Below are 144,179 nucleotides of genomic sequence, written 5' to 3'. Positions count from 1 at the left end.
TGAATTATTGCATGATAGAGACTAAATTAAAAATGGCTGGATTACATGGGCCTACATCTGATATATCCATGCAGCCAGATAAGACCAATGGTTAAACAGAAACACCAAAAATATAAGATGTCTACAGATAAACGCCAAGGCACTGAAATTCAAATGCAGTTTGTTTATACGAGTACAAAAACTTAACATCTTACAAAAAAGGAGCACCCAGGTTCACATCTCCGTTGTACATGCATGGTCCTTTTTATAAGAATTTTCAGACTGTCAGATGGTTGGGTACGAAATGCTGTTCATCTTTCACTTACTTACCATGAACAAAGCAGATATGTTTCAGATAATCTAACTAGTTTAGATGATTTTATTTTGCCACTGACAGTATTGGGTCTGACAGACATGCTGTCAGAGTCAGACAGCCACCTGTATGGACTAGAGACTGCTATGTAATTATTAACCAAAAAAGATTAGTCTTTTGTTATAATTAGTAGTTTAATTATAGTTACATAACCATTTCTTCTTCGTTATTTGCTAATTACTTCATGGGTGTTTGTTTATTTGTAAGATTGGGTTTGTTCCTAAGATAAGGGGAAATGTGGTGTTGCTAGATCTGGTGTTGCATGCAGGAAGCAGGGGGTGTGTGTGTGTGTGTGTCACAGCAGTGGTCAGGCACAACTGTTGCAATTATTTCTGAAGATGCATGGTGGTTGTCTAAATAAACCCTTGTTAAATTTCATCCTTTTGATCTCTACTTCCACTATGCAACAAGTAGGTTTCCTAGAAAATACTTGCAAGGAGGAGAATGCAAATGCCCATTTCCAGACCTGATCTCTTGAAGCTTCACCCTGGGAGGAGACCTTTGTCTACAGACTATTTATTCCCTGGATGAAAAGGCCCAAATGGCATAGAAGAGGAACTCTAAGATTCATGGGTGTTCTTCTTCTGAGCAAGGCAAAAGGAGTTGTGAACTTGTAGCCAAAGGAAAACCCTTCTGTAGGGTTTGAAGGACAGTTTACTTGCTGGAGTTGGGGGGTGATCTTAGTTTATTAAAATTCATTCAGGTTCTTTATTGTTTTAATGTTTTCTCTGTAATGCTTTTACATTAAGAATAAATCATAGCCTCACAGAATATCAGGGTACGAAGGGACCTTAGGGGGTCATCTAGTCCAACTCCCTGCTCAAAGCAGGACCAATCCCCAACTAAATCATCCCAGCCAGGGCTTTGTCAAGCCTGACCTTAAAAACCTCTAAGGAAGGAGATTCCACCACCTCTCTAGGTAACCCATTCCAGTACTTCACCACTCTCCTAGTGAAAATTTTTCCTAATATCCAACCTAAACCTCTCCCACTACACTTAGAACTTTATGGTGACAACTGTGGGTAATTAGGTGGTTGTGACATACTGTACCTTAAAATAGCGCTCTGTAACCCCCATATTCATCATTTGTATCTGGTTGTGATATCTCATACAAAGCATACCTTGCAAGGTATCATATGAAAGGTATCTGCTAAAACTCACTGTTCTGTCAAAATATGTGTACCATCGTAGTATATGGAATTATGATGTTCTGTGATATAGTAGTTACTGAAATATGTTGTGTCCTGGAGACTCTCGCTGCTAGCTCTCTAGTGGCAACAATGGAAGTGACCCACACCCAAATGTGACCATCATGAGCCATTGACTACCAGGGGAATTGTAAACAAGAGATTTACAATTCTGTAAGAGACAGTTCCCCAAGCACCACACATTGGGGATTGTGCAACTCTGTAACTCAGCAAGGCCCAACAGGACATGTCTTGGTATCTTCCTGGGACATGAATTGAGAGTATAAAATAAGGGGAAGTGTCATAATAAGACCACCTCTCTCCTGCTGCCACCTACTCTGAAGGCAACAAGAACTCTGGGAAGACAAAGACTTAGAACTGAGTTTGGTCCCAGACTGAGAAGGAAATTCAGCTTGTGTATTAAGAACTGTAATCTGCCTGTAACATCCACTGGGTTGAAAAAAGGTATTTGATTCAAATCCTGCTTAGTCTGAAAGTTTAGGATTTAGAATGTGTGACTTTTTTTCTCTTAAGTAACTATCTCTGACTTTTATGCCTACCACTTGTAATCATTTAAAATCTATCTGTAGTTAATAAACTTATTTTAACCTTACCATGAATTTGTCAAAAGTGCTTGGGGAACCTGCTCAGATTACAAAGGCTGGTGCATGGCCACTATACTTAGACAAAGTGGCAAACTAATGAGCTTGCATTGTTCAAGAGACAGTCTTGAGCAGTGTAAGATGGTACATTTCTGGGGGTACAAGGCTGGGGGCTGGAAGGATTTGCTGGTGTCTCCCTCTCTATAGTTTATAAATGGCTTGGAGAGCATTCATGCCACTTAGCTGGGTGAATCTCTGCATACCGGTGGCTGAGTGATAACAGTGTCTGGAGGGAGTTGCTGCTTTTCAGTGGCAAAAAATTGTGAGAGATAGCCCAGGCAGTGGTCCCACAGTGCCAAGTTGTATCCCGGTGATCCTGTCACAGCAGTTCATAGCTTCTGAGGAGAAGGCAAATCAGGCCTATTGAGGCAGTTTGTGTTGGTGAGGAATTCAAAGTGTAAACAGAGAACTGTGCAGCCTGGGAATATCTGACTTAGGAGGGAGAGAAACATGGGTCTCTGCCCAAGAAGTGTGACAGCTCATTGGATATGTGCAGTGCAAAGGCTAACAATTGTTATCTGTCTCATAACTGTATGAGGATTACTCAGTGTTTGTAAGGTGCTTCAAAGTTCAAATAAGTTAAGTATTGTAACTCTCTGCACAACATACAATGTAAATGTGTTGGTAGAAGTTAAATTGTCTGCACCCATGTAATTATTTCTTTTCACTATTTATTTATTTCCCATTTTAATACTACTCGCTTTTCATCACTCCTGTGAATTTTGTATCCAGTTTGCACCCATACCTCTCAACTGATTTTCCCCACCTCATCCTTTGGAGTGGCTGTTTTCCAGTTTCTTCAGTTTTCGGATATTTCCTGTCCCAATCCTACATCATTCTCGTGTAAAATGGCATGCTGGATAGAGCTGGGCAAGTAATGGTTTTGTCATTTCACAAGATCTTGAAGGTTTTTTATTACAAATTGGAACGAAAGATTGAAATCTGAAATTTCCATGAATTGATAATCTGAACCTCAAATCAGGTCAATCAAAACATTTTCTTTTGATAATTTTGAAATGCTTCATTTCAACTTTGACTTTTTAAGAGCTTTTCTTTCTTATAAATTCAGTAAAACTTTGAAATGAAAGGTCATTCTGAACCACAAAATTAAACTTTTTTGTTTCAAAAATGTCAAAACAAGACAGTTTCAAAAATAATTTAGGATTGGAAGATTATCAAAACTGACCCAACAATTCCTGTTTTGACAAATTAACATTTTCCAACAATTTTTTGTCAGCAAATTCCCAACCAGCTCTAACATTCCTGCCTTTATAGAGTTCAGGAGCCTAAAGAATGCACTAGCTTGCAAATTTGTGCTATGGTGATATTTCACTCTTTGTGGCTTTTCTACAGTTTTTTTCCCACAGAAATATAGCAGATTTTGAACACTGACGAAATTTATCAGTTTTGAAAAACTCTGCAAAATTTAAATTTCTTCATGATTTGTATGTGTGGGGAGGGGGGGCAGGGGAGAATGGCAATGTCTAATGCTTATAATTTGATTCCGAACTTCACAGGAAGTTCCAAGAGGCTGAACCCAATTAAATTTAGTAGACCCAGAGAAAATAGAATGATAACCTTCCCGTGTGTCTCATGTTACCAGATAGTGCTTGCCTTGTCCCCTTGGAAGTCCTCCTCAGAACTGTAGGGTTACATGGTATACTTTTGGATATGGTCTGCCTAATAGTAAATAGAATTAGAACTCTTCTTAGCCATTTCAACCTCAGACAAGAATTTTAGGGCAAATTATTTGAAGAAACAGCTGAGAAAGACAGAGGTCAAGACTATATAGTTGGGGAAGAACCCTTTCAGAGGGCCAAGAGAGACTTAAGAACCGAACTTAAGGATACTATTTATTTGTCAATCTAGAAGTTGCGGTTATAATGGGAAACGACTGGTAAAAACGGAGGTCCAGACAATCAATTTGTGTAAATTGGCTCCACTGGCTTCAATTGTGCTATGCTGAGGAGCAGGCTACCTGTGTAGTTGCCACTTGTGACTTGCTAAAATAAAATTTATATAATAGAACAGAACATATGTAAAATGGCATCACTGACCAGGAGTTACCACAGAGGATCAACTGGCCGCACCACAGTTATCGCCTTATACTTTTGTTAGAGAGCTATCGCAAACCACCATGTGGTTGCATTGGTGAACGCTGACTTTTTAATATGAGTGTCTTAACCAATGACATAACTAAATCCCCAGACAACCCACTATCTCATTTTATGCTCAGCATGGGGGTGCAGATGTCATGGAGCCAGTTACAGCTCCCTAATTCTCTGGACCACTCTGCCCCAGCCCAAGACACTGTACACCACCAGTGGATTGTCAGAGTGCACTATAATCCAATCATACCTACGCCTTCCCTTGTTTTACACCAAATCTGCATTTTGAGGTGGTGCTAGTCCAAGTGTGCTGGCTCTGCACAATCTAAGAGCTTCCCTGTGCTAAGGGAATTCTCAGCTGGACTGGTCAGCTGCATTCCAGCCTTTCTGCAGAGGAGTCAGAATGTAGGGGAGAGTCTGGCCCCTTATTCTGAGTCCTAAAGAGATCATGAGGGAATTGATGACATTTATAACAGTTTCATTTCTCATATAATAGTCAGGGAAGATGGTTTACATTTTTAGAAAAGACATACTTGCCAAAAGAGGCCAAGTATTATTATAATTGGACAAAGCCAACCAATGTGCATGAAATTTGAAAAGACCTTGAAAAGCATAACAGGAAAAGGAGATGGACTGTAGTTCCTTTTGAATATAACTACTATTAAACACAGTCATGCTACCAGTAGAATAAATAGGTATTTTGCCATTAATGTGAATGGACTTCAGGCCGCAATGCAATGAGATATTTAAGCATATCCCTTGTTTTGAAATCAGTGGCATTAGTAATGTGCTTAAAATTAAGCACATGCTTAAGTGCTTTCCTGAAACCATTGGTGGATAGATTTCTCTATTTTTGCTGGACCTTAAATTACTCCCTTGAGACAGGTTTAAACACTTAGAAGTTGGGAAAAGAGCCATCCCTGTATACAAATTCCCACTTAATTTCTTTTATAAATTGGTTAAAATATTATTTACCCAGATTGCAAGATTATTTATCCAGCCTAATAAACCCAGAATTAAGTGATATTTGAAAATGTTCTCTCCCTGCATAACATTATAGTACTTTGCTAAATAGGGGTGGACTTAAACACGTTTAAAACTTAGCAGATATTTAAATACTTTTGCTAAATTAGGACTTCAGTGAGTGTCAGATAGAGGTGTGACTCCTCCTGGCTGATTTGAGTAATTATAGACTTTGGAGTCTTTTCTAACAGTCTAAATTGCAGCTTCCTCTCTATTTTTTCTTTCGTTTATTCAACATAGGAAGATTGTCTGCAAATATTTACTTGGCTCCTATGGGAGCATTTGATTAGTAATGAGCTGATGTGCTGTGTCTCAGTGAAGGTTGGTTGTCACTTAATGCTGTTTTTATGTACTGTGTAATGAAATTTACACCAGAGGGTTATAACAATTTTTGCTGCTAGAAGCATTACCATTGGATTGAGTTTGGTTTTTACTGTTTAATAAAAATAACTAAGGTATATCTAGTTTAGTATTTTTATATCACTTTTTTTAGGCTCAGATTGTGAGCAGCCCCAGCCCCACACAAGAGCAAGCATGAAGCTTCTTTCCATCCCCTACCCATTCTATGTCTGTTCCGGTGCCGCCCACATTAGCAGTCCCTGTGCTTCAGACTGTATGGTGTTGATAACCTGTGTAAGTCTATTATGATCTATGAATTTCCAGGGGAGGGCTAGGTAAAGGCATGGAAAACATGACAGTTTGGGGAGTCTTTAGGGAGGCGTATTGTTAGTTGGGGATCATATTGAAGAGTTTGCTCTGTTCACAGCAACCATGCTTTGCTGAACCACCACATCAGTCCGGCTATCTAATCAGTCATACCACTATTATGCAAACACACCACCAGCTTGCACAAGCAACTTTCCTAATCAATCACCTCCCCCACTGCAGGTGTGTGTGCGTGCGCACACGTGTGCTTTTTTTGTCTCATCTGCTTCTATCTTCTATGTGAAAGGTATCAGATTTGATAGTTGTAGAAAGTGACATTATCTTATACAGCTATGAGAAGTGATAACTATGGTGTCCTGGTTAATGTTCCCTTTCAATAAAATAAAATAGGTTTTAATGGCCAAAGCGTTCCTTTGCTCTTGCTGAAAGCATAGTGGATGTCCCATTTCTTTACAGTATCAGCTTCTAAATGATTAAAGTTGCTTTAGAATATCTTGAGTGGAAGCTGTTTTACCGTAAACCTATTTTCTCCTCTTGTCTAGCCTTTGAAAAAGGCAGCTACTTTGAAATGCAGAGATTATTCATCCGAAAGTAAGGGTGATAAAGTGTTTTGAATCCACTCATTTTGAGGGTTTGAGTTCTCTGACAATATAAAAACATCAATAAAAAGTTAATAACTAAAGTTCTGTGGCTTCTACTTCTGTTGTTTCCTTAATGGTGCATATGAGAGACTGGAACCACCAGGCTCTCGCTGATTCAAAATATCTCCTAGGTTTTAAAGTCTGAAATGTAGAGTTTTCTTTCATGTCTCTTCTACCACGCACACAATATGTGCAGGTGCACACAGTGCTTCAAATGCCTTCTAGTGGTAGTTTTAAAATATAGTACAGGAAAATCCTATTTGCTTTTGCTGTCCAGAAAACTGGAAATAGCTGTGTCTGTCTTTGATGTGTGAATTTTTGGAGTGAGTCTTCTTGAATTAGCAGCAAAACTTAAGATATTTTCCCTTTTTTAAAAAAGAAGTGTATTTGGGTAAACAAACATACAGTATAATAAAGGAAAAGTTACATATTACAAAAAATAACAAAACATATACAATTAAATTTGAATGATTTGTTACTATGTTCAGACGCCCAAGATTCAAGAAGGGACTTAGTAGTTTGATAATAACTGTAAAAAAATACAAAGAAATAAAGGTTTGCAGCTTGAAGATATCCTGAGCTTTGACGCTTGAGTCCAACTTGTGGTTGCAGGGATAGGGCAGATACTTCTTATACAGTATAACATGCAAGAAATTAAAACCTTTCAAAATACCTCATTTATTCCACTTCCATTCCGTGTATATACACAAAAGGAAATAACATATCACATTTCACTTCAGTTTACAGCAGATCTAAACTGTTTATAGATGTACTTGGTGTGGTGTACTCATGGACCAAGGTAAAAATGGGGGAAAAGAGAGACACTAAATGTTCCTGATCTTATTTCACCACATAGTATTTTTAAACTCGTCTCATATAACTGATAACATGACTTTGGTAAAGACTTGAATGAAAAGCATTAGTTAAAGTGCAATAAAATTGCTTGCTTCTTTTGTTTCATGACTTTCACTTTACTTAGCAATTCATACTTGCTGCTTCCACATATGTTACAAACATTCCATGATAGCTTCATGTATTCTTAGACCTGTGACTTAAAAAAAAATCTCTGAAGCACAGTGTGGCAAATATGGAAGTGCTCTTTTGTAACCATTAAACCTGTATCTGGATCTGTCACTTGCATGATATTTCTGTACAAATATTTGTTTAAAAGCTTCCTAACAAGGGACTTTCTGGGACAATCAAGGCAGGGAGGAGAAGATGTTTTGAGATGGTCATCTAACAGCTTCTATTTAAGAGTGATTAATGGATAAAACCAGAACTACTAACTCATGACTTTACCTCATTCCCTCAGACTACCAGTGCAACTGATTTGACCAAGAGAAGTCAAAAGCTGCCAATAACTTGAAGCCTCCTGGAGAATGAAGAACCCTTATAGCCTTCAAAAGGTAGGAGAGAACCAGACTGAAAGACAGACTCAGACACTAAAACCCATGAGGGTGTCTGAAGAAGATAAGTATGCCAGGGTAGTCATAATGGGATAGCAGTATTTTAGGTAAGATAAGACAAACTGTGCACACAAGCCTGTTTGTTTTAAAATCTGTTTTTTTTTCCTAATGCTTTGTTCTGACTGCTAAATGCAAATACTTTGTTTTAAAAAGGCTGTTGCTCAGTTCACTGGTCACAGGTTCCAAAGGTGCCCCCAAACCAGATGAACCACACAGTGTACATGGGAAAGTGTATTCAGGTCCTAAACAGGGTTTGGGACTCCAGGCCAAGGTAGGACTAGCTGAGATCAGGAGCAGGAAGCCCCAGCTACTCTTGGCTTGCATCAGAATCCTCTGAACCCAAGCCACAACCCTGTCTGGGGTCTAGTGTGAAATTGGGGACTGCTTGGGGTGCTGCTAATGACCTCATTGACCTCATGGTAGAATGGGTAAATTCTCAGGGAATTACCAGAGTGGGAGTTCTGGTCTTTTGCCTTCTGACAGAGCATCTTAATCTCTTTGTTTTTTTTACCCCAGCATGGAGGTCCTGTCGGTGGATTCTGTGTTCTGCCAGCTTTTCTGAAATCTTATGTTGCTTGGCATTCTAGTTCTTGTTCCTGTAATCATGGGCTCTGTTTGCCTTACACCAGAGATAATTCAGTACCTCAGTGTTAGCTTCTGGCCAGCTGGCAGCATGCTGAGATGGTGTCTCCTGGCTACCACTCTCAAACACTGGAGCTCTGCACTGGAGATGGATGACTACAGTTGCTGGTACTGGTCTCTGCTGCAAACGTAAAATTTGAATGCTATAGGGGCTTATTACAAGTGGTACATAATTTCTGGTTTGGAAATATGAAAGAGTAGTTTCAAATTCATATAGCATTCTACTGTGTACAGGGTTACTTCTGTGTGCTATTAAACAACTGCCATTTTTCAATGCAGAGATGCATGAAGTGATTCGTGTATGCGTACTATATTTGTTGTAATGTATATTGGAATCTTCAGAAGAAAAGCCAATCGATAAATGTAAAAGGTAATTATTAATCAGAAAAATATATCAGAGGTTAAATCTCCAGAACACTGAACTACACTCGTTGTCTTACCATTATGTCAAAGGGAAAACAAGTGCTACAATAAGAGTCAACATAGTGCCTCTGAATGGATTCTAACTCCTAGCCTGGTGTCTACTAGTTGCAAATGAGGTGGAGCAATTACACTAAAATGATGATTATTCAGAGAAATCATTATTTTCTTTAAATAAATTCAATATGCCTAAATTATATTATCTTTGGTTTCCTTCAAATTAGACTCTCTTTGGCAAGGAAAGTAGTCAGGGAAGCATTCAATGTACTCATGTTAAATTCATTAGAATGTAAACTTATCCTTTTCCCCCATTGCAACAGAAAGTGCTGAAGTTACAAATATATAATAATTTTAATGTGGAAAAATAAAGATCTATATAAAACCAAATATAAATGGGGAAAGGATTTGAGAATGGAATATACACATGCAATATGATCAGAATTATGAACACTTTAAAAAATAAGCTACAAATGCTAAATTGCTGGCCTTTAATATACTGTCTTTCATGCTTGAACAGCCATAAAGAAATTAAATCAGTACAAAATAATGTTAAATATATATATTGGGGAAATCTGTCATTCTCTTTGAGTGTACAGAAAACCAATATTTCTGGAATAACATGTCTTCAACATGCACATTTCAAAAGTCTGTTTGCTAAATGATTGATCTGAAGTGGGACTTATCAAATGTCAGGCCGTACTCATGAATGTAGCAATAATTGAAGCAGAAAAGTATATATTCTTGTGCCAGTTTGAAGTTAGAGTTCCCCTCTCAAAGGAAACAACTTTGGAACATTAGGTTTTGTATCCGTGTAGAAAATATTAGTTATAGGTGGAGGATCCCAGGGAAAAAATAATCTGGACATAGGACAGCCATCCTCCTTTCATCCAGGTTCAAGCACAAGGAAGATTCACTCAACACAAAATATTTTGCATACATTCATCTAACTTTGGAGATCAACAACTGATCAAATTTGGGCAGCCTGCTATCTTTAGGCCTCCAGACAAAAATGAAGAGCTAGCTGATGCATTATCTGACATAATATTGAGATTCTTATGACTCATTATCCTGCAGACAATATCTTGGACATAGCAGCACAAAAATATCACGTTCAGCCTCTGCATCTTTGATTTCATACAGGTAATATCTTGAAGGAACACCTGCATCGAACTCTAGAATCCACTCCAAGATGTGTGGAGCATAAGAACTACTCTTTTCCCTGAGACAGGCCACTTCCTCCTTCACGTGCGCAGCATAACCTCTCCTATCCTATCAAAATGGGAAGAAGCTATCACCGAGGTTTACCTCCAAATACTTCTGCACCCTGCCAAAGTCTGACATTCACTAGTGGGATATTTCTCTCAATCAAGAGATTATGGAATAGTAGAATTTAACAAAGATATTCAATTGTACAACTGGCAAGTACAATAAGTACTTTGGCAACAAAGCATTTCATCTAAACCCACTACCTGCACAGATCCTCACGTTTTGCCTGCCAACCTGAGACAAAAATGGCAAGGAAGCAAAACATTGGAGAAAAACATGGTCTGACACAAACAGACTTGGACACAAAGAATTCTTCTTAACTTATGCTGCAGTGCAGACTAGTATGGCTTAGTTGTTGTCGGCTACAAAGGCAGCAAAGTCTCAGCACTTAGATTTTTTGGAGAACAAATCGCTGTATAACAATACCTTCATGCAACATCAGAACCTGTCAGTGACTGGGTGTGAGTGGTATGGCCTAATGGTTGGAGCAAGTGTCTGGTTTACCAATTAGAGCTAGCTCTAGATGGAGTGGATTCAGGAGCAAGACTAAGGGTTAGAGTCAGAAGTCAGAAGCTGAAGTCGAAGGGTTAATTTGAGTCACAGTCAGAAAATGAAGCCAAGGGGCTGTAGGGTGACCAGATGCCAAAAACAAAATATTGGGACACATGGGGGAGCAGGGTGCTGCTGAAGCGCCCCCTCCCCCACCCCAAAAAAGCCAAAGTGCCGCCAAGGCAGTCTAATGTTTAACCGACTCAAAATGAAGTGTTTTGTGTCAGTTCAACAAACTGAAATATTTCATGGTTCATTATTTTCTCCTGATATTTCTAGACTAGAGTGTATTCCATCCTCCCTTCCAAGATCCCATGGATACTCCATAAAAGGTAGGGAACCTGGTACAGAAAGTAATTAATATCTCTGAAATGTCTGAGAGGTTAGGAGGCAAGAAATAATTAGCAGCGAAAGAAGCAAAAGTAGATGGTTAATAAGACAACTTGATCCAGATCCTCAGTTGGTATAAATCAGTCTAACTCCATTGACTTCAAATGAGCAATGCCAGTTTACATTAGCTGAGGATCTGTCCTTCATATTTATTACATCATCTTTCAACCCGCTGAAAGGGATGATCAAAGGTAGGATCCTTGGCCCCACAGGCGGAGAGTACCAAAATATAAAAGTGGTGAAATGCTATGGCCTGTGCTATGCAGGAGGTCATTTGTAGATGATCATTACGGTCTCTGCTGGTTTTAAATTTTATGAATATATCAGGCAAAGGTAGAGTAGCAGTCAGGGTTATAGGACACAGCTAATAGCTGAAGTGCAGCCACCTGCCACGTGGGACAGAACTGGAGGACAAGTTTTTCTGGGGAAGGGGTGAGACTTAAGGTAGGAGGAAAAATTTGTAAAGCGATCCCCAAGTTTTGGCAGATTCAGGACTTGTTTATTCTTCTTCCAACTCTGCCAGGAACATTCCAAACTTATTTGCAAACTATATACAATTTTTAGGGATTACTCATCAACTACTGAAATTCTCTATGTCAAGGGTGAACACAGCATCTATTCTGTGCCAGCAGTATTACCCAATTGTATTTAGCTGTTGGAGGAACTTAAACTAAACATGCAAGAATCCTGCTGGGATACAAGATGGTTGATTTTTATTAGTGTTTAAAATGTCCCCACCCTTTTAACAGATTCAGCAGCATCAACTGGTACTCGCAGGTAGCCTCTGGAGATATAAGTTCTTATTACCCTTACCCTTATCCTCTCTGTCATTGGTTGCATCTTGTCTTGAATGAGATTAGAAGCTCAAAGGCAGAGATCATGTCTTTTTGTGTGTCTCTATTTGCTTAACCCAACAGGGCACCAAACAGGGCCATGACTGGAACTTTATCTTTGTACAAATATAAAATAATGATTAGGTCTAGTTACATTACAGAACAATGGATCTGCATGTTGTGCGTTTTTTCCTAGTGCCAGCATAGGAACATCATAATAATAGGGTGAGACTGGCTCCCACAAAGTCGTCTTGTTTTCTCACTTGGACTCTGCATTGATTCTACATTTATGGGCAGGCATTTCTATGGCATTGATCATAGAGTCTGAGCACCTACAGTAACCTAATTCTTTCAGGCCTATTTTAAAATCGATTGTTCCAGAAAGTCCTCTAACTTAAGTGGAATAATCTCTTTGGGCAATCTGAAGAGGGGGGGCATGATTCACCTTGACCTATTTTCTAGTACATGTGCTTGTTGGAACCTCTTAGAATGTTTTTAAAGTTCAGGTCTCTCCTTCTCCTCCTGTGCCTCCCCACCACCCCATCCCAGCCAATTCCTTTTTTTATATAATTATCCCCATCTTTTTCTTTCACCATTTCTAAGCCAATCCCTTGCTATTCTCTTCTTCCCAAGTTCATGAGTTTCTACTGCTTTTCTTTTGGTGAGAGCTTTGTTTTGTTTTATCCATTCCTTTCACTTGCTGGGATGTTTCTTCTTCTGCATTTTTGGAGACCTTTACACTTAGCAGTTTGGGGTTTTTTTAAATATGATTGTGTCAATCATCTAGATCTGCTTCATATTGTGTCTGCTCAGATGTATAGCAGACTGGATACTCTTTTCCCTCTGTTTGTTTTAAAGGCAAAATATGTTTCCTACTATTGTGTGAACATAACTGTTTACTTGTGAGACTAGAAGGACCCTGAGCTACTGCATTTCCTTGGGTAAATATGTAAAACACCAGATTTTAAACTAAGTACTTAATAACGTACTATATCTTAATAAACCAAAATTTGGATTAGACTCTATCAAACAAAGGTTTGTTCTCATCTGTGTTACATAATGAGTAACACCCACAGAAAAATTGTATTCACAGGTTGTATAAACAAAGGCAGGATTTATAATGGAAGTGCAGACACTACTTTACCCATGCTAGGGGAAATGGTGCTGTTATAATATTTATTGAGTTCAATTCATGGTTAGGGTTCATTTTTTTTTAAGGAAGCACATTTTTTCAAGGTAGTCGTTATACCAATATTATTAGACTAGTAAAAACCAGCAGGATCTTATTAAAGGGGATAAGACATTTGTCACATTTATTGTCAATATCATAATAAAATAAAAGATAATAGCAAACAATGTTGTTTGGCTACTTATTCCTATGATTACTTATATATATATATCCATTCACACAATCATTCATACAGGTTCTATATAGATATTATAGTTACCAGCCTAAAGTTGCTTGTGACAGAATACTGGCCAGATACCCTGTACACAAGAGTGGAGCTGAGTCCGGGTCAGGTGCACCTGATGCTCCTGGAGACTGGCAGCAGAACCATAGACTCAAAGTCCTCAGTCTTTAGAGTCCAGTTTTATAGGGATTTTTCCCTATGTTAGTTTATGGGAGTTGTTTCATTCTGCTGTTGCTTGATCAATCAGCAGGTGGCTGGCTCCATTCTGTTCATTCTGCTGTTGCTTGGTCAATCAGCAGGTGGCTGGCTTCATTCTGTAGGTGCTTGGGGTGAATTCCAGTTCTCCCTCCGGGGGTCATCTGGTTGATTCCACTTGACACCTTCGGCCGACACTGAATTTTTCAGGCTGGTAACTCCCTAGCCATTCATTCATCATTTAAACTAGGCACTCATTCACATACACTCTTTATCTTTTGGGGTGTTAAACTAGGCACTCATTCAAATACACTTTTTATCTTTAGATAAAAATGAATTTACAGAGGTGGGGGTCTCTATTTGTAGTAATTATACAGTTTTGCCTGAGGCATAGGGTCAATTGACGGCTTGCGCGCTGAGTCAATTACCCAATTTAGCAGCTTACAGAGTCAATTGACAGCTCCCGCTGAGTCAATTGACCAATTTAGCGCTATAAAGTTTCACTTAGGGAACAGGCACTTAGAGTCTATTGACATTTAACAAGTTTTTGTACAAAGTATCTCTTTGGCTTCACACAGACACAGCTATTTCTAACAATAAATCATTACAAATTTACTTCTAACATAAACCTTAAGTTATAAAGTATCACTTAACAATAAATCAATAAATCATTCCAATTTTACTTCTAACATAAACCTTAAGTTCTAAAGTATTAATTAACAATAAATCAATAAATCATTTTTCACATAAACCATGTTTAATATAAACCTTTAAATATCCCTACATAGTGAGTATACTGAGGTGGCTTTCATTCCAGGTTGGCTCTTTATAATGGCTCTTGAACATACCAGATGGTCCATTAAGAGCACCAAATTGTAATTATGAGATTATTTTGTTGGAAAAGTCTCCAGTTCCCGCCTATTTCTTTTCTATAAAGAAGTGTCCCTGTCCAACTTCCTTTCCTTCTTCAGATTGTTAGTCAATCCTATAAATGTCCAGGCAACATCTATGGAAGTGTTTGCTTTTTATATCTAATGAAAAATTCGATTGATTTCAGCATCTTCTCTTTGGAAAACCTATTTTATTGCCCTAAAGATGCCTGTTTCCGTGGATCATTTCAATGCAAGTGGCATGCACAGTACAGATTGATAATTTTGCCCTGTGCAATAAAATGATGTCATTTTATTTTTTGTTAATTACCAAAAGAACACTGAAACAAAGTGCGACTGTCTCTGATTGTGTAATTGACTGGGGTCTGGTTCACACTGCCTTTTTTTCCTGCTATATTTTTAATCTGAACGGAATAGGAAAAGTTCCATCTCATGATGTTTGCAAGAACATCCTTAATATTTATAATCCTAGCATAATCCATATCATAATGTTGTTTGCATGGTCTATGCTACAAAAGACATTTAGTGCAAATAATTTACCACACTGATATTTCATTTATCAACCATATGTTCCATTTAGGGTATGTCTGAAATGTAAGCCCAGAGTTAGTAGGACTTGAGTCAGCTGACCTGTGTTGGGGAACCTTGGACTTGAGTATCTACATTGTGTATTAATCCTAGATTCAAGCATGTGCTTACATTGCAGTGTAGACATACTGTAAGAATACTAATTCTACCCAGAACTTTTCTCCAGCTTTCTGAGCAGTATGTCCAGGAGTCTGATAGACTTACAAGAAACATTTTACAAATAGATTCTCACTCTCACATACAGGTCACTACTCTCATTCATCACCATTCAAATCCCTTGCAACCATTCATATGCATAGTATCACAGCAAGATCATTACATTTTTTGATAGAATGACTAATGATCTCAGTGTCATTTTAACCATGCTCATAGTAATATAATCATTTTTCCAGTGGCTAATCACTCACAGCAAATACAATGAGTCACAGGCTAAGAGTGAAGTTTTACTGCAATCATGTGAGTTGCTGTTCAAAACTTCAGTATTAATAAATTATCTCATCATATTTGCTGCTGTACTCAATTAGACAGTGAGATTAATTTACCACAGTGACTGCTCAAAACAGACACTTTCAAGTTTAGTACAGCATGTAAACCTGGCATACTGTAGAAAGATATGTAATTTCTTAAGGGCTATGGGAGTTAGGCACCTAACTTTAATTGAATTTTAACTGCCTTAGGCTCCTTTGAAAATCCAAGTTTAGAGGAAATAATACACAATTGCCTACTTCTGTTTTATAGAAAAAATATAATGAGGAAACAAGCTAACCAGATAACATACCAAAAATTACATATGAATATGAAAAATCAGATTTATTATCTCCCACTGGCTAAACCAGAAAGAGAAAGTGGAGAAGTAGCATTGGCACCTAAAAGCAATTATTTGCCAGATTTCCTCCCTTCTTCTAATGTGATTGTTTTTTTAATTCTGCTTATTCAGAACTAGAGCTGGGAGAAAGAGGTGGCAGTAGTTCATGAACATTCATTTGAAATGTTTTGTCAGTTTTGTGTCACATAATTGCCTCCCTAAAATTTTGTATTAATTTGTTACACAATTTAGAAGGCTGAATGTGTTTTGCCACAAGACCCAAAAAGCTCAGACTTTTGATATGAAATTTCTCACTTGTGAGCTTTGAAAATCTGCAGGCTTTTTGACCAACTGACTTACTCAAGTAGGTCTTTGTTACACATACAAGCATGGGTGCCTCATTAAATCATGAATGACAGAACTTTATTATCCACTAACTGTGTGAAATAGTATGAGACTGAGGATCTGGTTTCTTGAGTTCCTGAGATGAAGCCTTCAGTGAGACCAAAGAGAGTTAGCACAATTGTTTAACTAAATGCTTACATCTGAGAATCTGTGGCATTGTCTCACCGGCCCATTGCTAACTGAATCAAAGAAAGTGAGGCAATATTTACACAAGAGTCTGGTCTACATTACAGAGTTAGGTTGACACGTCAACCTAACTTTGTAAGCATCTACACTAAAATATAGCTCCCACCAACATAACTCACCCACTTCCCTGACTTAATAATTCCACCTCTGCAGGAGGTGTGGTGCTTAAGTCGATGTAGCTGGATCAACGCAGCTTCAGTGCAGACACTGCATCCACTGTTGCTGCCTTTCAGAAACCATCCCAGAATGCGCCACACTGACAGTTAAATCAGTGCAAGCGCTCCTGATGAAGACACACGCTTCTAACACAAAGAGCGTAGTGAGGACATGTAAAACCAATTCAATTACTGCAGTGGCTGTACATCGAGGTAACTTAGGTCAACTTAATTTTGTAGTGTAGACTTGCCCTAGGACTGCACTTTACAGAAATAGCTCAGTGCTGCTAGTGTGGCTGCAGCATACACTGGCAAAACTATGCATTTGACAATATAGCTTATTCCAGCCCTGCATCCTCAGTCCTTTCCTGTGAAATAAACTATACTAGCAAAAGTGCTGTCTACACTAGGCCTTCTGCCTGTAGAGTATGTTGATCACAAATTGCACCTCATCAGACCCCTGACTGACATAGCTGTTCTGGCAGAATTTCCTAGTCTAGACATGACCTGAGTCCCCAAACCAATTCTGCAGTTGGGCCAAACGCATGGCAGCATTTCTTCATATTCTCAGCCACTAAATTGTGGCTATTGAAAGGGAAGAGCATGAGAAAATGGGGTTTTAATGAATATTCACAGAACACTTCTTGAGGTGTTTGTCTAGCTTTACTATATCAATATCTGTTCAGATAGAATTCCCAATAAAAGCTACACCTTTTGCTAACTGTTAGTGTTAGGAAATAGTGGTTTTTCTCTCTAATTTAAAATCAAGGAACCAACTGCAACTTTAGAGTTCTATTTTCATTTCTTATTTCAGCCATTTTCTTGCATAATATGCTTTGATATATAGCATCTGCATGAACCTATGTGCCTTATTTATATCACACTTACATGCGTGTTGAAATGGGGCATACTTCAAGTATTTATTTATCAACATTTTTCATTCCTGAATGCAAATACAAAATAAGTCTGGGATACAATACGTAGTATACATAAAGAAAGGTCAGAACATGAATTAATGAGCCTCAAAGGAAAAGAAGCTCACAATTTATTATACTTGTTTAATAGTGAATGTAGAATATCTGGAAACATTTAGCAACTTAGTAAGTACTGAAACAAATACAAGTGTGTCAAGGAATCAGTCCTGTATACTTGATCTTTTCAGTTGTGAAAACAAGGCCAAATTTTCCATTGCAATCTGTTCACTTTACACCTGACTGGTGGCATAAACAGGCCTGAAACATGATGGAAGCAGCCATAACGGACCTAGTATACTAGGGTTCCCAGTGCACTGTACAGCTGCTGGAATGGCTCTATGCTACCTTGCTACCTCCCTTGCAGCTTCCGAGGGTGTGCTGCAGACAGTGTTGGAGGAGTTCTCACTATTCTCAGCTGTGAAACAGCCACCAGTAGACTGTTGCAGCCAACCTACATTGGAACAATTTTGAGATTTCTTTGATTTATGCCAGGGGGCAGGATATGGACAAAACAAAGGGTTTTTTTTAAAAAGGCACCTCTAATTTTCCTAGTTTGGCCAGGATATAGAACCTGGCTGTTGCGTGCCTGGATGCTCTGCAAGGACGAGGCCCACACACACAGGTGAATTAATTGGCTTTAATGAAGGTTAAGTGACACACCCGCAACGGGAACTCCACGCGTTGCTGCCACTGGCTTGGGAAGTCCAGCGTCCGAACAGCTCGGTCAGGTGCGAAGTTCGATGCGCAAGCTCTAGCCCTTAGCAATTATAGCATCATGCTAATAGCATGCAAACTAGCCTTTACATATGCAATAAGGGACTTTCCATCAGCAATGGCCGCCTCCCCTGGCCTCAGGCCAGGGACTTTCTGCAGACTTTCTGCAGTTCCCCAAAACACCGAGGCTTCCCACACAGGGCAGTTTTAACCGGTTAGAAGCAACAGCTGCTAGCAACTTGTGTCCGCTAATAACCTCTCCTTGAGAAAGCGTAGGCCCTAGCTTAAACCGTAACAATGTCTTCCGGGGTCCCCTACACTGGCCCATAATGATTTGGTTTGAAATAGTTTTTTCAACAAACCTTAATAATTTAAGGCCATATACTGATGTCCTTACACATATTGAGTAGAATCTTGCTCTTTGAGTCTAACTGGACTGCTTGAGGTGTAAGGTACTACTCACCATGTGTACAAATATCAGTGTTTGCCCATTAGTATTTCCAAGCTACTAAGTAAAGATTAACATAGAATCTGTCTACGAAACAAGTGTGTAATAAATTGTTTGCAGTGTATCTTCAGCAATCAGTCTTAATTAACTAAGTCTACAACAAAATGTGAGAACTTCCTTCTTTTATGTGAACCACTCATCCAGCCAGAAGCCATTGCAGTGCAAGTGCTAAGCTTTCCTTTGCACAGGGGTTGTCTTTATATTTATACCCCTTAGCCTGTCAGCAGAATTATTCTTTCCTCTTGTTTTCAAATGCAGTGCAGTACTTCTCATCAGTGAAAATAAGAGATGTGGAATAAAAGAGCAAGATAAAAAATATGAAAGAAAAATCAGCAAGCCAGCTCCAATAGGTTCAAAGAACAGCCTGATATTAATTTGATGACGACACTTATTGAAAACATTTCTATAAAGGGTGATGTTGAGAAACTTTCACATGGTTTTACCTATTTACTGTACCCATGCGATGGTGTAGCTAATGTTTGATAAGTGTGAACTCTGTATGTTTTCTCTAATCTTCAGTAAATACAGCAGTCTGAATCCAAACACAATGAGTTTTCAACAAAGAAAATACTTCAGTGATATTTTTATTAACCTGTTACTGTCCTCTAGCTTCCTCCCTTCACACTACAAGAATATTCTGATGTTCAGTATATTCTCAAAAACCATCTCTTGACTTCACCATAGTATCTGAGAACCTTTCAGTAGTGCATTAAGCAACATGACTACACTTCTGTCAGGTGTTATTAGATCTCTTATCCTCTCCACAGAGGGAGAAGCATGTGCAGTGGAGTGTCTTGTTTTGGTAGGGCTCGTTTTTTTAAAATTTGTTAATTAAATATACCTTTTTTATGTGTTTATATTAGAGAAGGCAAGATCAAAGAAATGTGCCTTGCTTTTGGGGCGGAAAGCAGTGAGGTTTATGATGGTTTGCGATTCCTGAGGGAGTTTCATTCATCAGTCTCTGATCACCCCACCTCCCACACAGGTGAGCTTTATTCTTATTGCTGAGAGTTCTGTTGTAACAGAGGAGCAAATCTGTTGACCACAGTCTTTGTCCCAAAGCTTTAGATGGTCTTTTAAATTTTCTGGGCCTAGGCCAGAAAATTTTTTGCAGATAAAGGCTGAGACCTGAATGTGATTCAATATTGTGTGGGAAGACTTTGTAGAGAGCGGAGGACAGGTCTAATGTGTTTGCCATAGCCTGTGTTGCTGAGGAGACATGCTGCAGCATTCTGTATGAGTTGAAATTTCCTAAAGCGCTGAAGATTTAATGCCCAGATATATCGCACTGCTGTAGTACCACAGCCAAAGAGTAATGAAGGCATGAATAACTGAGGCCAGATCTTTGTCCACCAAAGCCAACCAGAGATTGTAGAAAGCATTACTTACAGTCGTTACAATGTGAGAGCGCAGTGAGGAATCCAAGAGTACCCTTAGACTATGGACTGAATTGTTGGAACCTAAACCTTCCATCTGCCTGCAGATTCCTCCTCCTTCTCCCTGAGCTGCTTCCAGTGATTAGGTGATTCCGAACTAAATGTCTTTAAGCAGTGAGTTATCCTAAGTGCTTAATATGATCTAGGGGGAGTCTTAAATGTGGAGACAGTTCAAATAGAAAAGTGGTTCAGTGCTTAAAGCAGCCTAAATCAAGCTCAGCAGTTAAAGGTGCTTTAAGTGTTTAAAGCAGCCTTAAGATTCAAGTTGACTCTATGCTTAAGGACACCAGTAAGCTGCTCCCCTGAACTTTTTAACGCTGATGTGCCTTTAATCAAGTTTTCCAGCATTCCACCACTTTAGCATTTGCCTCTTTGTTCTGACATGTCCATTTAGTGCTGCACCTGAACTGCTCATAGGAAAAAGCATTTGCAATACGTCTGCAGTGCTAATACCCTTTGATTTTAAACAAATTGTTAGGGAAGCATCTCTTCCTTTCTGGGTTTCTGTTGGTTCATCCACCTCCATGGCCTTCACCCCACCCTTATGCCTGCCCTGTCCCTTTTCATCCTCACTAAGCAATTTCTATTGCTCTGTCATAAACAGATAGCTAAGGGTTAATGTCTCTTTCACCTGAAGCACCTGACCAGAGGACCAATCAGGAAACCGGATTTTTCAACTTTGGGTGGAGGGAATTGAGTGTCTAAGTCTTTGTTTTCTGGCTGCCTGCTTTCTCTGAGCTTTGGAGAAGTAGTTCTACTTTCTAGTCTTCTGTTTCTAAGTGTAAGGACAAAGAGATCAGATAGTAAGTTATATGGTTTCTTTTCTTTGGTATTTGCATGAATATAAGTGCTGGAGTGCTTTGATTTGTATTCTTTTAAAATAAGGCTGTTTATTCAATATTCTTTTAAGCAATTAACCCTGTGTTGTATCATCTTAATACAGAGAGAACATTTGTACTTATTTTTCTTTCTTTTTATATAAAGCTTTCTTTTAAGACCTGTTGGAGTTTTTCTTTACTTCAGGGAAATTGAGTCTGTACTCACCAGGGAATTGGTGGGAGGAAGAAATCAAGGGGAGATTTGTGTGTTGGATCGCTAGCCTGATTTTGCATTCCCTCTGGGGGAATAGGAAAGTACTTTTTGTTTCCAGGATTGGGAACGGAGAGGGGGAGTCCCTCTGTGTAGTTTCACAGAGCTTGTGTCTGTGAATCTCTCCAGGAGCACCTGGAGGGGGGAAGGGAAAAAGGATTATTTCCCTTTGTTGTGAGACTCAAGGGATTTGGGTCTTGGGGTCCCCAGGGAAGGTTTTTCAGAGGGACCAGAGTGCCCCAAAACACTCTAATTTTTTGGGTGGTGGCAGCAAGTACCAGGTCCAAGCTGGTAGCTAAGCTTGGAGGTTTTCATGCTAACCCCCATATTTTGGACGCTAAGGTCCAGATCTGGGACTAAGGTTATTACATGCTCCATCTCAAATTGGCCTGCTAGTAGCATATTATCTAGCTTCTCCCTTTCCCTATTAGTCAGCACACTGCTACTCCTTTTCCTAGTTAGTCAACACTCCTCTAGCTCATCTACCTGACTTACAGCCAGTTCGTGCCTCATTGTTCACCAGTCTCCCCCTCCTCAAAACTTCCTTTGTCTCTTTGCTCTGGCTCCTCTTTTCACGTGGCAATCTCTGTCCTTCTGCTCCTGGTCCCCCATCCCTCCCTCCAGCTCCTTACTCCTCCTCCTCCCCACATCCTCTGAATCCTTCCTCTTCTGGATTCCAAACCCCGGGTTCTCCTCTTCCCTCAGTATTGAGGGTATGTCTACACTACGGGATTATTCTGATTTTACATAAACCGGTTTTGTAAAACAGATTGTATAAAGTCGAGTGCACGCGGCCACACTAAGCATATTAATTCGGTGGTGTGCGTCCATGGTCCGAGGCTAGTGTCGATTTCTGGAGCGTTGCACTGTGGGTAGCTATCCCATAGTTATCCCATAGTTCCCGCAGTCTCCCCTGCCCATTGGAATTCTGGGTTGAGACCCCAATGCATGATGGTGCAAAAACAGTGTTGCGGGTGATTCTAGGTAAATGTTGTCACTCATTCCTTCCTCCGTGAAAGCAACGGCAGACAATCATTTCGCGCCCTTTTTCCCTGGATTGCCCTGGCAGATGCCACAGCACAGCAACCATGGAGCCTGTTCAGCTTTTTTTTTATTGTCACCGTATGTCTACTGGATGTTACTAACAGACGTGGTACTGCAGCGCTACACAGCAGCATTCATTTGCCTTTGCAAGATAGCAGAGATGGTTATCAGTCATTCTGTACCATCTACTGTGCCATTGTAAATTGGCGATGAGATGACGGTTAGCAGTCGTTCTGTACCATCTGCTGCTGTCATGGGTGCCCCTGGCTGAGGTCTGCTGGGGGCGCAAAGACAAAAATGGGAATGACTCCCTGAGTCAATCCCTCCTTTATGGTATCTAAAAATAGAGTCAGTCCTGCCTAGAATATGGGGCAAGTGTACTAGAGAACCAGTATACCAGACAGCACAGCCACTCCATGTCAGATCCCACAGAAATGATGAGCTATATGCCATTCTAGGGGGTGGCCCTGCAACAACCCCACCCATTGCTTCCCTCCTCCCCCAACCCTCCTGGGCTACCATTGCAGTGTCCCCCCATTTGTGTGATGAAGTAATAAAGAATGCAGGAATAAGAAACACTGACTTGTTAGTGAGATAAAATGAGGGGGAGGCAGCCTCCAGCTGCTATGATAGTCCAGGCAGGACATTAAATGGGGTGGGGGGAGGAAGGAGCCCAGCATCCTGCTGCTATGATAGTCCAGGCAGTACAGAATCTTTTCTTTACACATGAAAGGGAGGGGGCTGGTGGAGCTCAGCCCCCAATTGCTGTGATGAAGACGATTACCAGCCGTTCTGTACCATCTACTGGTAATGACCGGGAGTCATTCCTATTTTTACCCAGGCGCCCCTGGCTGACCTCACCTGAGGCCAGCCAGGAGCACTCACGGGCTGATGACGAGAACGGTTACCAGTCCTACTGCACTGTACCATCTGCCACTGGGGAAGGAAGGAGAGAGGATGCTGCTGTTCATTGCCCCAGCACCGTGTCTACCAACAGCATGCAGTAGACATACGGTGACATTGAAAAAAGTCAAGAAACGATTTTTTTCCCTTTTCTTTCACGTGGGGGGAGGGGGAGTAAACTGGTGAGCTATACCCTGAACCAGCCCGGACAATGTGTTTGACCCTACAGGCATTGGGAGCTCAGCTAAGAATGCAAATACTTTTCGGAGACTGCTGGGGACTGTGGGATAGCTGGAGTCCTCAGTACCCCCTCCTTCCCTCCATGAGTGTCCATTTGATTCTTTGGCTTTCCATTACGCTTGTCATGCAGCAGTGCTGTGGACTCTGTATCATAGCCTGGAGATTTTTTTTCAAATGCTTTGGCATTTCGTCTTCTGTAACGGAGCTCTGATAGAACAGATTTGTCTCCCCATACAGCGGTCAGATCCAGTATCTCCCGTACGGTCCATACTGGAGCTCTTTTTGGATTTGGGACTGCATCGCCACCCGTGCTGATCAGAGCTGCACGCTGGGCAAACAGGAAATGAAATTCAAAAGTTCGCGGGGCTTTTCCTGTCTACCTGGCCACTGCATCCGAGTTCAGATTGCTGTCCAGAGCGCTCACAATGGTGCACTGTGGGATACCGCCCGGAGGCCAATACCGTCGATTTGCGGCCACACTAACCCTAATCCAATATGGTAATACCGATTTCAGCGCTACTCCTCTCGTCGGGGAGGAGTACAGAAACTGGTTTAAAGAGCCCTTTATATCGATATAAAGGGCCTCGTGTGGACAGGTGCAGCGTTAAATCGGTTTAACGCTGCTAAAATCGGTTTAAACGCGTAGTGTAGACCAGGCCTGAGGCATATTTGTGTAAGTACTGCACACTGATAAAGAAATAAAATAATATATAAACTGTTTACAAAGAAAGAATCAGCCTTTAATATACCTGGAAATAGGAATCATGTCACTCAGCAATACTAATCTACCTAACTCAATGCTACCATTTATATGTAAAATCTCCAACTCTATTGTCACACTGGGAGCTCTGGGAGCATCAGTGGCACACAGTTTTAATAATAAGCCCACCTTCTCTGCAACTGCACTACTGGGACAACAACGATACAAAACATTGCTCCTTTGATTGTCTCATTTGTCTGAGGTCTCCTGACAAAAACCGCCTTCACAGTATTCCCAACCCCCACAACTCCCACACATATCTCATATTTCAGGCTGCTACAAAGGCCTGTACCCTGATGTAACATTCTCCATTGTTTTCTCAAAGGTTGGGGAGAACACACTAGTCATTTTGAAGATATATTTAAGATCATTAATCATAGAAATGTGTGGCTAGAAGGGACCTTGTGAGATCATTTAGTCCCTCCCCCTGCATTGAGACAGGACCAATTATACCTAACGCTGCGTATCAGTAGACATCTCCATTTCCCCTTTTGTCTGCTGGAAGCATATTTCACCAGCATCCTTCTCTTGATGAGAGGAAAGATGATCCACTATTGAGGGATTGGCCATCCTGGGTACAATTCCCTGCTCCACAATAGATTTCCTGTGTGACCTTGGGCAAATCACTAAGCTAGTTCTACTGCTAAAACTTAGGTTAACCTAGGTACGTCACTCAGGGGTGTGAAAAATTCACACTCCTGAGAGATGTAATTAAGCTGACATAAGCCCTGTTGTAGATATTGCTAGGTCAACAGAAGAATTCTTCTGTCAACCTACTTAGCACCTCTCAATGGGTGGATTTACTACTGTGTCACTATTGTAACGGCTGGTCTATACTGGGGACTTACATTGGCATAACTTTGTCTCTTAGGGGTGTGACATATTCACAACACTGAGAGACATAGCTACTGCGACCTCACTCCTGGTTTAGACAGCTTCTGTTAACCTAGCTACTGTCTCTTGGGGAGCTGGATTACCTACCTGGTGGGAGAACCCCTCCTGTTGTCAGAGGTATTGTCTACATTGAAGTGTTACAGTACTGCAGCTGTGTTGCTGTAGCAGTTTAAGTGTAGAAGTACCTAAGGTCTTGTCTATGCTACAAAGTTTTATCAATGCAAGATATGCCAACATATAGCCACCACTGTAATTAAACCACGGTTGCATGTCTACAGTATGCTCCTTGTGTTGGCAGTGTGCATCCACAACAGCAGCTCTTGCATTGACACAGAGCAATGCACTGTGGGCAGCTATCCCATGTTTGCAGGGTGCATGTAGGGTCAAGTGCCCCTTCCAGATTGGCCTGCCAGGGGTGGGAGGGAGAAGGGGTCTGTTCTTCTCTCCCTGCGCCTTTTTCTCCTAATACATTTGGTAGCTATCCTAGGCAGTTGGGCAGGGAGCGGGATGGAGACGCTTCTGCTTGAGCAAGCCAGGCTGAGAGGCAGTGGTGGCTGCTCCCTGCCTGGGCTCGGCTGCTAGGGTCAGGGACTGAGCATGCCAGGAATGAGTGGGGACTCCTGGAGGCCACTTACGGCAACATAATGAATGCAGTATCTACAGTGACACTTTGTCAATCTAACCTTGCCTCAAAAAGCTCTATGCCTCTCAACGAGGTGGTTTTATTTTGCTGGCAAAGCAGGAGAGTTTTGTTGGTGGAAGAAACATTGTAGTGAGTACACCTCCACTGTTTTGTCTACAAAAGCTGCCTTTTGCTGACAAAACTGTGTAGTATAGACAAGGCCTAAGTGGTTACAGTACAGCAGCATAGATGTTGCACTGCAGCGTTGCCACTGTAGTGCTTATAGTGTAGACATACCTTTTTTTAGTCTCTCAGTGCCTCAGTTCTTCATCTGTAAATTGGCGATAATACTTCCCTACCACACAGGGGTATTTTGAGGATAAATACAATGAAGATTGTGAGGTGCTCAGATAATGGGGAACATGTGCCTTAGATGAATGAGGTGACAGATGAAGATCTCTTGTCCATGTTGGAGTAGTTGTGGTTTGACTTTAATACCAGAGCAACATCAGGTAGGCTGGACTCCCCAATTTTTTCTGTACTATAAGAAATTCTGAATTTTGTCTTTTCAGGTTTGAAACAAAATCAAATTTTGAAATGTCAGAATTCCCATGGAATGGAAATTCCATTTTCCAAGCAGCTCTAATTGATATTGACATCAGCTGCCCACACAAATACCAACATTTTCAAGAATTTCAGTGTGTTATGATGACGGTGAGTGAGATTCTTGTCCCACATTACATCAAAACATTTAATAATTTCTGACATTTCAAAATTTGATTTTGTTCCAAATCGGAATGAAAAGACAAATTTCAGAATTTCTTCCAGAACAGAAATTCTGAAAATTTTTGATTAGGAAACACTGAAAGGAGATTCCATTAATAACCTTACTACAACTGTGAGCCCCAAACCCTCTTAAATCCCTTAATTTGTAGTGTTAACCATTTTTGGTGTAAGATATTTGTGTATCACTTAGGGAGCAGTTCTCAAACTATGGGTGTCAACCCCAAAGTGGGTCTTGACCCTGTTTTAATGGGGTTGCCAGAGCTGGCATTAGACTTGTGGGGCCCAGGGTTGAAGTCAAAATCTGAGCCCCACTGCCCAGGGCTGCGGGGGTCAGGCTTCGGCTTCAGCCCTGGGCAAACTTGAACAGCTTAATGGGACGAAATCAGGGGGTCCAGATAATCTTCATCCAAGAATATTAAAGGAACTGGCACATGAAATTGCAAGCCCATTAGCAAGAATTTTTAATGAATCTATGAACTCTGGGGTTTTACCGTATGACTGGAGAATTGCTAACATAGTGCCTATTTTTAAGAAAGGAGGGGAGGGGAAGTGATCTGAGTAACTACGGCCTGTTAGTTTGACATCTGTAGTATGTAAGATCTTGAAAAAAAATTTGAAGGAGAAAGTAGTTAAGGACATTGAGGTCAATGGTAATTTGGACAAAATACAACATGGTTTTACAAAAGGTAGATCGTGCCAAACCAACCTGATGTACTTCTTTGAGAAGGCAACAGATTTTTTTAAACAAAGGAAACATGGTGGATCTAATTTACCTCGATTTCAGCAAGGCATTTGATAGAGTTCCACATGGGGAATTATTAGTTAAATTGGAAAAGATGGGGATCAATATGAAAATTGAAAGATGGACAAGGAACTAGTTAAAGGAGAGATTACAATGGGTCATACTGAAAGGTGAACTGTCAGGCTGGAAGGAGGTTACTAGTGGAGTTCCTCAGGGATCGGTTTTGGGACCAATCTTATTTAATCTTTTTATTACTGACCTTGGCACAAAAAGTGGATGTGTGCTAATAAATTTTGCAGATAACACAAAGCTGGAAGGTATTGCCAATACAGAGAAGGACCGGGATATCATACAGGAAGATCTGGATGACCTTTTAAACTGGAGTAATATTAATAGGATGAAATTTAATAGTGAAAAGTGAAAGGTCATGTATTTAGGAATTAATAACAAGTATTTTTGTTATAAGCTGGGAACGCATCACTTGGAAGTAACAGAGGTGGAGAAGGACCTTGGTGTATTGGTTATCGCAAGATGACTATGAGCTGCCAATGTGATATGGCCGTGAAAAAAACTAATGTGGTCTTGGAATGCATCAGGCGAGGTATTTCCAGTAGAGATAAGACGGTGTTAGTACCATTATGCAAGGCACTGGTGAGACCTCATCTGAAATAGGGTGTGCAGTTCTGATCTCCCATGTTTAAGAAGGATGAATTCAAACTGGAACAGGTATAGAGAATGGAAAACCTGTCTTATGAAAGAAGATTCAGAGTTTGGCTTGTTTAGCTTAATCAAAAGAAGACTGAGGGGAGATATGATTGCTCTCTATAAATATATCTGAGGAATAAATACGAGGCAGGGAGAGGAATTATTTAAGCTCAGTACCAATGTGGACACAAGATCAAATGGATATAAACTGGCCATCAGGAAGTTTAGACTTGAAATTAGATGAAGGTTTCTAACAATTAGTGGAGTGAACTTCTGGAACAGCTTTCCAAGGGGAGCAGTGGGGGCAAAAGACATATCTGGATTCAAGACTACGCTTGGTAAGTTTATGGAGGGGATGGTATAGATGTGTGGACTCACCCTTGATTCGCCTCCTGCTGGTCTCTCAGGGAATTAGCTCTTTTTCCAGCTCCAGGCACCCTCTGCAGGCCGGTGATCCGCCTTACTGCTTGCTGTTGGGCCCTGTGTCCCTCCCAGGACCTGGTGCCTCTTTTATCTGGGGTGCTGCCCCCTGGCAGTAACCCCTTTCTCTCAGGGTCACCCCCACCTAGGTGATCCCTCACACACTATCCCCACCTCACTTCAGTATCAGGCTACTGCCAGTCATCATCTAGCCCCTACGCTCTGGGGCAGACTACAGTATCAGCCTACTCGTCATAGGCAAAGGTTGGGTTTGGACCTGCTACCTTTCCCTACCCCTAGGCTGCCCTCTGCAATCCCCAGTACTTGTTGCCTTCTACTAGGCCGCAGCCTGGGGCTTTCCAGGCTGGAGCTCCCCAGCTCCTCTGCCTTTCCCCAGCCCTGCTCCACTCAGGTACCCTACCTCTAGCTCCCTGCAGCCAGGCCCTTCTCCCTCTACAGACAGAGGGAGACTGTTTGGGCTCCTGGCTCACAGCCTTTTTGTATAGGCCAGCTGTGGCCTGATCAAGGCATGGCCCAGCTGCAACTGCTTCCCCAGTCAGCCCAGCTTTTAGAGCTGCTTTCTCCAGCCACATCTCAGGGCTGTTTTTAACCCCTCTGGACCTGAGCGGGGTGACTACTCCGCTACAGATGGGATAGCCTAATTTTGGCAATTAATTGATCTTTGACTATTAGTGGTAAATATGTCCAATGGCTTGTGATGGGATGATAGATAGGGTAGGATCTGAGTGACTACAGAGAATTCTTTACTGGGTGTCTGGCTGGTGAGTCTTGCCCACATGCTCAGGCTTTAGCTGATCACCATATTTGGGATCAGGAAGGAATTTTCCTCCAGGGCAGATTGGCAGAGGCCCCAGGGGGTTTTCACCTTCCTCTGCATCATGGGGCCCGGGTCACTTGCTGGAGGATTCTCTGCACCTTGAAGTCTTTAAACCATGGTTTGAGGACGTCAATAGCTCAGACAACGGTTAGGGGTTTATTACAAGAGTGGGTGGGTGAGAATCTGTGGCCTGCGTTGTGCAGGAGATCAGACTAGACGATCATAATCATCCCTTCTGACCTTAAAGTCTATGAGTCTATGAGTTGGGCTCAGGTTACAGCCCCTCACTTGGGGCTGAAAGCCTCAAGCTTGAGCTTTGGCCCCTACCACAGGATGGTGGGGCTCAGGCTTCAGCTTTGGTCCCCCCACCTGGGGCAGTGAGGCTCAGGCTTTTAGTCCCCCTTCCCGGGATCATGTATTAATTTTTGTTGTCAGAAAGGGATCACAGTGCAATGAAGTTTGAGAAACCCTGACTTAGTATATTCCAGACCTATACCAATTATTCACAGCGATGGATACTTGCCTATGGATAGAATAGTGCTATAATGTTAGCGCAAGATCCAGACACAGAAATTTTATAGTTGTTTTGATCATTTCAAAGTGAGCCAGCTATTCATTCTCAGTTCGCTTTAGTCACAAACTTATCCCACTAGTGAGTAGAGCTGGACTTGATCAACAGATCAAACACCATTTGGCACAAATCAACAGGCTCAAGAGATGAACTTTTGTGTCAGGAGTTGCTTTCTTTTTAGATATTATTTTAGATTATTATGTTTTTAGATTAGTTTACTGTGTTTTATACATTTCTGTTTTGTCCTCTTTCTTTACAATCAAGCGTAAAAACAGCAAAGTTAGAGAATGCACTACTCTGAACCACCAAACACCCTGGTTTGAAAATGCCCTCTGGAACTGATGGACTCTGAAACTAGAAGATGAGTTAGAAGAAGGAATATTTTGAAAAACTCCCATAATTATTTGATCATGGCACCCAGTAAATGAGGCAGTATAATATACTATTGCTAGCCAAATTTCTCCACACTACACAAATACAAATACAGTTGTGCTGTATGGTATGTGTGACTAAACAATTTGGTTGAAATATGATTGTGCTAGGAAATATTGTTCTGTATAGATGCGCTAAACCACACAAACTGTTCTCATATCAAAAAATCATATCAGACAGTGGTTATGTGTAGAATGATTCTTTCTGTAGAGCAGATGAGGCCTAAGATGCATTAGAGAATTAGTTCAAATAAACCAAGCAATTTTGTGCAGTTTCAAAGTAAAATAGAGAAAATAAAGTGCAATTTATATTTCAGAAAGGAAGTACATGCAATTCTTTCTACTATTCCATATTGCATCAAGTATCGATCACATTCTGCTACTTTTTATATACTAATTCTGTTTTTTTGAAACATTTATTAGTACAATGGATCTCAATAAGTAGACTACATTCTTGCCCACTCATGTTTGGATTATCCATTAAAAGCAATTAGTTCATTGCAAATAGGTAAACAAGTACCCTCTAGTGACCACCTAACAAATCTAAAACTGCTCTGTGATATTACATTAGAAAAAATATCTGAAAAGACAGGTACATTTATAGGTACATTTGCAGCCCATAATGAAAATGGATGGATTTAGTCAGATGTTAAAAAAATGTCTTTAAGAGTCACTTTATGAATATTGATACTCCTCCCACTTCGTCCATTACAGAGACACTTTTAGCAAATAAAAGAATTCTAGCAAACAGTGCAAACTATTCTGTGACATAACTGCAGGATGCATGCTCCACTAGAACTACTGTATAAAAGTATCAGCAAATCAAGATTCAGGGAGTCTTATTTTTGATATCTTTATTTAGGTATTACCATCAGGAGATCATCAGCTTCTGCAAATCTCTCTGAAGGGTAAGTATAATATTGTTTTTCGGTAGATTAAATAAAATCGCAGCCTAGGCATGTTGCTCTTTTTGTTTGTTTGTTTTTAAAATATGCTTCTTTATACTGTAAAATACAAGATGAATTATCTTGCAATTTATTTTAGTTATAAATTTAGGATAATTTTGAACTAATGAAGAATCTGTACCCTAAGTGCCATAATTAACTTTAATAAAATCCACTTTCTCCTAATAGAAAAATGAGATTAATATGAAATGTCAGTTCTTTAATAAATCTTTTCATCATGTAAACTTGTTCACTGAGTAGCCTTTTATTTTTACCATAAGAAATATATTGTTTCTTTCCTTAAATAGATCCTAATAAGCATTGCTGCCATAGGAAAAAAAGTATATCTGAACAAGGCACTTCAGTTATTAGTAGATGTTACATTAATTATATTTATACTAAATATTGTTTGAAACATAGAATTAATTATATTTGCTTCTGGAGAGATTATGCAGTTATTAGATAAAAATAATGTAGCTGTAATAATGATGAGTTAATTTCTACTAAACACACTATGAAGCATATATATCTCAAATAGGTCCCCAATTCAGTGTTGTACTCTACTAAGCATGCAGGACTTGCCCCTGTAAGGTTTTAAGCACTTAGGCCCTGAACTGGTGAAGCCCTCATTGAACTTCAAGCAAATGAGTAATCCCATTGACTTCAATGAGACTCCTCATCTGCTTAGGTTGGGGGAAAAGTGCTTCAGTGTCTTGCTGCAATGAGCCCACAGGACATATTTTATAAATTGCCCCTCTGCCAGAGTGCTGAATTAAATCCATTTCATGCAGATGAAGGATTTGTTTGTTTTTAAAAATGTGTTTAATTACTGATTACCTTCTTGGTTCAACTGAGATGTCAGAATGAAAGCTAACCCATCACTTGGAGTTTCCTAAATTCTGCTGGTTTAAACAGCATAACTAATTTTAAAAGGAAATATACATAATTTCCATTTTATATTTCCAGACTAAAACCATAGCAGATTTTTAACCATATATAATTAGGCAAGTCTAAAGCAAAATGATAACCCCATTTTACATGTATTTTTCTTTGTATTTTTTTTAAAAAGCAGAAATTTCATTTGATAGATTTTCAGTATTTTGCAAGAATCCTTTTGACTACATATTCTACATTTTTAGCAAGTTTCTCCCATCCCACCCAGAAGAATCACTTAATGGACCAAGTTCAGCTCAGTGGGGTATCAATGGAGTTGCATGAACATAACTGAAGGCAGAATTATTATGATTATTTGTTATTTATATTACAGTAGCACCTCGGAGCCCTAGTCATGGCTTAGGACGCCATTGTGCTAAGATCAATATATACATTTTACCTGATATCTTGAATGCCAAATGATCAGATATTCTTGGGAAGAAGGTGCTGGCAGCGTAACCTGCCATAGACAGTGTGTCCCAGAATTGTACTCTGAAAAATGTATATCTTATTTGAGCTATTCCCACCTGTGGTTTACAGACTTCTGGTGACTTATGAATGACTTGCAGAGAGCTAGCTTCTGCTAGGATGCCAGTTCTGTTCTTTGCTTTCAGCTGCTTCTACAAGTGCCCAGGTTATTTACTGTAAAAGGACACAGAGATCTATAAAAGTTGTTAGAAACAAAGAGGAGCAGCCATTCCATCTGATGGCCATTGATACACTGGAAAGTTGGAGAAATTGGTATCTGCAGGTGGGAGTGGGTATTGTGGGGCAGAATGGGAGCGGGATTAAAAAAATAATCCCATGCAGGGCTCTTTCCAACTCATTATACTGCTAGATAGAGTAAGATCTACTTAACCAAACAGAATTCCCAGTTAATGAAAAATGTTATTGCAGTAGTGTTGTTGTCTGGGAAGATAGTGAGATTGTCACACATACAGCGCGGCCACCGCTTCTCACAGCTCCCATTGGCTGGAACCGCGGTCACTGTAAGCTGCAGGAGGCCATGCAAATGAAAACAAATGGTCTGGCGCCCCACCAGTAGCTTGCCCGGACGGGCCACTGGTCTAGCATATGTAGTTGATGTGGAAAGGTCAAGCTAAGAACAGGCCGTAGCACTTTTTGATTGTATCACAGCTCAAAAAATCTGAACAGAATTGTCAAAAGAGTAAACATACAGACCCAGCAGAAGACAGAAACATAGCCCGAATTAAGCACCAATTTGTCACAAGAACACATATCCATTAAACAGAATCTGTCTCCTTTAAGTAGCAACCACTGCAATTGGCTTAATTATTTGTCAGGCTTCAACTGACTCCCTGTGAGATACTCTGTTTAGGGATATATTTATTAGGCAGAGGGGCCTATATTCAATGTGAATACCTATTAACTTCAGGCACTCATGTTTGATATTTCCACCTCATCAGCTTTGAACAATGCAAAAAAAAAATCTCACTCTCTATTCCTATTTTTTTTCATTTCTCCACATTCATGTTACAATATTCTACGGCAGTACTACAGTTCAAGATCTTGTTTTGTATTCCTACTGTACATTTTAAAAAGATTTTCAGAATTTCAGGATGTGTAGTGGTAATATCCATTCTTGTTTTCCAGTCCCCATTTTGATTTTATGAGGCACATTACACATTTGTTACAGCAAGCTAAGCCACTTTCTTGAAAACAATCAGTGTAGTCCTTTGTAAAATTCATTTAAGAGATAGTGCAGTAAAATGATTCATGAGATTTGTCTAAAGTTTTAAATTAAATACATATTTAAAGGAAACAGGATTATACAAAGGAAAAGACAAGTATATAAAGACAATATTGTTGTTCTTTATGGTCAAGGAGTACCAGTGTGCTTATTATAAACTACTATGAGACCATAATTTTGTAAATCTAGACAGTGGATCAAATTAATCTCTAGGTAACTCCGTTGACTCCAGTAGAGTTACATCAGGGACTAATGTGGCTCATTCAATTAAATTAACAATGTAAAACTCTAAATAATATTTTACATATCAATATTTTACAATATTCCTATCTGACAATGCTGCCAAATGGGATCACCTTCACAGTAAAAATGATAGAGTAATCTTTCCATTTATTTATGCAGGGCTGATTTTGCAGTGCCTATGCCTATGAAACTTGACTTCATTTGAAGTTTTTCCTGCCTTGGGACCTTGTATAGTTACTGTGCATGCAGTTCAGTTATTAAACAGGCATATTTTCAATGCAAATTCTCTCTGTGGAATTTTGCTATAATAATGGAGCCCTTGTTTTACCATTAGTGAGCTCAGATCTAAAAGAAAATAGTATAAATGTGTTTTCAGTCCACTCTAGGGAAAACGATTCTAAGAAGAGTTACTTTGTGACTGCTTGTTTGAATTAGTTTCTTATGTCAAGTCATTATGTAGAAATCTGAATCTGTGGTCAGTAGGCTTATGATTCCATTTGATTCCTCTTGGGAACTAAAATGTTCATAATAATTTTTCACAACTCCCAACATTTCCTCTACACATCACTGTAAGACTTCTGACAGTGGTTGAAAAAGAAAACAGAAGCATAATCAAACTAAAGAATATCACTAAAACCAGTGTAACAGTCTAATGATGGCACTTTATTTGGGGGCATGGCCTGTCATTGTTCCACACAAGGAATTCTAGCTGAAGTCCATGGAAATTTATGTAAAAGGGGATGGCTGATATGATCCTAACAAATATTAGCTGAATACAAACTACAGATTAGTTCTTTGGTATACTATGCTCTTCATAACAAAGTAAACATCCCTGCAGAAAATGGCACTTCTCTTTTATTTAGTGTAGTTAGAATGTCAGATGTTGTGTTGTATTTCTAATAAAAAATAGGAGTACATACTAAAACAAATGGCCCCCAGTGCCAAAGCCACTCTAGGTATTGAAAAGTGGTTCATAGTGGGTAGATGCACTTGCTCACAGAGGTGTCTGGGAGTGTTATTGCCTGCTCTTAATGAAATTACTTGGGAAGTGCTCAGAGATGGGGATGCAAGTATGCTGTGGGGATCATTAATCAATGGCTGTTTCTACACCTTTGTGGAATAGGTCTCATGTATGGAGCAAAGCCGCCCCTTCAAGCTATCTGAACATGCTTATTTTGAGTTAGAGTGCTAATATCTGCCAGCAGTGCTAATATCCACCTGTGTCCTCTGCCCCCTGTGCTCAGGAAGGCTAGACAGCCTTTTAGGTGGCTCCTGAACATACAGTGAGCTCTGGTGGAAAGAGGCACCCATTGTCCCTTAATACGCTCATCTGGGGAAGCCATTATTTGACTTAAAGTGTGTATTTACATGGTATAGATCTTCTGACACTTTATTGTGAGCACTATAACAACTTTTCTATGCTCTGCTTGTCATTTTGGTGACTCAGCTATAGAACTATTTTGTTTTTAGCAGTTGTCAAGGTATTTTTGCCCACTTTGAACTTTAGCGTCCAAAAGTGGGGACCTGCATGTACCCTTCTAAGCTTAATTCCTAGCTTAGATCTGATAGCACTGCCACCAGCCAAAATATAATGTTTGGCACACTTTTTGTTCCCCCAAAACCTTCCCTGGGGAACCCAAGACCCAAACCCCTTGGGTCTTAAAACAAGGAGAAATAAACCATTTCCCCTCCTTTTCCCCTCCCAGACTTTCCCCTCCCTGGGTTACCCTGAGAGGCTACACTGATCCAAACTGCTTGGATCTTAAAACAGAGAGGAATTAACCTTCCCCCTCCTCCTTTCCCCCCACCAATCCCTGGTGAGTTCAGACCCAATCCCCTTGGGTCTTAAACAAGGGGGAAAAAATCAATCAGGTTTTTAAAAAAGAACGCTTTTAATTAATGAAAGAAAAAGTAAAAATTATCTCTGTAAAATCAGGATGGACAATGTTTACAGGGTATTCAGCTCATATAGACTAGAGGGACTTCCCCGCCCCCCGCTAGCTTGAGATTCAAGTTATAGCAAACAGAGGTAAAAATCCTTCCAGCAAAATACACATTCACAAGTTAAGAAAACAAACATAAAACTAATCCGCCTTTTCTGGCTAGTATTTACAATTTTGAACGTGAGAGACTGTTTCAGAAAGAGTGGAGAAACCTGGGGTGCACGTCTGGTCCCTCTTAGCCCCAAGAGCGAACAACGAACAAAACAAACAGCACAAACAAAGACTTCCCTCCACCAAGATTTGAAAGTATCTTGTCCTCTCATTGGTCCTCTGGTCAGGTGTCAGCCAGGTTCACTGAGCTTCTTAACCCTTTACAGGTAAAAGAGACATTAACCCTTAACCATCTGTTTATGACACGTCCCCCAAATCTCAGACAGTGTGGAACTACACTGGCTGTGATTTCTTCCTAGAACTTTAGAATAAACAGATTAATAAAACACATGCACCTTTACATATAATACTAATTATGTAAAACTACAAGATTTTCCACATTTCAAGGACGATTTTTAACCAGTTGATTCTGGGAAACTTTCACGGGAGAGTGCATTAGCTACTTTCTTAGAAGCTCCTGAAATGTGTTGAATTTCAAAATCAAAATCTTGGAGAGCTAAACTCCATCGAAGAAGTTTTTTGTTGTTTCCCTTGGCAGTATGAAGCCATTTTAGCGCAGCATGGTCGGTTTGTAGCTGGAACTGCCGTCTCCAAACGTATGGGCATAGCTTTTCCAGGGCATACACAATGGTGTAGCATTCTTTTTTACTGATTGACCAGTGGCATTGCCTCTCAGATAGTTTTTTGCTGAGAAACACGAGAGGATGGATATTTTGATCTGGTCCTTCCTGCATTAAAACTGCTCCCACACCACGCTCAGATGCATCTGTGGTTACTAGGAATGGTTTGTCAAAGTCTGGGGCCCTTAGCACAGGGTCAGACATGAGCGTAGCCTTAAGCTAGGTAAAGGCCTTCTGACACTCATCAGTCCACTTAACTGCATTTGGCTGGGTCTTTTTGGTCAGGTCTGTTAGTGGGGCAGCGATTTGGCTGTAGTGTGGTACAAATCGCCTGTAATACCTGGCCAAGCCTAAGAAGGATTGGACCTGTTTCTTTGACTTTGGGACAGGCCACTTTTGGATAGCATCCACCTTGGTCTGTAGGGGGTTTATGGTTCCTTGACCCACCTGGTGTCCCAGGTAAGTCACTCTGTTTTGGCCTATTTGACACTTTTTAGCCTTAACAGTTAGTCCTGCCTGCCTGATGTGCTCAAAGACTTTTTCCAGGTGTTGTAGGTGTTTGGGCCAGGAATCAGAAAAAATGGCCACATCATCAAGGTAGGCAACTGCATATTCTCCCAATCCTGCTAGGAGACCATCTACAAGCCTTGGAAGGTGGCGGGTGCATTTCGTAGCCCAAAAGGAAGCACGTTAAATTCATACACCCCTGCATGGGTGATGAAGGCTGACCTTTCTTTGGAGGGTTCATCTAGTGGTACTTGCCAGTACCCCTTGGTTAAGTCTATTGTAGAGATGAACTGGGCACGTCCCAATTTCTCAAATAGCTCATAAGTGCATGGCATTGGATAGTTGTTGGGACAAGTTACAGCATTTAGCTTATGGTAGTCCATGCAAAAGCATATTTCCCCATCTGGTTTGGGTACCAGAACCACTGGAGATGCCCATGCACTGTTAGAGAAGCGGATTATACCCATCTGTAGCATATTTTTGATCTCCTGTTCTATAGCAGCTTGGACATGAGGAGACACCCAGTAGGGTGGGGTTCTAATTGGGTGAGCATTACCTGTGTCAATGGAGTGGTATGCCCGTTCAGTCCGTCCTGGGGTGGCTGAGAACAATGGGGCGAAGTTAGTGCACAGCTTCTTGATCTGCTGCCGCTGCAGACGTTCCAAGGTTGTGGAGAGGGTCACCTCTTCTACGCCACCGTCACTGTTTCCTTCGTAGTAGACACCTTCAGGCCACTCAGCGTCATCTTCTCCCTGGGCTTTAAACTGACAAACCTTTAAGTCTCTGGATTAAAAGGGCTTTAGAGAATTAACATGGTACACTTTAGGCTTTAGGGAGGACGTGGGAAATGCTAGGAGATAGTTAACAGCTCCCAGGCACTCTTGGACTGTGAATGGCCCTTCCCATGATGCTTCCATCTTATGGGCCTGTTGCGCTTTCAAGACCATAACCTGGTCTCCTACCTTGAAGGAATGCTCTCTGGTATGTTTATCATACCAGGCCTTTTGCTCTTTCTGAGCAGCCTTTAGGTTTTCTTTAGCAAGGGCTAAAGAGTGTCGCAGGGTGCTTTGTAGGTTGCTTACAAAGTCTAGAATATTAGTTCCTGGAGAAGGTGTAAACCCCTCCCATTGCTGCTTCACCAACTGTAATGGCCCCTTAACCTCGTGGCCATACACAAGTTCAAACGGTGAAAACCCTAAACTGGGATGTGGTACAGCCCTGTAGGCAAAAAGCAACTGCTGCAACAGTAGGCCCAATCATTGGAGTGTTTATTTACGAATTTATGTATTATGGCCCCCAAAGTTCCGTTAAACCTCTCCACCAGGCCATTGGTTTGACGGTGGTAAGGGGTGGCAAACAAGTGATTCACCCCATGAGCTTCCCACAGGTCTTTCATGGTCCCTGCCAGGAAATTAGTTCCTGAATCTGTAAGGATGTCGGAGGGCCAACCTACCCTGGCAAAAATGTCTGTTAGGGCCTGGCACACAGTTTTAGCCCTGGTGTTGCTTAGAGCTACTGCTTCCGGCCATCGGGTAGCAAAGTTCACGAAAGTCAGTATGTACTGCTGTTCTCTGGGGGTCTTTTTTGGGAAAGGACCCAGAATATCCACAGCTACTCGCTGAAATGGGACCTCAATTATGGGGAGTGGCTGGAGAGGGGCTTTGATCTGGTCTTGGGGCTTTCCCATTCATTGGCACACCTCACAAGACCGGACATAATTAGCAACGTCCTTGCCCATCCCCTCCCAGTGGAAGGACTTCCCCAACCTGTCTTTGGTTCTGTTCACCCCAGAATGGCCACTGGGATGATCATGGGCTAAGCTTAAGAGATTTCCCCGGTACTTAGTTGGAACTACCAACTGTTTTTGAGGATGCCAGTCTTCCTGGTGTCCACCAGAAAGAGTCTCCTTGTATAAAAGTCCTTGTTCTACAACAAACCGGGATCAGTTAGAAGAGCTGAGAGGCGGTGGGGTGCTCCGTGCCACTGCCCAAGCTTCCTGCTCAGTCTGGAACTGTTCCCTTGAAGCTGGAGACACCAGTTCCTCCTTAGACTGTGGACTTGGGCTTGGTCCCTCTGGAAGCGATGTAGGTGATGGGGTTGTTTTCGTTGATGGTGAGCCACTCTCCGCTGGTGCACTATGCAAATTTTAGGCTCTGGCTGAGCCTCTTGGGTAGGGTTGTCTGCTGCTTCTGCCAGTTCAGGCCCGCTGGCGCCCTCTGGCATTGGGGTTGGAGATGGGTTTGCAAGCGCTGGCGTCAGTGAGGGCAACAGTTCTGGTGTTGGTTGCTTTTCCAGTTCCAGTTCTGGGACTGGATGCACTGTGGCTGTTGCAGTCGTTGGCAGGGGATCTGGGTCCACCACCTCTGTCTGGGTCTCTGGTAACACAGACGGGGCCCTGGTGGACAGCTCAGGAACAGGGATGGGTCTGGAAGCTTGCCTGGCTTGGCTGCGTGTAACCATTCCCATCCTCTTGGCCCGCTTCACCTGATTGGCCAAGTCTTCCCCCAGTAGCATGGGGATGGGATAATTGTCATAGACTGCAAAAGTCCACATTCCTGACCAGCCTTTGTACTGGACAGGCAGTTCAGCTGTAGGCAAGTCTACAGATTTTGACATGAAGGGGTAAATTGTCACTTGGGCCTCTGGGTTGATGAATTTGGGGTCCACTAAGGATTGGTGGATAGCTGACACTTGTGCCCCCGTGTCTCTCCACACAATAACCTTCTTTCCGCCCACTCTCAAAGTTTCCTTTTGCTCCAAGGGTATTTGAGAGGCATCTGGGCCTGGGGATCTTTGGTGTGATGGTGGTGTAATGAACTGCACTTGGTTGGGGTTCTTCAGGCAGTTGGCCTTTATATGTCCCAGTTCATTACATTTAAAGCATCGCCCATCTGACTGGTCACTGGGCCAAGGTGGGTTGTTGGAGACTGGTGAGGTGGGACAATAGGGAGTCTGGGGCTTTCCTTGGGTTGTAGGTGGGGTCTTGGGTTGCCCTCGGTGATAGGCCTTATTGTCTGTTTTCCCCCCTGTGATATTCGCTCCCCTTGCTAGTAGCTTTTTTTTTTCTGCCACTTCCACCCATCTGGCTCCAATCTCCCCCGCCTCAGTTACAGTTTTGGGCTTCCCATTTAGGATGTACCTTTCTATTTCCTCAGGAACACCCTCTAAGAACTGCTCCATTTGCATTAGGAGGGACAGCTTTGGCAGAGATTTAACATTTGCTCCTGATATCCAGGCATCCCAATTTTTTCCAAAGTGGTAGGCGTGTCGGGTAAATGACACCTCTGGTTTCCACCTTAGGGCTCTGAACCACCGACGGGCATGCTCAGGTGTTAGCCCCATTCTGATTCTGGCTTCGGTTTGAAAAAGTTTATAATCGTTCAGGTGTTCCTTAGGCATTTCAGCTGCCACGTCTGCTAAGGCTCCACTAAGCTGTGGTCTCAGCTCTATCATGTACTGGTCTGTAGAGATGTTGTACCCATGGCAGGACCTTTCAAAATTTTCTAAGAAAGCCTCAGTGTCCTCACCTGCCTTGTAGGTGGGGAATTTTCTGGGATGGGAAACAGTACCTGGAGAAGGGTTGTTAGGGTTGGCTGGAACATCTGGCTTAGCCTTTGCTAATTCCAGTTCATGCTTTCTCTCTCTTTCACTCTCTTCCATTTCTTTTTCTTTCCTGTCTATCTCTCTCCTGCGGGCAGCCTCTTTGGCTTCTTATTCTCTTTTGTGGGCCGCTTGTTCCCTTTTTTGGGCCGCTTCTTCCTTGGCTATTTCTGCATTAATTAGTTCCATCCGTCTCCTATGTTCGTTGTCTCTCTCTATTGCTTCTAGCCTTGCCCGTTCCTGTTTAATGGCTTCCTTGGAACTCATTGTTCCTGCTTTCTTGTGCTGGCTGCCTCCTCTGCAGCTTACTGACTAGAATGCTGCAGCTCAGGCTGCTTGGTTAACAGAGATTTTCTAACTAGCTATACCCGAGAGCTAGAAAGAAAAAAAACAATTCACTTGTAAATGCCCTTTGCTGGCTGTTTGCTGGCTCACAGCTTGAGCCTCCTTTTACAAAGACCCTTGTTAAAAAACTTAACACCTCTGCCCTCAGGCTGCCTTCCGAACAGCCAGAAAGGAGAGAAAAAAAAACTCACTGGCTTTGGTTCTTAAAAACAATCCCCTCTAGCCTGCTTTCAAGCAGCCAGAAAGGAGAGAAAAAAAATCCTACTGGCTTTTGGTCCTAGAAATCCCAACCGCTGCACACCGTGTCAAGGTATTTTTCCCCACTTTGAACTTTAGCGTCCAAAAGTGGGGACCTGCATGTACCCTTCTAAGCTTAATTCCTAGCTTAGATCTGATAGCACTGCCACCAGCCAAAATATAATGTTTGGCACACTTTTTGTTCCCCCAAAACCTTCCCTGGGGAACCCAAGACCCAAACCCCTTGGGTCTTAAAACAAGGAGAAATAAACCATTTCCCCTCCTTTCCTCCTCCCAGACTTTCCCCTCCCTGGGTTACCCTGAGAGGCTACACTGATCCAAACTGCTTGGATCTTAAAACAGAGAGGAATTAACCTTCCCCCTCCTCCTTTCCCCCCATCAATCCCTGGTGAGTTCAGACCCAATCCCCTTGGGTCTTAAACAAGGGGGAAAAAAATCAATCAGGTTCATTAAAAAATAAAGTTTTTAATTAAAGAAAGAAAAAGTAAAAATTATCTCTGTAAAATCAGGAGGGAAAATGTTTACAGGGTATTCAGCTCATATAGATTAGCGGGTCTTCCTCCCCCGCCCCCCGCTAGCCTGAGATTCAAGTTATAGCAAACAGAGGTAAAAATCCTTCCAGCAAAATACACATTCACAAGTTAAGAAAACAAACATAAGACTAATCCATCTTTTCTAGCTAGTACTTACTATTTTGAACATGAGAGACTGTTTCAGAAAGATTGGAGAAACCAGGGGTGCACATCTGGTCCCTCTTAGCCCCAAGAGTGAACAACGAACAAAACAAACAACACAAACAAAGACTTCCCTCCACCAAGATTTGAAAGTATCTTGTCCCCTCATTGGTCCTCTGGTCAGGTGTCAGCCAGGTTCACTGAGCTTCTTAACGCTTTACAGGTAAAAGAGACATTAACCCTTAACCATCAGTTTATGACAGCAGTATACAGTTGTGCTACTGGGTACATGATTAGATGACAATGGGAAACTGTGGCCTATGTACTACCCTTGATCCATACTTAGAATTTCCAGTGATGTCACTGGGATTTCAATACATGAATTGAAAGCAAAATGTAATACATTTTTGCACTTATTTGTAGTTGCTGAAGTCTCAATGACCTCTGTGTATGCTAAAGACTGCATAAATTCCTCCATAATATATTTCAGTATTCCACTCTTGGTATACTTAAGCCTAAACGCTTTAAATGCTTTAACATAAATCCATTGGGCTAAATCCTGTTCTAGGTTATAATGCTGGAATACCAGGGTAACTCAGCTGACTCCCATTAGATTCACATTAATGTAAATGGGAACAGAATTTGGCCCACCTATTGCAAGAACTAGTGAACAGTAAAAGCCGAAGGTTTTCCAACCTGGATGACTTCAGTGAGGGGTTGCTGGGCTATCAGCATATTTGAATATCACTCTACTTATTCAGGTGCCTACATATAGATTAGGAACCTAACTTTAAGCACCTATTTTTGAAAATCTTGGCCATGTTTTCCACACTAACCTCTTTTACTAGTTGACCACAATTTTCTTAAAAACAAAACAAAACAAATTTTAGTCTGAAACTTTCCATGATTGATTTCAGCCTGAATGTGATTTTTGTGTAATGTTTAATTAAATTTGATTTAGCCTTCTCTCAGTCACGTCAGTATGAAAACAAAATCACTTTTTTCTAGGGTTGTCAAGCAATTAAAAAATTAATTGCAATTAATCATGTGATTAATTGTGCTATTAATAATAGAATACCATTTATTTAAATATTAATTTTTATTGCGATTAATTTTTTTAGTTAATCGCATGAGTTAACTGCAATTAATCAACAGCCCTACTTTTTTCAAGTTGCAATAAAAATTTTGGAGTTACATAACTTGAAGGAAGCTTAAGCAAGACACTTCTAAATTAGCATGATTATATTAGTCTTCACTGAGGAAAGAAAAACAATCAAAATCTGAAGAAAATCAGCAGTGTCACTGTGAATTCTAAAAAAAAGAACGAGGAGTACTTATGGCACCTTAAAGACTAACAAATGTATTTGGGCATAAGCTTTCATGGGCTAAAACCCACTTCATCAGATGCATGGAGAAGAAAATATAGTAGGAAGATATATATATATATATAGATATATATATAGATATATATATAGATAGATATATAATATATATACAGAAAACATGAAAAGATGGGGATTGCCATACCAACTCTAATGAGACAAATCAATTAAGGTGGGCTATTATCAACAGGAGAAAAAAAAACTTCTTGTAGTGATAATAAGCAGGGCCCATTTCAAACAGTTGGCAAGAAGCTGTGAGTAACAGTAGGGGGAAAATTAGCATGGTGAAATAGTTTTTCGTTTGTGTAGTGACCCATCCACTCCCAGTCTTTATTCAAGCCTAATTTAATGGTGTCCAGTTTGCAAATTAATTCCAGTTCTGCAGTTTCTCTTTGGAGTTTGTTTTTGAAGTTTTGTTGTTGTTGAAGAATTGTGACTTTTAGGTCTGTAATTGAGTGTCCAGGGAGGTTGAAGTGTTCTCTGACTGGTTTTTGAATGTTATAATTCTTGATGTCTGATTTGCATCCATTTATTCTTTTGCGTAGAGACTGTCCGGTTTGGCCAATGTACATGGCAGAGGGGCATTTTTGGCACATGATAACTATATCACATTGGAAGATGTGCAGGTGAACGAGCTCCTGATGTGTGGCTGATGTGATTAGGTCCTATGATGGTCCCTTGAATAGATATGTGGACAGAGTTGGCAACAGGTTTTGTTGCAAGGATAGGTTCCTGGGTTAGTGTTTTTGTGGTGTGGTGTGGTGTGTGGTTGCTGGTGAGTATCTGCTTCAGGTTGCGGGGCTGTCTGTAAGCGAGGACTGGCTTGTCTCCCCAGGTCTGTGAGAGTGAGGGATCGTCCTTCAGGATAGGTTGTAGATCTTTGATGATGCACTGGAGAGGTTTTAGTTGGGGGCTGAATGTGATGGCTAGTGGCGTTCTGTTACTCTCTTTGCTCGGCCTGTCACAGATTGACAGAGTCAGAGTACCCAGAAGTCACCTACTACAGGACAGGCCCAGCAAAGAAAATGGTGTCCTAGCTGTGTCTCCCCATGCAGAACTGGTCACAGCGTCTGTATGTAAATGTAGATGGGTGTGTCCCTGCCTGTGTATGTGTGCTGGAGTCTGGGAAAGGGCTTGGCAGGCTGGTCACAGCAGTACAGTGTAAAGGGACCCCACGCTGGTGGGTCAGGGGGCTCTGTGGTACCCTAGTTCCAGGTGGCACCCAAGGGGGAACCCGTCACACACACTACCCTTCTGTTGATGGTGTGCATCCTCACCAGGAGTGCTTCCACTAATTGTTTTTTGTCAACAAAACCGTGTAGTGTAGATAACGCCTAAGAGTAAACTCTCCAAAGGAGAACAAACAGTATTGCAGTTTATACTGAGCTCTGAGAAACAGTGTAACCTACAAATTACTTACAACTCACCATTTCAGAGAAGTGCTTCTTCATAATTAATTAACTGTTCCAGTAATTCATACTAATAGGCATTAGTGACTTCCCTTCTGAGCTACTGTAGTATATGAGTGATCACCCTATTTGCTTCAGTCACAATTAATTTTAACGATAAGCAAGTAGTTAAATAATTTATAGTGACTTTTGTGACTTTTTGAAGATTTATATAGTAATATTAGAGCGTGTGCAGTAGAACTCTCCCCCTCCCCATTTTTTAGGTTGCCTGAAAGTTAACATGAATAAAGCTCTAAACCATTTTAACATTAAGGCTCTCATACTTCTTAAGACCACTTTCGATAAGGCTACTTGAGTTAAGAACCCCTCTGTTAATGCAATGCAAATGTTGAGAAATCAAGACGGGGCTGTTCAGATCCCTCAGTGTCAGTGGTGAAATCTTGCTTGATCTGAAGGAAATATCAAAATTTGAAATTTCAAAGAGTTTTGAAGCTTTTGCTGGTGAGTTGAGTACCTATGGGTTTTCCTTGTTGTTCTTCTGACTCAGAGCTTATCCAATTGTTTGATCAACAAGAACACCAGGACAATTTTGAAGATTTTCATGCTAAACTAAGGGGTTCCACCTTGCATGTTGCTGTGAGGCTGGGAGAGCCTTTACCCAGGCCTGAAGGAGATTCCCCCTGCCTCTCTCACCAACAGAAGTTGATCTCATGAACCTCACCCACCTTGCCCCTCTAAGGACAAGGACTGGCAGTTGTGGTGGTGAATCTCCCTCACAGCCCCCGGGGGGCACAACATTCACCCCCTTCCTTCCCTCGCCGAACGCTCTCCTCGCCCCCCGGCAAAGGGCTTTGCTCGTGGCGGGGCGGGGAAAGACCCCCCTGAGCGCCCCTCAGGAAAGCGTTCCCGGAGTCGTGCTGGGGTTCCGGGCTGGTGGAAAGGGGGCGGGCAAGGGCTGGTTTCCTTGGCCTCGGTGAAGGAGGCGGGGAGACGTTTCCTTAGTGCCCCCAGCGCTTCGCTTCCCTAGCGGCTCTTGCAGCTGCGGGTCCCCACAGACACGCCGGGCTGCGGGGCTGCAGGCAGGGGCCGCCCGTGGGGAAGCGGAGGGGGAGCTGAGGTGCGTGGCATGAGGCGTGTCCCCGGCTGGCCGCGCTCCGCGCCCCGCCACGGGTGCTCCCCCGGCGCGGGACTCACTCGCTGCTCTCGCTGCCTTGCAGGTGGCTAAGGCGGGCGGCGGCAGAGCCATGAAGCGCGCCCTGCTGAAGCTGTTCCAGCCGCAGGAGAAGGCGGCGTGCGGCTCCTACCAGGGGGTCGTGTGCGAGGCCGATGCCGCCTCCCTCGCCTCGCAGGACGTCTTTAAGGTGGGTGCGGAGAGAAGCGGGGCAGGGAGGGCAGGCACTGGGGGCGCGGGGAAGGTTGAGATGGGGGAGGTGAGCTGTCTAAGGTGGGGGCATGGGAGAGGCTGGAGACAGAGGGGGCACGGGGGGCGTGGGGCAGGAGGAGGCTTGGAAGGGTTAGATTTTTATTGGTCAATATCAGCACCCTCCATTTCCCCCTACACTCGCTAACACCCTCCCCCCCCCCCACACACACACACTGCATTTCCATGGATAACAGTCCAAATGTACAGCCCTGGGGAGGAAGAAAAGTGTCGTTTAAGAACCTGCCTGTAGTGATGGTGCAGCCCTGTTGGTCCCCAGATCTTAGCTACTATGATATTGGATATCCCTAGGTTAGTATTAGCTATTATGACATGAAGAAGAGCATTGTGTGGCTTGAGGGCTTGTATCTCTCACCCACAGAAGTTGACCCAATACAAGAGATTGCCTCACCCACCTTGTATCCCTTGAGAACTCACCAAAGTTTGATCTAAGGTTACTTGGTATATTTGGGGATGGGATATTGACAATTTAGATTTTAATGGTACTAAAGCTTGAACGTTTTGAATCTCAGTGTCTACTCTCACTAAATAAAAAGAACAGGAGTACTCGTGGCACCTTAGAGACTAACGCATTTATTTGAGTATAAGCTTTCGTGGGCTACAGCCCACTTCATCGGATTAATAGAATGGAACATATAAGAAGAGTATATATATATATACACATGCAGAGAAGATGCCATACCAGCACTGAGGCTAATTAATTAAGATGACCTGTTATCAGCAGGAAAAAAAACTTTTGTAGTGATAATCAAGACGGTCAATTACAGACAGTTGACAAGAGGTCGAAGGATAGTTATCATAAGGAAATAGATTCAAGTAGTGTAATGACTCAGCCATTCCCAGTGTCTATGAAAGACAGAGTTAATAGTATCTAATTTGCAAATCAATTCAAGTTCAGCAATTTTTCTTTGGAGTCTGTTTTTGAAGTCTTTCTGTTGCAAAATTGCCACCTTTAGGTCTGTTACTGAGTGGCCAGAGAAGCTGAAGTGTTCTCCGACTGGTTTTTGAGTGTTATGATTCCTGATGTCAGATTTGTGTCCATTTATTCTTTTGCGTAGAGGCTATCCGGTTTGGCCAATGTACATGGCAGAGGGGCATTGCTGGCACATGATGGCATATATCACATTAGTAGATGTGCAGGTGAATGAGCTGAGCTTGAATTGATTTGCAATTGCTTGCAGGGACTGGGGAAGCAAGAGGTGCTCCTGCCTGCCTGCAGGAGCTGCAAGGGACTTATCAGGTGACATAGCGTAGTGGTTAAGAACACCGCCCTTTGATATGTGAGACTAGGGTTCAAATCCTGGTTGGTACCCCTAAGGAGTCACCTGCCTACCTCAAATATGAGAGCAACATGAACTAGGAGAGTCATACCAGCTCCGATGTCTGGATTAACAAGGTCCGCACCAGATGTTGAGGAACCAGGACAATCTGATGATAAGTGGGCTACTGAAACAAACCATTCATGGATGAGACAAGAGAACCTGGAACTGATGGAATGCTACTATAACAGTAGATGTAATGAGAGGGGATATATGAAACATATGAGGGGACTAGGGATAGACAAAAGACCTACATCCACACTTACTGAGAAACAGCTAGTTACCCACCGCTTCAACATAGTAAAGAGAAAGCTGCTCTCACAGCTTGAGATAGACCAACTCCACATTACATCCCAGACTCAAGAAGGCCTGGAAGAACAAGTGGATATGCAGCCCACTCCTGAAGCTGAAACTTCACTGCCACCGCCTCCATTGCAGAGCATAGCAGCTGATATGAGGCATAAGATCATGGAGAAACTAGCTACAGTCAATCCTTGAGACCAATTACCAAGGCTCAGTGGAGAAGTACCATCAGATAGTATGTTAGAAGATGCCAGTAGAGCCCCATGACAATCCCTACTACCACCATAACTCAAACCAATGAACTGGTATATGCTACAGCCTCTGTAATCCTGGAGATGCTTGGCTATACAATCAAGAAGAACAACAGTATGTACCCACCCTGGAAAATGAGGTTGGAGGATAAGACCAAGGCAACTTGGAGAGAAGTTAGTCAGCTGGTGGAACTACAGAAGGGTGTAGAGACTAAGGATAAGACTCGGCTACTGAAAAAATACAAGGGCCTGACTCCATCTGAAGCCCTAGAGACTGCTAAACAAAGGCTTACAGCACTGGCTACCAGGCTAAGGAGATACACTAGAGAAGCAGAGGCCAAAAAAGTAACTGCCCTGTTCTCTAAAGAACCATCTAAGGTGTACTCCCAATTACAGTGCAACAACACAATAACAGCAGAGCCACCAGCAGCAGAAACTGAACAGTACTGGAAGAACATATGGGAGAAAGAGAAGACTCATAACACCAGTGCAAAGTGGCTGCAGGACCTGAGAACAGAGCACAGCAATCTCCCAGAACAGAAACCAGTTACCATCACAGCAGAAGACATCCAGCAGCGGGTCAAGAACATGAAGAGCTGGACAGCACCCGGACCAGACATGATCCACACCTACTGGCTAAAGAAACTAACAGCAGTGTATGAACGCCTAGCAGCACAGATGAACCAGCTGCTGGTAGCAGGCTCCCACCCAAACTGGCTAACACAAGGAAGGACAGTGCTGATCATGAAAGAACCCTGCAAGGGAATAGAACCATCCAACTATCGGCCAATAACCTGCCTCCCCACAACATGGAAAATCCTATCAGGTATCATAGCTGCCAAGCTACAGGACCATATGGGCCAGTACATGAGCACAGCTCAGAAGGGCATTGGGAACAACACCAGTTGCTCATAGATAGAGCAGTCACCCAAGACTCAAGGTCTAGACAGACCAATCTGAGCACAGCCTGGATTGACTACAGGAAAGCCTACAACTCAATGCCGCACACGTGGATCTGTGAATGTCTGCTGCTATACAAAGCCAATAGGATACTAAGGACCTTCCTCAAGAACGCAATGGGACTATGGAAGACAACACTGGAAATCAACTCAAGGCAGCTTGCACAAGTGGCCATCAAGTGCGGCATATACCAAGGTGATGCACTGTCTCCACTGCTGTTCTGCATAGGCTTAAACCCCCTCAGCCAGATAATTACAAGGACTGGATACGGGTATGGGTTTAGGAGTGGAACTACCCATCAGCCACCTCCTCTACATGGATGACATCAAGCTGTATGCTAAGAGTGAACGAGACATCGACTCGCTAATCCACCTGATGCGCATTTACAGTGAGGATATCGGGATGTCATTCGGACTGGAGAAGTGTGGCCGGATGGTAGTGAAGAGAGGGAAGGTAGTCAAGACTGATGGGGTGGAACTACCAGCGGGCCACAAGCAGACATACAGACCAGCTACAAGTACCTTGGCGTCCCACAGTCACATGGAAACCACGATGAGGAGGCAAGGAAGACAGCAACATTCAAGTATCATCAAAGAATAAGACAGGTCCTGAAGAGCCAGCTCAGTGGGAAAAACAAGATCCACGCCATTAACAGATACGCCCTGCCGGTTATCAGATACCCTGCCGGTATAGTGAGCTGGCCAAAGGAGGACATGGAGGCTGCCGATGTGAAGACCGGGAAGCTCCTCACAATGCACGGAGGTTTCCACCCCAAGTCCAACAGCCAGAGACTGTATACCAGCCGGAAAGAAGGCGGGCGGGGCTTGGTGAGCGTCAAAGCCACTGTCCTAGATGAAAACCAAAGCATCCAGGAGTACATCAGTAAGATGGCCCCCAAAGATGAGCTGCTGAGAGAATGCCTGAGGCAGCAGCAGACATGGGAGGAAGACCAAGCAGAAGAAGTGCCAGGGCAAGACAAGATCCTGCATGGGATGTACCATCGACAGATAGCTGAGGTGGCTGACATTGGGAAATCCTACCAGTGGCTGGAAAGGGCTGGACTAAAAGACAGCACTGAGGCACTGATCATAACAGCACAGGAACAGGCACTGAGCACCAGATCCATTGAAGCAGGGGTCTACTACACTAGAGAGGACCCAAGGTGCAGACTGTGCAGAGAGGCCTCAGAGACAGTCCAACACATAGTGGCAGGATGTAAGGTGCAGGCAGGAACAGCATACACTGAACGGCACAACCAAGTGGCTGACATTGTGTACAGGAACATCTGCACAGCGTATGGGCTAGATCCTCCCAAGACCAGATAGGAGATTCCACAGAAGGTTGTGGAGAATAGCAGGGCTAAGATTCTGTGGGACTTCCAGATCCAGATGGACAAGCAGGTACTGGCCAATTAACCAGACATCGTGGTAATAGATAAGGACCAGAAGACAGTGATGGTGATAGATATAGCAGTGCCAACTGACAGCAACATCAGGAAGAAGGAATATGAGAAGCTGGAGAAGTATCAGGGCCTGAAAGAGGAACTAGAGAGGATGTGGAAAGTGAAGGCCAAAGTGGTCCCAGTGGTGGTAGGAGCACTCGGGGCTGTGACTCCTAAGCTGGGTGAGTGGCTCCAACAGATCCCAGGAACAATATCAGAGCTCTCTGTCCAGAAGAGTGCAGTGCTAGGAACAGCTAAGATACTGCACAGAACCCTCAAACCCTCAAACTCCCAGGCCTCTGGGAGAGGACCTGAGTTTGAGGAAGACACATACTACCCATAGGGGTCAGAGGGTTTTTTTTTAATATACACATACACATACACACTCTTCTTATATGTTCCATTCTATGCATCTGTTGAAGTGGGCTGTAGCCCACGAAATCTTATGCTCAAATACATTTGTTAGTCTCTACGGTGCCACAAGTACTCCTGTTCTTTTTACGGATACAGACTAACACAGCTGCTACTCTGAAACCTCTCACTAAATAATGATTGTCTGACCCCTTCCATTGTCTGACATGCAGCTGCATAATTTCCTGCAACTGTGAACATTTTAATGGATTTTTTTCTCCAGAGCAGCCCAGAATCCTGAGGGCACAATCCCCCTCTCTTTGAAATGTGACTTGAAGGCACAGCCCAGAATCATTCTCAGTCTCAGTATAAAGTTCTGTTCAGGGAAATGGACAAGATTATTTTCCTTCATCGTTAAACTTTTCCCCCGGACACGAGAACAAAATAGAGGCTGGTGGGTAGGAAGATCTCTGACCTTATGCAGAAAGGAAAATAGCTGAGTCTAGATTACTTACATTTTTGTTAATTTCATTTTTGCTGCTTGTTTTGGGTTTGATTCTGCACTCATTGAAGTCAATGGGAGTTTTGCCATTGACTTCTATGGAGCACGATATGATTCCTTCGGCATGGAGCTGTGCAGTTGATGAGCTATAGATGTTTTTGACTGTACCAACTGCAAAGAGCGCATACTCATTTCAGTATTTGAATACAACTACTTATATGCATTATCAGGCAGTAAGACAGGAGCAATAATATGAAAATTATACAGAAATTCACATGGTATTTTCTAATTCTTATTCTTTGCCATTCTTTTTAGCAAAAGGGAAAATTAGAAGCTGGAGTAAGGATGTCGAATTACACTTATACTTTTAAATATTGTATTTCACATTTGGATTGGTGTGAAGTGTCTGTTTTTTAATTTTCTGTTGCCAGCTGGTTTATATATTAGTTGTTTGATCCATTTAGTTTGTCTTTGATATATTGAAAGCTCAAATCAGTTATAAGATTTATTATGATAAATCAATGAAAAAGTTCAACATTTTCAGAAATAACGTCTTTTACTTTTAGAAACCATTCAATAATGGTAAGGCCAGGAACAAATCACACCTTTATATTTCACATAATGAAAAACGTGTGCGAGGTCCTTAGCAAAAGTAAAAGTAATATATGTAGTCCAACTGCTTCTGAAACTGATAGGCAAACAAGACAGAAAGAAATTTTATTCTGATCTATTTTTTAGCATATGGTGTTACTAAAATCTAGTTTACTGGAAAAAAATAAAGAAATTTACAACATTTGCACCCAAAATTAGGTGATTTCAGATGGAAGTGCTTGCAGATTACGGAGTTTCATTAAGAAAAATCGTTCTGGGCTTAGGAAATTGGATGAACTGAATGCCACTCCATTGCATCATGCTGCAGGAGGAGGTCAAATAGAATTAATGGAGATGATTTTAGATGATTCTTCCAATGAAGGTAATACATTATTAAATTATCTTCTGTATCATTAAATAAAAATAGTTAAATAAAAGCATTTGTTACTTCACTGGTGTAGACTGGTGTTTGGATTTGTTACTGCCGTTTTCACAGAGGAATCATGATTTTCTTAACATTGTTTTGGTACCTTTGCTACATGTTCATCCTTGTTCTCCTCTGTTGCAGTATGTTGACATTTTTAATGTAACATTTCCTCTCAATAATAATATTGTGGATTCAGCATGTAATTAATTATTTGAAATTTATCTATAATGTAACTGGCAGCTTAGTAATAGCAGCAAGAGTCTTTCACAGTTGATGATTTATTTGAACAAACCTACAAACAAACAAGCCCAATGACAGAGAATCTCTACTGAAAATATATTTCACAGGAAAATCAGTAGTCAATTAACTACATCAGAACATTTGCCAATTACATGTTTATTGTAGTATTTACTTTGTTTTTTACCTTTTCACCTAGCGCTAAATGTGATGGACTCCTCTGGAAACACCCCACTGCACTGGGCCACAAAAAAAAACCAGATTGAAAGTGTTAAATTACTTCTCAGCAGAGGCGCTAACCCAAACATTCTAAACTCCAGTATGATGGCACCTCTCCATCTAGCTGTGCAGTACCTTCACAATGAAATAGTTAAGGTAAGATTATAGTCCAAGTAAATATACATGCATAAAGGGCTCAAGAGCCACCTGGGCACCCAGTTTCACTAGTTGTATGCAAAATTCCAAGTGTAGAAATGCACATCCAGTGAAAATAAAGCCCTTTAAGTTCTTCAAATGGCAGGTATGCTGTACAGCATATGGCACTCACAAAAGAGATAATCTGTACTCAGAAGTTGCTAAGAAAAAGTGACATCAACAAATTTATCCATTAAGATTTGTTCTGACAGTGATTTTTAGTAAGAAAATTTGGTTTTTAGTAAACAAAACATTTTATAACCATGTTGAAAACAGTTTCAATACAAATATTGATAAAGCTGAAATTAAAATGTTGATAAAATATTATGAAAAATTTAGCAGCAAATGGGACTATTCCAAATCCTATGAAACAGAAACAACTTTGAAATTTTTAGCAAAACTATTTTCCCATTTTTGACTAGGCGTATGTTGTATGGGTAGAATTCTGGAAGTTACTAGCTCATGCATTTGTTATAACATCAGCAGAAAAGTACTTTTCTAAATTGAATCCCAACTCTTCCAATAGTTTTCTCAAACACAAAAAGGAAGAAAACACCACTGTGTTCCATAATGTAAATAAAGTTCTGTAAGATGTCTGAGATTCCCCTAAACAGCTGCCAAAACCCCCAGCTTTCCCCTCACAGCTTTTGCAATGCACATATGTACTATCTGTTAAAAACAAATCTGGAACACGTTAGAATTTGAAAATTGAATTCTGGATTTAGGCCTAAATTCACCTTCAAGACTCTGCACAAGTCTGCTCATGCTTATGTATATGCGCTGATGTCTTCTCCCTCACTTTCCTCTATTCAACCTAACTCTCCCTTTGTTTCCCTTTCCAAAAGCTAGTTAATATGCCAAATTCTCCAGTGCAGACAAGGCATTTGGGAGCTATTAGAAAGGGAAATCAAGTAAATTTATTTAGCAAGAGAAAACACAGAAAGAGAAATATAGATAATATCTAGAGACATTTAATTTTTCTCAGATCTCCCAGAATCCATTGCTGCTTAGATCTCTGCTGGTAACTTTGATAGATATCCAGACAGCAGCAGAAATTCAGTGCTATATAGTTCAATGCCAGTATAAACACAGGGCAAAACTGAATCAGAACTTGACCCAAAATAGTATAGCTAGTGTGGAGTCACTTTACTGTTGGTGCTTACAGCAGTCTTGTCCCACTAGTACAATTACTAGGATTCTCTACTGCAGGGCTGGCAATAGGTTTCTGCTGCCCCAAGCAAAATAAAAAAAAACAAAACCCTCCGAGAGTGCAACTGCCGAAACAAAAAAAAAAACAAAACAAAAACACCCAGAATGCCGCCCCTGGAATTGTGCCACCCCAAGTACGTGCTTGGTTTGCTGGTGCCTAGAGCCGGTCCTGCTCTACTGTAAACATGAGCTTTGTTTCTCTGACCTGCTCTCACCTGCACTTTCTTGCACTGTGGTACATAAATCTGGAACTCCTTTCTTCTCCTTCCATTACTCCTTTATTCTGCGTGTTGTTGGTGCTCCTCAAATAGAACACTAATAATAAGAAATGATTCATGATAAGCAATTAAATTAGTGGAAAATTGTAAAAGTTCTCTTTTGTGGCTATTAGCCAGGATGGGCAAGAATGGTGTCCCTAGCCTCTGTTTGCCAGAAGCTGGGAATGGGTGATGGGATGGATCACTAGATGATTACCTATTCTGTTCCTTTCCTCTGAAGCACCTGGTTTTAGCTGCTGTCGGAAGACATGTTAATGGGCTAGATGGACCATTGGTCTGACCCAGTATGGCCATTCTTATGTTTACTGTCTAGGTGTTGGTCCAACACAGCAGTACAGATGTTAATCTGGAAGGAGAAACTGGCAACACACCTGTAATACTAGCATGTTACAAAGAAAATCCTGAGGCACTGACACTTCTGGTATGTAGAATTATTTGATTTTCCCTAATGTTCTTCCACTTATCTTAATACAATGTGTTGTCTTTTTTTCTACTTTGTATACTCTGCATAACCAAAGAAGTGTAAACATAAATTAAAGCCCTAGTACAGGGCTATTCTTAGACATTTTGGTGCCCTATGCAGCCCTAGGCCTCTGTGGGGGGGGGGTGGCAGGTCCCAGACCTCCATGGGGGCAGGCAGGAGCAGGCTTGGGGGGCAAGGGGGGAAACTGCCTCCCTGCACGAGCCAATGGAGTGGGTTGGGGCTGTGTTGCTACACTTCCTGCTGCCCGGTGATTGCAGCGTGGGCCCAACCCCACATTCATGGGGTGGCGGGAAGTGGAGTGACATGACCCCAGCCTGCTCTGCTCCCCTGGCTCCCAGCCCTGGGACTTGGAGGGCAGAGGGAGACTGCTCCACAGCATTCACTGGCGCCATGGAGTGGGCTGGGGCCAGGTTGCTCCACTTCCCACCACCTGGTGAGTGCAGGGCACACCTGACCCCTGCTGCAGTCCCCCAAGATGTTGCTCAGAGGAAGGAGTGTAGTGGGGCTGGGGCTGAGCAGGGGCCGGAAGAGGTAGGGTGGGCATGCAGGGCCAGGGGCCTTGGGAAAAGGCAGAGCGGAACAGAGGCAGCTTTCCTGGGCAGCTCAGCCAGCCAGGGAATTGGGCTGGCTGCTGGTGCAGCACGCAGCTGCATAGGGCACCAGGAAATTTGGGGCAATTTGGTGCCCCAAATTTCCTGGTGCCCTATGCAGCTGCTTACTTTGCATACGGGTAAGGACAGCCCTGCCCCAGTACTGCAAGTTGCATGTGCCTGAGTGGTGCCCCATTCACTTCAATGTATCACTATAATTCTGCAAATAAGTGTGTCACAGCCTTGTGCTCTCATGTAGTTCCATTACATGTAAGGGTGCATTTATTTGCAAAATTGGTGTCCTGAGCTAGAAAAAAGACATTTTAGCATCTTGCATGAGGTATATTTTTTTCCTTTTTTCTGAAAAGCAGTGTGCTTTATCTGTCAGTATGTGCCTGTCTTTCCTTGGGAATCTTTTAAATCTGTTTGTACTTACAGCAACACTATGAAAAAAATTGTTAACAAGATTCTTGAGTGCATTGTGTGAAACAGTGCCCATTCCTGAGAAAAATAGCTTGTCCTGACCAAGCTGAAAGAAAGAAAAGAGGCAATGGATGTAGTTTAATTAGGCTGCAACTTTAGTCTCTTAAAATATCTGGGAATACCCAGCAATAAATCATACAGTGTGGGTCATCATTATTTCCTTAATTGTTTTCTCCTATTTGGGAGAACTGCTGTCTGCCCTCCCCTTTCCCAACCTGGTCCCAGTCTGTCACTGGAACCCCAGCATTGTTGAATGAGGGTTATGGAGGAGCTGGAAAAAGGGGATCAGGGGTTGTCTCCCCACTGCACCAGACATTAGGAGGTTCAGCCCCATTTCCCCAGTATCTTCCCCTAAATCCCCTTCCAAATCGAGTTTATCAGGGAACTGTATTCTCTCTATATTGTGTGCTGGCACTGGACAGCTGCTACACCTACTATCTACTAAGCTCCCTAACTGGGTCCTCGATCTGCTGTGAGGAAGGTGAAAAAACTCACCCCACTTTCATCAAGTATATTTAAAAAACCCCAGAAACCCCCAAATGAAATGTGATTTTGGAAATGTGAATTTTAGAAAATGGTAGGGTAAACTTCAAGCATGCTCCTTGAGGAATTACACTTAACTGTTTTTGGATTTATATGTATAAGTCTAGCCCGCTATTCTAATTTTTTTTCAGATAAACATGTACTTTAAATATCATCAAAACGTAGAATGAAGACAGACATTATAAGAGAGAAAGTACATCTATGATAATGTGTTATTTGGTCATAATTTGCAGCATGCCATTTAACTATATGTGGACACTATTTTTCAGCTTGAAAATGGAGGAAAGTTATGTAAATCAAACAAAACTGGATGTATGCCTATCCATGCAGCTGCCTTTTCAGGTTCAAAAGCATGTATGGAAATTATTTTAAAAAAAGGTAAATAAATGTTCCAAATCTCTTTTGTTTCATCCTTATTAGTTATAGGGTACTGTAAATGAGCAGCCTCCTCCCAGCTGCCCTCTTGTGGTCTCAAGGCAGCCCTTCAATTGGCCCCTCACCTCAGTTTCCCTTTTGAGTCCCCAGTGTCTCTGTGGAAGCTTATCTTCTAATCCACACACAGTTGATTAATAAAACATAGTGCAAATAGTCCATAGTAAAAGTTCCAAGACATAGTCCATATCACCCGAGTGCAAGTAGTCCTTAAAAACCACATATCCTTTTGGCCACTGACATAACATGGACCACATTCTGGCATCTTCTGCTACACCTGGTCTCTTTGTCAGTCCTCTGTTTCTCAGCTATGACAGCTACCCCAGGCCTTCCTTTTGGGGGGCAACCCTGCTCTCCTCATGGAAACTCTCAAAGCCTCTCTTCTGGGAGTATCCTCCTTTCATTCTCTCTCTGGATCCAACTCTCCAGCAAGGAGACATCAGTTGGTAAGACCCTCTGCTGCTGCCCCTTCCTTCATCCTTTTCTGGCTGTTGGCTCTGGCTTAGAGCCAGCAGGAATCCCTCTCTCTGCTACTGCTGCTGCTCCTCCTACTATTATTATTATCTTTAGCCCTCTCTAGCCCTGGCTTTCTGACTTGAGGATGCCAGCCAGCCGGCAAGCCCTTCTTGCTGCTCTCCTGCCTTCAGACTTCTCCGAGGGACCACCTTCCTTCTATGGCAGCTTTCCTCTCTTTTCTCCTGTCTGACTGACCCAGCTCTGACTTTTAACTGACCTTTTACAGGCCCCCAGGTGCTGCCCCATCCTCTTAATTAGTCTAACTGGGAGTACCTAGACTCGGATAGGAGAGCTGAACCCAGTTTCATTTAATGGGCCAGTTATCCTGTTATGGTACATCTATAGTTGAGCTAGGAGGCTTGTGTAGATGTACATCCATGAGTTCTGCTTGTGCTAGTGCCTAAAAAAGTAGTGTGTCTGTGGAGGCACAGGTGGTGGTGTCTCAGGCTAGCCACCTCAGTATGTACCCAGGGGTTAGGTGGGCTTATACTTGTGCTGGCTAGCCCATGTGGCTGCCTGTGCTACTGAGACACACTGCCATTTGTGGACATTAGCTCCGGCAGAGCTAATGTGAGTATGTCTAAGCAAGGTGGGAATCACATCTCCCAAAAATACCTGTAGTAACACTTAGTGCATATTTAGTACTTTGCTTCTCAAAGGGCTGTGCAAACAAAGGTTTTGATCCTGCAAACATTTACACACTCTAACTCTCTACAAGTTCAATGAGAATGCTCCAATGAGTAGAGTTACACATATAAGTAAATGCTTGTACAACAAGAGCCGTAATTTATATGCTCCCTTGAATGAATGAACACAGAACTCCCTGAGTGTTAACAGGAGTTACATGTTGGTATTGTGAGGGAAAATATATCCCTATATTTGTTTGTTTTTTAAATCTTGATTTCTTGTGTTATTTTTATGTAATAAGTTTGTATTTTGTTTTCTTTCTCAGGTGAAGAGTTAGGCTATTCTACTGAAAGTCACATCAATTTTACCAATCATGGAAAGTGCAGTCCTCTTCATCTGGCAGTTCAGAGTGGAGACTTGGGAATGATTAAAATGTGCATTGAATATGGAGCACAGATTGATCTGAAACAGGTAACTGTTAGTATAATACAATACATAATCCCCTTCATTTTCAGCTTAAACTGATTTTACCAAAAAATCCCAGGTTTTACAGAAGGTATTATTCATTTTTTTCCAATTTTGTATTATTCAAATACATAAAAATAACTTGTTTTATTAGGAAAACACAATGTATTGCATGAGATATCTGTATTATGATAAAACATCAATCTGTGTGTACATGAAAAGCTGCCTTTTGAAGTAAGGCTATGTATTAGTCTAGATGATACACACAATAAACAAACAGGCACACACGCAAGCTCTGAAGTGCATGCCCATCTGAACCTACTGATGAATCTCATGCCCATCACATACACATTTCAAGCTGTTAGCAGATAGCAGTTTAAAGACCTGATGTACTAAAATGGGAAGAAAATCTATATCAGAATAAGTTTCAGAACATAAGGAAGTATTTGAAAGTTTAAAAAAAACAGGAAAAAAGGATGAAATGGAGTGTATGCACTGCAAATGATGTGGCCCAATTATTTAATGTAAATATTTATAGGCTGATAGTTCTAAGTCTTGTGACAAAGTTCCTCCTCTACCTTGGTGGGTCCTGCGCTTATTGGCAGAGTTTGCTCACCTCAGTGATCCTCCCCACAGTCTGGGTCAACTTCTCCTGCGTCTGATCAGGAGTTGGGAGGTTTGGGGGGAACCCAGGCCCACCCTCTACTCTGGGTTCCAGCCCAGGGCCCTGTGGATTGTAGCTGTCTGTAGTACCTCTTGTAACAGCTGCATAACAGCTACAGCTCCCTGGGCTACTTCCCCATGGCCTTCTCCAAACACCTTCTTTATCCTCACCACAGGACCTTCCTCCTGGTGTCTGATAATGCTTGTACTTCTCAATCCTCCAACCGCACACCCTCTGTTTCTCAGTTCCTTGTGCCTCTTGCTCCCAGCTCCTCACATGCACTTCCTCTCTTCTGGCTCTCCCCTTTCTGACTGGAGTGAACTCCTTTTTAAACCCAGGTGCCCTGATTAGCCTGCCTTGATTGGCTGCAGGTGTTCCAATTAAGGCAGACAGGCTGATTAGTTCTAGTAGGTTCCTGATTACTCTAGTGCAGCCCCTGCTCTGGTCACTCAGAGAACAGAAGCCTGCTTCTCCTGTGGCCAGTACTGACTCTTCCTTCTACCACTCTGCTGTAGAGGAAGGAGGGAGAGGGCTGCTCCTGCTGCTGCTGCTGTTCCTGCTGGGCGCTGGGCCCTCGCTGCTGCTGTTTCTGCTGCTGTTCGTGCTCCTGCTGCTTCCCTGGCAGGGCTAGACACCACCACCTTCCCCTCTCTCTGCTGTCTATTTGCTGACTGGCTGGTGGTTCCCCCCCACCTCAGTTACTGCTGTTATTCCACCTACAGCCCCTTGGGGGGGGGGCTGCTGGCCTGCTTCCCAGAGAAGAGGGGAGTAAGGGACCCCAGCTCTTGTTGCTGAGACCACCACCCTCTGAGCGGGGTCCCTCCTGCCTGGACGCCAGACCACCACCACCTGGAGCTGCTGGGCCTACTGTGGCTGTTGCTGGGGAGCTGTTGGTGCCCGGAGGAGGAGAGGAAGGAGAAGAGGACCACCCGCTGCTGGAGACAGTATGAAGACCACTGTGGAGGGGGCTTTTCTGGACTGAGTCTTTTTCAAACTGTGCTCTTGTGGTGGGGGTTTGGACTGTGTCCGCTGGGGCACCGGGGGTGTGGCGTGGAGCCTGCCCCCAGTCCATCCGTGTCCCCCTTCGCCCCCACCACCATCGTTGCCCCCTCCACCACCCCCACTGGCTGTTTTCCTTCTGCTTTGGACTCCTGCCTCTGGGACTGAGCTGCTCGCCTGGCTCACCACGCCCACTTCCACCATTTGGGCCTGCAGCAGCAGCAGCCAACCATTGACTTTTTGGCACAAGTGCCTGTGGCTGCACCACCTCCCCCCTCATACTGGACTGACCCCCTCCCCTTTGCCACATTTGTCCACCCCACCTATTTCCCTCTGCTGCCTGATAGTTCTGCCCCGGCCCTGTAGCTGTCCCCGTAGTCCCTCTACCCCAATCTCAGCTCGCCCTTTCCCCCCACCCTGTGCTACCCCAGCCCTGATCGGTTCCCCCTCATGCACCCACGCCCCCTCTCAGGCGCTTGTGCCCTTCCCCATTTGGTTTCCCCTTGTTCACTGCACTCCCCCCTCTGCCGTTGCCCCCCCGCTCCCCTAGTGCAACTGGAGGAGCCGGAACCCCCCTCTGCGTTGGTACCCTGCACCAATCCCACCCGTAGTCCTTGGTTGCTCCCTACGCCCCTTTAGCCTTCCCCTTCTGGCGCCCTCCTCCCCTGCCTGCAGCCTAGCGGGGAAGGGTGGCCGCCTCCTCTCCTTCCCCTCCCCTCGCTGTTTGTCCCCCTCCCTCCTCTCGTTATGGCAGGGGATGCGGCGGGGGAGACCCCTCGCGATGCTCCCACTACCCCTCCTCCACCTGCCCCCGTGTCCACTGCCCAAGCCTCTACCTCGACCGCCGCTGCTGATCCACCTACCACCGCCCCTGCTGGGGCACTGGCGGCAGCGAGTACTGGGGAGACCTCCGTTACTGCCACGTCTCTCGCCCCTTCTGATTCGGGGGGAGCCACCCCAGCCGGTGGGAAGGGTCGGGGTGGGAAGAAGGGTAAGGGCCCCGCTAGAAAGGCCAGGCCCTCCATGGCGGAGACTGCCCCCGTTGCCGCAGCCCCGCTACTGGCTGCGGCGTCCCTCCCCGCTGTTCCCTCCACCAGCTCTGCAGGTGTCCCTCCCCCGGCCCCCAGGGCGTACGCCCAGGTGGCGGCGGCCCCCCCGCCTGCCGCTGCTCCTCCGCCCGCTGCTTCCGCCAACATCTACAGCGGCCGGGGCCCCTTTCCCACTTTGACCAGGAAGCACGGCATCCGTTGCCTCCTGGTGCCCGCCTCGCCCCACGTGGAGACCTACGTGCGGGCGTTGGCCAGGGTAGTGGGGCCCACGGCCATCGTGGCGGCCTCCAAAATGTACGGGAAGGTGGTCTTCTTCCTGGCATCGGAGGCTGCCGTCCAGGAGGCGGTAGAGACGGGCCTGGCGGTGGGGGGCGTGTTCGTCCCCCTGGAGCCATTAGAAGACCTGGGGGTCCGCTTGATCTTGACCTCCGTCCCTCCCTTCCTGCCCAATGCCGCCCTGCTGCCCGCCCTTTCTGCCCTGGGACGCCCCATCTCTGTCATCAGCCCTCTCCCCTTGGGCTGCAAGGACCCCGCCCTCCGTCATGTTTTCTCGTTCCGCCGGCAAGTGCAGCTTCAACTGCCGCCGGCGGCGCGTGGCGGAGAGGCGCTCGAGGGGTCCTTTCTGGTCCCTTACCAGGGAGCCCACTACCGGGTGCATTACTCAACGGGGGAGGCCCGGTGCTACCTCTGCCGGGCGATGGGGCACGTCCGGAGGGACTGTCCCTTGGCCCAGCACGGAGGAGCGTCCGGGACCCCCGAGCCCCGGCAAGGCGCCGGCCCTGTCATCGCCGGTCCCCCTAGCTGCCCGGCACCCGAAGCAGCCCCTCCTCCTCCTTCTCGGTCCACCTCTGTGGAGGAGGGTGTGGCGGGGCTACCGCCGGCCATGGGAGAGGGCTCGTCCCAGGGGGAATCCTCCCCGGTTTCTGCTGTCCCACCACTGCCTCCTCGAGTCCCTGAGCCATTGCCCTTGCCCCCCGAGCCGACCCCTGTTAGCCAGCCCCCGGATGATGCCATGGAGGGCTGGTCCTTAGTGCAGGGGAAGCGGGGCAAGCGGAAGGCTCGAGTTTCTTTACATACTTCGGATTCGGAGGCCCCCCGGAAGAGCAGGAAGGGGGGCGCCAATGTCGAGTCTTCCGCCTTGTCCCCTGATGACTCCCAGTCTGTGGTGCCGGCTGGGGATGCCGTGGCAGCACCGGAAGGTGACACCGCCCCTCCTCCGGGGTCCCTTCCCGTGGATGCCCCCGAGGGAGCCTCTCTCGCCCCCTGCCCACTTGGCGCCTCTGAGAGCGCCGTGTTGGGTATCGCCTCGGGTGCTGGCGGGGAGGGCCCTGGGGTGGTGGACTGTGATCTCCCTCCCATCTACGCAGAAATCGAGGCCCTGGGTTTGACCCCGGTCACGCAGGGGGAGGACGACCCTCTGCCGGCAGGCCTCGATCTGGGCGACCTCACTACATCCCCCCCTGTCCCTGGGTTCCCTTCCCCTACCCGCTGTCTCTGCTCCCACCTCTGAGGGTCCCCTGGAATCTTCCCTCGACTCGGCTGTGGGTGGCACTCTGTTGGCTGCTGCCGAGCCCCTTGGGGCGACGGCCAGTGCCCTGCTGCCGAGACCCGCTTCCCAGGGGGTGTCCCTCTTGGGTGTGGAGGACCCGCCCTCCTTCCTCAGCGGGGACCCCATTGACCACCATCTCTCTCTGGGTGCCGAGGCTGCCGCACGTGCCACAGTGGCTGAGCCCGGCATCGTTAGGGGTCCCCTGCCCACTTCCCAGATCCTTGAGCCTGGCCAGGAGGAGCCACCTTCTGGCGTCTCACCTATGGAGGCTCCGGATCCTGCCTCTACCTCCTTCCCGGATTCTCTCCCTGATCCCCGCCCTACTCCTGTTGGCTCTGTCCTTGTCCCCCCCACTTCCTGCGATGCCAGTGCCGCCCCTGGCAATACCTCCCAGGGAGCGGGTTCACTAGTTCTTTCCTGTCCCGACCCCCGAAGGGCTGCTGTTCTCCTTCCACCGCCCCTTCTTGAATCCGAGAGCGGGGCGGGTCGTGTGGCGTCGGTCCATCTGCTGCCACGTTGGGGATCTGCCCCCTGCCTACCCGCCTTGGTGGGCCACGGGGCTGTGACGGGGGCCCCACTGGGGGCCAGTCATCGATCAGTGACCCCACCCCCCCATGCGCTGAGGGAGGAGCTGCGGGAGTTCCTTGAGGACGTCCGTGGCTCCCGGAACAAAGTCCATCTTGCGCTCCAGCGGTGGGGGGATTTCCATCAGGTCCTCCGGGCCACGAGGGCCCTCATGGGGGAGGGTAGGAGGACCGGGAAGCAGGCCGCCGCGGCCTACCGGCGGGTCCGTGTCTTCCGTGACTCCTTACTCACCTTCGGGGTTGGTCACGGATTGCTGCGTGGCCTGCCGGAGGCCGTGGGCGTGTCTGCCAGCGAGGATCCCCCCCAGCCCTCCTCATGGCGCCGATCATCCTTGCCACCTTAAACACCCGAGGCTGTAGGATGGGTCTCCGCAGGAGCCAGGTGCTCTCCTTCCTCCGGGAGGGGGGGTACTCTGTGGTTTTCCTGCAGGAGACCCATATGGATCCGGCCGCTGAAGCTAGCTGGCGGCTGGAGTGGGGGGATGGGGCCTACTTTAGCCACTTCTCTGTCTGCGCGGCTGGAGTGGCGACCCTGTTCTCCCCCGACCTACGGCACGAGGTGCTAGGGGTCGCCGAGGCTGTGCCGGGTCGCCTGCTGCACCTCCGGGTCCGCATGGAGGGGCTTGTGGTTCATCTCGTCAACGTTTACGCCCCGACATCGGCCCCGGAGAGGCTCCGTTTTTATCAGCAGGCATCCGCCTTCCTTGGCTCCCTGGACCCTCGTGAGTGCCTGGTCCTGGGAGGGGATTTTAACACCACCCTCGAGGAACGGGACCGCTCGGGGACCGAGCAGTGCCCGGCAGCTGCGGACGTCCTCCGGGAGATTGTCGACCGCCACTCCCTGGTGGACGTCTGGCGCGACCACCACCCAGACGACGTCTCGACGTTCACCTTCGTCCGGGTGGAGGCCCATCGGTCGTGCCACTCCCGGCTGGACCGTATTTACTTGTCACGTTTCCACCTTTCACGGGCCCACTCCTCCAGCGTTCGGCCGGCCCCCTTTTCGGATCACCACCTTGCCACCGTGACGGCCTCTCTCTGCGCGGAGAGGCCGGGGCCGGCCTATTGGCACTTTAATAATAGTTTGCTGGAGGATGCGGGCTTCGTGGCATCCTTCCGGGAGTTCTGGCTGGCCTGGCGAGGGCAGAGGCATGCCTTTTCCTCGGCGCGGCGGTGGTGGGATCTGGGGAAGGTGCGCGCCCGGCTCTTCTGCCGTGACTACACTCGGGGTGCCAGCCGACGGAGGGATGCGGCGATAGGGCAGTTGGAGCGGGAGGTCTTGGAGCTGGAGAGGCGTCTGGCCGTCAACCCCGCGGATCCATCCCTCTGCGGAGCGTGCCGGGAGAAGCGGGAGGAGCTCCGGGCCCTCGAAGACCATCGGGCCCGGGGTGCTTTTGTTCGATCCCGCATCCACCTCCTTCGGGAGATGGATCGCGGCTCCCGCTTCTTCTACGCCCTGGAGAAAAGGAGGGGGGCCAAGAAGCACGTCACCTGCCTCCTGGCGGAGGACGGCACCCCCCTCACGGATCCGGCGGAGATGTGCCAGAGGGCCAGGGCCTTCTACGCCACTCTTTTCTCCCCGGATCCGACCGATCCTAACGCTTGCAGAGTGCTCTGGGACGGGCTCCCGACGGTCAGCACGGGCGACCGGGACCGGCTAGAGCTGCCTCTCACTCTGGCCGAGTTCTCGGAGGCCCTCCGTCACATGCCCACCAATAAATCTCCGGGCTTGGACGGGCTGACCGTGGAGTTCTACCGCGTGTTCTGGGACGTCCTCGGCCCAGACCTGGTCACTGTCTGGGCTGAGGCTTTGCATAGCGGGGTCCTCCCTCTCTCGTGCAGGCGAGCCGTGCTGGCCTTATTGCCGAAGAGGGGGGACCTCCGCGACTTACGGAATTGGCGTCCCGTCTCGCTCCTCAGCACGGACTACAAAATTGTTGCGAAGGCCATCTCAATGCGGCTAGGGTCCGTGCTGGCGGACGTGGTCCATCCAGACCAGACCTACACCGTCCCGGGCCGCACCATCTTTGATAACTTGTATCTGGTCCGGGACCTTCTGGAATTGGGGTGTAGGGATGGTCTGTCGTTCGCCCTCCTGTCCCTGGATCAGGAGAAGGCGTTCGACCGGATGGATCACGGGTATCTCCTGGGCACTCTGCGAGCGTTCGGCTTCGGACCCCTGTTTGTGGGTTTTCTGCAGGTGCTGTACGCTTCTGCGGAGTGTCTGGTCAGGCTCAACTGGACCCTGACTGAGCCGGTCAGCTTCGGGCGGGGAGTGCGGCAGGGGTGCCCCCTCTCGGGCCAGCTGTACGCTCTGGCGATCGAGCCCTTCCTCTGTCTCCTCCGCAAGAGGTTGACGGGGTTGGTGCTTCAGGAGCTGGGGCTGCGGCTGGTCCTGTTGGCATACGCTGACGATGTGCTCCTCGTGGTCCAGGACCCGGGCGACTTGGCGCGGGTGGAGGCTTGCCAGGCTGTGTACTCGGCGGCCTCCTCCGCCCGGGTCAACTGGGTCAAGAGCTCTGGCCTGGTGGTCGGGGACGGGTGGCAGGCGAGCTCCCTCCCACCTGCGCTTCAGGCCATCCGGTGGAGCGCGGGTCCGCTGCTCTAACTCGGCGTTTACCTTTCTGCCACGCATCCGTCTCCGCCGGAGAACTGGCAGGATTTGCAGGGCAGGGTGACGGAGCGGCTCCGGAAATGGACAGGACTACTCCGGTGCCTCTCCCTTCGGGGGAGGGCACTGGTGCTTAATCAACTGGTCCTGTCCATGCTCTGGTACCGACTCAACACCCTGGTCCCGGCCCCGGGTTTCCTGGCCAACCTCCGGACGGTGATTCTGGAGTTCTTTTGGCCGGGGACGCACTGGGTCTCTGCAGGGGTCCTCCACCTGCCCCTGGAGGAGGGGGGGCAGGGCCTGAAGTGCTTACGCGCTCAGGTCCATGTCTTCCGCCTCCAGGCCCTGCAGAGGCTCCTGTTTGGTGCGGGTAGTCCGGCGTGGAGCGTATTGGCGCACGCCTTCCTCCGCCGCTTCCGAGGGCTCCGATACGACCGGCAGCTCTTTTACCTCCATCCGAGAGGTCTTCCGCGAGACCTCTCCGGGCTGCCGGTCTTCTACCAAGACCTCCTCCGGACCTGGAAGCTCTTTTCAATGACCAGGTCCGTGGCGGCCACCGTGGGGGTTGACCTCCTCGCGGAGCCCCTGCTACACAATCCCCAGCTTCGTGTGCAGGTGGCGGAGTCCCCCACGGTGTGCCAGAGGTTGGTCTCGGCAGGAGTCACCAGGGTCGGAGACCTCCTGGACTACGACCGGGGAGACTGGCTGGATCCCTGACGCTCGCTCAGCGCATGGGGCTCTCCAGACCTCGTACTCCCCAGCGCGTACTTCAGGAGGTGAAGGCCGCTTTACTGCCCGCTGCTCGGGCTTACCTCGACCGGGTCCTGCGAGAGGGCACACCCCGCCCACCCTCCACCCCAGGCCCCGTGGACATTTTTATCGGGCCCCTGCCCCGTGGACCCGATCGGCCCCCTCACCCTTTCACTGCCAGCCGGCTGCATGATCTGCAGCCGGTTTTGTTCCAGACCGCGCCACGGAAACATCTGTACTCGCTCGTGCTCCATACCCTTCACTACCTCACCCTCGCGTCCCGCCCCGATACCAAATGGCGGGACCTCCTGCCGCCTCTCGAGGGTGAGGAGCCCCGGTGGGCCAGCTTGTACTCTGCCCTGGTCCCGAGGCCCGCCGGGGATATCAGTTGGCGGCTCCTTCACGGAGCCGTGAGCACGGGCGTGTACTTGGCGTGGTTCACATCTGTCCCTAGCACCTGCCCTTTCTGTGGTGAGAAGGAGACCTTGGCGCACGTTTATTTGGAGTGCGCCAGGTTGCAGCCCCTGTTCCAGCTCCTCCTGAATATTTTCCTGCGTTTTTGGTTGCACTTTTCCCCTCACCTTTTTATCTACATGCTCCCCATCCGTGGCCCCACGAAGTCGCGGGATCTCCTTCTCAACCTCCTCTTGGCCCTGGCCAAACTGACCATCTACAACACCAGGGAGAGGAGGTTGGCCGACGGGATTTCCTGCGACTGTGGGGCCTATTTCCGTTCCTCCGTCTGCTCTCGCATCCGGGCAGAGTTCCTCTGGGCGGCGTCCACTGGCTCCCTTGACGCCTTCGAGGAGCAGTGGGCGTTGTCCGGGGTTCTCTGCTCGGTGTCCCCATCGGGTTCCCTTCGTTTAGCCCTATGACCTCACTCCCGATCCTGTTTTTTTTTCATTAGTTGTCCCCCGTAATTATTTGGTGTCCCAGCCCTGTGGGTCCTCCCCTTAGGCTGGGGGAAGGCCCTTTAGAAGTGGGCGGGCTTCGCCCGCCCACCCCCGCTGGATGCCAATAGGACCAGTATATTTGCCCTCTACCAGACTCCTGTACCACACTGGTCTGGGTCTGTCACAGTCTGTAAATAATATTTTACATATCAATATTTGACAATATTCCTATCTGACAATGCTGCCAAATGGGATCACCTTCATAGGAAAAATGATAGTGTAATCTTTCCATTTATTTATGTAGGGCTGATTTTGCAGTGCCTATGCCTATGAAACTTGACTTCATTTGAAGTTTTGCCTGCCTTGGGCCCTTGTATATTCACTGTGCATGCAGTTCAGTTATTAATCAGTCATATTTTCAATGTAAATTTTCTCTGTGGAATTTTTCTGTACTACAAGAGTAAACTGTTTATTCAAATGAAAAGTTTTATTTGGGGATCAGAGATATGTTGTTTTCTTAAACTCAGAGGTGGCATTGTGTTTTGAGTTCTGTTTTAATTCTGCAGTAAACCACACTGAGTTCCATTCATCAAAGCATTAGTCCACCAAAATAAATCTCAATATTTACCCAGAAAAATGTTTTTTTTCCCACCAATTTTCACCTGTTTTTGTTGTTGTAGTAATAAACACTGATAAATTCCTGGGAAAAATTAAATACAAACAAAAAATGAAGAGCCCTAACAATATACTTGTATCTGTTAGAAATATTGTAAGTAGCTTTTTTCCATTACAAACTGTATCCTGAAAAGTTTTACACACAGAAATAATGCAATTCCAAAGATAGTTAAGGGAAATTAAGAGGAATAAGCAAATGAGCCAAAATAAGGTTTCAGGTGAAATTTGTAAATAAATGGAGAACCAGAGATAGAGAAATACACAAGGACTTTTCCACATGGCAGGAACTGCAGAAGAGAAGACCCTCCCTCCACCACTGGTTAGATTGGATAGGTCAGCAGAGAGTAAACTAAGTGCTAGATAAGTGGTGTTATCCAGGATAGTAGAATGAGAAAGGTTCCTGAGGGAGATTGGAGCAAATCCAAAGACAAGAAGACTCCTACAAACAAAACATGAAATCCTGGCCCTGCTGAAGTCAATGGCAAAATTCCTGTTGGCTTAAATGGAGCCAGTATTTCACCACAAGAGAAGGTAGTTGTGAACTAGATTCTGAAATAAATGTTGTGACAGCAGAGCTGTTTGAAGGTAATGTGGTTGTGAGAAGATGGGGAGCAACATGCTGAAGTCAGGAGAAATCCTCAGCTGGCTAAGGCAGTTTCAAGGCCCCTTTGTACTAGAAGAAGCAGTGTCAGAAACTGCTCCTTAATTCTGAAAGCCAATTGTGAACCCGAGAAACACTGTGAAATGTGAGGATAGTCTTGAAAGCAGAAATATTACTGGCATGGATTTGTGTTCTGAAGTGCACTTCCAGTTATACAGTTCTTGACAGCACTTTGCTGGAAGTTGGGACATTTAAAACAATGTATTTCTGTTAGAAAAGCTAAATGAAAAGCATATGGTATTTACCAATAGTTATTTCAGCGGGAAACTTTGCAGAAAAGGCTGCAGTGACAAATGGGTTGTTGAATGTCTCAGGAGGACAAATTATTGACTAGACCCTGTTTGTCTTTCTCATGCAAGCTATCTTATTGACCTTCACAGGACTCCTTGTGTGAGTAAGGACTACTTACATTAGTAAGGATACGCTGGATCAAGCAACATTTACTCACCTAAAGACTGTAGTACTTTTTATATCTAAAAAGTCAAATCCTGCTCACCTCATTCTGACCACTAGTCTGATTGTAATCAGTAGGACTACTGGTGTAAATAAAACTAGAAATTCTACTGATTACAATCAGACTAGTGGACCTGTGGAAGCTGGAGAGGAAGAGGGTTTGCTACAGAATTTCTGTTAATGTGGCTAAATGTGGAACAGTCTTATGTTCTTCATTCAGTTTTCTCCCAAATACATATTTCTGATGAGAGCCCAGAACCCAGACCTGAATCAGATTACTTGTGTGAGTAAATTCTACTCATGTGAATATGGAATACTCATATGAGTAAGGATTTGCATGGCTTGGCTCCTAATGACAAAAAGGTGTGTCTTTCCTTTATGTATTTGTTGTTTGGATATGTAGTATCTAAATGAGATTATCTGGCAGTGAAACTGTTAATACAACACTTGTGCTTTTCCTTTTTGGTGAGTGGATGGTGCAGGGAGTATTTAAGCATGGATATGGCATCATGGAAAAGACTATTTCAATTCAATAAGACTTTCTGGTCATTAAAAGTTATACATGTGCAGCCAAAAGGAAAAAAAAAAGACCGCTCAGACACCTATCAAGGGTGGATATGATTCACCCAGATCACATATTAACATGGATAATAAGGGCTAACAAGCAAACAATTACTTTTATAAAATGAAGAAATTGGAAAATATATCTCAGAAAATAAATGAAATATAATAATTAACATGAAAAAAATGACTATTTTTTCCTGTAAGAATTGTTGTACCTGTCTAGCTACAGATGATTTCCTCTGCTTTAGCTTCCAACCTTCAAGGCTACTCAGTGTGGCCATTATTATTCTAGCTACAAAGGACAGCTTGGACCTTTTCACAGTCCATCTGCATCTCTCAGCTCAAGGGGCTGCTGTTCAATGACTAAGAGTATTAGGTAGGCCTTAAAAATGATCTAATTAATACTGCATTATTCCTAAATTTCTGTGGCCTAATATGCAAGAGTCTAAGTGTATGAACTGAAATGTAGTCTCCTGCATGGCAGTTCATGTCACTGAAGTCAGGCTACCAGGCTATGACTCATCTTTTAAGCAGATTGAATTGATTGAAAATTAATTTGATTTTAAATTGTGCTTTATAATCCTGTTTGCAGAATGAAAAATGTACAGCTCTTCATTTTGCTGCCACCCAAGGCGCAACTGAGATTGTTAAATTAATGATGTCATCCTATGCTGGTGATGAATCTATTATTGATGCAGTAGATGGGAATAAGGAAACACTGCTTCACAGGTAAGAGAATCTTTGATGGGTTGGATTGCAGAAGCCCCCTGGGAACTGCCACCCGATGTGCTAAGAATACTTCTACCCCTGACTTCCCTGCAGCTCAGGACCCCAGCACGCTGTCTTGCTGAGCCAGACACACCTGTCTGCTCCAACAAAGACCCAGGGTCTGAATTACTTGCCCCAAAGCTGCAGGTTTACCTGAAAGCAGCTAACAGAAGTGTGCTTGTCTTTAACACTCAGATGTTCAACTCCCAATGGAGTCTAAACCCAAATAAATCCTTTTTACCTTGTATAAAGCTTATACAGGATAAACTCATAAATTGTTCACCCTCTATAACACTGATAGAGAGATATGCACAGTTGTTTGCTGCCCCAGGTATTAATACATACTCTGAGTTAATTAATAAGTAAAAAGTGATTTTATTAAATACAGAAAGTAGGACTTAAGTGGTTCCAAGTAGTAACAGACAGAAAAAAGTAAGTCACCAAGCAAAATAAAATAAAATGTGCAAATCTTTGTCTAATCAAACTGAATACAGATAATCTCACCCTCAGAGATGCTTTAGTAAGTTTTTTTCCTCAGACTGGACACCTTCCGGGCCTGGGGACAATTCTTTCCCCTGGTACAGCTCTTGTTCCAGCTCAGGTGATAGCTAGGGGATTCTTCATGATGGCTCCTCTCCCCCTTTGTTCTGTTCCATCCCTTTATATATCTTTTGCATAAGGCGGGAATCCTTTGTCCCTCTCTGAGTTCCCACCTCCTCCTTCTCAATAGAAAGACACCAGGTTAAAAATGGATTCCAGTTCAGGTGACATAATCACATGTCACTGCAAGACTTCATTTCCCACTTGCCAGCACACACACATACAGGAAGACTTATCAGTAAAACACACCCATCTGCAGACAATTGTCCTGGTTAATGGGAGTCATCAAGATTCCAAGCCACCATTAATGGCCCAAACTTTGCATAATTATAATTGACCCTCAGAGTTATATTTCATATTTCTAGTTTCAGATACAAGAGTGGTACATTTATACAAATAAGATGATCACACTCAGTAGATAATAAACTTTGTAATGATACTTTACAAGAGACCTTTTGCAGGAAGCATATTCCAGTTACATTATATTCACTCATAAGCATATTTTTATAAAATCATATAGACTACAATGTCACAGAATCCTCTAACATCATATTCATAATCACTGTTTCAGTTCCAACAATATAACTTCATATAACTAATTAGAGAAAACAGGGAATGTGCATCCACATCTGGAGGGATTTCTTACTGATATGTGGATTAAGGAGGTAGGTGATCTCACTAGGACACAGTGTTAGATGCCTGGAGGCCTGTGCCTAGAGTCAAGACCAGAGAGAGATTGAGATTCTGGCATCTCACATGGTACATTCAGCAATGTACACTGCCTCTTTGAACTGGAAAACTGCTCTAGTGTAGGATCAGTGGGCAGACCAGCTGAAAGAACTTGCAGTACTGGAAAAGGGATATTCGTGGCAAGATAGAAGAATATGACATTTTGGAACTATCAAAAGCCCTTGAGGCACCAGACCCAAATAAAATGCTAAACTTGGTTTAACAGGATTTAGTGGACCTTCCCAAGAAAATATATGAAGAAGGAATGTCAAAAAATGCACTGGAGTCTATTTCACTGTTCTGTAACAAAACCATTTAGAGCCTGATTTTCAGAAAAATCAGAGTACAACTTCACATCCATGCACAGTTACTATGACTGCTTATGCAAATCAAGAATTTGTAAATGGCTATTTGTACATGTAACTGCATCTCAGCCTGGAGTAAATTAAAGCAGCAGCAGTAGCAAGATTAGGATTTTGCTGCTGAAGAAAGGCAGGGAAATAAGAAAGCAGGCCATCTGCTCAACATCAGATGATTTTTCTCACCACCCAATGAATTTTGGATGAGGAATGTGCCACCAGGCATCACAAGAAGAGTTCATTGTTAACAGGCTTCCTCAGAAGACTCCATAAGGTAGATTGGCTCTCTAATCTGTTAAGAGCAGCAAGGGTGTGTGAGATGAGACCCAGTTAGAGTCCTGGTTTCAGGCTTCAGTTTGAATATTTTACAAAGGCTATGTCCTGTTATCTTGGAGTTTCTTTTGTCCATATGCTAAATATTTGGTCTTCCTGGCAGGAAATATTCCCTGTATACAGTAGAAGTCTCTCCACACACTTGAATCACTGATATTATTTTTAAAAATCACCCTTTTAATACCATCACTTCTAAGTATAATGTTCTGCAATCTATTAAATAACTCCATCAATGCATCAGCTGGTATCTCTGAGAAATTTTATCACCTTGGTGCTGGAATTATGTATAGCTACATTACCCTGAGATCACCTGTTGTAAAATTTAGTGTTAAGCCTTAATGGAAAAGAGATGATAACAATTCTTTAATGTATTTTATCAGAAATGCAGCCAAGTCCCAATTTCTCAAAACATTTTAAATTTCTAACTTCATAATTTTTCTGAAAGTTCTTGGTTCATTTTATTTTTCCCTACAATATTACATTTTAGTATCCTACTGCGGCATTAAACTTCAGATTTGTACACTATGCAAATATTTTTAAAATATCTTTTGTTAAGTAAATAACACCCCCCCCTCCTGAGGTATGTTTTAATTCATTCTCTAGTTTTGTTATGGAATTGATTACCACAGTCAGAATATTCCCTGAGCAGAGTCAATGCAATTACACAGCCTGAGCTGGCATTCTGTACACATCCAAAGCTTCCAGTAAGGTCAGTGGGAGTCCTGGTGCCGTATCCCATTGAAATCATTTGGAGTTTCAGGTGTACACAGAATAGGTTGAGCCCCTGGTGCATAATATGTTGTATCGACATTTTATGGTATTTTAAAGGTACTAATTTCTGGTTGTATTGCAGTAATAGGAGTTTTACCATTGATTTTAAGGGGGGCCAGGATTTCACTCAATGAATTTTTAGCATATCTGTAGAACTGAACATGGTTAAAAATCGAAGGTCCACAATAATTTATTCTATGAGCTATTATGAAGGAAGCATTTTTAGGCTCTCTTTCTCTCTGTTTATATAAAGAAAATTATTTGAAAGCACTAAAAGAAGGCAGCAGATGTAGAAAAGCATTGGCCTTTACTTTTAAAGTTCATTGACCTTTCTAAAATAACTATATGTTTTTCCCCCACAGGACTGCATTATTTGATCACTATGAACTGGCAGAATATTTAATTTCAATGGTAAATATTTAATCAAGGAATATATTAACAAAGATTGTTGCTAGCTACTAATGCAGGTTGTATAAAAACAGCTATTAAAGACTTTTACTTAAAAAATAATTTCCTGTTTAGCAAGTACAGGAAATTACAAAAGAGAGATGTTTCTTCAGGAACAGGTTTTTTTGTTTAAATATATTTCATAATACACAGCTGCAAATTAAAGTACTGCTATAGTTATGATTCCACTGTAGCATTCTGTAGGAGTTCATAATGATGCTGCAAAACTGAATCTGTATTTGTATTCGAATTATTTAGACAGAGTTTTAACATTCAGAAATGTTTATAGAATAGCCAGAATGATTCAGGTGACATCACTTTTAAAGTAATTAACAAGGAAAGGAAATAAAATTTAAATATACATTTAATTTAACTCATTTTCTTTTTTCAGAAGTGAAATCTCACACCTCTTGTGTGTGTGTATGTTACAGGCATCACACAGACGTTTCTAAGTGGGGAAGAGGGTTCATGTGTGGTCCAGCAATATCTTGTACACACACACATATCCCACAGGAGATTTATTGGGTTTGTTCATGGAATAATTGGGAAAGAAAAATATTTTTATATCCACTGTTTACTCTACTATATCCTCTGTGTTAGTACAGTACTGAGCAAATTGTGAGGCGTCAGTAGAGCTATGCCAATATATATTACTTGAAGATTTTGCCTTTAATGTTGTGTCAACAGACAATAAATATTAGAAATGTTTTAGTCCATACAAGTAGTTGTCCTCATCTTAGGAACTTTAGTAAAAGTGAGCTATGGAACCAGGTTTTTTTTTTTGTTGTTTTTTTTAAAACATCAGCAAATGCTGACACTTGGTATTAGACTATTTAAGCTTATCTTTGGGTAGTAACAGGCGCATACATGTTTTCACCTGTGAAGGGCAGGCACTAGTTTGTGCGTGTGGAAGTCCATGTGCACAAGCAATTAGAGCGTAAAGGATGAAAATCCAGTATTTAACACTGTATTTGTTAAGAATGAACATGCATTCCTATCTGATGTTCTCCAGAATATTTTTGTTGCATTTTTGAGGTCTGACCGAGCTATGCTCAACATAGGACCCATGCTGGGAAGTGAAAGTGACTGTCATGTTCCTGTACCCAATATGGACTGGTCTGAAAACTTGCTTATATACTCCAGATGTGTTCATCATTAGATCCATTAATGCTCTGCCATGTCTGGATGAGGTTCATTGAAATAAGATATTTTACACAAAGCGCCACCTGTGTCTGAGCAGTATAATACAGTTTAGCTTTAGCATTCCATTACATCTTCCCCTTTAAGTTCTACATTCCTACCATTTACAGAATTTACACCAGGGAGTTGGTACTCCTCAGAGGTTATTACATGGGGAGTCATGAGCTGTCAGCCTCCACCCCAAGCCCTACTTTGCCTCTATCATTTATAATAGTGTTAAATATATTAAAAAGTGTTTTTAATTTATAAGTAGGGTCACACTCAGAGGCTTGCTATGTGAAAGGGGTCACCAGTACAAAAGTTTGAAAACCATAATTTACACTATCATGCTGACTTTGAAATTTAGTATGTATCAATCTGCTAAGTGTCTCTGAATCATACTGGTTTTCTAGTTAAACGACCCAAATGTAACAATTTGGTCATCTGTCTGTCCATTAGTTGCAACAACTGGCTGTAGTCAGTGCAGAATCCTTGAGTTGTCTTCTTTGTTTTCCACATCCAACATCTGTAGAGTTTGCTCTGTTGTTTGTTCTCTGTTGTGGAACAAACTCTATATGGCAACAGTTTCTGTTGAACTCTCCACTGTCGATCTTGATTACATATGATCTGAGTGCTGAATTCTTATTCTTTACGACAGGTTCATCCCTTTTCTCCATCCAATTTGACATGAGCATGGCCACCAAATTCTAGACCTGGCAGTTCTCTAAATGAGTGACTGACATTCTGGGCCGTACAATCCAGACCACTGAGGGGCTGTATCATCCCTGCCCTGCAAACTTGGGTGCCTCATAATGCTTTGCTGCTATAACTCCAACCTGGGCTGCTCACAAACAACCTTCTAGCGTGCCCTGAGTGTCTGTCTATAGCTGCAACCCGCCAGCCATACATGAGTCACACTCTGGCTTCCACTAACCTTGGGTTACCACTTGCAGGGTGACCCCAAACACACTCCCAGTCCCAGATTTTCCCCCATATCCCTCTCCTGGACAGTCCAGATATATTAGGCCCATTGCCCCTCTAAGGGGATCAATATACAAGAATTTGGTACCATAAATGGAATTGCCCCATACAATTCAGTTTGAAGACAACACTGGATTAGTTTTAATTAAAGAATAAAACAAGTTTATTTAACCACAGAGAGATTTTACATGAGTACAAGCATAAGGTATTAAAGTCAGAAATGGTTAAAAGAGAAATAAAGATAAAATGCTTTCTAGTGCTAAAACTTAACGTGGTTCAAGATAAAATTCTTACCACATATTCCCAGCAACAGGGCTGACCAAATTTCAGGTCAAGATCTCTCCCAAAGGTAAATGGGATGGTTTCTTTTGTTGTCTTAGTGAAAGAGCAAGAGATGGATAGAGAGAAATCTTGAGGTGTGTTTGCCTCTCCTTAATTGTTCAGTCCTCCTCTGCAATGCATTTTCTTGAGGGTTACCTCTATAAGAACATAAGAACGGACATAGTGGGTCAGACCAAAGGTCCATGAAGCCCAGTATTCTGTCCTCTGCCAGTGGCAGGTGCCCCAAAGAGAATGAACAGACAGGTTATCATTAAGTGATCCATGCCCTGTCACCCAATCCCAGCTTCTGGCAAACAGAGGCTAGGAACACCATTCCTGCCCATCCTGGCTAATAGCCATTGATGGACCTATCTTCCATGAATCTATCTAGCTCCCTTTTGAACCCCATTATAGTATTGGCCTTCACAACACCCTCTGGCAAGGAGTTCCAGAGATTGGCAGTGCATTGTGTGAAAAAATACTTTCTTGTGTTTGTTTTAAACCTGGTACCTATTAATTTCTTTTGGTGGCTCCTTGTTCTTGTATTATGAAAAGGAGTAAATAACACTTCCTTGTTTACTTTCTCTATACCACTCATCATTTTATAGACCTCTATCATATAGCCCCTTAGTCGACTCTTTTCCAAACTGAAAAGTCCCAATCTTATTAATCTTTCCTCATACGGAAGCTGTTCTATACTCCTAATCATTTTTGTTGCCCTTTTCTGAACTTTTTCCAATTCCAATATATCTTTTTTGAGATAGAGCGACCACATCTGCACGCAGTATTCAAGGTGTGGGCGTACCATGGATTTATATAGCGGCAATATGATATTTTCTGTCTTATTATCTATCCCTTTCTTGATGATTCCCAACAGTCTGTTCACAGTTTTGACTACCGCTGCACATTGAGTGGATGATTTCAGAGAACTATCAACAATGACTCCAAGATCTCTTTCTTGAGTGGTAACAGCTAATTTAGACCCCATCTTTGTATATGTATAATTAGGATTATGTTTTCCAGTGTGCATTATGTTCCATTTATCAACATTAAATTTCATCTGCCATTTTGTTACTCAGCCACCCAGTTTTGTGAGATCCTTTTGTAGCTCTTCGCAGTCTGCCTGGGACTTAACTATCTTACACAGCTTTGTATCATCTGCCAATTTTGCCACCTCACTGTTTACTCCTTTTTCCAGATCATTTATGAACATATTAAATAGGACTGGGTGCAGTACAGATTCCTGGGGGACATCACTATTTACTTCTCTCCATTCTGAAAACTGACCATTTATTCCTACTCTTTGTTTCCTATCTTTTAACCAGTTACCAATCCATGAGAGAACCTTTCCTCTTATTCCATGACTGCTTATTTTGCTTAAGACTCTTTGGTGAGGGACCTTGTCAAAGGCTTTCTGAAAATCTAAATACACTATATCCACTGGATAAAGTTTATTCCCACGTTGAGGACATTTCATAGTGCTGTTGTTTGCTACGGTGCAGATCTGTTTGTTCCTGCCCCCTTTCCTTGCCAAATAATGGCCACTTGATGGGCGATTGCCCATCAACTTTGATGACAGCTGGCTAGTGGTGTCAGCTTGTCCTTTATCTTAGAGAAACTGATTTACCCAGACTTGTCTGGTAATCACATTTTAGATGTGATTTCATCTTATGTTAATAATTTTACATATAATTTTACTACATACATTTCATCATGATATTATTGACCATGAGTTGTTTTCAAAAGATATCTTACAAGACATATTTTGTACAAAGATTATTACAGTAATGTGTAGGGTGTGAATATAGGAGTACATTCCATCAGAGTGATGTCTGTTGTAGAAGTGTTCATAAGATCTTTTAGCCTTTTTATCCAATTTGGCAACTCTCTTCATGTCTGGCCACTTTGGAAATAGATTATTTTTCCAAAGTTGGAAGAGTAGGCCTGTGTTGCCTTCCCATCAGGAGTTGTGCAGAACAACATCAAGTAATCACTATTGGTGTTGATCTGTAACTCAGAAGAGCAAGGAATGGATCTTCATGCTGTCAGATTTTCCTGGCTCTCTGTATAGCTAGTAATATGATCAAAATCATATTTCATTTGGAATGACTTTTATTCTGCTGCAATGAATTGTGGTCCATTGTACATCACTAATTGTTCCGGAATACCAAAGTAAGCACAAGTGCTCTTCAGTTTCTTGATAACACTGCAACATGTTATGTCTTTCAATTACATTATTTCTATATACCTGAAAAAATAGTCCACAATGACCAGATAACGATATCCTCTGAATTTGCATAAATCTGCCATTAGCCTCTTCCAAGGTCTTTCTGGTACAGGTGTTTGTATACTGTAGTTCAGCATTATCACTTAAATTGATTTGTGCTCAATCTCCTCTCAAAAGTCCAATATCATTCAGCTTCCTCCACATTTCTCACTAGGCCCATCATGGGTACTATACTGCTGCTGAGAAGGTTGTTGATCTTGGATCCTCTGATCACATGCACTCTGAATGCAAAGCTTTTGTCTTTGTATGTTGTTTCTGTGGTGAACTGGCCTATGCATTTCAGAGTATCTCCAGGGCTAGTCAGAGCTGTGTACGGTGTCTTCATCTCTGGGAGGGGTTGAAGGTGATTGTAAGTGCTGTCTGAGGTGAATGAGACATCAGCTCCTGAGTCAATTTTAAAGTCAATTATCATGCTATACTATTCAGGTTCACTGTCCAGGCAGGTTCTATATCATTGTAAGTGATAGGTTCCCAAAACAAGGGCTCTTGATTGCTGTAATATGAGTTAATGCCCAGCTGTAAAATGTCCATATTTCATGCTTTTATTACAACCTGTGCCTCTAACTGGACATTCATCATCTCTTGGGATATGACTTTTTCCACTTCTTGTGCATGTAGGCTGGAATGTGTCCTTGTTAGCCTAGGAGTTCTCTCTTCTTGCATCAGGGGTTTTATGATAATGACTTTTAAGACTCAAGTGTCTACAGTTGCTAAGCTAGTTTCAGGTTTTTAAGTTTGTCAAGTTTCTCTAGGTTTTCCTGTTTCGCCAGTTCAGACTATTTTACTGTTTGAATAGCTATGGCTAGAATTAAATCTGTCTTCAACTGTAGCTGCTGTGAAAGGTTTTTATCTGTTAACCCAATAACCAATGTGTCTCTGATATATTCATGTTTTGCATTCCCCAAATCAGTTTTCAGCCAATATATGTAGAACTCTTGTAAAACATTCAATATTTTTCCTTGGTTCTGAGTTCTCTAGTAAAAACATGCTCTTTCATAAACCACGTTTCTCTGAGGTATAAAGTATGCATCAAACATAGCCAAAACCCTTTAATAGTCATCTTTGTGACTGTCTTCATTAACGTCAAAGGATTGAAAGATATGACCTGGTTGCTTCCCCACAGCATAAATTAAAGACGATACCTGTATATCTTCAGTTTCTTCGTGCAGCTTGGTAGAAATGTAAAATTTTGCATAATATTGTTCCAGTCTGTCCATATTGAAGGTTTATCCTAACTGAAGTTCTCTGGAGCATTGACGAGTGGCATGTTGATGAGATCCTGCAACCTTTGTTGCTGTGTCCTTTCTATCTGCAACCTTTATAGCTGTTTTCCTTCTGTTTCTGTTCTTATCTTACTCTTGACCCATGTAATGTTCTGGATCTCGTGTGGACAGGGCTCAGAGCTTGCTTATACACACCAGATATGTTCATCATAAGATCCTTCAATGGTCTTCCAGGTATGGCTGAAGGTCATTTCCATAAGGTATTTATACACTCATCACTGGCTAGTAGCTGAACAGTATAGTACAGTTTAACATTCTATTACAATGACTATGTGCTGTCTTTGCACTCCTTGCTTTCTGGTGCAGTTTGGAGCTGGTTTAGACCTCTAAATTTGTTAAGACCACTTCAGGACTTCTCTCATTTGCAGTGGTTTCTAATAGGCCCCAAAGTACCAGCTAAGATTAAAAAAACACTGCACATTTCAGCTGTTACCTTTGTTTCCTCTCTCCTGGCATGCTTCTTTGGCATCTTCTACACTGAGTATGAGCAGGGTTAAGTGGGAAAGGGTGGTATAGAGCTGATTGTGTCAGCCAGAGATTTCACTGCTGTGTGGGACTCATGAGCTCCCAGTTTAGTGCAGCTTTCCTGCCACAACATGGCTCAGGGTCCTGCCCATTGTCTCCATAGTAAAAAGAGAGAAATATTGACTTTGGGTTTGGTTATCACTTGTATCCTTTAATGATCCACATCTCATTTCAGGCATGTTAGCATGTATAAACATTTATCTTATTGTAAGTGCTTTTTCTACTTGGAAATAAAAATGGCAGCTGTCAAAACATTCTTAACAGGAATAAAGTTATATGTCATGTTTTAGGCAATGAGAGCCTGATCATCCCCACAAAAGCAGAATTCTCCTGTAGCATTATACGCCCACTTTGTACTCATTGTGCCCAATGTGAATGACTGCACAAGATGCAAAGCAGTGGAGAATCAAGCCATACAGTTAAAAATTGAACTAATGGTTTGTTTTGTCATCTTCATGTAGTCTCTGGTTCAGCATAACATTTCAGCAGATGCTTTAACTTGAGTGAGACTTAAGCATATGCATGTTATTTCTTGAGCAGAAATTGATATGCTTAAGTGTTTTGCTAAATCTGAGTCTTAAGAAGCAAAACAAATTAAGCTTGACATAGAAAATATAGGTCATTATTTTAAATGTTTTGAACTTTATGAATCTAATTTAAAAATGTGTATTTGCAAATTATGTTTAATTGTGTATCCAATGCTTGTGCAATTATATTCAGTATAGTATTTGCATATACACATAGACAGTTCTTTGTCTCTACTGTATTGGCAAGCATCTGATTTGTGCACACAAATGATGTAATTGCATGCACATATTAGGTATTCAGTTGTGTATGAGTAATTTTAAAAAATCAGAACAGCAAAGTCAAAATGTTCACAAATGTGCTTTAGAATTGGTTGCATCATTTTTCATTTGGACTTCAGGCTTAATAAATTAGAATTCTGTTTGTATACTGGACAAGTTAGCATTGAGATCTCTTAACATGCTCAAGACTTCCTGAGTTAAGGATGTCTCTCTTAAGGACTGCCTCAGTTAAGGCATCTTGAGTTAAGAACATTTTAATGAAAAGTTCTCTCTCTGAAGTGATTTTTATATCACTAAGGGGCTTCTAAAGCACTTTATTAGCTCTTTATTCTTTTTTCCTTCTTCTTTCCTTTTATATTTTCTTTGTGTCCTGTTTCAGTTAAAAACAATTATATTAAATGCAGGAATAACATTAAAGTAACGTTCAGGATAACTAAATTACACCAGTCAGAACATTCAAGAAGTTAAGGTTTGTAAAGCACCAATAACTTGAGCATGTTATAAATATACATTATCTTCTATTCCTGATGTCCTTTTTAAATATATATTTTAATATACTAGTCATAATCTTGTTAAATACATTAAAACATATAGGATGTACAATATTGTTGAATTCATGTCCCTGAGAGGTCAACAACAGTAATATCTGGAGTAAAGGTAACTACTGAGAATGTTTATGTAAATGACTATTTGTGACTTGCTGCAGCTGTATCATCTGAAATTATATTTAAACTCTGATAACCAATCAGATAGGAAAATCTCCGTTTGATTGGCTCATCAGAAATGAACCTTTTTTTTTTCAGTCACCCTCTTAAGTTACAGAATGAATGGTAACTGAGAGCAGGGGGAAGGTAATTATTTGTTATCCTTAAGCAATTCATGGCCTTGCTAGGTAACTTCCTGGTGTTTCTGATGAAAACAGTCATTATGTATATAACAATCAATATAACTTATCATGTTTCTGTGAACAACAAGATTTATTGTTCCTCAAGTTAAATATTGATTGTGGCTTTGGTTAAAAATTGTCTCATGATTTAGGGCCTGATTCAAAGATAGTTGAAATTAATGGAAAGACTCCCATTCACTTCAATTCATTTTGGGTCAGACTTGCGTTAGATATAACCTAGTCTTAATTCCATGATCTGAGTTCATTTCTCAGCTCTAGAAATATCCACATCACAAAAGCCACCATCGAAGCTGCAACGTATTGGCCCTTTACTTGCACTCCCTGGCAGCCTGAGCAGAGAAGACAAGGATTTAATGGGCACAGAGCTCAAACTACATTAATTTCTGGATGTCATTCCTCCAGAACAGGAGTAAACTGCAGTGGTATGGTAGTTCAGAAGAGGCTTGCACTGTTGCTGACTATTATGTGGATAGGTAGGGAGCCTCATTTATCAGGGCTGTAATTTTGGTACATTTCCAGACCACTAAGTCTATTGTTTTCAAACTTGGGTCCATTAAAATAGTCACCTAACTCCAGGGCTGACCCTAGACCAAATGGCATCCCAGGTGAGGAGTATCTTTTGTGCCCCCCTCCCATATGTTAAACTTTTGAATACCTTATTTTTTATTACATTTCTAGCCCATTTCAAGACTTTGATGAACAATTTGCATGCATGATTTATCCCTGTCATATAAGTTGATACATTTGCACACTAGGATCTGTAAATCTGTGTGCCACATGTACGCAAACCAAAAAGATTGTTTTCTCTAAGCTTTTAGAAACTTTTTAATTTTAAGAATAACTGAAATGTACTAACATCAAGATATTGAACTGTGCACTAACATTGAGTGAACCAGTATTCAATAGTATTACAGTAAGTGACAGCCTTAAAATGTTAACCCTCGTCCTTGAGTTCAAAAGGTCACTTTTCTCGCCTTTGCCCTCATGGTGTCAGAGAGATCCAAAGACTGGCCAATGCTACTTTCAAACAATAAAATAACAAGTGACGTCAGTTTCACTCAGTTATCAATTGAAAATATGTTTTAATGAGCCCAAGCTTCAAAAAGCTGTGCTCACTACTTGCGACTATCACCGGCAACATGAGCAGAATCTTTCAAGATATCCACACATTAAGAAAAGTGTCCTTCAGCTCTGTATCAGAACTGAATTGGAGAACCTTTAGTGGAGATTGCTTCTCATGTTGCAAAATGTGACTGATGTTGTCCAATTCACCATAGAGGGTTTAATCATTGACGTCCGAACATTCCCCACATGTCAGTGTCTGGAGAAGGTCTGTACAATTGTTCAAGAGTGTTTTCCTGTCCACTGGTAGCTTACTAAGGTCATACAAAAAAAACCAGGTCTTTTCATGGTGTTTCATTTATCCAAACTTTTCTTGGATGGACAGCCAAACAGTGTCAATGAGTGAGCAAAAAAACACTCTCTTAAATTTTTTTTCCAAGCTTTCCATCACCTCATCTCTGCCCTCAGAACCAAAATGTCTCTTCTTCCAATAAATACAAGTTTCCTTGAAGACAGGCTCAACTCCAAAGTTTTCTGCCATTTCTTTGGCTGCAGTGATGGCATTCTCAAATCTGTTGTCTCTATAGGCTACAATGAAATCAAGGCAGCTTCTCATCAAAGTAGTAGTGGTTGCAGTGTCCATCAACTGAGTTTGTAATGTCTTGCTTACAACATTTACTTGGAACACGACATCTTGCCAAACCACAATTGAGACCAGAAATTTGAAGTCAGTGATATGGTTTGCCAGGCTTTGAGCATCATGTTGTATTCCAGCTTCGAACTTTACTCGACTGCGCAAATGCCATCAGTGTATTAGTTACTTGGTACCTCACTGGCCTCACGCTGTCAATGCAGCTCTCCCAGCAAGTGTCACTTAGCGGCTTTATGGTCTGATTTGTAACATTTGTCTAAGAGGAACTTCCACCTGATAGCTGATGCTGAAAATAGGACATATATTATTTGCAGTATTCCGAAGAGAGATACCGAATCTGAAGAAGATGATGCTGCATCTGACACAACCAGGTTGAGGAAATGGCAGCCAAAAGTCATGAAGAAAGCTTTTGGATTCAACGCAAAGATCCTTGCTTGGGCACCACTGTTTCTTCCCTTCATGTTCATACTGTTGTCATAGCCTTGGCCATGGCAGCTCTGAAGCTTTGTTATATTCTCATTCAAAATGTTCATAAACAGTTCTGTTAGGCCTTTTCCAGTAGAGTCATCCACAGACTGGAAACAGATAAAGTGTTCCTTTACTTGGTACAGCCATCCTTGTCAACAAATCTTGCTGTAAATGACATCTTTTCATTATGACTAATATCAGGAGCACAGTCTATTATTATGGCATAGTACTTCGCTGTGCTGAGTTGCATCAATATGTTGGCAAGGAAGTTGCTTGACATGTCAGTTGATTCATTTCAAATTGTTTTGCTTCTTTATGAACTACTCGATGTAGGTGTTCATGCGTGACAGTGTCACATTTCCCAAGGAGCACAACCAAACCAAGGAAATTACCATTACATTCAGTGAACAATGTATCCGAAGAGCCCAGGAGAGCCAAATTATTCTTTGCAAGGAAGAGGGCAATTGAGATCAAACGCTTGAACACATTCCTCCAATGATGGGTTTCTACTTTACTAATGCACTGATTTTCTGCATCTATGTATTTATTCAGCTTGAGCCTGGACTAAACCTCCATCCATTTGGAGTAGGCCATAAAATGGCTGGGTTACTTTTCATGTTGCTTCAGAGCATCAGCTAAATTATGCCAGTAATTTTACCAGGAAAGTGCAAGCAGTGATTTGACATTCTTGTCAAATATTTTGCAACAAAACTAGAGCACTTTGTCAGTTGATTTTGAATAAGCTAGCAAACGTCGATTCAGTTTCTCACCATTCTTGAGCACTCTTTCGCAGGGTGACTTTGAGAAGTGTCGCTTCTGTTCACTTACTGGAAACGTCATATCCTCAGTTTTGCCTGACCCATTCAATATTTTGCAATCACTATCAGCAGAGTTTAGGATCACCAGCTGTCATAAACAGATAGTTAAGGGTTAATGCCTCTTTTACCTGTAAAAGGTTAAGAAGTTCACCTAGCCTAGCTAACACCTGACCAGAGGAACCAATGGGGGAACAAGATGTTTCAAAAGGAAGGAGGGAAGTTTTCCTTCCTTTAGAGTTTCAGTTTCAGCCGGAGTGAAAAAGATCAAGGAACCAGCCTCTTATCAGAGTAGTAAGTTTTAGAAAGGGATAAATAGGTTTATGTTTGTTTTCTTTGTAACTTGTCTTGGTACCATTAAGGTAATTATCAAATTTGGGTATTCTTTTTGTGTATTAAGATTTTCACCCAGGGGAACATCCTCTGTGTTTTGAATCTGTTGTCTGTGAGAGTAGCTGGTATGCTAATCTCTCCCAGAGGGTTTTCTTTTACCTTCTTTTCTTTAATTAAAAGCCTTTTTCTTAATACCTGATTGATTTTTTCCTTGTTTTTAGATCCAAGGGGGTGGATCTGGATCCACCAGGAGTTGGTGGGAGAAAGGGAGGGGGATGGTTAATTTCTCCTTGTTTTAAGATCCAAGGGGTTTGGATCTGTGTTCACCAGGAAATTGGTGAAGTCCCTCAAGACTATCCAGGGAAAAAAGGTAGTACTTGGGGGTGGTGGCAGCAATACCAGATCTAAGCTAGTAATTAAGTTTAGAAGTGTCCATGCAGGTCCCCACATCTGTACCCTAAAGTTCAGAGTGGGGAAGGAACCTTAACATGCCAGCCATAAAGCAGGATCTGATGTATCAATTTGTGGTGTTCAATTTTTCTCACTGCTGTTTCTGTCATCATGTGAGGTTGATTCTTCTTTATATTTTCTCTCCTTTTCATGTAAACCAGATTTTTCTTTGTCATTACTCTCCTTTTCACGTGAGCCACATTCCTCTTTATCATCACTCTCCTTTAGCTTGCCAGGAAAACTGGACGATTCTCCATAACTTTCCTCACATTTCCATTACTTATCTTCATGTAAATCTGCTAATTCCTTAGTAACAGGACTTCCATCATTTATGCTTCACTCCTCAATTTCTTCTGCACTGGGATGATCACTACTGCCTAAAGCCCAGTCTATTCTGTTTCAGATATTTTTCCCACCAAATTTGCCCCTTGCTGCAAACTAGATTGCAACTGAGCTTTTCACTTCCTATACTGAGCTCCTGAAGGTTTCTTTGGGGGCATCTTTTATTTTCTATTGGGGGGAAAGAGACAGCATTAGGGAGAGCAAAAGTTTATGTTCCACAGTCTTAGAAAGTCATCAAACATTACGTGTTAAGGATGTCAGAAGAAGTAACAGTATTTCTTTTATATTATTGCGTAGAGAGGGGTTTGACAGATATCTATCATCATTAAATATGTCATTTATTAGTTGCTATTTATACTCTTCAAATCTCAAAACACAAGTACACTTCCACAATTGCACAATAAAACAAGGTTCACAGTATGGCAGCTGGGCTTTCACTTCACTTCATGCTTATGTCTCACTAATTGACTGGCAATGCCACACCCCTTATCTACAGTGAGGGCATGGCTGACAAGATTCTAGGAGGTTCAAGGAAAATATAGTTCTCAGAAAGTCTGGAAGGTTCCATGAGATTCTACAAAGGTCCAGAACTTTCTAAGATGTTAATGAAAAATGAATCCAGATACAGAATACCCAAAACATTTTAGTTCAAACATTCTATTTTCCCTTTTGTCACTAACAACAAAAACAGCACCCCAAGCCTGGCAGCCCTGAAGCCCAGCAGCCCAGGTGATTGCCTGGCCCTAAATCCGGCCTTGCCTAATTCCACATAAAAGACCTGATGTTCCCCAGCTCAGCACCTCTTAAAATCAAGATACTGTTATTTAGATGACTAAATATGGGTTTAGATACCTAACTTTAGGCACTCGAGTTTGAAAACTTTGACCTAAATTCATTTAAATTAGGAAATAATTTGTTTATTGAATTTACATAATTTAAAGCATGTGAAAGTGACTAACTATGCCTGTAATTCTGCTCTGTTTACAACCTATTGCTAAATAGTATTTGTTCATGAATCTGGGTTTTTTCATTGCAGGGAGCAAATATTGATAGTCTTGACATTGAGGGTCGGTCACCACTTCTACTGGCTACTTCCTGTGCATCATGGAAAATTGTGAATTTACTACTCTCAAAAGGTACAAAGGAACAAACAAGTATTATGTGTGGTTTTTTTTCTGGGAAGGGTCCATATAAGTTAAGATTCTCTCTCAAGAGACTCCTCTTTAAGCCTCCTACATGGATGGCAGGCACAAGTGAACACAAGAACTGCTCCTTGCTGGCACCCTCTGGAGTGCTAAATCCTCAGGAAGAGAAAGGAGGAAGCAGAGCCTCGTCCCTGCCCCTCCACATCAACATACAGAGTGTGTGGGCTGTGGAAGGAAAGCACATGCTGCACCCTCCTAAGGGTTGGTGTGCACTCCCCTTGCACTTTCCACAAGCTCAAAGCAGCTCTGCACTACAGAGTACACAGAGAGGGAACAGAATTATTGAACATGAAGATACCACTTTGACATGGTCAAGTTTCTGACCATTAATGGTTTTAAATATTAAGCCTAAACTGTAGTGAGTGGTCACAGTTTAGTGTCACCTGAAACTTTACTAACTACTAAACCCTTAATGAAGTTTCATCCTTAATTGTCAGTTGCCACATTTTTAAGAGTAAGCTACTGTAAATATTCTTGTGAGTATTTCAATATTTGTACCATTAATTTTTATTAACAAACTATTCCTTTTTTTGATAGAAATTTTATAGTAAAACTGTTATGGACTTTAGCAAGGCACTCTCTTGCTTCGAATATGCAAGACGTTCCATTTCTATGTTGCCAAACTATTATAATGTTATCATAGATTATTCATATAACAGCACCGAAGTAAACTGATATTGAAACATAGAATTCCAATTGAAACAATATGACTACGGCAGCAGTACACCAAGAGCCTGGTATATTTAGAGGTGTTGATCATGCAGCCTTCATTCCCACCAGCAGTTGTAGAGGCTCAACATTTCCGAATATCACACCCCTATAAATCTGAGTGATACAGTGGAACAAATGAAATTCATACATTACTGTAAATTGAAAGCTTAGAGTTAGTAGAAGTCTTGGTGTGATATTTGTTGTTGCATTGGCTGAAATAATCGTATTTTTAATTTCATTTTAGCTTGTTCATTTTAATCAAACATTATTAGTTATCAGAGGCCAGCAGTTTTGAATTGCTAGTATTTATCCCCATATTTATTTAGGAGCAAATATATCTTTAAAAGATCAGCTTGGTCGGAATTTCTTGCACTTGACAGTACTGCAGCCTGGAGGATTACAACATCTGGATGAGAAATTTCTGCAGGTACAGTGAGGATCTATTTGTATTTTTTTCTGATGAATTCAATCTCTTTGTCGAACTGTTTAAGGATTCTCTTTTCTTCCAGAACATTTATGGAAATTCATTTTATTTGTAAACTCACCTCACTGTCCCCATAGGGTAATTTAAATAGATACAAATATAAAAATAAACATGATCAAGCCAATAATACGGATCTCTCTGGAAGGCAAAGAAATAAAGTTATTTGCTGCCAAGGAATTGAATGGCTCAGCAGATTAGCAATATATTATAGAACATTTTCTTCTACTTTGCCAGTTAATAGGCAATCAAACCTGGGATATGCTGCATGCAGCAGCAAATTCTTTAGGAAGTCTCCATTGCCTGTGTTTCAGTAAATCCCTAGACATATTTTAAAACAGGAATATCAAACATAATTCTGCACTTGGCCTGTTTGATGTATTTATATGAGTCACTTGACATATTCAGATTCTCTGAATCTAAGCTTTCATTTAAAGAAAATATAGTAAGTTTCTAGCCATCATAGCTGCAGAGATATATTTCAGATGTGAGCCAAATATAACTGCTGCAGTTACGCAGACAGCTTGAAACCATGAGTCAGAGGTGTGAACTCCCCATATAATCTGATTGGAGAATCAGCTTTAAAGAACAATGATAACTTTTGCATGTCATGTTGTCAACTTTTAAATGTACTTAATCACTGATCATTTCAGTGGGTGGAATGGGCTTAAGGGCTGGGAGTGAAGTACACTGGACTGGGAACTGGAAGTTGCTGCAGGAAGGGAAATGCAGAGAAAAGAGGAGACTCACAAAATTAGAGGAGGGAAAGAGAAAGATTGGGGAAGGAAGAGAAACACAAAGCAGAAATAGTGATGCCTCAAGGAAAGCATATTCTCTCACTGAGCAGTGAATGTGACAATGAGGCACTGACTAAATAACTAAATGTTTCATTACTACCTAAAAGTTCTGTTCTCCTATTGCTCTCTGTGCAAACCTACTGACATCAATGGGCATTCTATTGTATACTCTGGGGAATATATACTCCTAAATTTATACCCCAGCCCATGGAACACAATTAAACAGAATTCATTCCTCTGCTCTGAATGAGTTTGACACTTCTGCTTTAAAAGCCTTCACTTCCATTTGAACCCCCCAGAGGAGGGTTGGCAAATGCTGTCTCCCACTCTCTGAGACTGAATCTCCGCTGTAGTGCAGCTGCTCCCACTTGCACAAGAGTTCAGTTTCTGCCTCTGTCATAAACAGATAGTTAAGGGTTAATGTCTCTTTTACCTGTAAAGGGTTAAGAAGCTCAGTAAATCTGGCTGACACCTGACCAGAGGACCAATGAGGGGACAAGATACTTTCAAATCTTGGTGGGGGGAAGTCTTTTATGTGTGCTCTTTGTTTTGGGATTTGTTCGCTCTTGGGACTAAGAGGGACCAGACATCAATCCAGGCTCTCCAAATCTTTCTGAATCAGTCTCTCATGTTTCAGATTTGTAAGTAACAGCCAGGCAAGGCATGTTAGTCTTATTTTTGTTTTCTCAACTTGTAAATGTTCCTTTTTGCTGAGAGGATTTTACCTCTGTTTGCTGCAACTTTGAACCTAAGGCTAGAGGGGGTTCCTCTGGGCTATATATATCTGATTACCCTGTAAAGTATTTTTCTATCCTGATTTTACAGAGATGATTTTTACCTTTCTTTCTTTAATTAAAAGCTTTCTTTTTAAGAACCGGGTTGATTTTTCCTTGTTTTAAGATCCAAGGGGATTGGATCTGGACTCAACAGGAATTGGTGGGGGAAAGGAGGGGGGAATGATTAAATTCTTCTTGTGTTAAGATCCAAGAGGTTGGATCGGTGTTCACCAGGAACTTGGGGAAAAAGCCTCTCAAGGCTGCCCAGGGAGGGGAGGGTTTTGGGGGGACAGGAAGTGATCCAGACACTGAAATTTCTGGATGCTGGCAGTGTTACCAGATCTAAGTTAGTAATTAAGCTTAGAAGTGTCCATGCAGGTTTCCACATCTGTACCCTAAAGTTCAGAGTAGGGGAGGAACCTTGACAGCCTCTCTCTACTACTGTGGGCAAATTTAGCCTCAGGTAATTTGTGACCAAATTTTTTCACCTTCTGATGGCTTTGCAAGTGTCCACACTGCAAAATTACTGCCATCCTCACTGGCCATCTTCTGAATAGCCCCACAGAGAGACCAAATATTCCGGAGGCATGTAGGCTGACATGTCTTCATTTTCCTCCCTGATGTGGTTGAGGTGCATGGTGTGGCAGTGTAAGAGAATCTTGTACTTCCTGTATTGCACCTGTTCTGTGGATAAATAGAGAGCTCGAGAACCCAATAGCCAAGTTGCTGAGTTCTTCTTGTGAAGTGTAAATTCACTGAAAACCATCAATCAGCATACATATTTGTAAAAGGCTCTCTTGTTTTCGTTGCCTCTGTTTTTAATTTTACCTTTCTTAAAGTTCCATAAAGATTTATTTTTAAATGTAGCTTCAAAAAATTACTGCTAACTAACTAGGACCCACAGTTGCATTGGTAATATGTATACAATCATTTCTTTTTGCCAACAGATGAAACATATTAAAGATCTTGTCGTGGAAGAAGATGACGAGGGGTGCACTCCACTACATTATGCATGCAGACAAGGAGTGCCCTTCTCTGTAAATAGCTTGCTCGACTTGAATGTTTCTGTCTATTCTAAAAGTAGAGACAAGAAGTCTCCCTTGCATTTTGCAGCCAGGTAAGTGGTGCAGTCTATAGAATGTATCAATGCCATTTTATACATTCAGATTTTCTCAGTATTATCCTGTACATTAATCTTTTAAAGCTATGGGCGCATCAACACCTGTCAGCGACTTCTCAGAGGCATGAATGACACAAGACTTTTGAATGAAGGCGATAAGAAGGGAATGACTCCCCTTCACTTGGCAGCCCAAAATGGTCATGAAAAGGTCGTGCAATTGCTACTGAAGAAGGGTGCCCTCTTCCTGTGGTAAGTGTATGGGTTTCCTTTCTTTAAAATAATTAGTGTTACTGAGCTACTTTATTACTTACATTTTGTACTCATCTCTAAAGTTGTGCTGGATTGTCCATGCAAGTTTACATTAAAGCTAAGGTATGAATTATCACATGTACACTAACATTGTATATTACACATTTGTTTAAGTCATTAAGAATATTCTGCAATGAACTCGATTCAGGGGGCTTTTCATATAATGTGTTATTAGTCCGGGACAGTTCACTAACACATAGGATATCGCAATATTAACATGAAATACTTTTAATAGAAATAAAATTGTGTGCTTTTAATACTTGTCAGTTGCCTTAAATGTACAATTCAACAGTACTACAGTGTTGTATGCAGCATCAGCTGTTACATGTTAATACCAGGGTCTTGTATATTTCTCACTTATTTCAGAGCCGAATCCTGTGAAACAGGTAAGATCCCACAAGATCACATATCTGCCTTTATGAGACCCAATTTCTTCTACACAGTTGAGATTACCCTTACATGGCTGAGTGTAGTACTAGTAGGATTCTGTTGTACTTTACTCAGCAAAAAGACATTGACATTGATGGAGAGCAACAGTGGGGAAACTATTGTGAGAGAGGGGAGAATCAGGCCCATGAGCTCAAGGTTGTAGGTTAAACTTGTAAAAATATGTGAATAACATCATATCTACTGTTTCAAAAGTGATTATAAAGGCTGGACAGCCCTGCACCATGCTGCCTTCGGAGGATACACTCACACAATGCAAATCATTTTGGATACTAATGTGAAATCTACAGACAGAGTGGATGAAGAAGGGGTACGTATATGTATAATTTTTGTTTGTTTCAACTCTGTTGTCTCATTGCAATCAAACATGTAATCCCTGTTAGCAAACTTGTTTCACTATTGAAGATTATGAGAGACTGTGTTTATGATAATATATTTATTTTGGCAATTATAAAACCTGTACTATTTTGTTGTTGTTAACATATCTTGTTTAGGTTTATTTATAATTAGTGAAATGCCCATCCAAGTTCTAGGAGCTGTACACAACAGAAAATCAACATCATTAACACAAAATGTAAAGTACAAAGCACTTTAGACTCTACTAACTATACCACATGACCCACATAACAATGTAGCAGAATATAATAACATCATGAACTCACAATATGAAGAGCTCATAACAATGAAAGGAAACCCACCATAAATAATGACTCATCAACAAAGCTCTTCAAACCTCAAAGTCTATTCCCCCTGGCAAACCCTAGTAGCTATGCTTGCAGCTTGTTCTGAAGTTTGTCAAAACCAAGATCTTTTGGCCAGGAGAGGAATCCAGTTCCAGAGCTGAAGACCTCTTGTGGCAAATGATGCATCAACAGTTCCCTCTCAGAAACCAAGGGATGTTAAGCTCAAGCAACTGTTGTTTTACCAAAATGAGAAAGAGACAGACTTTTAGGTAGTCAGGGCTCAAAGCATTTAGGACCTGTTAGATTAAAAACAGCATTTCAGATTCCACTAGAAGCTAATTAGAAGCCATTGTGTAGTCCCTTATTTGGACATTGCTCAGAGAAGACTGGATGGGTTGATATTTGGAGAGATTCACCAAAGTGCCAAAAAGATCTAGAAGCACTTGTCTTCCTGCCCAACTAACTTGCAATTGGACTTGGGTGTCTGAGGCCTTTTAGTGCCTTTGAAAATCACAACCATTTACCTTAGTTTTATGCAAGTCACTGAGGGCAAAATCCTCCTCTCAGAGCTGTTTGCAAATAATTTCCTGCAGACCTATGCATAGTACCACACTGGTGGAAACTAACTTTGGATTCTTCTCTTCCTGACCCTCAAATATAGATTCTGTGGATCTGTTGACACAGGACAGTTTTATTTTTAACATCTTGCTTTCATTAATTGCAAAACTATGAGATGTTAATAATTAGTATCCTTTGTATACGCTTTGCCCTTTCCTACATGCAGTTTGTTTTCTCTGTACTGGTACAGGCATATACTATTAAGCGCTTGGGACAAAATTCTTTTCTTTTATACCACCACTGAAGTGATTCAGATGGTCTAGATGATACTCAGTCTTGCCATTTGTGCAGGAGACTGGCCTAGATGACCTCTCAAGGTCCCTTACAGTCCTATGTTCTATGAATTGAGAGCAGAATCTTGCCCTTGAGGAGTGGGAGGGGAGGGGGAAAGGGCTGTACATTTCTTTTAAGCATAGTGATTCCTAATAATGTTTTGGTATGTTGTCCTTCTGAAAAGAACACAGCTCTTCATCTTGCTGCCAAAGAAGGACATGCGAAAGCGGTGAGATTGCTTCTTGACAGTGGTGCCAAAATAATCTTGAACAAAGCATCAGCCTCTTTTTTCCATGAAGCAATACACAAGAGGCGTAAAGATGTAGTGTCTGCTGTCATTCTGAATAAAAGGTGAGATGCCTATACAACATTTTTTAATAGTTTCAAGATGTTTAGTGACCATTGTCTTCTCTTTGTTCGCTGGCAGTTAATGTACTGAGCATGCAATATACTATGGTTGATCAGATACGTATTTTCCATATTCAAAAGATTAATACTGATATAATACGTATAATGAGACTCGGGAGGAAATGGTATAATAATGAGCTATAGGAAGGAAATCCTCTCCATGTCAGGGAAATTGTTCAAGAACTGCAAGAAACATGACAAGAAGCCAAGAGAATGAGTAGTTCTTACTCTAGAATATGGTACTGTAATGGTACAAAGATACAGAATTTTTATCAAAGCCTGAGCACAAGTCACATAATTCCAGGGATTTAATTTAAAATTGCTGGGTAAAACTGTTGCAAATGTTTAAGTACATGAGAAAGACTCAAGGAAGAAAAGGCTGTTGCAGAGAAGCTAAATGAATTCTTTGCGTTGATCTTCACTGCAGAGGATGTGAGGGAGAATCTCACACCTGAGCCTTTCTTTTTTGGTGACAAATCCGAGGAACTATCCCAGTCTGGGGTGTCATTAGAGAAAGATTTGGAACAAATTGATAAATTAAACAGTGACAAGTCACCAGGACCAGTTGGTATTCACCCAAGAGTTCTGAAGGAACTCAGATATGAACTTGCAGAATTACTAATTGTGGTATGTAATTTATCACTCAAATCAGCCTCTGTACCAGATGACTGGTGGATAGCTAATCAGCACTGATTTTTAAGAAAAATGCTCCAGAGGCAAGCCTGGCAATTACAGGCCAATAAACCTAATCTCAGTACCAAGCAAATTGGTTGAACTTATAGTAAAGAACAGAATTATCAGGCACATAGATGAATAAGGTTTGTTGGGAACAAGTCAGCATGGCTTTTCTAAAGGGAAATCATCTCTCACCAATCTATTAGAATTTTTTGAGGGAGTCAACAAATGTGGACAAGGGTGATTCAGTGAAGCTAAGGCTAGACAACAGCAGATGGATCAATAGATAACTTCCTTGTTCTTTTCATTCTGCCTGGTTTATTTGGCACTGGCCACTTTCGGACAACAGGATACAGGGCTAGAGGGGCTATTGGTCTGACCCAGTATGCCATTCAAGAATTGTCTCATGTGGGTTCCAGGACTACCTGCTCCAAGAAACAGCCATTTAAGCTGTCAAGAAACTTTATTTCTGCGTCCTGTCCTCAGGTGACATGTACTCAGTCATTACGGGGGTAGTTGAAATCCCCCATTATTACTGAGGTTTTTTTTTATTTGTATAGCCTCTCTAATCTCCCTGAGCATTTCACAGTCACTATCACTATCCTAGTTAGGTGGTCTGTAATATATCCCTACTGCTATATTCTTATTATTAGAGCATGGAATTACTATCTATAGAGATTCTATGGTACAGTTTGGTTCATTTAAGATTTTGACTTCATTTGATTCTATGCTTTTTTTCACATATAGTCCAACTCCTCCACCAGCATGAGCTGTTCTGTCCTTCTGATATATTTTGTATCTTGGTATTACCAATTGCCATTGATTATCCTCATTCCACCAAGTTTCTGTGATGCCTGTTATATCAATATCTTCATTTAATATGAGGCATCTAGTTCACCCATCTTATTATTTAGACTTCTAGCATTTGTATATAAGCACTTAAAAAACTTTTCACATTTTAGCTGTCTGACATTACATGATACAGTTGAATGGTACTCTTTTTCATTTGACCGTTTCTCATTAGATCCTACCTCTATTTTATCATCTTTCATCCTCTCCTCCTTACTAGGATATAGAGAATCTCCATGAATAGATTGTACCAGGCAAGCAAATCACCATGCGGTTCTCCCGGTCATTGCAAACCCAGCTACTTACGTTTCTAATGATCAAATCCCCCATAGCTATTACCTGTGTCTTCCTAATAACTAGAGTTCCCACCACTGGAGAGGTATCCTCAGTATGAGAGGATACCATGGCATCATCTGGAAGGAGGGTCCCAAGTATGGGATCATTTCCCTCTGCTCCAGTTGGATGTTCTCCTTCCCTGAGGCTTCCATTCTCCTCAACAGCACAGAGGCTGTCAGACAGGGGTGGGACTGTTCTACTGTGTCCTGAAAAGTCTCGTCTATATACCTCTTTGTCTCCCTTAGCCCCTCCAGTTCAGCCACTCTGGTCTACATGGTCTCTGAGGGCCAGGAGCTCCTGGCACTGAATGCACACATATGCCACCTGCCCATAGGGCAGGTAATCATACATGCTGCACTGGATACAATAGACTGCATAGCCACCACTCTGTTGCTGGACTTGTGCCAGCATTCTCTTTTTACTCCTGCAGCTCATTCCTTTGTTGATGTTTTGTTTTTATCAGGGGGTGTTTTTGGCTTTAAGTTTAAAGACTGTTAAGTTTATATAGTTCCCACTTCCTCTCTAAACTCCCTTGCAAAACTCCCGTTAGCCACTTCTGTTCACTAGCTCCTCTGGTTGCTTAGGGGCTGGCTTTTTAAAGCCCTGATCTTCCTGAGTAGCTCAACCCTTTGGTTAAGGGTTGATGGGCTAGGCTAGGAAAACGGTCCCCCAAATAAACAGACCACATGGAATATTTCAGTAAAACAGCAAGCACACCACAAACACAAACACACATACTACAGACAACAGTCTTATCCTAAGGGTCATGTAAATGCTCCTCCTTCATCCAGAGAACTCCCTCACAAAGTCCACTGTTAACTATCATGCAGATGTGGTTGCCCCATCTCAAAAAAGATATATTGGAATTAGAAAAGTTCAGAAAAGGGCAGCAAAAATGATTAGAGATATGGAATGGCTTCCATATGAGGAGAGATTAGTAAGTCTGGGACTTTTCAACTTGGAAAAAAGACAACTAAGGGGGGATATGACTGAGGTCTATAAAATTATGACTGTTGTGGGGAAAGTAAATAAGGACATATTATTTACTCCTCATAACACAAGAACTAGAGGGCACCAAATAAACTTAATAGGCGACAGGTTTAAAACAAACAAAAGGAAGTATTTTTGAGACAAAGCACAGTCAACCTGTGGAACTTCTTGGCAGAGAATATTGTGAAGGCCAAGATTATGACAGGGTTCGAAAAAGAACTAGATACGTTCATGGAGGATAGGTACATCAATAGCTATTAGCCAGGATGGGCAGGGATGGTGTCCCCAGCATATTTGCCCGAAGCTGGGAATGGGTGACAGGAGATGGATCTCTTGATTACCTGTTCCATTCATTCCCTCTGTAGCACCTGGCACTGGCCACTGTCAGAAGACAGGATACTGGGCTAGATGGAATTTTGGTCTGACCCAGTATGACTGTTCTTATGTTCATTCTTATGTTCTTATGAGAGTTGTTGACGTTTAGATGGGACATGTTGTATACACTATCGATTTGCTAAACCTGTTGGGTCCATTTCAGGAGTGACGGAATTATACCATGAGTGATCACCACTCATGCTAAGAGTGGCAGGATGATACCCAGTATTTTTTTATTACCTTCAGAATGTTGTGAGCCCAAGATACAGACTTCTAGTATCAGTGTAGGGTTCATAATGAGTCCAAGGTTTTAAGAAGAGCTTAGTATATCCTGTGATTTGCAAAACATCACTGCTTATCAGAAAACAGGATTAAATATGACTCATTCTTAGGGAAACATTCAGGAATATTATTCAATTATGGCCTCAACAGCTGATTTTCACTTCATGGCATATACATTCATTACAGATTGTAATTTGCAGAATAATTTCTGAAATAACAGCTCATCCGGTCTAAAAATAATTAGATTTCAAAATAACATAATCCATTTTTTCTTTCATTATAAAGTTGATGTTTAGCTCCTTATCCTTTGCCGAGAGGCATAGAATTAATTCTGCACTATTTCAACTTATTCTTGCAGATGGGAAGAAGCTGTAACAACATTTTCTCACTCTTCTACTGCCAATAAGTGTCCTTTGTTGGAAATGGTTGAATATGTTCCTGAATCTTTAAAAGTAAGATTGTTTAGTCTACACATTAAGAATTTACCTCATTCTAAAAATTCTGTGAAATTTTCAAGTAAATCTGCAAGTATGAGTATTTCTAAAGACTTGACATACGCAAGTGCAAATTGTCATATACCCATGTAAACAAGGTAAAATTTCTCATTTGTTAACATATATGTACAAATATAGGTTGTGCACATCACTAAGCATGCTGTAAATGTGTATTGAATAATTATTTTTGTTAGAAGGGCTGCTGTATTGTTGAAGACCATGGACACTTTTTTTCCCCTAAAGTATGGAAATCTTCCTTTTTTTCTGAACAGTCCTAATTTTCAGCGATCATGATAATTAATTTATGCAAATTTATTGTTTTTCTTTCCACGCTGAAAGTTGGTTTTGGACAACTGTATGATTGATTCTTCAGAGGAAAAGACAAGTCGAGACTTCTATGTAAGTGGAAGAAAAAAAGTAATTAAAACTAGTACATTTTAATTATTAAAACTCTTCTTACAATAAGATATGTTATAATGTCCCTGCAATATATTATTAGTGATAAATCATTATTTAAAAATTTGGATTGTAGTAAATTGAGTGAACTTGGCACTTTTTGAACCTTGCCAAATCATCAGTGTAGTTTATATCTGCTTAAACTTGCTTACTCTGTAAAGTTTAATCCCTTTTTAACATGTTTTAGATAGTTTATATCTGGATCATTGTGCAACTGAAATTCACCAAAGGTAAGCTGAGTAAACTCGTGGGTCTGTGCTCCTGGTGTGTGATTGGCAAAAATCCCTTTAGTTTAGAATAAATAATTTAAATCACCTCATCAGTTGGTAGCATGAATTTACCTAGTACTGAGGTTCAGTGGAACCAACTGCCTCTAATTGTTTGGCTATACCATATGGTTTAATTAGACTGCAACTATCTGGGAGAACCTGGCAGATAAAAGTGTACAGTGCAGGTAAATCCATGATCATTTCAATATCTACCCAGGGGGCTTCCATTAGCCCTATCCCTTTTCCATGCTGGTTCCCAGCCAATCCACTGCTGGATCCTTGCCATCCCCCACCCTCGAATTAGGGTTAAGGTGGTATCTAAAGGAGTGGGGGTGGCTCCCTGCTGTTCTAGTCATGGCAGCCCCGAACCCCCCTATTTCCATTCGTTTAACAAACACCTCCATTAAATCCTTTACCAATCCATTTATCTGATCACTCTATCCCTTTCCTATGGAGTACTTGCACAGGACATATGCCCCATGCTTACATAATGAGTTGTGACATCATAGCCTAATTCCTGTTCCTGCTTGCCCTACCTATGCCCTACCCTACCTACCTGCTACGAGGAAGACAAAAAATCCCCCATCTTGCCTTGGTCCAGATGAGAGAGGGTTTTTCCCACCTGGCTTACTCTATATACTTTCCCCTCCCTTCTGGACTAGTCACCTGGAGGGATGATTCAGCATCCCCACATTGAGCTGCCCTTCGGCTGCACCAACATTAGTGCTTCTCTGCCTCTTAAAGAGGTACACTCCTTCCAGGGGTGGCTCTAGACGTTTCGCCGCCCCAAGCACGGCGGCATGGCGCAGGGGGTGCTCTGCTGGTCGCCGGTCCCGCGGCTCCGGTCGACCTCCCACAGGTGTGCCTGCAGAGGGTCTGCTGGTCCCGCGGCTTCGGTGGAGCCGCAGGACCAGCGGACCCTCCACAGGCACACCTGCGGGAGGTCGACCGGAGCTGCAGGACCAGCGGACCCTCTGCAGGCATGCCTCTGAAGGCACCCTGCCTGCCGCCCTCCCGGCGACCGGCAGAGCGCCCCCCACAGCATGCGCTTGGAGTACTGGGGCCTGGAGCCGCCCCTGACTCCTTCCCCCAGCAAGCCAGACAACAATCTCTCATCTTAAGATGCAGTGCGGTCATTATCATTCCCTTTTTCATTGCAGCCTGTAATGGTGTTCCTTTTACTCCCTGCTTTTGCATAGGTCTGCTGAAACAGACTTTACAGAAACACTACCATGCTACAAATTTTTCCTTGATCTATTGTAAATACAAGATGGGAGGACCCACTTTGGCTTCAAAGTAGTAGGTGTTGAAAAATCCTTTTCCAGGAGAACTCAACTGAAAATGAGTGTTCTACAAAGCTCAGGTTAAGGCTACACTGTGATGATCTTTTGCTACCACAGACACCTTGGCTGCTTTTGATGTCTGTTTCAAACTCCGTGAGAACTTCTGATCATCACTCACTGTCTTTCTTAGTATTCTAGTATCTAAGCCACAGTCAGACATGTTGAATAGCCTGGTGAATACTTGTTGTCACTTGACTTCACCTCTGTCAATCTGTGTCTGTGTATCAACGGGTTTAAGCAGTTTCCCAGTGCTTCCCCCTACCAAACTGATTCAATGTCCTCCAATTAAACTTAATGGCAACTTTCATTGACTTCAAGAGTTACATGGTTAGACCTTAGATGGTTTTGGTGGTAAAATCATGATGTGTATATTTAACATCGCTGTTTGTTCTCTCACCTTTGAAGCTGTCATCACACAATTTCATAATATGCTTCAGTACAGTCAGCATTCTTGGCTCCAGCAACTTCAGCACACGTTGTGCTGATGTCATGCCTAAAGTGTTGATGCATGTTCCTCCCGCGATGGTTCAGTAACATGAGCCAAACTGGGTTAAGAAGGAAAAGAAAGAGGATTCATGAACTCAGAATTGCAATTTAAAGGCAATAGAAGAATCTCCTTAAAATCTACACATCTATCTGGAGACAAGGGGAAGAGGTAGCTCCACACTTTGCTTTTTGGAGGAGAGCACTGCTAAAGCCATTCTATTTAAACAGGAACACACAAAAGGCTACAGACTTCATATTATGTAGTTCCTTGAACTAAAGGCCCTTTCAAATCTGATAGCAAAGTCATCTATTCAGTATATGGACCAGTTAGTGAAATATGTATGCACTTGATGCTGTCACCTTTTTATATCTACAAGGGAAGAAATGTCTTGTACCAAGGGATGCCCCTCGTATCCAGGGCCACCGAGAGTCAGTTCAGGCCCTGCTGAAAAAAAATTTTTGGGCCCCTCCCCCCATCAAGGGCAGACTGGCTAAACAGGGCTGACGAAACCGGGCCCTGGGCCCCCTTCCAAACCGCCAGGCCCTGGTAATTTGTACCAGCTCCTCCCCCACCCCCCACCCCCGTCGGCCCTACTGGTATCCCCTTTCCACCTTCTGCATGAAATTAGAACATAAGAACATAATAGCTGCCATACCAAGTCAGACTATGATCCTGTGCTTAGTAGTTGTCTCTGACAGTGGCCCATGCCAAAGCTTCAGGGCGAGTGGACAGAATAGAGTGATTAGGGAGTGATCCCCTCAGTCTTCTCTCAACTTCTGGTAGTCAGAGGTTTAGAGTTGCCCCAAGTATGAGGTTGCATTCCTATCCTCCATGAACTCATCCAGTTCTTTTTTGAACATAGTATTCTTTTGGCCATCCCATGGCAATGAGTTCCACAGGTTAGTTGTGCATTGTGTGAAAAATTTTGTATTTTTGTTTGTATTAAGCCTGAGGTGTATTAAGTTCATTTGATGCCTCCTCATTTTTGTATAGGGTAATGGGTGAATAACACTTATCTATTCACTTTTTCCACACCATTCATGATTATATAGACCTCTATTAGATCCACCTTAGTCATTTTTTTTTTTTAAGATGAAGAGCCCTAATCTTTTTAGTCTCTCCTTGTATGGAAGGTGTTCCATACCCTTGATCATTTTTGTTTATAGTAGTTGAGATTGAATTGGACGCATTCACAATTGGCTTAGCAGTTCACTGGGTGTATATAATTTTGTGTGTATATATATATACACACACAGATACATAACACACATAATTTAAATACATGCTTCCAGGTATGTTGTCTTATTTTGCTCTTTGTCCTGTTTTGAAGGTCAGTTGCTGTAATTTTCATGTTTAAAAATTGTTATAACTATAATTTAAACTTTAGCAATTTATAGGTCTTCAACTTTGCTAAGATACCTCTTGAAATGAATCTGGAATCAAAGGATATAGATTTTCCAGAATATACGCTATTTTCTTAACAATGAGTACAGACGAAATGTTCACTTTCTGAGTCAAACAGACACCTGGTTTAAGTGGTGCAGCTGTCCTCAGTGTTCATAGACTTGCATATAGATTCCAAGGCCTGAAGAGACCACTATGATCATCTGGTGTGACCTCCTGTATAACACAGGCCACAGAACTTCCCCAAAATAATTCCTAGAACAGATCTTTTAGAAGAACATCCTGTCTTGTTTTTAAAATTGTCAGTGATGGAAAATCCATCATGACCCTTGGTAAATTGTTCCCATGGTTAATTACTCTCACTGTTAAAAATTACACCATATTTCCAGTCTGAATTTGTCTAGCTGCTACTTCCAGTCTTTGGATCATGTTGAACCTTTCTCTGCTAGACTGATAAGTCCATTATCAAATATTTGTTCCCCATGTAGCTATTATAGACTAAGCAAGTCACTCCTTGAACTTCTCTTTTGAACTCAATAGATTGAGCTCTTTGAGTCTCGCTACAAGGCATGTTTTCTAATCCTTTAATTATTCTGTGGCTCTTTCTGAAACCCTCTCCAATTTATCAATATCTTTCTTGAATTGTGAGCACCACAACTGGACGCAGTATTCCAGCAGCAGTCGCACCAGTGCCAAATACAAAGTTAAAATAACCCCTCTACTATTGCTTGAGATCCCTCTGTTTATGCATCCTAGGATCCATTAGCTCTTTTGGCCACAGAGAGCTTATGTTCAGCTGATTATCCACCATGACCCCCAAATCTTTTCCAGAATCACTGTTTCCTAGGATAGACCCCTCTACCTATAAGCATGGCTTCCATTCTTTGTTCCAATATGTATACATTTCCATTTAGCCATATTAAAACATATTGTTTGCTTGCACTCCTTTTACCAAGGTCCAGATCACTCTGAATCAGTAACCTGTTTTCTTCATTATTTACCACTCCCCCAATTTTTGTGTCACTGGCATACTGTATCAGTGATGATTTTGTTTTCTTCCACATCATTGATAAAAAAAATGGTTAATAGTGTAGGGCCAAGAATTGATCCCTCCGGGACACCACTGGAAAAACACCCACTCTATGATGATTCCCCATTTACAGTTACATTTTGAGATATAGCAGTTAGCCAGTTTTTAATCCATTTAATGTGTACCATATTAATTGTATATGATTCTAGTTTTTAATCAGCATGCCATATGATACCAAGTGCAACGCCTTAGAGAAGGCTAAAGTAAATAGATTACCTTTGTCAACCAAACTTGTAATCTCATCAAAAAATATATCAGGTTAGTTTTGATAGGATCTATTTTCCATAAACCCATGTTGATATGCATTAATTACTGTACCCTCCTTTAATTCTTTATTACTTGAGTCCCATATCAGCCACTTTCATTATCTTGCTTGGGATAGATGTAAGACCTATAATTAACAAGATCATCCCGTTTATCCTTTCTAAATATTGGCACAACAGTATTAGCTTTCTTTCAGTCTTCAGGAACTTTTCCAGAGCTCCGAGACTGATTGAAAATCAGCATTAATGGTCCAGTGAGCTCCTCAGCTAACTCTTCTAAAAGTCTTGGATGCAAGTTACCTGGACCTGCTGATTTTAAAATGTCTGACCTTAATAGCTGCTGTTTAACATCCTTTAGAGATATTAGTGGAATGGAAGGAGTGTGATCATCACCATATTATGAGACTATATCATCTGTTTTTCCTTCAAATACAGGACAGAAATATTTATTGAATACTTCTGCCTTTTCTCTGTTGTTATTGATAATTCTACCACTTCCATCTTGTAATGAACCAATGTAATTGTCAGGATTATTTTTGTTCCTAGTGTATTTTAAAAACTTCTTCTTATTGTCCTTCATTCTGCTGGTCATAGCTTTCTTCTTGTGTCTCTTGGCTTCGCATATCAATTTTCTACAATTCATAACATCTGATTTATATTCATTACAATCAACTTCCCCTTTCTTCCATTTGTTGGATATTAATTTTTATAACTGCCTTCACATCCCCTCTAAACCAGTTTGTGCTTATTCCAAACCTGAATATGGCTTCTGTACATAAATTGGCACATCTTATTATCACGTCCAAAATCTAAAATGACAGTCACCTTACAGATGTCCAAGGAAGCAGGATATATTTTTAAGTCTTTGTTGCTTTTACAATTGCACTAATTTTGGATTTATATTAAAACATCTCATGTAGATTTTCACATTGGATTGTGTCCACAACATTAACAGATTGTTTGGAAAATTAATATAATACTATGTGGTTTCTTTCTTATATTACCTATATAACTTCTACCTTGTAGTTGATGCTAAAATAAAAAAAAATCTAAACAATTATTTAAAATTCTAATATTTTAAGAGTATTTTAAGATCCCATTTATTTTACTGATAGTGATGAAAATCCATAATAATCATAGCTGGTCATATAGATTTCATAGTTTTACTGAGTGATTGATAAATACAGAGTGTCCAGGTTGATAGTTATTCTGCCACAACAGTCATATTTTTTCTGAAGAATATTTAATTGTTTTTTGTTTTGTTTGCTTTGATGTACCAAGACTGAACTGCTACATCAATATTGTCATAAACACACACTAATATATGTATTTATTGTACAGATTGAATATAACTTCAGGTATCTTCAGTGTCCACTAATACTTAACAAAAAAGTAAAGGCAGATGAAGAAATTGTCTATGAACCACTTACCATTCTAAATGTAAGTTCTGTTTTTTAACTATCAAAATATTGTACATTGGTATTGTTGGAGCTAAAGTTAAGTTTTTTTCATTGTAAACCCTCTTTTCCAGGGGTTGTAACTCAGCAGTTTTAAAGCACATTGGATTGAAACTTGGGCATTAATTTGCCAGCTGAAGTTCTTATAGTTTATATAATAAATATTTTAACCAGTTATTAGGTATAGATAAAAGTTATTAACTTATTTATGCACTTCAGATATTTTGAAAGAGTACAGTGTATGTGGATGTGCATGTATCTAAGCAAACTCATCCTTCATCACTTGCAACTACATCCTGAAATGTAAACAGAATTGCAGAAAAAAACATTTCTAAGGGAGGGAACTGGCCAGGGTACAAGTTGTCATGATGTATTCACCATTTTCTTTCTTCACATGCAGATTGCAAAATGTTTTATTGATCTAAAACAAATTTCAATGTTCTCACACAACATTAGCCTCAAAGAATATTCCGTTCTTTCCAATTCAATCATAATAAAATTAGATAAATAAGATCACTTCAAATGTACTGTACCTTTCAATGGGCTAGAATTCATGTAAAGTACAGTGGTATCTTGATTATCTGATCTATCTGGGACCTGAGCCAAATGGGATAATAAAAATCCAGATAAACCAGAGAATGGGCGGTGGGAATCCCTGCTGTCGGCCCCGGGCAGTTGGTGGTTTGGTTGATATGGAGAGCCAGATAATGGAGGCTCAGATAAAGGGGATTCTAGTGTACTGAAATAGGTAGTGTAAACAACTGGTTTGTAACTGGGTCACACAACTGAATTGGATATACTGTATGTTTGATACATTTGCTTACACATTTTGTAGGCTATGGTACGTCATAATCGCATGGAGCTTCTCAATCATCCTGTATGTAGAGAATATTTGCTCATGAAGTGGTATGTATCTGTTAACTGGATCTCTAAAACAGATTTTAGAATAAATTGTATTTTTTAATCTCTTAATCAGGTTTACAATAAAATGGAATATACAAAGAAACATTACTATAAAAATGTTTATATGTCCTATGGAAAAGATTTGTTACAAAGAAAGATAATTTTAATTGTAGAATTTGTCAGTTTCACTCCCATCCAGTCACTCTGATAAGAATATTTAAATATCTCAACCATTAGCAGATAATATTCAAGCAACCTTTTTATTTTACTAGAGGCAGAAACACACCACAATCTATATTGGCACAAGTTTTATTTTCATTTCCATCACAGAAAATCTGGTGTCACTTCATTAACTTCAAAGGAAACAAGAGCAGAGTTTGGCCCAGAGACCCTAAAGGCAGCCATTAAGCCTTTGCTCACCTTGAACTCCCAGGGCAAGGCCAGTCACTAAGAATATTTATACAGTTGTATTTGCATGATTGCAACCTTAATGTGCATTTCTCCATGATCACAAAAGGACCATTGGAAATACAGCCTTCCAAATATAACCTTTTTTCATTTTTCATCTTCCAGGATGGCCTATGGGTTCCGAGCACATATTATGAACCTTGGTGTGTATTCTCTTGGTCTCATTCCTCTGACTCTTCTGGTCACCCGCATACGACCAGGAATATCTTCTAATGCAACAGAAACACATCAAACAGGACCATTAGAGTATAAGGTACTATTTTTAATTAGTTACAATATATCATTTTAAAACAAGACGATATGATAATTGAAGTGGTTTTCTAGAATTATTAGTCACTTTGCAACAATAAGGCCTATAATTATAAAACATATACATCCAAACAATCTGTTCTCATGCTGCTATTGTCCTGGAATGGGAAGTGATAACTCCTGTAGTTTAAATTCTACAGTCATTTTCCCTATTTTTACTTATTTTCTGAAAATATTACCTCTTGGGCACATTTTTTTTCAGTTTCCGTCTCTGCCCTAAGGCAGAGTGTGAACAAAAGGGATTAAGCTGCTTTTTAGTATGAAGTGACTGAAAACAATACACTTTCTCCCTTTTTCTTAAAAATAAAAAGCAGCAAAATTGGTGATGTCCAAAGTTGCAAGTTTGAAATCTGGCATGGATATATTCATGATGAAAGAGAAGTGCTTTTGAGTATTCTGGTGAACACTGGGTTTTGCTTGGCCATGTTTTGTGTCTTTGACATTCACAGGCCGCACAAGCACAGTACATTTTGCATTAAGCTCAAAAAAGATGCAGCTAAGAATGGTTGTACTGTGCATGGCTAACTCAGCTGAAGCTATAGTGAAAAATGTAGTGTAGGAATACTGTTAAGCCATTACCTCAGCTTGTGTTCATCTTGTAAGTGGTTAAAGAAATGCTCCTGCATATATTTCAAGGATTTTCAAGATTCTTTTTAAGGATTCTTCCCGCAACCCCTGGGCACTTTGTAAATTGTAAAAGTGTTGAAGAAGGGCTGCTGTGCAACAATTTGTATGATATCCTATTTGGGAAATAGAATGCTATTGCATAATAAAAGACTTAATCAAAACACATACACACAAGTAAGATTGTGTACACAGCCTTAATTTTGTCATCTGCCTACTCAGGGCTGGCTCTAGGCACCAGCACTCCAAGCATGTGCTTGGGGCAGCACTTTCCAAGGGGCAGCACTCTGGCTCCTTTTTTTTTGCTTGGGGCGCAAAAAGTCGGGAGCTGGCTCTGAGTGGAGATGAGGTGCAGCTGTGGGGAGCGTGGGGAGGCCACAAGAAGTAATCTGGGGGGGGACAGAGGAACTGCTCCCCCCCAGCTCACCTCCACTCTACTGCCGCCTGCTCCCCTAAGCGCGCCGCCGCTCCACTTCTCCCTCCTCCCTCCCAGGTTTGCTGCATGAATCAGATGTTTTGCTGCAAGCCTGGGAGGGAGAGGGGAGAAGCGGAGCGGCGGTGGTGCGCTCAGGGGAGCAGGCAGAAAGGAGGTGAGCTGCAGTGATGGGGGGCGCGGGGAGGGCCGCAGGAAGTAACCCTGGGGGGGAGCAAAGGAACCACTTTGCTCCCAGCTCACTTACGCCTCCTCTCCCAAGCGCGCCGCCGCTGCACTTCTCCCCACTCCCTCCCAGGCAAGCCTGGGAGGGAGGGTTAGGAGGGGAAATGCGGCGCTCCTGGGGTAGGAGGAGGGGCTGGGGATTTGGGGAAGGGGTTCGAAAGGGGTGAGGAAGGGGCAGACTTGGGGCAGGGCTGGGAGGGGGCATGGGAAATTTTTTTTGCTTGGGGTGGCAAAAAACTTGGCCCTGTGCTTACTTTTGAATGCTTAAACTGGTATCCAATATTCTGTTGCTATTAATAGTTGGGAATTCATTATTTATACAGCACCCTCAGTCAGCATTGTGTTTTACACACAAATAAAAAGCAATAATCTAATGGGCAGAGGAAACTAAAGAGAAGGATAGATGTTGATATACTGCGGTGAAATAAGAACCTGAAAACTAAAAGATAGAGTTGAAGGTTACAATAACAATATCAAATATATGCAACTATAATGTTTGGTGTGATGGTGGTATTGATTCTTTTCCTTTTCAGGTTTCCAGGAACACTCAAACAATGATTTTAAAATACTGCATGTTTTGTTTTATTTTGTGATGTCATGATTCCAAAATGACTATTAAGGTGAATATAAATCAACTCATGGAACAGAAAAAAAAGGGGAGAGGAAATCTACATTATATTGCAATATCTCCTCCCCACAAAAAACCCAAAACATTGAAAATAATGTTAATTTCAGTGTGTCAGTTATAGACACGGTTAATATAATTATAAATGATCAAGTGTGTCTAGGAGGAAAATCCACAACACACGGTTTGCTGGCAAGATCAGTGACAAAAACATCCAGAAACAAGACATACGGTATCTCTGTGTGTGACTTTGCAGCCAAGGCTTATGCATCTTGTGGAAGTTGCTGGACTATGTGGCTAAGTTTTGCCCTTGCTTAAAACCATGCTTCAACTCTGTAGTCAAGATATGACCAGGTGTAAGCCAAGTACTTGAGGCAGCACAGGGTATGTGAGGCAGAATTTGGCCCATGGTGTAGATTTAAAACTCATTTGTTCCTTTCAGGTAATTGTTGACACACTGACAAGGAAGTGAGAGCAGCTCTGCTGCTGGCATGTGAATGTGTCTGAGAAAACATATGACTAAGACACAGTCTGAATTTATTTAGTGAGTATGAAATTCACCAGTGATGTGGGGATGAGTGTGAGGCACTCCATGTCACTAATGTCCTTCACAGAGTCTGCATTGGGAGACATCAAGGGAGAGTAGCCAGTTAGGGGTGCCTGCACACCTTTTAAGTACCATGGAAAGGATCCCTTTGCTGGCCCTGAATACTGTAGGCCAGCATGGGAGATCATAATGGTGCAGAGATGATGGGTCACAGCTTCAGTGATTACACACATCCAGTGGCCCCAACAGTCTGTGCAAGTGGTATAGATGTGCAGTGGCTACCATTTCAGCTCATAGGCTTGAATAGCAGCTCTAGGGGGGCTGCACAGCAGTCCTAGTAACTGATTCTGAGTTGTAGGGCTGGATTTCACCTCTACAACCCCTCCACTATAGAATCTCATTGTCTGAAGTCAATGCAGATGGAGTGGATTTCACCATAAATGTTGTTAGAATATTTTTATTACTATTTTTAAATATATTCTTTTTTGTTCTGTGAAGAGTTAGCAGACTTGTCAATGCAACATGAGTGTCCTAATTAGAACTTCAGCCAAATTTCTATTTACCATTTTGTTGTCCTGTCTGGTTTCTGTTTCAGGATTCATACTTCATACGAGTATGCATGTGTTTAGTTTTCACCATGAGTTTATTTGGAATCTGCAAAGAGATATTTCAACTCTTTCAACAGGTATGTGTGTGTGTGTGTGTGTGTGTGTGTGTATATATAATTTATCATACTCTATTTGTCTTAATAATTTGTTTGATATTAAAAACACTGCTGCTTTTTCTTTTATTATCAGGGAAATCCTAATTTAGGGTTATACTCAAGATACATTAAAACTTAAGAGGACAGAAAAATAATATATAATGTATTATTTTTAATGATTTCATACTTGTCAGTATGCTAATTTTTTCTTTCTTTCAAATTCTAGAAATTGAAGTACCTGTTGGATTATTCTAATCTATTAGACTGGACAATTTATACTTCTAGCATAATCTTTGTGTCTTCCTTATTTGTTAATATCCCAACTCGCCTGCAGTGGGAATGTGGAGCAATTTCTGTATATTTATCTTGGATGAACTTCTTGCTTTATCTTCAAAGGTAAAATTTAGGTCCTGATTCTCCAAACACTTAGAATACAAACATTAATTCAGCAGGAATAATTTCATATGTAAAATTATCACACATGTATGGATTAGGCCTTTACCCTGTTTCTGTTTTCCTTAAGGAATTTTTAATTGTGATTCATTGTTTTTCATAATGAAAACTTCAAAGCACATAACACCAATTGAAGAAATAATCGATAATGTAAATAACACTCTACATATCACTTTGTAAGAAAACAAAGGATCTTCAGGTTTTTTTAGTGGTCTGAATAAAATTTTTTTAAAGTGTTATGTTGTATATCCTTTCAGCTTCAGAAAGCAGGATTTTTTTTCTTTTGCATTTTCTTTTGCATTTTCTTTTTTTTCATTTGAAAAATCTTAAAAAGAAAAATAAATCTGAAGAGAAAGATTAGTTATGCCTAATAAAAGGAAATGTTTCTTGTTTTGGGTTATATCCAGGAGAAAGCAGCCTCCACTAGCCTGTGGCAACCTGCCCTTTAGTTTTTAGCTGTTCAAACTGCCCCTCACCTGAGGAAAAGGTGCTTTTTTTGTTTTTGTTTTTTTACTCCAGAACAGCCGTGTAGTATCATTTTATGGATTAAATGAAAAAAAAATTTCCAACCTCCTATTTTAACAAGGAGCTGGGGTGGGTAAAATGTTTCCATGGCTGACTGATTGTCTATCAATACTTATATGGTCCCCATTACCATAGTGTCGGGACACCTAATAACCAGTAGTGTACTTATTCTCACAACACCCCTGTGAGCTATGGAAGTAGTTATATCTATTTAACAAATTGGAAACCCAAGACACAGAGCTATTAAGGTTATGTCTACACTGCTTTATAAACCCGGGACATTGGCTTGTGAACTCGGTGTTTCAAAGCCTGTGTTTGAACATCTACACTGCATTGTAAACCTGGGTTAACAATTGCTCAACCTGGGTCTCTCAGCTGTGCTAAGATGGCCATACTACTCTGTGCAGACCTTCTGACTCAGATCTACAGCTTGAGCTCTGTCCTCACTGCAAAATGACAGCGCTTGGGGACCTGAGTCACAGGGGGACTTGGGCTCTGACCCATGCCCCCACACCAAGATCCTAGGAGCCTGGTCCTGAGTGCTTGCTGACCCAAATCAGAATGATTTGTTTGGGGATGGAAGGGAAGCTTAGGCTCAAACCTGAGTCAGAGCCTGGTGTACAGTGTATCCCTTAAGGGTACCTCTACACTTTGAGCTGGCGATATAAATTCAAGCTTGAGAAGATGTACCTGCGTTAGCACTGATCAAGTTAGCATGTTAAAAATAAAATATAACTATAGTGGTGGAAAGGGCTAGCAGCCCTAAGTATATAACCCATGTACTCAGGGTAGCTAGCCCTCCCATTGCTGCAGCTACACTCTATTTTAGCATGCTAGCTCAGTAAGAACTAATGCAGGTATATTGCCTCCAACTGGAATTGATACCTTTAGTTTGAAGTGTAGACATTCTCTAAGGGTCTACTCTACAGCTGCTGCAGCAACACAACTATGGCACTGCAGCACCATAGCATAGATGCTTCCTACATCAACAGAAGGGTTTTTTTTTAATCTGTGTAGTTAGTCCATCCCTTTGAGAGGCAGTAGCTAGGTAGACAGAAGAATTCTGTCAACGTAGCCGCATCTACATAGGAGTTAACTCAATCTAACTATCTTGCATGGCTTACAAAATTTTTTACAGCACTGAGCAACATGGCGAGATCAATCTAATTTTTAAGTATAGACGAGGCCTAAATAGCTGGCCCAGAATCATACAAGAAGTCTGTGATAAAGCAGTGACTTGAAGCAGGGTCTCCTAAGTCTAAGTCTGGTCTCCTAACTCCTCAACCATCCTTCTTCTCCCTGGGGAAATGCTTCCTTTCCCCAAAGCACTTTTGATTTTGTATGCCTGCAGAATCTTTTAGGTATCATTTACATCAGTTGCCTAACACAATAGGCCTGACTCTTTTTTCAGTTACAGTATTTTACAGCGGTATGACTCCTTTGCCTTCAATGGAGTTACTCCTGATATACACAATGTAAAACAGAAAAAGATTAGGTCCACTATTCCTAAAATTGCTCCTCTGAGCTAATGCATAATATATCATTGGTGAAACGCTAAAGTTGGGATTTTTCCATTTGCTATGGCCCTTTTATCCTTTTATACACCGTGGCAGTATATAAGGCAGTGGGGGTGAGGCAAAGAGTGGGAGCGGGTGGTGACTTGGGACATCCACTTCTGTGCATAGGTCCAGCTTGAACCAACTGTTACATAGGCAGCCCTCTGTCACACAAAATCAGGAGGCTACAAAGGCATCTTAAAGCCATGGTAGCCTGTCTCTTGATCTCAACTGTGAGCTTTTTGCTGCAGCTTTTAGAGGCATAGCACATTTTACCCCTCTCATTGCAAAAGAAGGAAGATCTTCCAAATTGGAGAGCTGGCTTATCTCATGGTACCAGCTCTCCTTGTTTCTAGTGGCTAAGTCACATTAAAAGATGGACTGGGTTTCTAATATTAGTTTTCCATGTAATCAGTTGCTGTACATGATACAGGGGGGTTAGGCATTTTTAGATGGAAGAGAAGGTGGGATCATGAATGGGAGAGAAGACAGCCATGAGACAATCATCTTTCAATTAAAATGTGATCCACTGTATTAAAAAATCTGAGAACCCCTGTTCTAAACTTGTGACAAACTGGATTTTTTCCACTTTTGCGTGCATGAAATTAGAAAAATGTGCTGAACATTTAAAAATCTTTCCTAGAAGCAAAATGTCAACTGGGCTGATGCGTTAGGATTGTGCTCTGCTTTACAGATATGGCAGGAAAAGTAACCTGATATGGCAGGAAAAGTAACCTGTTATAGTATTTGATGGTGGTTAATTTTTACCTACAAACATTTCCTTAGATTTGAAAGCTATGGAATCTACATTGTAATGTTCTGGGAAATTCTGAGGACTTTGATTCGGATTGCTGTTGTGTTCTTTTTCCTGATATTGGCCTTTGGACTCAGCTTCTTTGTCCTTCTGTGTTCACAGGTTAGATTAATGGCATGGTTATTTGTTGTCATTGTTAGTAATACTGTTTGTGTGTTTCCTGTATTCAGATATTTGATAGATACAATTGATGAGGTACTTTAAAATTAGGACAATTTATAATGTAGGGAAAAATAATTTCTATCTTTGAAAAAAATAACATATTTATAATAATTCAGAAACCAATCCAAAACGTGCTACTGTTGTTTTTCCCTATAAAAAAATATAAAAGGATAGGTTGCCCCATAAGAACCCCAGTGTTGTTGGAGCCCTTCTTGCATAGATCTTCCCTAGGATTAAAAAAAAATTGAACAAGAAGTTCTCTGGACCCTTGATGTTCATTTTTTAATAAATCTTGGAATGCTGGGGAAGAGTACTAACAGGGGGCCATTGTTAAAAAAAGAGGAAAAAAAACTAGATAACCTAGGTTATTGTATCTAGATAATTGTACCTTGACATTGATATTAGGTAAAATAATGGAAAAGCTGACACTTGATTTAGTCAATTAAGAATTGAAGGATAGTAACATGATTAATACCAGTCAACAAGGTTGTATGGAAAATACTATAGGTCTTGTTAAATGAACATGGAATCATTTTTGTACAAAATTATGTTTGGTTGATACAGGGGTATGTGTTGATATAAGATACTTAGACTTTTGTAAGGTATTTGAACATAGTGCCCTGTGCAGCAGAGAAACTCTCAAGTTCGACTGTCAGAAGTCCTTTTACACTAGCACAGGTGGGAGCCCAATTTGTCCCTACGTGAACATTGTAAATAAAAATAGAATAGGAGAGAATATCCTGATTCTGTGTGCCCTCATTTCTCGCTAGCCAGAAGTTAATCCACTCCAGAAGTGCATCACTCGAGTTTGAATCTTTCGGCATAGTATTTAGGATAATAGTTTTTGCAAGGCTGAATAGTCAATGGAGTTGCACCAGTTTAAACCAGCAGAAGATCTGGCCCACTCTATCTTGTATTTGTAAATTTTGCATAGCTATGTGCAAGTTTTAAATACACCACAACCAATATTCATGAATTGAGAATCTGAAAAAAAAATAGAGGTGACATTACAGATTTTTAAAATGTTCCCATTTACATTGCCTGCATTATTTCTTTTTTCAGCAACATTACAAGACTCCGCTCCTTTCTGTAATGCAGACATTTGCTATGATGCTGGGAGATATTAATTATCATGAGGCTTTCCTTGATCCACTGCTAAGTGATAATTTACCCTATCCGTTCCTGAGTTATGCAGTTCTCATTGTCTTCACCTTGCTTATTCCAATTCTTCTTATGAACTTGCTGGTAAGTATTTCATATAGTAAAATATGGAGATTTGGGAACATTGCTGTTTATACACATCATTACTGGATAGGATCATTTGTGTATGTGCACGCTGATTTGCAGCAAACTTTGTTCATTAGGTAGCAACATTTTTTTTTTTTAAGAACACATTGAGGTGTTTCCTTTTGCCTTTCTCGGGTTCTCTTTTCTCCACTCTTCCATCATTTTACTTCCTAAAACAAGTGTTTTTCTGTCATTGCTACAGAACAAGTTTGAGTATTTATGTATTTAGAGCCAGATTGTGATGGCCCTTGTGCAACTGCAAAGTATAAGGTGGCCATGCAAGAAGCCAGCCCCTTATGTTGCCCTCCCTCACTACTAGCCCCTATGTTCCATGGAGTCCAGAGACTACCGGTTCCTCCCCCTCCCTTGGGAAGCAATGAACCCAAAAAGGCACAAGGAAGGAAGCAAGATCATGGCCCCATACCATCTGACAGAGGAAAAGTGACACACCACGGAGAGCAGCCTTGTACCAACCAGTTTGTGCCCCTTACCCATGTCCATGGACAAGCCCCAGCAGAGACTGTGCCTGTCTGAGGCATAGTTTCTCCAGTGCTCCTCTTGAACTAATGTGGCTTCACAGTGACCCCATCCAGGACATAAAAGCCAATATCTAGTCCTAACTGTAGTAATTTACAGCTTGATGTTCTTAGAGTCATATTTAAACAAATTGCTTAAGCAAATCTCAGCGGGTTTTATTAAATAAGTGAACCATTTATCCCACTGGAAGTATTGTTAAATGCTAAATGGTAGGACTGATGTAAATAAAAAGAATCAGCAAACTGGAACTGTAGCAAAGAGAGTGTGTGAGAGAAAATATTTAATATCATTTTTGCCTGTGCCCCATTAAACAACATGTTTGATAGGAAATGATACAAAGACTTTTATTTTACAGGATGGTGGCCTGATCCTGCTTCAACTGAAGTCAATAAAGCAATAAAGGGCCTTAAAGAAGGTGTATTAGTTTTTGAACGGTTCTTAGAAGTAGTTAAAAAGAGCATCAGTGATAACCAAATATAATTTGCTAAGAAAATGAAAATGCCATTAAACAAACAATTAACTTTCTTGATTATGGATTTTAAATATGGACAAATCTTCTGTGTTTAGTGGGGAAGTGTTCTGCTGATACAATATGATTTAGCAAAAGGCTTTTCAGATCATAATACCAGTGAGGAACATAATTTAAACCGCCCTATGTAAAAAATCAGGTAATTAAAAATACTTGTTTGATTCTATGTTGTATTTTTAGATTGGTTTGGCTGTTGGAGACATTGCTGAGGTGCAAAAATATGCTGCACTGAAAAGGATTGCAATGCAGGTGCGTAGTGTGTGTTCGGTTTGTAGGGTGTAAGTAGCAGATATAAGTGCTTAAATATCTCCTTGAAAGAACTGGTTTATTTAGCATTAATATTATTGGTCTCTAGTGTCATTTTTAGGATCCTTTTTATCACTATGGTAAAATTATATTCAAACGTCTCTGTAAGCTAGGTAGGTTGACGAGTGCATTCCATCCTAAATCCCAGCTTTTGTTCATTTGTGTAACTATACAAAAATTCCTTATAGGATGAATTTTTTCATGCTTTTAGCTAAAAATAAATTGTTAAAGTAAGTTTGAACAGCCAGTTCAGCCAATTTTAGTTATGTGAGCATAAAAGCCAAACGTAGTGGTGTAATTTGGGGGGATTTATTGCTTTCCCTTTGAAGGGAAGAATCTATTTAGCTTAAAAATAATCAAGATGCATGAAAATGTGAAGGACCCCAGATCCCCTGCAACATGTCAGAGGCTCACTCAGTTGGGCAGAGGCTATGTATTGAGACACATTATATGGTAGCCAATGACACTGATTAAGGGACTCAATTCAAAGGTATTTAGATGCCTAAAGATGCAGCTGGTGGGGTTTTCAAAAGTACATGAGCACCTAACTCATTTATGCACTTCTGGAAACTGCTCTATGCACCTATCTGCATCTTTAGGTGCCTAAAATCCTTTAAAAATCTAGGACTTGGGGCTTGTTTACTGGAGTAAGGCAGCTTAGGTGACATAACTTCGTAATGTTTTCACTTAAGAAATCTACAGGTCTGCTGCTTGGAGTTCTGTACACACATTTATTTAGAACTCAGCCCACCTGCCTGTAGATTGTATGATCACTAGACTTCCACAAGTGGAAACATGAAGAATATGCAATTGTCAAATAAGAAATAAAGGTTTCTTATCATTAATTGTAGTTCTTGGAATGTATTGCTTCTGCAGCCTCATACTACCTTGGAGTTCTACTTCTCTAGGGCTCCAAAGTTTGGTGGAAGGAACCGAGGTGATTGGGAGTGTACCGCTGTTTTGTAGTTTCAGCTTTGAGCAGTCAGGAACTCAATGTCAAGAGGGGGTGCACATGTGGCCCTGATTTGCACTGCTTTCTAGAAAGATCCCAGAGCTTCGCAGTGCTGCAGCATATATCCCAGAAGTGTGCAAAGGCAATACACTCAAAGAACTACACATACTGGTGAGTAACCTTTTCTTTTGATGCTCACAAAACTCACAATTAGCTGAACTGACTATGTTCAAACTTATTTTAAAAGTTTGCTTTTAGCTTACGATATGAGAAATTTCATCCCAGAAGGAATTTCTTTTGCTAGAGATACAAATGAGGGGTTTGGGATGGAATACAGAGGCAATTCTTGAAGAAGAAATGCGTGTTTTGCACTTATCAAGTTATTGGTTGGTGTGATGAGGTGTGCACCCCACACCATCTCTGATAGGGATAACGAGGGTCTAAGAGGCCAATTAGTTCACTTTGCATCATCTGAAAAAAGGAGGGCCAAGGTTAATTGAGAGTGAAGCCCAGATGGGGAAGGGCAGGGCCAGCGCTATAAAAGCCAGAGGCTGAAAGCAGAAGAGGGCTGCAGGGGAAGGAGTCTGCAGTTGCTCCCTGGCAGGCCTCCAGGAACAAAGAGGAAGTGCACTGGGAGAGCAAGTCCTGGCATCCTGTACTGGAGTAAGGAGTCTGGTAAGAGGCCAGGAGGCAGGGCCGGTGCAGGGAAGTTTCACGCCCTAGACGAAACTTCCATCTTGCAACCCCCACGGCAGCTAACTCAGCCCCCCCACCCAGGCAGCCCCCCCCCGCAGCAGCTACCCCCCCACACACCACGACAGCTAACCCCTCTCCCCCCCGTCTTCCCACGGCAGCTAACCCTGCCCAGGGAGACTCCCCCTGTGCCCCCACGGCAGCTAACCTTGCCCGGGGAGACTTCCCCCCTCTCCCCGCCCCCTGCCGCCACAGCAGCTAACCCTGCCTGGGGAGACTTCCCCCCTCTCTCCCCCCCCCCCCGCCGCCACGGCAGCTAACCCTGCCTGGGGAGACTTCTCCCCTCTCCCCCCAACACCCTGCCACGGCAGCTAACCCTGCCTGGGGAGACTTCTCCCCTCTCCCCCCAACACCCTGCCACGGCAGCTAACCCTGCCTGGGGAGACTTCCCCCCTCTCCCCTCTACACCCTGCCATGGCAGCTAACCCTGCCTGGGGAGACTTCCCCCCCTCCCCTCTACACCCTGCCATGGCAGCTAACCCTGCCTGGGGAGACTTCCCACCCACTTCCCCCTGCCCCCACAGCAGCTAACCCTGCCTAGGTAGCCCACCCCAGCTCATCTCGGCTCCGCCTCCTCCACTGAGCACGCTGGCGCTGCTCTAATTCTCCTCCCTGCCCAGGCTTGCGGTGCTGATTGGAGGAGCCTTAGAGCTGGGCTGTGTGCTCAGCGGAAGAGGCAGAGTGGAGGTAAGCTGGGGCGGGGAGCTGTTCCCCTCTGCGCCTCTGTCATAACATTTTTCCCAGATCTGGACCTTAGCGTCCAAAATATGGGTGTTAGCATGAAAACCTCCAAGCTTAGTTACCAGCTTGGACCTGGTAAAGCTGCCACCAGCCAGGAATCTATACAGTGCCTGGTGCACTGTGGTCTCCCCAAAACCTTCCCTGGGGGACCCCCAGACTCAGATTCCTTGAGTCTCACAACAAAGGGGAATAAACCATTTCCTTTCCCCCTTCCGGGTGTTCCCTCCCTGGGTTCCTGGAGAGATATACAGAAGCAAACTCCGTGAATCTAAACAGAGGGACTCCACCTTCCCTGTTTCCAGTCCTGGAAACACAAGTACTTCCCCCCATCACCCAGAGGGTATGCAAAGTCAGGTTAGTAAATCTAACACAAAGAGATTTTCCCCCATGACTTCTTCCTCCCACCAATTCCCTGGTGAGCTGCAGACTCAATTCCCTGGAGTCCCCACTAAAGAAAAACTCCAACAGCTCTTAAAAAGAAAGCTTTATATAAAAAGAAAGGAAAAATACATAAAAATGGTCTCTCTATATTAAGGTGACAAATACAGGGTCATTTGCTTAAAAGAAAAAAAATGAATAAACAGCCTTATTCAAAAAGAATACAATTCAAAACATTCCAGCAACTACACACATGTAAATACAAAAGAAAACAATATAAACCTTATTGTCTTACTACTTTTGTACTTACAACTTGGAAACAGAAGATTAGAAAGCCAGGAGACAGAAAGATCACTCTCAGAGCCGAGAGGGTCAGACACAAGACAAAGAACTCCCACCCAAAACTTCCCTCCACCCAGATTTGAAAAAGTCTTGTTTCCTGATTGGTCCTCTGGTCAGGTGTTTCAGGTTACTCCTTTCCAGGTGAAAGAGACATTAACCCTTAGCTATCTGTTTATGACACGCCCCCCCAAATTGCAGACAGTGGGGAAGCTCACTGGTGGTGATTTCCTCCTCGAACTTTAAAATAAACAGATTAATACAACACATGCACCTTTACGTATACCACTAAGTATATAACTAACAGACTTTTACATTTTAAGAACACTTTTTAACTACTGGATTCTGGGAAACTCTCACGGGAGAGAGCATCAGCTACTTTGTTAGAAGCTCCTGAGATGTGCTGAATTTCAAAATCAAAATCTTGGAGAGCTAAACTCCAACGAAGAAGTTTCTTGTTGTTCCCCTTGGCAGTATGAAGCCACTTTAGCGCAGCATGGTCAGTTTGTAGCTGGAACCGCCATCCCCAAACATATGGGCGTAGCTTTTCCAGGGCGTACACAATGACATAGCATTCCTTTTCACTGACTGACCAGTGACTTTCCCTCTCAGACAGTTTCTTGCTGAGAAACACGACAGGATGGAAGTTGTGATCTGTTGCTTCCTGCATGAGAATTGCTCCTATACCACGCTCAGATGCATCTGTGGTTACTAGGAATGGCTTGTCAAAGTCCGGGGCCATTAGCACGGGGTCAGACATGAGCGTTGCCTTAAGTTGGGTAAAGGCCTTTTGACACTCATCAGTCCACTTAACTGCATTTGGCTGGGTCTTTTTGGTCAGGTCAGTCAGTGGGGCAGCGATTTGGCTGTAGTGTGGTACAAATCGCCTCTAGTACCCGGCCAAGCCTAAGAAGGATTGAACCTGTTTCTTTGACTTTGGGACAGGCCACTTTTGGATAGCATCCACCTTGGCCTGTAGGGGGTTTATGGTTCCTCGACCCACCTGGTGTCCCAGGTAAGTTACTCTGTTTTGGCCTATTTGACACTTTTTGGCCTTAACAGTTAGTCCGGCCTGCCTGATGCACTCAAAGACCTTTTCCAGGTGTAGTAGGTGTTCGGGCCAGGAGTCTGAAAAAATGGCCACATCATCGAGGTAGGCAACTGCATATTCTCCCAGTCCTGCTAGTAGACCATCTACCAGCCTCTGGAAGGTGGCGGGTGCGTTTCGAAGCCCGAAAGGAAGGACATTAAATTCATACACTCCCGCATGGGTGACGAATGATGACCTTTCCTTGGCAGGTTCATCTAGCGGTACTTGCCAGTACCCCTTGGTTAAGTCTATTGTAGAGATGAACTGGGCATGTCCCAACTTCTCCAATAGCTCATCAGTGCGTGGCATTGGATAGTTGTCTGGATGAGTTACCGCATTTAGCTTACGGCAGTCCATGCAAAAGCGTATTTCCCCATCTGGTTTGGGTACCAGAACCACTGGAGATGCCCATGCACTGGTAGATGAGCGGATTATACTCATCTGTAGCATTTTCTGGATTTCCCGTTCTATAGCAGCTTGGGAATGAGGAGACATCCGGTAGGGTGGGATTCTAATTGGGTGAGCATTACCTGTGTCAATGGAGTGGTATGCCCGTTCAGTCCGTCCTGGGGTGGCTGAGAACAATGGGGCGAAGCTAGTGCACAGCTCCTTGATTTGTCGCCGCTGCAGACGTTCCAGGGTTGTGGAGAGGTTCACCTCTTCCACGCCACCGTCTTTTTTCCCGTCGTAGTAGACACCTTCAGGCCACTCAGCATCCTCTCCCTGGACTGTAAACTGACAAACCTGTAAGTCTCTGGAATAGAAAGGCTTGAGAGAATTAACATGGTACACTCTGGGCTTTAGTGAGGGATTGGGAAATGCTATGAGGTAGTTCACAGTTCCCAGGCGCTCTTGGACCGTGAATGGCCCTCCCCATGATGCTTCCATCTTATGGGCCTGTTGTGCCTTCAAGACCATAACCTGGTCTCCTACCTTGAAGGAACGTTCTCTGGTATGTTTGTCATACCAGGCCTTTTGCTCTTCCTGAGCATCCTTTAGGTTTTCTTTAGCAAGGGCTAAAGAGTGTTGGAGGGTGTTTTGTAGGTTGCTTACAAAGTCTAGAATGTTAGTCCGTGAAGAAGGCGTAAACCCCTCCAACTGTAATGGCCCCTTAACCTCGTGACCATACACAAGTTCAAACAGTGAAAACCCTAAACTGGGATGTGGTACATGCCTATAGGCAAACAGCAACTGCTGCAACACTAGATCCCAGTTATTGGAGTGTTCATTGATGAATTTACATATCATGGCCCCCAAAGTTCCATTAAACCTTTCCACCAGGCCATTGGTTTGATGGTGGTACGGGGTGGCAACCAAGTGGTTTACCCCATGAGTTTCCCACAGTTCTTTCATGGTCCCTGCCAGGAAATTAGATCCTGAATCTGTAAGGATGTCGGAGGGCCAACCTACCCTGGCAAAAATGTCTATTAGGGCCAGGCACACAGTATTAGCCCTGGTGTTGCCTAGAGCTACTGCTTCCGGCCATCGGGTAGCAAAGTCCACGAAAGTCAGTATGTACTGCTTTCCTCTGGGTGTCTTTTTTGGGAAAGGACCCAGAATATCCACAGCTACTCGCTGAAATGGGACCTCAATTATGGGGAGTGGCTGGAGAGGGGCCTTGACCTGGTCTTGGGGCTTTCCCACTCTTTGGCATACCTCACAAGACCGGACATACTTGGCAACGTCCTTGCCCATCCCGTCCCAGTGGAAAGACTTCCCCAATCTGTCTTTGGTTCTGTTCACCCCAGCATGGCCACTGGGATGATCATGGGCTAAGCTTAAGAGCTTCCCCTGGTACTTAGTTGGAACCACCAACTGTTTTTGTGGCTGCCATTCTTCCCGGTGTCCACCAGAAAGAATTTCCTTGTATAAAAGTCCTTGGTCTATAACAAACCAGGATCGATTAGAAGAGCTGAGAGGCGGTGCGGTGCTCCGTGCCACCGCCCAAGCTTTCTGAAGGCTGTCATCTGCTTCCTGCTCAGTCTGGAACTGTTCCCTTGAGGCTGGGGTCACCAGTTCTTCCTCAGACTGGGGACTTGGGCTTAGTCCCTCTGGAAGCGATGTAGGTGATGGGGTTGTTTCCGTTGCTGGTGAACCGCTCTCCGCTGATGCACCTGAGGGTATTTCAGGCTCTGGTTGAGCCTTTTGGGTATGGCTGTCTGTTGCTTCTGCCAGTTCTGGCTCGCTGGCGCCCTCTGGCTTTGAGTTTGAAGATGTGGTTGCAATTGCTGGTGCTGGTTGCTGTTCCAGTTCCGGGCCTGGGACTGGAGGTGCTGTGGCTGTTTCAGTGGTTGGCATGGAATCCGGGTCCACTACCTCTGTCTGGGTCTCTGGTAACACAGATGGGGCATCTGTGGACGGTTCAGGAACAAGAATGGGTCTGGAAGCTTGTCTGGTTTGGCTGCGTGTAACCATTCCCACTCTCTTGGCCCGCTTCACCTGGTTGGCCAAGTCTTCCCCCAGTAGCATGGGGATGGAATAATTGTCATAGACTGCAAAAGTCCACATTCCTGACCAGCCTTTGTACTGGACAGGCAGTTTAGCTGTAGGCAAGTCTACAGCTTGTGACATGAACGGGTAAATTGTCACTTGGGCCTTTGGGTTGATGAATTTGGGGTCTACGAAGGATTGGTGGATAGCTGACACTTGTGACCCCGTGTCTCTCCACGCACTAACCTTCTTTCCGCCCACTCTCAAAATTTCCCTTCGCTCCAAGGGTATTTGAGAGGCATCTGGGCCTGGGAATCTTTGGTGTGATGGTGGTGTAATGAATTGCACTCGGTTTGGGTTCTTTGGGCAGTTGGTCTTTATATGTCCCAGTTCATTACACTTAAAGCATCTTCCAGCTGACTGGTCACTGAGTCGAGGTGAGTTACTGGAGACTGGTGAGGTGGAAGAATAGGGTGTCTGTGGCTTTCCTTGGGTTGTAGGTTGGGTCTTTGGTTGCCCTCGGTTGTACGGTTTATTGTCGGTGTGCCCTCTGGGGTATTCGCTCCCCTTGACAGTAGCTTTCTTGCTTTCTGCCACTTCCATCCATCTGGCTCCAATCTCCCCCGCCTCGGTGAGATTTTTGGGTTTTCCATCTTGTATGTACCGTGTTATGTCCTCAGGAACACCATCCAAGAACTGCTCCATTTGTATGAGGAGGTGCAGTTCGTCTATGGATTTAACATTGTTTCCTGATATCCAGGCCTCATAATTTTTCCCAACGTAGTAGGCGTGTTTGGGAAATGACACATCTGGTTTCCACTTTTGGGTTCTGAAACGCCGTCGGGCATGATCCGGGGTTATCCCCATTCTGTATCTGGCCTTGGTTTGAAAAAGTTTATAGTCATTCATTTTCTCCTTAGGCATTTCAGCTGTCACCTCTGCTAAAGGTCCACTGAGCTGTGGCCTCAATTCTACCATGTACTGGTCTTCAGGGATGCTGTACCCAAGACAGGCTCTTTCAAAATTTTCCAAGAAGGCCTCAGTGTCATCACCTGCCTTGTAGGTGGGAAATTTCTTGGGATGTGGAACCATAATTGGCGAAAGGTTGTTAGGATTGGCTGGAGCACGCTGCCCAGCCTGCGCTAAGTCCAGTTCATGTTTTCTCTGTTTTTCCCTCTCTTCACTTTCTTTTTGTTGTTTTTCCATTTCTCGGTGATGGGCCACCTCTTCTTCTTCTAGTTTTCTGTGGTGGGCTGCATTTTTGGCTTCTTGTTCTCTTTTATGGGATGCCTGTTTGATCTGTTCTTCTCTTTCTTTCAGCTCCACCTCTTTTTCTCTTTGTTCCAGTTGTCGCCTGTGGTCTGCTTCTTTGATTTGTTCTTCGGCCTCCATGTTTGTCTTGGAAGGCATGGTTCCTGTTTTCTTGTGTTGGGGTGCCCTCTTGTGTTGGGGAGCCCTCAGTTATTGTCTGAACTGATGGCTCTGTTGCCTCCTGGGGTCTGCCTAGCAACAGTGCCTTTTTCCCTTTCTTCCTCTAGCTAATCTTTTAAATGTAAAGTAAACCAGAAAACCCACTTTATTTGCATGTGTATTGCTGGATACTTGACTCACAATCGGAGTGCTATTGTCTGACAAAAGACCCGTTTGTCACAGCTTAATGGTTCCTTGCTTAATATGCAAGCTACTGCCAGGAGAGAACAGAAAAAAAAATTCTCTGGTTCCTTTTAAAACCAAACCCTCTCTGCTTAAAAGCCCCTAGCAGAGAAAAGAAAAATATAATATTCCTACTGGCTTCTGGATCCTATCTATCCCACCACTGCACACCATGTCATAACATTTTTCCCAGATCTGGACCTTAGCATCCAAAATATGGGTGTTAGCATGAAAACCTCCAAGCTTAGTTACCAGCTTGGACCTGGTAAAGCTGCCACCAGCCAGGAATCTATACAATGCCTGGCGCACTGTGGTCTCCCCAAAACCTTCCCTGGGGGACCCCCAGACTCAGATTCCTTGAGTCTCACAACAAAGGGGAATAAGCCATTTCCCTTCCCCCCTCCGGGTGTTCCCTCCCTGGGTTCCTGGAGAGATATACAGAAGCAAACTCCGTGAATCTAAACAGAGGGACTCCACTCTCCCTGTTTCCAGTCCTGGAAACACAAGTACTTCCCCCCATCACCCAGAGGGTATGCAAAGTCAGGTTAGTAAATCTAACACAAAGAGATTTTCCCCCATGACTTCTTCCTCCCACCAATTCCCTGGTGAGCTGCAGACTCAATTCCCTGGAGTCCCCACTAAAGAAAAACTCCAACAGCTCTTAAAAAGAAAGCTTTATATAAAAAGAAAGAAAAATACATAAACATGGTCTCTCTGTATTAAGGTGACAAATACAGGGTCATTTGCTTAAAAGAAAAAAAATGAATAAACAGCCTTATTCAAAAAGAATACAATTCAAAACATTCCAGCAACTACACACATGTAAATACAAAAGAAAACAATATAAACCTTATTGTCTTACTATTTTTGTACTTACAACTTGGAAACAGAAGATTAGAAAGCCAGGAGACAGAAAGATCACTCTCAGAGCCGAGAGGATCAGACACAAGACAAAGAACAAAGAACTCCCACCCAAAACTTCCCTCCACCCAGATTTGAAAAAGTCTTGTTTCCTGATTGGTCCTCTGGTCAGGTGTTTCATGTTACTCCTTTCCAGGTGAAAGAGACATTAACCCTTAGCTATCTGTTTATGACAGCCTCCCCCACCCCCGTTTACTGTGGGCAGCCCTCCCCGCACGCCCCCCCACCCAGCTCACCTCCACTCCACCTCCTCGCCTGAGGGGACCTGTAGGCACCCCCAACCACTAGGCGCCCTAGGCAGCCGCCTAGTTTGCCTAAATGGTTGCACCGGCCCTGTCAGGAGGGGTGACATAGCCACAGGAGTCGAGTAGGTTTCAGAGGTAAATCCAGAATCAGGAAAGAGAAGATAAGAAATAATCTGACTCCAAAGAGAACGAGACCATGGACGAGAAACTGAAGGATGGGGCGTCAGATGGGTCGAATGCTATTCCCCAGGCATGGTCACTAGAAGTCACCCAGTGACGTGTAGAGCACAGTTGGTTATCAGAAAACTCAAATCTGTGTTTTGAAACTTCAAATGACCTATGTGACCTTTGCCATGTTTGACAAAAACATGAAATACCCATGCTATGAATAACTGAAATGAGCTGATATAGTATTTCATGTTTAAAGAAATAAGTATACATGTTCAGTATTTCCTTAATAGTTCAAATGGATGAGAGGGTGCAGTAGAGTCCTCAAAGGGCCAGAACCCAGTTTCCAGTCTCTCAGCAGCAAGGACTTTCCATCCAGTTCCTAACTTTTGTATGTGGCTTATCCTCACCTCAGGATTTTCAACATCTTTAGTCTCTCCTTACTTGGGGGAGGGGGGAATGAGGTTTATGCCCCTTCTGCAACAAGAGCAGTTGGCAGGAGATCCTGGGCCCTCCCACTCCACCAGGCTCTGAGCCAGGGCCCTATAAAATGTTGAACAATTTGGAGTGCTCCAGAGCTTGCCTCCCTGGGTCATTCCTGCCATCCATCTCTCCCAAAGTCTCCGAGTTAAATATAAAATAGCAAAAGAAAAGACAACTAAACCTTCAGCCCTAGTTGGCCTCAGCGGGTAGGCCTCTTCCCCACAGTGAGGCTTCTTCAGTGTCCTTGTTCAGGAGCCCTCAGGGTAAGTCTGTCTTCTCCCCAGCCTCTTCCCTTCTGAGCTGAGTGGCTCCCTTTTAAGCTTCCTCTCAAGCTGGAGCATGCGCTGCAGGCAGACTACCTGGGTCCAGTATTGTCTGTTAACCCCTGCGGGCACAGGATGGAGTTTATACATCTCATCACAGAGGGATTCATCACACAGCAGCAACAGTATAAAAAGGCCCAGTGGAGCCCTGAATTAAGCCAAGGGAGAATTCCTGCTGGTACCAGTTTTACACAATGCAGCTTAGGTTACCCTACAGTGGCCCTACCATAGACCCATGCCCCCTGCATGTCAGGGCATCATAATACCCACTTCGACATATGAATGGTCTCAGATCCTACCACTGTGTCAAGTACCCAACCACCATCTTATTGCAGAATCTCTCCTAATACCTATTATTACTAATCCTATTAATAGTTCTGCAAACCCAACCTCTTCAAGTGATGGAAATTCTCTCTGATCTAACCTTCTGACAACTGCATGATCCTCCCTGAATCCCACTGAAACCCTCAATACCAGTCTTTCCATCTTAGCTGCTTACATAGCCCTCATCAGCAGAGTATCTGACAGCCTCATAATTATTGATGTAATAACTCTTACAATACATCATTAAAAAGCAGGGAATTACTAGTATTCCTATTCTGCTGTTGGAAAGCTGAGGCACAGAGACAATAAGTGACTGGCCAGGGTCACACATTATGTCTGTGGTAGAGCAGGGGATCCAGGTCTCTGAAGTCTGCATCCATGGCCTTAAGCACAAAGCCATCCATCCTGAGCTCTGAGACTGAGATTTACAAACTATGCTGGACTCCAGATGTTTTCCCGCCCACCCAGCATCCACTAAACAAGTGCCTCCAGTGACTTTTTGTGTTCTTTCTCTATAAATATTTTACATTTGCATTATTTTGCTATGACTAACACATGACTTTTCCCCTTTTTGGCCATAACAACCAGCTTTACATATTATACATTGGATGAAGGTCTACATTTCAAAACAATGAAGCAATTTTTTTTAAACCTATTACCAAAATGAGTAGGACATTTGCATCATCCGAATATGTATTTAGATCTAAAGAGAATTGTATTATGCTATGTTAATTACTACTCTAAATGTAAAAATATGTTTAGGTTCATCTTCACACAAATTTAGAGAAGAAGCTGCCATATTGGTTCCTAAGTCGGGTGGACCAGGAAACAATCACTGTGTATCCTAATAGGCCAAGATACTGTGGATTTATGGTAAGTTGATGTATCCTAGAGTAAAATGCTGACACACGCTTGGGGCTCTGTTTTTCATGGACTGAAGTCAATGGGAATGTTGTCATTAATTTTGCTGTGTGCAGGATTTGGACCAGAGGATACAATGTTGTCCTCATTAAAGTTAATGGCAAAATCTTCCATTGACATCACTGGGCACAGGGTTAGGCCTCAAACTATCCACAACAAAAATAACATAACTTTGAAGAAACTAAATTGTGATTAAGCAACTGTAGTTGGTCATGAGTTTTCAAGGAAGTGTAACCATGTGGGAAGCTTGGCAGAAAAAGACGAAATATGAGATAAACTAATTCAAACAAGGGTAATAGTTTAATGACCTGCAGCACAGAATATTTATCTCCAGACTTTGAGGGAACATGTTATTTTGCTGGCAAAGTGAACCTAGTTGTTTTTAGGCCAAATACATTTTCTAAGCCAAAGTTATAAGGGTGCTAAAATATAGCTTTATGATAGAAGCTGCAACTTTCACTCTGGAGAGGAGAAATTGCTGCATTTGTCTCCCTTGGGTTTTGTGCATCACTGTAATGTCTGAATTGTAATGTGTAAACAATTTCTTGTTTAGAGCGTGTTCAACTTTTGCTTTGGTTGTAAAGACTCTGTCACAGATGCTCAGAGTGCTGACACAACTTTAGAACTGGAAATTTTGAAGCAGAAATACAGGTATTTATTTTTTGTTATTTTATTTCTGCACTAATAAGTAGAATCAGCATTGTGAATATATTTTCAGTTAATGCCAGTGTCATAGCACTTAGATTTAATTTCACTTTATGAGTACAACACTATCTAAGGTACTCAGATGGCCCTCATCATGTAATATCTGAATATTTCACAATATTTAATGTATTAGATGCACAACAGCCTGGTGAGGTAGTGAAGTCTTATTGTCCTCATTTTACAGGTGGAGAACTACGGCATAGAGACACTAAGGTCAAGACTTTAAAAGATATTTAGGCGTTGCTGCATTCAGCATTGTAACCTCTAACTGATTTAGGAGGCTAAATCTCATTTAAAAAATGTGGGCCTAAATGACTTGCCAAAGATCACACAGGACATCTGTGACAGAGGAGGGACTTGACCGCAGGTCTTCCATGTCCTAGGCCAGTGATAGATCTCAGTGGTTCAGGAGCCAAATTAGTGATCAACATTACCCAAAAGAGCCACAGTAGTGTGAATTCATTGTGTCAATTACTATATACTTGGTCAGTCTTTCTGCTGTGCGTGTGTGTGCGTGTGTGTGCGTGTGTGTGCGTGTGTGTGCGTGTGTGTGCGTGTGTGTGTGTGTGTGTGTGTGTGTGTAATAATAAAAAATTCTCACAGCAAAATGACTGACCAAATATTCTACAGTTGGTACTTAGTAAAAGGATCCAAACTGGTTAATAATTAAATCTCACAGTATTTTAATATCGTGTGCCACAAAGAGCCACAGGAAACACATTAAAGAGCCCCTTGCAGTTCCCGAGCCTCAGTCTGAATATCACTGTTCTACCACTGGACCACCACTGGAGTTTTCAAAACACTTATTCAGTAACTCATGGGGGACAGTTTCTGGAGATGGATTCCATTTTTGTAATTAGTTGCTTTTGTTAAATATAACAAAAGCACGTACATGTCAAATTGCATTCTATAGGGCTAATACTAAATCCTCAGTAATTCCTTTGGGCTAGATTTAGTTAGGCAAGTGCCAAAGCACTTTTGAAAATCCTCTAGACACCAATCTGCCTCTTTAGGCATCTAAATACCTATTAAAATCTGGCCCTTTTTACCTCAGTGGGACTACACAAATGAGTGACTATTGTGGATAGAAAGGTCTTTGCAGGATCATGCTCTGCAAGTGATAATTCTACTTCAGGATGGGACAGACCTCTGCTCTTGTATTTAAATGTACAGTTATATAGCACTTTTCTCAAGGACCATGCAGCTCATTTTCCAACAAAATATTCCTGAAATGGGGGAAGCACCATGGCATGAGATATTAGATATACTCTAGGGAACTTTTTTTTTCTTGGCAGAGGAGTGAACTTGATGATCTAGTAGGTCTTTTGTATCTTTAATGTTTATGATTCTATGAAATCTGCTGTAAAACTACATTATAAAATTTACTCTGTGTATATACTTCTTTTGTTTTAGGCTTAAGGATATGTCAACGCTCTTGGAAAAACAGCATGAGCTCATTAAACTGATCATACAAAAGATGGAGATAGTATCAGAGGCTGATGATGAAGACAGTAAAGATTTATTTCAGCATAGGTTTAGGAAACAGCAGTTAGAACACATGAACAGTAAATGGGATACTGTGTTAAAAGCTGTAAAATCAAAATGTCCCTAGCTCTAGCACAGCTGAAAACAACAACTCTTTCTGAACATGAATATCACATCATATATCACCTGTAAAATTGCTTCGCTTTAGACTCTCCTCTCCTCTGCCCAAGTGTAATGTTAATGGTATTCACATCATGTACACAAGTATAGAACAGGTTACTAATTAGGGTTTACAAGAGATACAATAAACCTCTTAGCTTTGTATTTACTGACCTGTTTTGCTGTTATGAACATCTTTTTTGATGCATTCAGAGTATACTAATTCCTATAATAACCTGACTTTGTGGGACAGATGAGTAAAGGAATCACTTTATGTAAAAAATCATTTAATGTAAAACAAGAAGCTGAGCCAGACTGATTTCATTGGGAGTTTTGACTGAGTAAGGACTGCAGGATCAGGCCCTGAAAGGTACAAAATAAATGTAAGATTGTGAACCTGTTGTGCAACTGAAAGGCCAGATTCTGCCATCAGATAAGTACATCCTAAAGTACAAACAGCAGAATGCAGAATTTAATTCTGTCAGTCACTTTGAACTATTGTCTCTTGTACATAGTACGTTTAAGGTTTATCTACACTGAAACTGGCATGGTGCTTTCCAGCACAGGTGAACAGACTCACACTACTGCTGCTCCAGCTGGTGTGCTAGAAATAGCAGTGTGGCCATGGCACCGTGAGTGGTGGTTCAGGATAGCCTACCAAGTCCAAACCTGCCCAACCCACTGGGTACCTAGCCAAAGCCTCACAGAGCTATCCTGTATGTGTGTACCTGGGCTGGGAAGCATGGTCCCAGCTGCATTGTAGACATACCTTTACTCTTGGTTCTACCATAAGAACTCAGCTTGTTAGCTTAATCTGCACTTTGGGTCTTGTTATTTATTTACAGAATATAAAATGCATTATGTGGAATACAGTAATATACATGTAGGTATGCTATAAATGTTAATTACACTTTACTGTTGAAATGTTGTACTGTATTTTCAGTTTCAGAAATGGTAACAATAAATTGCTTATGTCTGTATTTGGTGGTCACCATCAGTGCTCTGCCTTTGTGTTGAGACATATTTTACTTTTAGCCTTTGCACATCATTTTACACATTCTCTAAAGAATACCTTATTATTCAGGTAATGATAAACTAAGTTCTGGGAATGATGTCATACAATGTAGAACCTCACTAATCCACACAAAAGGCAGGGCACCTCAATGCAAGTTAATGGTATTTGTGCTTTAAAACTGCCTAGAGTGAGGTAGCATAGATAGCATCACACTATGATTTCAGTGAGGATATCACATCACTCAACACCTCTAACTCAAAACTGGCTATAGTCCAGAGCTGGAGCTAGTTAGTATCTGCTCAACTTCATACTCCCTGACGCTGCTGCTGAGTGAGAACAGGGAAAGAAACAGGTTCTCTCTGTTCTCACAGCTATTCTGCTGGGACTACCAAAGGTGAAGTGCAGTCAGATGCTGGATTGCTGAAGATTCCTGTGGGAGAACAGGAAGGCTCAGGAGGGCCATGTGCCTCTGCCCTTCAATGGCGACTCTTACTGAGCCATTGCTGCCTCTTGAGTTCTGTGGCCTGAATCCAGTCACAGGTGCAAGTAGACGCAGCTTCTATTGATCTCTTATTCTGAAGATGGAGGACATTTCCCAGCTTTGCCCCCTCCTCTTTTCCTCCTGCTTTCAAGTTCAAGTGGTGACCATTCTCCTAAGAGCTGCTTCTGTAAAGATGTCTAGGAATCTCTTTGGAGATTGCTCATCGGGTGGCTCTTCACTCCTAGAGTGACACCCCACAGACAAACTCTGGCAGCAGTGGGTCAGATTTTGAAACTAGGGTAAAATCAGGCATCTTAATTCATAGTTAGGCATCAAAATAAGTGGTCTGGTTTTCAAAGGTTCCAAGTACATGCAGCCTACACTGACTAAACAGAGCTATTGCTTTAAAATAGAGCTAGTCAGAGCCAGGAGCCTGCAAGTCCTGGAAGCCCTGAGAGATCCAACTCCAATCAAGTCTGTCCTCCCTGCTATGAAGCCAGGGTCCATGGCTCCAGAGCCCTGCCATGTGGCCTGCTCCAGGGCCAGGGACCCTGGACTTGCAGGATGTGGGGCTCCAGGGCAGTCCTGCCATGTGGTCTGACTGAGTTGCTGAGCATCTGTAATTCCCACTGATGTCAGTGAAATATGGGGATGCTTGGTACCTATGAAAATCAAGCCACTTTTTTAAAACTATGAAGTTAAGTATTTAACTTCAGCCCACCATGTATGAAAATGTTGGCCTAAGCCAGTGGTTTTCAACCTGTGGTCTGCAGACCCCTTGGGGTCCACAGAAGATGATCATGAAAATAAAGTTTCAGATCCCAGAAAAGGCATTCCATTTTCTGATCCATCAAAGGTATGCAAATCCCCTCCCCCACCCCCCCAAGGGCAAAAGCTGGAAGTGTTGTCAGTACCATAGAAGCCCACAGTTTAATGGCCTTTCTCAGACTGTGTCCAATGCCAGGCTCAGCACATACTACTATACCCCATTTATAGCTGACTTCTGTCCAGTCAGTTTTCAGTCTAAGACTTCTATGGTAGGGGTCCTCGGACCACAGGTTGAATTTCCAAACCTCCATTCAAAATATTTTAGGGGGTCTGCCAATGAAAAACCACTAGGCCTGTGAAAAGCAGAGGACAGTCATTTGCTGGTTTTGGCAGTCTCTCAGATTAACACTAGATGGCAGTGAATGACAATATTTCTGAATGCAGTGTAGTTATAGTTGTGTTGGTCCCAGGATATTAGAGAGACAAGGTGGGTGAGGTAATATCTTTTATTGGACAAACTTCTGTTGATGAGTGAGACACACTTTCGAGTCACGTGAAGCTATGAAGAAGAGCTCTGTATGGCTCAAAGGCATGTCTCTGTCAGCAATAGAAGTTGGTCCAATAAAAAGTATTCCCTCACCCACCTTGTCTCTCTAATATTTCTTAAGAATTTTTGATCTTTAGAATATTCTTTTAAGTGAAGCAGGGAAGCAACACAGTTACTTCAAAACAGAAGCAATCACTATCTGAAGTTTTACGTCTTGATTCTGTAAACCTTTTGTGTGCAGACTTCAGAGAAGTTTGCACGCAGGGCTTTCAGCAGGAGGGCTCTTAATCAGTTTTAACTTTTAATTTGAAACATTTCATTTTCATTCTTTTATGTTCTTGTCTTGTACTCACTTAGCAGCTGTCATTATGGTTGAAAGTATGGATAACCATGTCCATCCCTCCCGTACACACATCCAAGGCTAACCCCAAAGCCATTCTGAGGATTGGCTGGCAGAGAGGACCGTTTGACTGATGTTGTTAGCAACTTCCCAAATCTCCAAGTGGTTTAATTTTATTTTATTTACTGTGACCTAGACATAGCAGGTTCACAGCCAGATGAAATTTATAGCCACAGCTCTTCCACAAATCAGAGTGACAACACAGCTTGGAAATCCAGGGCGGTCCCAAATTCCATAGTTTGCTCCAGAATCCTGAGCATCAAGGCACCAAGAAAAGTAGTGATTTTGCGGGGGATAAAAGCTTTTATGACATTTAAAAACAGTTTGAGAAGGCAAACATGATATATAATGTATACAGTCATTTTACACATACACTCACATGTAAATCATTATTTAAATTGTTTTGTACTGTTTTTGGAAGCCTGGCTAGTAAAAATTGTCAAATGTGTTGTTTACTTGGGCACCTTACATACAGATCTGTGTTTAAGCAAGTATTAAGATCCGGTGATGCCAATGGGCCAATAATCCTTGGAGGATGTTTTTTTGGTGGTGGCCCCAGCATGTGGTGGCACAAAAAAAAATAGCAATTTCAGTTCTAAGGGAAAAGGGCCAATACTGATTGGAGGTGTCAGGAAAGGTTGTGTGGCTAGGGCATCTGGGGAGCCTGCTGATTCAGTAGTGCACCAGTTAACCTCCTGCCAGGGGAGCTCCTTTGGACCCCTGATAGGAGTAAGAGCTGCCCACATCTGGTAGAAAACCTATGGAGGTCAATGGCAGAAACACCTGAGATGCACGCAGTTCTGCTGGCAGAGCCCCATGTAATTCCTGGTGAATTTGGGAGATGGTAGGGCCCTGACACTCCCTTCCTCCACAGAGACTGTGTGCACTGATGCACTGGTGGTGGCACAGCAGCTGTGCTGCCTGACAGGCACAATGTGTCTGACAGTTCTTGCAGAGGTGGTGCACCTCCATGTGCTCCAGTGTGAGCTGTGGTTTTAGGCCATAAGTTAGCCCCTCAAAGTGATACAGAAGGGCTCATTATCATTAGTTAGCCCTAGGAATTGGCTTGCGGAGTTTTGAAGCAGGGAAGGTGCTCTAGTGTGATCTAGCAGTTGTGGGACCACTTAGGACAACTTTCCCCGGTGTAGGGAAAGTTCTGGAAGAATCAGAGTACAGATGTGATGCTTATGCAGATTTAGAGTGAAGTCTGTAGCAGCGTGGTTGTTGAAACCAGAGACTTGGCTGCCTAGGGCATGCGCCCAGGAGGTGAAGCAGAGAGTTGCTGGTAAGTTCAGACTGATAAAGGACTCTGATCATGTGAATTAAATCAGCCAGAGCAATAAAATGCTTCCTCCTGAGAACTTCTGAAATGCCCTTATTTAGCAGTGGAATAGATTGAGACTATTTTAGGACCAGAAAGCCTAGTAAACATAGAATTTCCTGCTTCAGCTCACCTACTTGGTGATGTCCATTATAAAGTGCCATCTTCCGCTAATGGCACTAATCACAAGCTGCACTGAAGGCAAACCACAATGCCCCTCTGCCATGTACATTGGCCAAACTGGACAGTCTCTACGCAAAAGAATAAATGGACACAAATCTGACATCAGGAATCATAACATTCGAAAACCAACTGGAGAACACTTCGACCTCTCTAACCACTCAGTTGCACAGACTTGAAGGTGGCAATTTTACAACAAAAACCCTTCAAAAACAGACTCCAAAGGAAGACTACTGAACTTGAATTAATATGCATATCTGATACAATTAACTTAGGTTTGAACAGAGACTGGGAATGGTTGGGCCATTACACTAATTGAATTTATTTCCCCATGTTAAGTATCCTCACACCTTCTATGGGTCATCTTGATTATCACTTCAAAAGTTTTTTTTCTCCTGCTGATGATAGCTCATCTCAATTGATTGGCCTCTTGCAGTTGGTATTTCTACTTCCACCTTTTCATGTTCTCTGTATGTATAAATATCTTCTTGCTGTATGTTCTAGTTTGTGCATCCGATGAAATGGGCTGTAGCCCACGAAAGCTTATGCTCAAATAAATTTGTTAGTCTCTAAGGTGCCACAAGTACTCCTGTTCTTTTTGCAGACACAGGCTAACATGGCTGCTACTCTGAAACACAGTGATTTGGCCTCTCTGTTTGAAAAGAAATATTCTGCATCATGTTCTCCCTAATCTCATGCATAATGCCGTTGATTTTAATACATCCTTCATATACAGCATCACAAAACACTTCCTGCAACACGTAGAATGGAGAGGGAGAGCATGTCTTACAGCACTGGGTTGAGTGCCCAGCAGAATGCAGCAAGGGGAAAATAGCATACAGCAGGAAGAAGAGTCAGAGAATGGGCACCTGAATAGTATAAGCAGGTAAGGATGGAAGAACCTCTTTTTTCAGGCTACTTATCTTGAAGGGAGGATGGAAAGATGCATTCATGAAGAAATGCCCATCATACCATACAAGGTTTTAACATGCAAATGGGAATCAGGGACCAAGTTCAAACTAATGGAGTGAACTGTTAAGCAGGTAGATGAATGTAGTGTCAGAGAGGCATGGCAAAGCAAGTCCACAGAGAGTTTCCGAAAGCAGGAGAGTAGTTTTGTTCTGCATTTTGAAATGGATAAGAAGCCTGTCGTGGTGATGAAGGATGACGGGAGAAACTTGACTCCTAAGTCACACAGTTGCCTGGCTGCAGCATTTGGGATTCCCTATAATGTAGAGAACAGGGAATCAGAAAGTCCAAAAAAGAAGTTGTCAAGTATCAGAGGGGTAGCCGTGTTAGTCTGGATCTGTAAAAGCGGCAAAGAGTCCTGTGGCACCTTATAGACTAACAGATGTTTTGGAGCATGAGCTTTCATGGGTGAAGACATGCATCTGACGAAGTGGGTATTCACCCACGAAAGCTCATGCTCCAAAATGTCTGTTAGTCTATTAGGTGCCACAGGACTCTGCTGCTTTTACAAAAAAGAAGTTGTTACAGTAACTCAGACAGGAAATGATTAAGGTGTGTACTAAGGAGTTCAGTAGAGGTAGATTCAAGACAAGGATGAATTCTGGTCATGTAAACAAGGGGGCATTAAGAAGATATGAGAAGGAGGTAATAGAGATAAGGAGATATGGGAAGAGAAATAGATTCATGGTCAAGTCTGATCCCAGGAGTTTGGGAAGCAAAGCTGAAATCTGGGATAAGGAACATGATTTGGGGAGATGAAATTGTATTGATGTACCCGAAAGGAGGATTGCATTCTCTAAAGCAGTCCGCAGTAGGAAGTTATGGTTTAGACAAGTGCTGAAAGTCAAAGCAGGTAGGTATATGGGCAGAAATGAGATGGAGAGTGAAGGAGGAGAGGGAGACTTGAGTATAATAATCATAAAATTGATTAAATGCCCCAAAACAGCATTAAAGTTGTGCAGCGATGTCCATGCCATTCCAGAACAATGAATTCAGCAACATTCAAACTTCTGAAAACCAGGAAATACAGAGCTGAGGTACATGCTACCACTGCAACACAACCTTAACTCTGCCCCTCAGCTCTGGCAATAGCAACTGGGAATGATTCAATAAGAGATGTATGTGCCGCAACAGGTAGACATGAGGAAGTTCTAAGAGAATGTGCCATTATTTGTGTCGTGTTCCACAGATTTGAATTCCAGCATTTTTCAGCATGCATTCCAGCTACACTTCCTGTGTGTATTGTAGTTGTATTGAATGATGGGGGATTAGCTGGCGAAGGGTGGCATAATTGTTCCTGTGATATGAGAAGAGGTGCATTCGTACTTCAAAGGAGCATATAAGCCTCATTTTAATGCTGGGTTCTATAGACTGTGACGGTAGTGGTGCACCAAGGTCTTGTCCTAAGGGCTGTGAGCATTATTTGGATGCTCCGGGGCATTATGAGCGGTGTCTCAGAAGGAATCTATAGGGCCAGGGTGAAAGGGTGTGTGATATCTGCTCACCTAGAACCGTGAGCCATCCTCCAGTCGTTTGTAAGAGAGACTGATTTAAGTGATAGGTTACATACCACAGTTAGTAGTTCTGCAATTTCATATTTGAGTTCCTTCAGAACTCTTGGGTGAATACCATCTGGTCCTAGGGACTTATTACTGTTTAATGTATCAGTTTGTTCCAAAACCTCTTCTATTGACATCTCACTCTGAGATTTGTCAGCTGAAAAGAATTGCTCAGATGTGGGAATCTCCCTCATAATCCTCTGCAGTGAAGACTAATGCAAAGAAGTCATGGAGCTTCTTTGAAACTGTCCCTGAACTTGATCTCTAAACTGTCTTCTCTACAGCTCATTAGCTTAATGGCTTTGTTTACCTTCTATATAAATGTCCTTTCATTGTCCCTTGCCAGTAATCAGGCTGTTCAGACATGTAGATATACTTTCTTTTGTCTAGGGCAGGCTGGGTGTATGACCTGCCTCCCAAACCCATTTTAAGAACGTATTTCCAGCATATATCTATAATTTTTTATACTCAACTCGAACGTAAGTCACACAATTTTTTTGGGATGAGTGTGTCACCGATTTACCTCTGATACCTCAAATGACACCTTCTTGGTGCATATTTTGATGACAGTGTGTTGGGGGTAATGAGTGTGTCAGGCCTGATATACATTACAGTACAATGAGGACACTCTGCCAGTTGGCACTGAGGGGCACCCAGGTGACAGGGTGGTAACATTTAGCAAGTCTGGATGGATTGTATGGAATGGACTCAGTGTTTGAACATAAGCAGGTGTAAGTAGCTCCCATTTGCTACACCCAAGTTTTGCCTTAGCAAAGAGAATATGCTAGACTGTGTCCGACAGTGCTCATGGGCTCTCTTCCCAGAGTGTTCATCAGCAGCTGTGAGGATGGAGTGCTAGTTTGCACATTATTAGTGTGTCGGGACAGCTCCCAAAGAGAGCAGAGTTAAGGTTACATTGCAGGGGTAATGTACTTTACTTCCTGGTTTTGAGAAGGTTACGTTTGTGTTACCTTAACTCTTCATCTCCTGGTTTTCAGAGGGTTGAGAGTAGATAATTCAATGTTCTGAAAGGGCATGGGGTTCTACTGGGAAACTAACTCTGTGTTAATGAAGTTTTGGAGCATTTAATTTCTTTGGTTTTTTTTTTTAAATAAATTCTCAGCACCCCCATGTGCCACAGCCTAGCTCTTCCCATCCACTGCCTCTGGCTCCTTGGCAATGATTTCCTTGGCTTCATGTCAGTCACTTCACTGTCCCTTCATCTTCTCCTCATCTCCCATCTCTCTGCCTGTCCAGCCTGGTTCTCCTTCTTCAGCCCTGTCATAAACAGATAGTTAAGCTTTAATGCCTCTTTTACCTGTAACGGGTTAACAAGTCCACCTAGCCTAGCTGACACCTGACCAGAGGAACCAATGAGGGAACAAGATATTTCAAAAGGAAGGAGGGAAGTTTTCCTTTGTTTAGAGTTTCAGTTTCAGCTGGAGTGAAAAAGATCAAGGAACCAGCCTCTTATCAGAGTAGTAAGTTTTAGAAAGGGATAAATAGGTTTATGTTTATTTTCTTTGTAACTTGTCTTGGTACCATTAAGGGAATTATCAAAATTGGGTATTTGGGTATTTTTTTGTGTAACTAAATTTGTGCCCAAGGGAACATCCTCTGTGTTTTAAATCTGTTGTCTGTGAGCGTAGCTGGTATGCTAATCTCTCCCAGAGGGTTTTCTTTTACCTTTCTTTTCTTTAATTAAAAGCCTTTTTCTTAATACTTGATTGATTTTTCCTTGTTTTTAGATCCAAGGAGGTTAGATCTGGATCCTCCAGGAGTTGGTGGGAGAAAGGGAGGGGGATGATTAATTTCTCCTTGTTTTAAGATCCAAGGGGTTTGGATCTGTGTTCATCAGGGAATTGGTGAAGTCCCTCAAGACTACTCAGGGAAAAAGGTAGTATTTGGGGGTGGTGGCAGCGATACCAGATCTAAGCTAGTAATTAAGCTTAGAAGTGTCCATGTAGGTCCCCACATCTGTACCCTAAAGTTCAGAGTGGGGAAGGAACCTTGACATGGTGAGCAGCGGTGAGGGATTTTTTAGGAACCAAAAGCCAGATTTTTTTCCCCTCATTTGAGATGCTGGGGAAGCAGTGAAGGAAAGATACCCTGAAGGCAAACAGATAAAGTTTTTTCTCATAAGGCTTTATTAGAAAGAATTTCCAGCAGGGCTTAGCTGGAGGGTAATTAACAGTTTGCAAAAGACAAGTTACAAACCAGTTTTTCTGGTCTCTTCTCATTCTGAGAAGTCTAGTTAAAAGCTGTGGGTTTTTGTTTCTTTTTACCTCGCAAACCAAGATAGCTCAGGCAGAGCAGGGAAACATGTCAAGCAAAGAAAAAAAAACCATACTACAGGAGCTGGAATTAGCCAAACTCTGGGCTGAGGGAGCCAAAAGGAACATGACAGACAGATGGCCAGAGATGAGGCTGCCCACAAAAGAGCCATGGAGGAGAAACAAAAAGAGATGGAGGCGAGAGAAAAAGAGATAAAGGAGAAAGAAAAAGAGAGAGAAAGAGAAAATAAATCCAAAGAGGCTGACCACTAGAGGGCTATGGAGATCCAGAGGGAGGCCCACAAGCATGCCCTGGAATTAGCAAGGGCTAAGCAGCAGTCACCAGCCACCCCTAAGAACCTTTCTCCAGGTACTGCTTCCCATCCCAGAAAATTCCCCACCTACAAGGCAGGTGATGATACTGAGGCCTTCTTAGAAAATTTCGAAAGGGCCTGCCATGGGTGCAGCATCCCTACAGACCAGTACATGATAGAGCTGAGGCCACAGCTCAATGGACCCTTAGCAGAGGCGGCGGCTGAAATACCTAAGGAACACATGAACGATTATAAACTTTTTCAAAACAAGGCCAGAATCAGAATGTGGCTAACACCTGAGCATGCCCGTTGGCGGTTCAGAGCCCTAAGGTGGAAACCAGATATGTCATTTACCCGACACGCCTACCACATTGGAAAAAATTGGGATGCCTGGATATCAGGAGCAAGTGCTAAATCTCTGGAAGAGCTGTCCTTCCTAATGCAAATGGAGCAGTTCTTAGAGGGTGTTCCTGAGGAAATAGAAAGGTACATCCTAGATGGGAAGCCCAAAACTGTAACCGAGGCAGGGGAGATTGGAGCCAGATGGGTGGAAGTGGCAGAAAAGAAAAAAACTATTAGCAGTTGGAGTGAATATCAGAGGGGGCAAACTGAAACCAAACCCTATTACCGGGGGCAACCCAAGGCCCTACCTACAACCCAAGGAAAACCCCAAACACCTTATTGTCCCACCTCACCAGTCTCCAGCAACCCACCTCAGCCCAGTGACCAGTCAGCTGGGCGATGTTTTAAATGTAATGAACTGGGACATATAAAGGCCCACTGCCCCAAGAACCCCAGCCAAGTACAATTCATTACACCACCATCACACCAAAGATCCCCAGGCCCAGATGCCTCTTAAATACCCTTGGAGCAAAGAGAAACCTTGAGAGTGGGCGGAAAGAAGGTTATCGCATGGAGAGACACTGGGGAACAAGTGTCAGCTATCCACCAATCCTTAGTGGACCCCAAATTCATCAACCCAGAAGCCCAAGTGACAATTCACCCATTCATGTCAAAATCTTTAAACTTGCCTACAGCTGAGTTGCCTGTCCAGTACAAGGGCTGGTCAGGAATGTGGACTTTTGCAGTCATTGACAATTATTCCATCCGCATGCTACTGGGGGAAGACTTGGCCAACCATGTGAAGCGGGCCAAGAGAGTGGGAATGGTCACACGCAGCCAGGCCAAGCAAGCTTCCACACCCATCCCTGTTCCTGAGCCATCCACCAGGGCCCCATCTGTGTTACCAGAGACCCAGACAGAGGTGGTGGTACCAGATCTTCCACCCATGAATGCTACAGCCGTAGTGAATTCAGTCCCAGAACCAGAACTGGCGAAGCAACCAGCACCAGAACCGTTGCTAGCACTGACTCCAGCACTTGCAAACCCATCTACAACTCCAATGCCAGAGGGCACCAGCGGGCCTGAACTGGCAGAAGCAGTAGACAACCCTACTCAAGAGGCTCAGCCAGAGCCTGAAATATCACATAGTGCACCAGCGGAGAGCAGTTCACAATCAACGAAAACAACCCCATCACCTACATCACTTCCAGAGGGACCAAGCCCAAGTCCACAGTCTAAGAAGGAACTGACATCTCCAGCATCAAGGGAATAGTTCCAGGCTGAGCAGGAAGCAGATGACCGCCTTCAGAAAGCTTGAGTGGCAACACGGAGCACCCCACTGCCTCTCAGCTCTTCTAACCAATCGCGGTTTGTTGTAGAACAAGGACTTTTATACAAGAAGACTCTTTCTGGTGGACACCAGGAAGACTGGCGTCCTCAAAGACAGTTGGTAGTTCCAACTAAGTACCGGGTAAAGCTCTTGAGCTTATCCCATGATCATCCCAGTGGTCATTCCGGGGTGAACAGAACCAAGGACCGGTTGGGGAAGTCTTTCCACTGGGAGGGAATGGGCAAGGATGTTACTAATTATGTCCGGTCTTTTGAGGTGTGCCAACGAGTGGGAAAGCCCCAAGACCAGGTCAAAGCCCCTCTCCAGCCACTCCCCGTAATTGAGATCCCATTTCAGTGAGTAGCTGTGGATATTCTGGGTCCTTTCCCAAAAAAGACCCCAGAGGCAAGCAGTACATACTGACTTTCATGGATTTTGCTACCAGATGGCCGGAAGCAGTAGCTCTAAGCAACACCAGGGCTAAAACTGTGTGCCAGGCCCTAACAGACATTTTTGCCAGGGTAGGTTGGCCCTCCGACATCCTTACAGATTCGGGAAGTAATTTCCTGGCAGGGACCATGAAAAATCTGTGGGAAGCTCATGGGGTGAATCACTTGGTTGCCACCCCTTACCACCATCAAACCAATGGCCTGGTGGAGAGGTTTAATGGAACTTTGGGGGCATTGATAAGTAAATTCATAAATGAACACTCCAATGATTGGGACCTAGTGTTGCAGCAGTTGCTTTTTGCCTACATGGCTGTATCACATCCCAGTTTAGGGTTTTCACCATTCGAACTTGTCTATGACACGAGGTTAAGGGGCCATTACAGTTGGTGAAGCAGCAATGGGAGGGGTTTACTCCTTCTCCAGGAACTAACATTCTAAACTTTGTAAGCAACCTACAAAGCATCCTGCGACTCTCTTTAGCCCTTGCTAAAGAAAACCTAAAGGCTGCTCAGGAAGAGCAAAAGGCCTGGTATGATAAACATACCAGAGAGCGTGCCTTCAAAGTAGGGGACCAGGTTATGGTCTTGAAGGCGCTATAGGCCCATAAGATGGAAGCGTTATGGGAAGGGCCGTTCACAGTCCAAGAGTGCCTGGGAGCTGTTAACGATCTCAAAGCATTCCCCACCTCAACCCTAAAGCCTAAAGTGTACCATGTTAATTCTCTAAAGCCCTTTTATTCCAAGAATTAAAGGTTTGTCAGTTTACAGCCCAGGGAGGAGATGATGCTGAGTGGTCTGAAGGTGTCTACTAAGATGGAAAAAGTGACGGTGGCGTGGAAGAGGTGAACCTCTCCGTGACCCTTGGACGTCTGCAGCGACAGCAGATCAAGGAGCTGTGCACTAGCTTTGCACCAGTGTTCTCAGCCACCCCAGGACGGACCGAACTGGCATACCACTCCATTGACACAGGTAATGCTCACCCAATTAGAACCCCACCCTACCAGGTGTCTCCTCATGCCCAAGCTGCTATAGAATGGGAGATCCAAAGAATGCTACAGATGGGTATAATCCACCCCTCTAACAGTGCATGGGCATCTCCAGTGGTTCTAGTTCCCAAACCAGATGGGGAAATACGCGTTTGCGTGGACTACTGTAAGCTAAATGCTGTAACTCATCCCAACAACTATCCAATGCCATGTACCAATGAGCTATTGGAGAAATTGGGATGTGCCCAGTTCATCTCTACATTAGACTTAACCAAGGGATACTGGCAAGTACCGCTAGATGAACCCCCCAAGGAAAGGTCAGTCTTCATCACCCGTGCAGGGGTGTATGAATTTAATGTGCTTCCTTTCGGGCTGTGAAATGCACCCACCACCTTCCAACGATTTGTAGATGGTCTCCTAGCAGGATTGGGAGAATCTGCAGTTGCCTACCTCGATGATGTGGCCATTTTTTCTGATTCATGGGCAGAACACCTGGAGCACCTGGAAAAAGTCTTCGAGCGCATCAGGCAGGCAGGACTAACTGTTAAGGCTAAAAAGTGTCAAATAGGCCAAAACAGAG

The 144,179-nt window shown here is 42.7% G+C and overlaps 1 protein-coding gene across 1 annotated transcript; it reads left to right on the top strand.

Annotated features, from left to right (window-relative positions):
* The first annotated feature begins 46,502 nt into the window (after positions 1 to 46,502).
* TRPA1 (transient receptor potential cation channel subfamily A member 1) lies at positions 46,503 to 131,646 on the top strand. Its single transcript, XM_050940674.1, has 27 exons — positions 46,503 to 46,619; positions 52,637 to 52,799; positions 53,281 to 53,456; positions 55,296 to 55,403; positions 57,352 to 57,460; positions 58,983 to 59,128; positions 71,167 to 71,303; positions 74,497 to 74,545; positions 88,029 to 88,128; positions 89,235 to 89,335; positions 91,910 to 92,079; positions 92,167 to 92,331; positions 93,034 to 93,148; positions 94,597 to 94,763; positions 98,686 to 98,779; positions 99,161 to 99,220; positions 105,475 to 105,573; positions 106,426 to 106,496; positions 107,067 to 107,214; positions 110,320 to 110,409; positions 110,654 to 110,823; positions 113,748 to 113,877; positions 115,000 to 115,182; positions 116,471 to 116,539; positions 128,159 to 128,269; positions 128,871 to 128,968; positions 130,436 to 131,646. Exons 1-27 carry the CDS (start codon positions 46,503 to 46,505, stop codon positions 130,632 to 130,634), a joined length of 3,345 nt encoding a protein of 1,114 aa, XP_050796631.1. The 3' UTR covers positions 130,635 to 131,646.
* The last annotated feature ends 12,533 nt before the right edge of the window (positions 131,647 to 144,179 follow it).

Source organism: Gopherus flavomarginatus, chromosome 2 (assembly GCF_025201925.1).
Source record: "Gopherus flavomarginatus isolate rGopFla2 chromosome 2, rGopFla2.mat.asm, whole genome shotgun sequence".
In the NCBI taxonomy this organism is placed as follows: domain Eukaryota; kingdom Metazoa; phylum Chordata; order Testudines; family Testudinidae; genus Gopherus; species Gopherus flavomarginatus.
Note: the sequence above shows the minus strand (reverse complement) of the source record. Positions and strands in the feature narration are given on the sequence as shown.

What these genes read in the sequence shown, in the direction of transcription:
- TRPA1 (XM_050940674.1), top strand. Translation starts at nt 46,503, where the DNA reads ATGAAGCGCGCCCTGCTGAAGCTGTTCCAGCCGCAGGAGAAGGCGGCG. An exon ending in GGAAATTATTTTAAAAAAAG is followed by an intron (nt 57,461 to 58,982) that starts GTAAATAAATGT and finishes TTTCTTTCTCAG; the next exon opens with GTGAAGAGTTAGGCTATTCT. An exon ending in AAGGAAACACTGCTTCACAG is followed by an intron (nt 71,304 to 74,496) that starts GTAAGAGAATCT and finishes TTTCCCCCACAG; the next exon opens with GACTGCATTATTTGATCACT.